Genomic DNA, 138524 nt, shown 5'->3' with positions numbered 1-138524 from the left:
TTGGATCACAATTTAGTCTTGGGAAAGACATTCATGCTCATCTAGACCTTACATTAAAGTCAAAGGACAGAGAACAGGTGACTGCATGGTGTAGGGACACCACAGCTGCCCCTTAGTGTACACCACCATTGGTGAGTCATAATTCAGCAAACAAAACAATCTCTGGCGCAGTAAAGACTTCTCCTTTGGATTTTACTTTATTACTTTAAAGAGACCTCATAGAATTTCCAAGATTATAGTATTGTCTCCATTTCGAATTGTCTGATTGGAGTTTCACCCCTCTCTTCTCCATCGGTTCTATGTACTGAAGGCCTGGAGGGATCTGGTCTCTGTTTCCTCCCTCCCCCACTCCCCGCCCCCCACCCCGCCACCTTCTACACGCACGGGTCTTGGCTCTGCTATACACACACACCAGCCTCCTGCCTTAAGGTCTGGCTTCTTTTCATCTTTGAGGTCTAACCTCTTCAAAGAAGCTCTCTCTGGCTCCTCCTTTAAAATACAGCCCCACCCAATTACTCTCTATAATGCCATCCAGTCGTTTCATCTTAGGTAAAGGTAAATGTGTGCACTCCAATAGCTTAGCTTAACTGGATTATCTGAGGTTTGTTGTTGTTGTTGCTGTTGTTGTTGACATATGTATATCCCAAGTGGGAACACTTCTCATTAACCACACAACTACTACCATGATTCGAGCCACATTTTCTTTCACCTCCTAGCTGGTCTCCCTGCTTCTGCCCTGGCCTACGCAGCAGCCGGAGTGAGCCAATTTGAACAAAGGAAAAAACGGATTGTTCTTTGGCCATCCTACAAGCAACCACCAGTAATTCTGTTTTAATCAATCAGTGACAGACTCCCAATCAGTGGCAGCCAACTGCCACACTCCAGTAATCCTGCTGCTGCTCCCTCAGCTAAAGGTCAACTCATCTCTAAACAGTCCAGCTTCGAACAGTGCTAATCTCTGAACCCCATGCTTCCCAGAAACACTGTGTAAGACCACGGATTTCTTTGTTCAGAGATACTCTGTTTTACGGCGAACCTGTCTTTTGCTGAAGAAGAAATGTATTTAGCATTTTTATGTTTCTTTCAGTTGAACAGTGGCGTCTTCACTGGACAAAGCTGCCTGAGATCTATGGTCTGTCCTCTCTCCACTCCACATCTCACTTAATCACCTGCTGCTTTCTCCTTTGCTCACTGTACTCCCTGTCCTCATCTCTGGCGGGAGCACTCCTATCTCTGTGCCTTCTCATTGGCTGTTGCATCTGCCTTGCACATTCTTCCCTCAGAGGTCCACAGAGCTCACTTTACCTCCTTCCATCTCTTGAAGAGGCATCCCTGATCACCCATCTAAAAACTGTAATTTCAGCTCCTTACCCCTACTCTCCCTTAACTGATTTATTTCATTTTTCAGTAACACTGATCACCTTCTGACAAATGGTGGACTTACCTTATTTATTATATGTATGGTTTATGGTCTGTCTCTTCCCACTGGAAGTTAAATTCTATGACAACAAGGATGTTTGCTTGTTTTGTTCACTAATGCATCCCAAGCACAGAATGGGTACTCAATAAATATTTGTTGAATGAATGGATTTTTAATACTTCACCTCATGAAAATATAAACTGCTTGAGTGCAAAGACCTTGTGTTCACCACTGTATACTCAGTGCCTGGAACAGTGCCTGGCACAGAGTAGGCGCTCCATAGGTGTGTGGGAAATGAGTGCATGGGCAAGCACTGGAAAAACTATATTTTAATTGATAATGTAAATGACCTTGTAATTACCAAAGCCTTGTGTCATCTTTCTCCAGAGAAACAGAATTAATGAGCACACTTAAAATTCCTCCAGTTATTATATAATGTTAATCAAAATATTTAAAACATATTCATCACCATTTCACCATGGATTACATGAGTTAAGATACAAAAATGATTAAAATATCCTTGATAAACCTGGAAAAGCAACAAGGTCACTCTCTTTTCTAGGGCTGCTCAGGCCAAAGACAGGAGAAAAAACTTGTTTTTAATAGGAAAGAAAACCAGAAAGCATCCTATTCTCATCTCATTTGCTTTTTGCTTAAACTGTAGTTTCTTGTCTGAATGGTGCCCATGTCTGCAGTCTCTTTTTAAAAAATCTATTTGATGTAACATGGCCAGATTAATCTTTCTGAAACACAGTTCTTATTGTCTTACTCCCTTTTAAAAATCATGCAAATGGCTCCCACTAACTGTATGTATACTGTGTATCAGGTACTCTGACAAATGCTACAGGCGTTATTTTCTCATTTCAGCCACACAATGGCCTTATGAAGTTGATGTTATTATCCGCGTTGAAAAGACTTGAAAAATGGCCCAGAGCTTAAGAAACTCAGAAATCCCCCAGCTAGTAGGTAGGGGAGCCACCCAGCTAGGAGGTGGGGCAGCCAAGTTTCAAACCTAGGACCCCCCTTAGTCTTGCCCCACTGGAGGTTCACTTTGGCCCCAATATCTCTTATAAAATCCTACACATTCACAGGATCTGAATAGACACTTCTCCGAGCCAGAGATTTTCAAACGGCATGCTGCAGCAGGGACACTGGTGTACCTCAAGAATGTGCTTTAATCTTTACCTTAGGATGTGCTTATTGGTTTTAGAGAGAGAAATAGAGACACACATATTGATGTGAGAGATGCAGCAATTGGTTGCCTCCCATACGCGCTCCAATGGGGGATCGAACCCACAACCTAGTTATGTGCCCTGATCAGGGATTGAACTGCAACCTTTTGGCTCATCGAAGGACGGTTCATCCAACTGAGCTACCTGGACAGGGCTGTGCCGCAGGAAGTTTTAAAGGTTGTAATACCTGACTACTTAGCCAGGGGCACTGATCTCTTTTCCTTTAGATTGTCAAATAAAAGAATGACAACAGCCAACACAACAATAGTCATCTGGTGTGAATGAATGAAAATTACACCTAATCTTTTTTGTCAGATCTGCAAAAAAATATACTTTTGGTGTGCCACAGAATTTTAGTTATTAGTTTATGTGCACCATGAGTTGAGGAGGTTGAAAACCGCTATTCTAAGCAGATATTTAGATGGCGAATTTGCACATGACAAATGCTCAACATCATTAACCACAAGGAAATCCAAACAAAACCACACTGGGATACTACTTTGCACCCACGAGTTGGGCTGTAATAAAAAAGACAGAGATGAGTGTTGCTGAGGATGTGGAGAAGTCAGAACGCTCATGCATTACTGGTGGGAAGGTAAAATTTTGCAACCATGGTGGAAAAACAATCTGGAAGTTTCTCAAACCTCTGACCCCACAGTTCCCCTCTTAGGTATAATAAATCCAACAAAAACTTAAAAATATGTCCACGCAAAAACTTGTACATGAAGGTTCAGAGCAGTATCATCCTTAACAGCCAAAATGTGGAAATCACTCAAATGTCCGTCATTGAGAAGCGAATAAGCCAGCGCGGTGCATGCGCACAGCAGGCGTCGTACCGCCACGAAGAGGGATGAAGTTCTGCGCCCACCGCCACGTGAGTGCGCCTCGAAAACGTTATCCAAGGCAAAGAAGCCAGAAACAAAAGACCACAGAGTATGTGATTTCACTTATTTTGAATGTCCAGAATAGGCAAATCCATAGAGACAAGCAGCCAACTAGTGGTTGCTTAGGGCTGGGGGAGGGGATGGAAGGGGAGGGAGGAGCGCTGTGGGACGTGCGGCTCCTTGTCGAGGGGGTGAAAGTGTTCTCTAGTTGATGGTGATGATAATTGGACAAATCTGTCAATATCCTAAAAAGCATTCAACTGTATGCTTTAAACAGGTGAATAGTATGGTATGTAAATGATATCTCAATAAAACTGTTACCAAACCAAACCAAACAAAACAAAACCCTACCCATTGTTAGTATCTCTATGTGGGAAGCACATACAAATGGATCAGAAAAACACCATATCTCCAGCAGAAAAGTGAGCAAAGGACATAAAATAGAAAATTCACATAAGAAAAAGTCACATGCCTAATAAACAAAAAAAGGCCCTCAAATACAAATCAAAAGGAGAAACCTATCAAATAAGCAAAAAAAAAAAAAATTACAAAAGGAGATATGTTGAGATGGGTATTTCTTTTTTTTTTAAACATTTTATTTATTTATTTTTAGAGAGGGAAGGGAGGGAGATAGAGAGAGAAACATCAATGTGTGGTTGCTGGGGGTTATGGCCTGCAACCCAGGAATGTACCCTGGCTGGGAATCGAACCTGGGACACTTTGGTTCCCAGCCCGTGCTCAATCCACTGAGCTACGCCAGCCAGGGCTGAGATGGGTATTTCCATACTCGGATGACGGCAAGCTTTCTAGAGCAGTCAGCCAGGGAGCATTAGCCACCTGGGCGATGCCCGTACCTTTCTTCACTAACTGTATTGCAAAGACGTAATTTGTAATGCAGGTAGTAAGGTCATTGGGTAATAAGTTATACAGAACAGCACTGTTAGCAGTAGGAAACACTTGGAAAAAAACTCAGTGGTAGGCAGACTCCAAGATGGCCCCCAGTGATCCCCATCTCGTGGTATTCACACATGTGTGCAATCCCCTCCTCTGTGGTGTGCGCGGGACTTACTGACTCGCTTTTCATGAACAGAGCACAGTAGGTGAAACTAGATTACAAAAAGACTGTGAGTTCTGTCTTGGGCAACTTTTCTCAGATAGATAGATAAATAGATATAGAGATATGTGTATATATATGTATATATATGTATGTATGCATAGATATCTATAGGTATATATATAAATATGGAGAGAGACAGAGAGAGAGGAAGAGATGAACTGATGTGTCCAGCCTGCAGCCAGTAAGGTACCAAATTCTGCCAACAGCCAAGTAAATTTGGAAGTGGATCTTCTCCCAGTTGAACCTCAACATGACTGCAGCCCACCCGAGACCTGGCTTGCAGCCCAGGGAGGCCCTGAGCCCGGCCACTCCCAGACTGCCGCCCCACAGAAACAGAGACAGTAAATACTTGCTATTATAAGCTGTTGAGTTTGGGGGTAATTTGTTATACAGCAGTAGATAAAAAATGCAATCGAATTGTCAAACAATTTGCAAGTGGTTGAATAAAGTATGCCATGAAATAGACTATTATGCTGCTTTAAAGTTTTTGAAAGAATTTTTAATAATGTGGGAAGATGTTCAGGATATGTTGAGAATCCAGCAAACTACAAAAAAGATGTACAATATGATGCCAGTTGTAGATGTCTGTATTTACATGAATACTAACAGAGAAAACCTGTGAAGAAATATGTTGAAAGGCACTGAATATTCTGTGAAAAACAGAATATTCACTCAATGCTTGCGTATTGACTCCAGCATGGAAATCATTCAGTTAGCCCATTTCTACGGAATACCTACCATGTGTCGGCCATGGTGGTTTCTTCTGTGGCGGCAGCGCTGGAGATCGAGAGCTGGAGAGTCGTGGGTGGACTGGCAATATGTTTTAGAAACAGGGCATTTGGTGCCAGAAGGGAGCAGTGAATAAGCAGGGTTTACTCTTGGGTGGTTGGCTTGGGTAATTTGAGACGGGCTCTAGAACCGGATCACTCAGTGTAAAATTCTGGTGTCATCTACTACCAGCAGAATGAACTTGGGTCCACAGGCTATATCTATTCTCTCTATACCCCAATCTCCTATTCTGTGGAGTGATGCCTTTCCTCAACCATTTTGGAGGTAACAACCTAACGCATAGGGTTATTAGGAGCCACAAGTTAGTATAAAAAGCTTAGAAGGGTGCCTGGCACATTGAAAAATGACCAAAAGCGTTAGCCCTTGTCGTCATTGGTGTAGTTATTGAGAACGGGATGACTGAAAAAGAGGTAAAAATTAAGAATGGCTGTAGGTACTTAGGGAGTGTAACAGTTATTAATACTCTTGATTACGGTGGAATCATGCCATGTTTAAAGGGTATCCGGTTTACCCAGTTACGGGAGTAATTTGTATGCAATGTGATCATTAACACCCATCGTCTTTGTGGATTAGAGGTGCTTTGGGGAGGAATAAAAGGGCAGTAAACTTTAATGGGGACTCTAAGGAATGGTCCGACAGGGGAGGTGCGATGGAGCAAAGCAAACCGAACCCTGGAGGAGAGGAAACTGCAGGGGGAGGTACCTGGAGGGGAGGAGGTGGGAGGCCACAGACCTCTGTCCACCTCTGGGACCGGGACAGGCTCCTGGGGACTTTTAGTGGCTCCAAGGACCAAAAAGATGGTGATGCTCTATCTCCCGTATGTCCTTCAACATGAAAATGATGCTTCACTGCAGAACACATGGCTGAGAGCCCCACAAACTTCTGCCTGCTCCCAAATGGGCACTTTGATATGTTTTTCAATTTCAAATTCTCAACTCCCCCCCGCCAAAAAAAAATTTCCCCTCATTTTCTGATACCTCTGCTTTGCTGGGCCCTGAGCATGTTCTTGGTTTGCATAACAGGCAATTCCACCTGGGAAGTTTTGGCCAAGGATGCCTCGCCCCTTTTACCTGGCTGACATATATCCTTCAGAATTTAGCTTCTGTATCACCCCCTCCAGGAAGACTTCCCTGATCCTTGAAGTTCAAGCTTTAGAATTACATGTATCTGGTTCACTAAAGCACAACCCCCTCTGGAATGTAGGTTCTGTGAGAGCCAGGCTCTATCCGTCTTGTCCGTCAGTGCATCCTAGGACAGTTCATTGAATGAGTGACACACCCAGACCCCGACTCCCTTGTCTCCCCTCCCCCAGCTTCACCCCCAACAAAAGCCTGGACGAAGTTATCCCGCCAGCTCTGTGGAGGTCACTGTAACCAGAGTCAGAGACCCTCCACGACGCCTTTGACACTGAGTCTCATGACACCCCAATCCAACCACAGGATACAAACTTGTAAAGCACAGACTGAATGTCTGTGACTGAATTCTCTGAGCCTCGAGCAGTAAAGTTTTTTAAAAAGGCATCGATGACCTCACGCTGAGAAGTCCGTGAGTTTTATGAACTGTAAAGTGAAGGATGCCTTGCCAAGGGCCCCTCCCAACTTGTCAGTTAACTTTCTGAAACAGGGGTTTCCCCACCTGGAAAAGCCCCTCCCACTTTGGTTTACACATTATGTCATCAGAGTCACAACTTCATCTGCAGAATTGCTGAGAAGTTCTTGAGCCCTGGTAGCGCAATGGCTACAAACCCCTCCCCAGCCGGTGTGGTCCTTGCAGGCACACACGTTGTTTTCACATGCCCCGTGTGAGGTGTGGAGTGGGGAGGGCAGAATTTAAGGAGTGCAGGGTTGACGGCTTCTTCCCTTGGCAGACTCCAGCAGCCCTTAACCCGCACCATCCTGTTTGTCACCTCTATGTGATCTGCCCCGCCTCTGAGGACAGACCTGAGATTTGGCCACTGACACTGTGTGTAGAGCGAGAGCAGAGCCGGCGTTCTGGACCCCGCCGACAATCCCATACAGAGTCACTGTCAGCCATGACAGTGTGTCAAGTGCTCTGTCAAGACCGAGGTGATGGGATGTAACTGGGGGTGAAATACCCTTAGGAGGGGCCTGAAACGCTCCAAACCCCAAGTCTGGACGTTTGGATAAGGACTCCATCTGGACACAGATATGAGGGCGACCTCCACCCCTTGGGGGTATAAGAACTCAGAGCTTTGGCCATGGGATGCTGGAGCTTGCGGGACCACAGGGTCACGCTCGGAGCCCTGTTGGCCTTCCTCTCCGCTAGTCACGTACCGCCACTGCAGCCACCTGGCTCGAGACCCACACCTGCCTCTCCACCTGCCGCCGGTGACCTGGACTTCATACCCAGATGCTCGATCTGCCGGCTTCTATCGCAGAAGCTGCCCCTCTCTGTGTGTAACCTGCTTGTGACTCTGTTGGCTGATGGGGGAGTGTCCCCTAATAAAGCTGGCCTTGTGGAAAGACACACACGTGTGCGAGTGACTCTCTTTGGGGATGTTTCCTTGCTCACCACATGCTGATTCAACCTCCAGCTCACCCCAAGTAAAAACCCCGACCCAAGAATGTCAACTGGACACCAAAGACAGCACCTCTTTCTCTCTCTCTCCCTTCAAAGCTGGGAGGAGCCTCCGTGGTGGCTGTTGCCTGCCTGGCCAGCAGCCCTGGGGAGAAAGCCACCAGACAGAGAGGGAAGCAAAGAGAAAGAGGAGAGTCTCCATAGAGTTCTAGCCTCTGCTTCTCCCTTCTGTCTAAGTATTAGCTGGGTTTTGTACCTTCGAACTGAGTCCTGAGTAATTTGTCCTTTGTCTGGTACAGTCCCAGACACAATAACCACAAAGAGGAAGTTAATTTTGTTCACTGGGCTACTGCTTGCTGTTTCCTTTGATCTGAGTTCATGCATACAGGGTGGGGCAAAAGTAGGCTTGCAGATGTTTGGATAGAAAATAATACAATGATCAACAAATAATACAAGAATAAACTCTGTGGTTTGCATATTCACGACTGCAAGCCTACTTTTGTCCCGTCCTGTGTACCCGCCCTGCCGCTCCCCCAGGTGACACGCAGTGCACAGAAATCTCTACAAAGCTCCTGACGAGGGAGGCAGGCTAGTGTGCGAGGGAGCGCCAAGAAAGGGGGGAAGGGAGCACACAGAGGGTGAGAGACACGGCAAGAGGGTCCCAAGAGGAAGACCCAGTGAACTGGACTTTCACTAAAAGATTTTCAGCTGAAAAAAAATTTTTTTTTATGGAATTAGAATCAAACCTTTACACATCTGGCCTGATCCCTGGGAGAACTATTAAGTGGAATCCCTAGGTGATGCCTTGAACTGCATTGATTCCAGACGTCCTACCCATGGCCCTCTCACTGCCCATGGCCCCCACTGCCCCGACGACAGGGCGGGAGTCCGTGGCCACGTTCACCCTGCAGCTCACGCTAAGGGTCTTAGCAGTGTCATCACGGCAGGCACACGGGAAAAGCATTACGCTGATATGCTGCAGAGTGCCGACGTCCTTTGTGAATATAGTGTGCACCTGGCGGCCGGCAGGCCTGCCTTCCCACCCACTTTAGGAGACATCACTCTCCTTCTTCGGGGGCAACTGCTCTTCCCCTGCGGCAGCCCGGAGGTCCTAGCGGGGGCAGCCAAGCATTATTATGTGGGTAGTTGGTACAAGCTAAGCAGGTCATAAGACTTCACCTCCAGAGCCACAGTACTTGGCTTGAGTGGGCATGCGACTCAAATCAGGACAGACAGGAGGACCCTTTCCTGGGGTTTTAAAATAGGGGAAGCTCGAGGGGCAGAAGCGAGGAACTTTCCCCCGAGGGTATGATGTGACCAAGAGTTCTCAGCTGGCACCTCCCTTGAAATAAAGAAAATACTAGTCCACGTAGGAAAAGAAATGAGAGAGAGAGAGAAATTTGAGTTCAGTCTCTGAAATTCCTGAACTTGCTTAGTTTCACTTTCCTGAGACTGAGTTGTTATGTTTCGCTTCTCAGAACTACTCCAGTATCCTGTAAAGCACCGGACCTGTCTTGTGTTCCCCTTCCATGAGCTGGAACTCAGTTTCTACTGCCAGCTATCGAAGAGTCCCGATCGCTGTGTAAATTGTCGGGGCTCTATTTTGGATTTGCCTGAGGAGCATTGGGAGAACCCAGATGAAAAGCCTGCAGGTTAGGGACAGACTTTAAGAACCAGTAGTCTTCAGGAAGGCAGTAGAAAAAGGCAAGAGAGAGAAAATTAGAAGTCTGAACATATTTTGTTATCCCTTGCAGTAATAACCACGGTTACCTATGAGGTGAGCATTAGTTTAATTTTACAGGTGAGAAAACTGACTGAGCAAGGCCCTACAGTGAGTAAATGATGGGTTTCAAACTCATAGGATTTCAAAGCTTAATCTTATACATGTTCCTGGCGTGAAAAGGAAACCTTCTTTGAACCTAACACATTTTCAGGAAACAGCTGACATCAAGATGTTGGAACTGAAAAGTCCTGCCCCGGGTTCTTTATGAGATCAGCTACACATGCCTTCTTTCTTAGGCATCTCCAGGAATTACAGCAGAGCCTCCTGGCTCACTCAGGGCCCTCTGTAAGAGGTCCAGATTGCCGATCTCTCAGAAGCTAGGACTAGGGAAAGGCCCATTCGAAGAGATACATCAAAAGTCTACTGGAAGGCAACAGCATGAAAAAATTCTTAAGTGTCTTGGGCAGGGGTTGGCCAGCTACAGCCCGTGGGCCCACTCTCTGTTTTTGTACATGAAGTCTTCCTGGAACACAGCCACGTGGGTCATTTCTGCGCCATCCAATAGCTGCGCTCCCACTACGACGGTGATTGAGTCATGTGATGCAAAACTTACAATATTCACTATCTGTCCCTTTAAGACAAAATTGGCTGACCTCTAGCCTAGACCAAGGCTTGACACAACCAGTCAGGAACCAGCAGAACAGTTTCTCAGCCATATCAGCCGCACGATGAACTGGCCCTTGGACCTGCCCATCCTGGTGCTTCAGAACATACGACCTCGTTGTATGTAAGTCATCAGTCCATCTGGCTCCCCGCCCCACCTTCTCTGCTCCTGACCTTAATTTTTCTTTTGTTTGGATTCTCCTTGTCCATAGCCCACGGCATAAATCCTGCCTCTGCCTCCTACTCCCTAAATCACAGATTCGTCTCTGCTCAGCTATTGCTACCACTCTCTTCCAACTGTGAAACTCAAGCACTTCTCATGCGTTTGGCCCATAAGGGTGGCACCAGCAAGAGACCAAGGTGAGGAGGGAGCGGGGTTGGGGTATTTATACCCTGGCTCCTTTCCTCCTGGAAGCGGTGAGTTTGTGGCCTCCCTCTACCAAAGGCCGCAGTGCAGTCTGGGCAGCCCTCCCCGTTCGGCTACTCCCCATAGGCCCTGAGACTGTTCCCTCCCCCTGCTTCCGCAGACCTAGGGTGCTGAGGGTTCCCTGCTCCTGCTAACCCCGGGGAAACCACAGTTCCCTATTGGTTTTCCGAACACCTGCTCATGTCTTTGGCCACCTGTCTGTCTTCTTTGGAGAAATGTCTATTCAGACCCTTTGCCCATTTTATTTTTATCTATTAGTTTTCTTAATGTATTGCATTTTGTACTTTTCAAAGTTTTTAAAAATTATTTTAAAATGTAGTTGACATACGATATTATATTAGTTTCAGATGTACAACATAGCGGTTAGACATTTATATACCTTACAAAATGAGCTCTCCCGAGAAGTCCAGGGCCCACCTGGCACCCACCATACATGGCTATTACAGTGTTATTGACTATACTCCCTGTGCTGTAGTTTACATCCCCATGACTTGTAACTGGCCATCTGTTTTTGTAATTGGCGATTTGTACATCTTAATCCCTTCCCCCTTATAAACACTGTGATTTGCAGACTCACAACTGTAAGCCTACTTTTGCCCCAACCTGTATTTCTTATTATGAATCACAATATCACAAAACCAACTGGTTCTTCACCACAAATAGCTCGACTCTGGCCAAGCGAACTCTCCCGACCCCCTCCCAGCTGATCTAGACTTCAATGTGGAAAATGGTCGGCAATGGTGTGTAGCCAGGCTTGCTAATTCTCTCACGGGGCCTTTGCTTGCATTGTCATTGTCCACGTAGCTCTCTCTTCTTATCTTAGCCATGCGTTCTTGGAGGGCTAGGGATCTATTGTTATCTCTAGTGAGCTCGAGAAAACCCCTGCCTAGCCCAATCCAGACTAGTTCACATCACAACGAATGCAGACAACTTCAGTTCTGTATCAACTCCTTTTTCATTGGAATGATCCAAACAGCAATGTCAATCTTTACAAACTTAAATGCAGTATGGCTCCATCCTTCTCTGGTTTCCCTTGGTTTGCAGGGATACCAGGCTGTGTTTCTGGCTCTGAGTCTCATTTGCCTTAGGCCAATTTCCTAACCAAAATGGCTTAAGCAGGCCAGCCTTAAATTTTAAAGACCCCCGAGGACAGAGGGGCAGTGCAGGGACCAATAGAGGAAATTCAGCGGGTGGTACTTGCTTTACTCAGCCAGGAAGGATGGAACCGACACTAGCAGACCTTAGCCTTTGGAGTTGGTTATATGCTTGGTTATGAGACTACAACACCAACAATCCTTCAGGCTTGCTGCCCATAAAAATTTGTAAACATGTTTTGGAGGAGAAATTGATTTGGAACTTCATTCTTCTGCCCTATTGATCTTTGAGTCCGTCTGGGCTTACCTTTTTATTTCTTAGTACATTACAGAACTCTTACTAAATCATGCTTGGATTGCATGCTAATCCTGTGTTCAGAGTTATCTCTAGGGAGGGTTCAAAGCTAGTAGCTTCCCCAGCAGGTGAGGGGCCCAGGGCAAATTATACTCTCCCCCTTCGTTCCAGCTCCAAATGTTTGGGGAAGATTAAGTAATATTAGAATTAACACCAAGAATAGCCTCAAGTGGAAAATCAGACACACAACGAGCTGACTGAGGAACACGAGAGATCCCAGAATCCTATAACCCACCTGCCTCCAGAAATGGAGAAACTCAGGACTGACTCATTTCTTCTTTTGCCCACTAGTTAAACTGTTGCCACACCCAGGTGATCGCTACACAGAAGCTAGATCTGGAAATAGCATTACGTAGAAACTTTCCAAGTCCTGAGGCATAAACTAAACTGATAAAGTATCTGGGGAGAAGAAAGTTTGAGGCGAGAGGTGCCCTGCCCATTTCACGGCATTTCTCCCAGGGCTGATCTCGTGAATTCTGACCACAGAGGAAGAGCCTGTGAGCTGGGGGGCCTCATTCTCTCGGGCAGACTAACACTCGCTGCTTAGAAGAGAGTGAAGAATCACAGTGGACTGGGCTCCGTTCAGGATGAAGGGTTGTGTATGCACTAAAGGAGGCTGACTGAAACCATTCGGAGGGATATAAAAAATGGACAAAACCCCGGTGAGGATCTGAAGGATGAGAGAGGATCGGGCTTAAGCAACACCTGAGAATGTATCCGTTTTTGGCCCTAGGTCTCAGGCTGCTTCATACACTGGGCAGGAGAGGCCCTGGGCGTAGGGGCTATGAAAATATTTGGGAACTTGCAAAAAAGTATTTCTCTAAAACACACAGAAAAATCTCAAAATGTAAGCTAATAAATGTTAAGTAAATAAGTATGAAGCATTACATGATGTCAACTTCATTAATTGTTCAAACTCATAAAAATTTCCTTATGTTGGAAAATAATTGTAACTTTACATAGTGGTTAAGAGCATGAACTGTGTACAAATTCTTGCTCCTCCGTTTACTGTGTGACTTTCAGCAAGTTATTCAGCCTCTCTGAACATCGGTTTCCTCATCCTCTGTAGACCCATATGTAAAATGGGTATAATTGTCCCACTCACCTCATAGATTCCATGAAAAGATTCAATGAGCGAACACTTAGAACATTGGTTGGCACATTCTAAAAGCTAGATGTGTGCTAATTATTGTTATTATCATTACTTTCTCACTTGGAAAGAACTCCAAATTATGAACTGATTTCTAAGAGATCATAGCCCTATTAAATGAGTTGCTCATAAGTCATTTCAAAAGCAAAAGTATAAAAACTCCAAAGAATTTCCTAAAATATTTTATTGATAACATATTTAAGCAAATACAGATGTAAAGAAAATAGTATAATGAACATCACATACCCTTCACTCACCTTTAATAATTATCAGCTCACAGCTACTCCTGTTTCATCTATACCTCTGTCCACTCCCCTGCCCCTCCTGTCCAGGGGTATTTTGAAAAAAGAAAACCCAAACATCCTTTCATTTCATTTTTAAATATTTCATTTATTTCTAAAAGATAACGACTCTAAAAAAGTAACCACAAAAACACAACAAAAAATAAAAATTTAATACCATCAAATATCTAGGCAGTGTTCAAAATTTTGAGCTTATTTATAGAATTGATTTATTTTGTATTTAGAATTTGTTTGAATCAGGATCCAAATAAAATCCACTCATTGAAAATATCTCTTAGGTGACTTTTAATCTATGGGTTTTCACTCCATCTCTCTTTTTCTTTTGATGTACAGTTTTTCTCTTGAATGAACCGAGTTGTTTGTCCTGTACAAGTTTATAGTCATCTGGGTTTTGCTACTTTGCAGCTCACAGAGTCATTTATCATCCATTTCCTCGGTATTTCCTATGAGTTGGCAGTCAGATCTGGTTATTTGATTAGATTCATATGTAGTTTAGAAAGTATTCTTAATAATAGTTAACATACAATCTTATATTAGTTTCAGGGGTACAACATAATTATTCAAAAGTTAGTATACCTTACAAACCGATCGCCACAGTAAGTCCAGTAACCGTCTGTCTCTGTACCTGGTTATTACAATACAGGGATGGGCAAAAGTCGGTGTGCAGTTGTGAACGTTTATTCTTGTGTTGTTATTCCTTAATGATCATACTATTTATTTGTATCACAGCTGAACACCTGCTTTTGCCCACCCCTGTCTCATTCTCTATACTGTATGTCACCTCTCCATGACTTACTTTATAACTGAAAGTTTGTCCTTCTTCATCTCCTTCCCCTTTTCAACCCACACGCCCACCCGCCTCCCCGTTAATCTACTTGATTGGATTCAGGTGCAGTTTTTGCAGAGGCCTCCTTCAGGGGTTTCCTCTGTCGGGGGCATGCAGTGCGCAGTAGCTTTTCTTTCTGAAACGTTTGCTACTGTTAATGATCACTGCCTAGATCCATTCATTCATTCTGGTCTTACCTCATCAATGATATGGCTATCCTGAAGCATAGTTTGTACAGAAAAGGCAAGATCAAATGCTTATTTCCTTGTATTTACTGGTTTTCAAAATAGTGAGTAGATTCTCTAGTTTCCTGCAAGGGTGTCCAAAGACCGTTGTTATTTTGGTCTTAGTTCTTTACAGTGTGAATTGTGCTGACAACTGGTACACAGTTAACTTCTTTTTCTTTTTTCTAAATTTTGCTTCCAGTACTAGATATTGCTTCCTTGCTTTTTAATTTTATAATTATATAAAATAATACATGGTGCCTTCCATCTATTAAACAAGGGATAATCAAAGAAGTCTAGCTTTTATTTCTGTTCTTCCCAAACAATTTCTTCCCTCCCCCTGGAGATAGCTGTTTTTTAATGGTATGTTCTTACACTGTACTTTACTCTGCCAAATAAGTAAATATACATGTGTATTCATATCTCCCTCTTCTTATATAAACTTTGGAATAGTATACTCACTTTTTTCACATCTTGTTCAAATAACATTTACAGCCAAAATCCAGGAAATATATTTAATGTGTGGAGTGGTTGGGTGCTATTTTAGTGTTTGCTATAATAGGTAGGCTGGCCTACAACAGCTCAGTAAAAGACAAGTCGGCTTTTATCTACTCGCCCAGACCAAATCTATCTCTAAGCCCAGCCAGTCTGAGGTCCACAGAGCAACTGAAATCAGCTGGCTGAACGTGGGAAGCAGTCTGGCCTGGCGAGGAACTGCAGTTCTGCCAGAAGCAGTTTCTGTGGGGGAGGAACAGGGTGCAGATTTAAATCTCCAACATCACACCTTTGAGATGGGCTTAGCGTTTGAGGACCCCGCCATCTGTCACAAGGTAAAGTGGAGGGTCCCGCTACGTGAACCGCATGGGTTGTTGGGCTCCAACAATAACGGCACTTTAGAACAAACACTTCCTGGTGGTTTTGTCTTGTCTTGTTTTGTTTTCATTTACAGACTCAAAACAACCCCAAGCAGAGTAAAGAGGCAAGTAGACCACCAGCGCCAAAGGTTTGTGCCCCAAGCACCAAGAGGTTTGGCAGGGACAGGGCGGACGGTGGGTGGAGCCAGGAGTTGGGCGGGGCAGGGATCTGGGGGCGGGGCCTGGAGGTATAGGAGGCGGGGTCAGACACCTGGCGAGAGAGGGAGAAGGAGAAGGAGGCCAGCCAGGCTGGGGTCGGTCTGACCCCTGACCCCGGATCAGAACAGACCTCACCGAGGCCAAGGAGCCCACCCAGCGCAGCCCTGCCTCTCTCTGCCGGACGACGCTTACCTCTAGGCTGACTCACGCCCGCCTGCCTCGCGGCCCCCAGAACCTGGCGCACCAGAAGTCTGAGAAGGAGGCTAGGGGGCCAAGTGGAGGAGAAAGGAAAAGAGGAGGGAAGGGCAAGAGGAGTCCCAAGTGACTCGAATAACCTGGAATACTTCCCCTTTTCTTTTTTCTCTAAATTTTATTTAAATTGTTGTTGCAGTACAATTTTCTATCTTTTACTCCCATCCCAACCCACCCACCTTTTCAAAGCGCAGTCTCAGGCAGATCCTTTGACCACACACCTGCCCTCTCTGGCTCCTAAATCCGATGTATTTGCTTTGGTGTATGTTTCCCCTGCATTAAAAGTGGCGCCATATCTGGAATGGAAAGAAGAGCATAGAAATTTGTCCTCCAGGGAAGGCTGTGCTAGTGGGTCTCTCCTCTTGTCTGCTGAAGGGCCAGGAGAAGGGCAGAACACAAATCATGGGAAGGAGCACATCGATTAGGGCACATCCTATACAGAATGTGATGCGGCTATGAGAAAGGCTGAGGTGGGTCTATATGTGCTGCTGTGGAAGGATGTACATGATACATTGATGACTTGAAAATAAATCAAGTTGAAAATTATACGTATGTTTGTAAATGTTTCAGAAAAAATCACAGTAATATGTCATCAGAAGACCCTTGTGGGAAGTGGATTGGAGAGTAATTGTATCTGTGACAATGCTGTCTGTCGCAAGAAAAGAAAACCCCAACTCAGAGGTGCACACGTTAGGAAATTTATTCTCTTACACAACAAGAAGCCTATGGAGAGAGGGACCCTGGGACCGATGAACTCCGCAGCTCAGGATATCACTGGGGACCCAGGTTTCTTCCCATCTTTCTGTTTTGCCATTCTTGAGGAGTGGGCTTTATTGTTAGGCAGCTCCTCTTAAGGGAGTAGGGGGAGTCGTTTTAAGAGAAACACCCAAACGTAACATCCCTAGCAGAGAAGGCCAAGGTAACCTAGCTCAAGTCACCTGTCAGAAGCAAATCTTCGTGTTCGCACCACCGCCCTCTATCACTGGCTACAAGCAGCCCCTGGGAAGCGTGGCCTCAGATGCTTAGACCCTGCAACAACTGCCAGTCAGTCAGGCTCTCTGCAGCTGAGCAAAGAGGGGGCATTCTCATGACATTTACAAGCTTTCTCTCATTTTAAGAACAAATGCACTAGCTGACTTCCTGTATTTGTCACTAGTGTCACACGGCCCTTGTCTAAGCTACTGTGATTGACTTAAAGATAAACCAACCAGGACCACACCTTCAGGCTTGGCTAGTGCCCACTTCCCCAGAAGCATGTGGCTATGTGGGAGAAAGGGACCGCAAGACACCCAGGTTCTGTTAGGAAGAAAACTGTGGGGAATGAGTGTCAGGCACGCAATCAATAGAGCCTGCTACAGTGAGGGCGGGGGAGCTGTTTAATCTGTCCATTCTGTACAGTTTGGACTTTATGAGCTGTTGTATAATAATTATTTTATTTTTTATCTCTACAATCTTGTATTTATTCCACCAGCATTTAGTGAAAACTCACTATGTGTCAGACGCAGTGAAAGGCACTGAATACACAAACTCTGAAGGAAAATCAGAGCAAGGTATTATACAAAAGTCACTGCCTTCTTATTGACCATAGAAATGTTATAAATGTCTAAAAATATTAGAGTGTTTAATTTCCATAGAGAAGTTTGATATTCGATTTTATCATACTAACACCATATGAAACTATTGAAAAATTAATCTGTTTTCTTGATTTTTGCTAGGAGTTACAAAGTAAATTTGTCAGATGAAATATATTCATGATCTCTCAGAAGACAACATAGTTATTATTTCAGTTAGTCTGGTTAAGAGAATGGGGCTTGGCATCAAAAAGAAAAGCATTTGATTTCCTCTCTGTGATTTATAATCTGTAGCCTTGGGCGAATAACCTAACATGTTCAAGTGTTCATTATTAAAAAGTTGAAAGTGATTCACAAGTTAGAAAGAAGAGTACAGGACACATGAAAGGGATGTGAGTTTCTCTTTTGTCTTAGGGAACAAATTATCCCCTATCTGTAAAGATTCAGAAACATATGTGCTATATTACACTACTTTAGGTTTAGTTACTGTTTTCATATTTCAAAGAACTGGAAAAATACAGTTCTTCCATAAGCACAATGAAATCAAAAAGAAAGTCATGATGACTTCTTTTTAACAAATTGAGCAAAATGTTCTTTTATTGCCTCTGAACTAGTTTTTGTTTGGAATGATGGAGAGAATAGTATCCTTCCTAGAGGGTTGTGAGGTTTGATTATGAAGTTGTGTGGCTATTTTGAAAATGATCAGTCTAGTTCTATTTATTTATACAAATATATATAATCGTGGTTCTTAACTACTTAAAATGGAACCAGAGCTTATTATCTTAATATCACTTTAAGATGCATGCTAAGGAAACTGGAAAGCTGGGGAACTGTTTGGGTACTTCTAAGAAATACCGGAAGTTGCAGAGATGAAGTGGTCCTTAGAGTTTAGGATGTAATGTAAGAGTTCAGATCTCCCCCCATACTATGGTGAGATCTTAGAAGAGTCATTTATTATTTACCTTTGCCGCCTTTAAGTTTTCTTGTTACAATGCAAAAAAAGAATTAAATCTATTGCTACATAAAAAAATACTCTAAAATTCAGTGGCTTAACACAACAATCCTCTCATTTGCTCAAAACTTCTCTGGGATCATAATTTGGGCTGAGCTCAGCCAGATGGATTTTCTGCTAGTTTTGATCGGAGTCATTCACGTGGTGACAGTTAGCTTGCGCAGATTAGCTGAGAGCTGATTGATCTGGGAAGCCTAGGCTAAGATACTCATCTCTGTTTCTTATCCTCCAATAGGCTAGCTCAGGCTTCCTCACATGGCACGCTACAGAGGAAGAGAGGGCAAGCCCAGAGTTCAAGCACTTTTTAATTCTCTGTTTGTATCATGTCTCCTAATGTTCCGTTGGTCAGAGCAAGCACATGGCCACATCCAACACCAGTGTGGGGGGGTCTCCACACGAGGTTGGACCTAGGAGAGCCTGACTGAGTGGAGCCTTTGTTGTAACAGCCCACACCGGAACCTACGTCAACCAGCAAATGTGAAGAATCATATTGTAAAATTTAAAAGACCAAGTGAGTCACGGTCATAAAGCTTTGTTCGTACTGAATGTATTTAAAACTGCAAGATACTTGGGGAAGAGAGTGATTTGTGAACTCAGAATGAAGTTTGTCACCATATGGAAATCTGCATTATTTGAACATCTGCTTGTCTAGAAAATGCCCTCCCCAGATGGGAGGCAATGTGAAGAGTCCCACTCTATACCCGGCCTCATCTTAACCACCCGTCTTGAGGGGCTTTCTGCTCCTTAGCCCTGCCTTTCTTTCATTGCAGCCAGAACTGATTACCTCCATACACTCAACACTTTTTGCAAATTTTAATTATATGCACATTTGTTTGTTGTCCTTCCTCCCTAGAACAGCATGCAGAAAGTTCCGTGGTGACAGGAATCATGTCTGTTCCACTTCCCGGTCTCTGCCCAGCCTCCAGCACAGGACTTGGCACATAATAGAAGTCTAATAAATATTTGTTGACCAGTTAATGAAATGAGAAGCTACAGTTATGCAACAAGTACCTCCTGACATAGCTTCCCAGCACGGGGCATCCTCTGTTCTGAAAATACAGTGAACTTTCCTGTCCCTTAATGGATGATTCATTGTGTCAATAATTTGCCAGAGGAGGGCAGTAGCTCCTTGCTTCGGACTCGTACCCATCTTCTGCTAATCAGTCCTTCCCCGAACTGGGGCAGGACCAAATCCCTCGGGTTCTCCCAGAGCTCTACCTGGGGAATCCCACCCTTCCTTCTACTACTGCCTGAGGGGTCTTTGTCACTTGTTGCTAGGACTCCCTCCTACCTGGGCCCCTTGCCAACATTGTCACCCAATCCCACCTCACCTTCCCCTTAGCTGTCAGAAATAACCTCATCAAAATATTTGAAAAATTAAGTCTAGATCAAAGACCTCTCCTGCTCCCCAAACCTTAGAGATAAGATCAAAGCCCAAACTTTCTGGCATGAAATTCAAGGCATTTCACAATCTTCCCTGAGGTCCCTCTCCACTTCTCTCTCATCGCCGGCCCCCTTCCTCACACCCAGCCTCTGCCCCAACCACAGAGAATGTCCCAAAGTCGAATGCAATGCGCCTACCCTGCCAGAAAGCCGTCATTTGGTGCCAGCTGCCTTCTCGACCTGGCCTGTCTTCACCTCCTCCTCCTTACCTGGCAATCTCCCTCCTTCTCATCACTCAGACCTCACTTGACATTCCGTTCTCAGCGAGCTGTCTGTTCTCCGATCCCTATTAAAATCCTCACACACTGTGTGGTAAATCTACGGTCACAGTTCCTGCTGCTGTTGTTTCCAGCCAGCAAGAAGATTTGTTAGAAGAGATGACTGAAGGAAAGAAGGGAAGGAAGAAATTAGAAATGAAATAAAATTGAGAGTGTCCCACAGTTGGTGCCCCATCCCTGACTTCTTACTGCCTGCTGCCTCCCTGTTCCACTGAGTTACGCTGAAAGGCCTTATGTGGGGAATATCCGTTGCGTTTGTCTGCCTGACATCCCTTCCCTCTTCTGGAAACGGCACTCTTTTTCCCTTTGGGAAAACCCGATCTCTGTAGTTTGGGTGGGTTTGATCATGATCACCTCCAAAAGGATTCCATGCCATTGGACATAATGAGTGGTTCAGGACTGGGCACATGACCCAACTGAAACCTTTAAAAATCCTTCTTGAGACTCTTCTGCCAAAGAGATTTGGGAAGATGCTCTTCTTCCTGAGAATGCTAAGCTGGTAAAATGTAAGTCTCAGCTGTTAGTCATCATTATGATCTTCATTAGAGAAGGCCTGTTTGAGAAAAAGGGAATGTGCCTTGATGACATCATTTGACCTCCTGGATCAAGCTGTGCCTGAAGCCAGATATTTTAGATGAGTCAATAAATTGTCTTTTCATTTATTCTAGTTATTTTTGGGCTTTTGCCAACTATATGTGAAAGTGTCCCTAACAACTATACTTGAAAAACAAATGCTTTGTTATTATCTCAACCTTACTCAGAAAAAGGTGTGGCTAGACGTGAAAAGTAAGGCCCTGCTCTTACAGCATAGGGTACAACTGAAGCAAAATCTTGGGGGAAGAAACTATGGGTCTCTAGCCCTTCTTGAGTCAGTTTCTCAGAGGAGAAAGCAGCTTTATTCTTATCTACAAATGTGGCAAGAAAGCTACCAGAAATCAGGCAAACCCATTTCCAAATGTAAATACCAACATTTACATTCCTTTGCCCAAGATGATGTGCTTTTGGTTTAGTTCTTTTTTAGATTATTACTAGAGATGCTATCTGCATAACTTGTTTAAAGGGCTGGATTAAGAAACCTGGTGCTCATTTTCCAAGTACTCAAGCCAAGGGAAATTCTCCCCCCCTTTTTTTTTACTCTCAAAGATTTCAGTGAACCATCAAGTTCATAGTTATTAATGCTCAGAAAAACCTAAAATGGACACTTACTCGTAGACCCTTCTGTTAAAGCCTATCTCGAATACGAAAAAAGTGTTTCTTGGCTACTAAATAGAAATAACATGCAACCTGAGAAAGGCCTTACACATTTTGGGGTGCTAATGGTGTTTAAGGAAGACAAAAAGGAGTTTAAGAAATGATGGCATTTTAAGATTTCTCTAGATCCAGGACTTCACAGTGGAGAGAATTCCTCTATTTAGAGGTTTTTAGAGGAAAGCAAATGTATGGGCCATTTTTGGAAAGAGAAACTGTAACAGAGGTGGGGTTGACAAGAACCAACTAGTACCAAAAAATCTGCTTTTAAACTATTCTTGGCAGTTCAAAACAAGGCCAGTGAACTCTTGGGGCAACGTTGAACAAGGAGCATGGCTGGAATGTCTGCAAGAATAAAATCAGTTAAACCCCATCATTTCAGGACAACTTGCCTGACCAGGTCATTAGAAAGGTATGCCCAGCAGGCCTGGAGAAGGAACAAGCTTTACAGTGCCTTTCTTTCTTTTACTCTGTAGCAACTTGAGATCATTGCCGAGTCCAATTAAATCACAGATTTATTCTTTCTTTGCTTTGCTTACTCATTTGAGATGTGTTTACTGAGCAGCTACGATGGGCCAAGCAGTGATGAGCAGTCTGTGTGACTCAGGAGGGAACAGAGGAGGAGCTGGACTGTAGGACTCCGCCCCCACTCTTCACTCCTCACCCTCTCTAGCCTGGACCACTCAACCAATATTTACAATAAAGGCTTCTTTTGTGCCAGACACTGGGCTACCATAGAACCAGTCACTCCCCCTGGCAGTTACGGTGGCAGTTAGACAGGCTTTGATTCCTGAAGAAATCTAATAGGACCCAAAATGACAATGTTGCCGAATGAGCTAAAATATAGCAAGGGCATTAAAGTCAAGTCATACATAGCAGCCAACCAAAGTCTGCATCACAACAATGGGTCTGGAGAGGCCAGCTGTGGCCACCAGTTGTCCTCTCTCTGCAGAGCTGAACCACCACCATGTGCACTGAACACCTTGGAATCACAGTGCTCGAAATGCAGCATCAGCCAGGCCTCTAACACCCTGTGGTCGGTTGCATAGGATATTCTTGCTATGTGACTACCCAAGGCAGAGCCCCCGAGGGGGTCTCATTGAGACAAGGTGCAAATCATCGGTCTTATCAGCAAACAGTGTTGATAAGCTGATGGAAACTGCCCTGAAACTCACCTTGGATCCACCATCAGGAAAACACACTATTAGTGAGAACATTTCATATCTTGACCGACATCCAGGGCTGAGCAGGTTCACCTCTCACGTCAGCCACTCGTCTCTGGCCGATGCCAGGCCCACAGGAGTTAACCCTGAGCCCCCTACCCCCCAACCATTCACACATGGCAGCCAGTGAGTTTGGTAAAAAACAAACAAACAACAAAATCTAGCATGAATAAAAGCAGAAAATAGGAAGTGTTGGTGAGCATGTGAAGAAATCCTTGTGCACTGTTGATGAGAAGGTAAGACGGTACAACTTCTATGAAAAACAGTATGAAAGTTCCTCAGAAAACTAAAAATAGAACTACCTTACACGATCAGCGATCCCACTCCCAGGGTACATCTGAAAGAATGTACGTCAGAAAGCAGAGTCTTGAAGAGATATCTGCACACTCGTGCCCACAACCGCATTATCCACAGTAGCCCAGAGGTGGGAGCAACCCAAGTGCCCACTGACGAATGAATGGATAAACAAAATATGTTCTACCCATAAAATGGAATATATCACTCAGCTTTCAAAAGAAAGGAAACAGAACAATGAAGAACTAATACACAGACTGACCCCCAGATTTCTCTGTGAGCCTCTACATTCCTTTTTAGCTTAACCCAGTTTGAGTTTTGTTCGCTTTGTATCCAAAAGATTCCTGAGCCAGAACCGTAAATGCATTGCAACCCCGTGAGGTAATTTTTTCCTGTTTTATTTTTAATTGAGGTAAAATTTATATACAGTGAGATGTACAGATCAATACAGTTGTCCAATTCAATAGTCCTATGAGGTAATGTTTTACTTAGGACATTTTGAGTTGCAAATAACGGTAATCTATTTGAAGTGGCTTAAGGGAAAAAAGGAGTGGAGGAAACCATTCAGATTGTTTCCTCATAACAATACAGATATATCTCACAGAACTCGAGGTCTCTACTGCTGCATAACAAATCACCACAAACTCAGCAGCTTGTAACAACACCCACTGATTGACTCCCAGCTCAAGACTAAAATCCAGGTATCAGCCAGACTGAGTTGTTGTCCATCCGGAGGATCCATGGAAGAATCTGCTTCCCAGCTTATTCGTGTTGTTGGCAAATCCAACAAGCTTTCTGTCGTAGGTATGTGGTCCCCGTTCCTTTCCTCTGTGTGACTTCCGGACGTCACCTGCAGTTTCTTGCCCTGTGGCCCTATAGGCAGTTCACAACAGTAGTTCTCAGTGGGAAGGGGAGTGAGTTTGCCTCCCAGGAAACATATAGCAATGTCTCTAGAGTAATTTGGGATTGTTATAATTGAGGACCAGGGATGCTATTGACATCTTATGGGTGGTGGCGGGGGGCAGGGCCGCTGCTAAACATCCTGCAATGCACAGGACGGCCCCCACAGCAAAGAAGTCCCTAGGCTCAAACGTCAATAGTGCCTCAGCTGAGAAACCTTGATACGCACTGACGAAGGAGATGCTTAAGGAGAATGAGTGCACTCACCGGAAGAAGGGGCGCCTACACGTTGGCAAAAACCACAGGTTCCACAGCGCCTGACTCAGACTGTTTTCTGTACTTTTTATCTTCTTTTCTGTTGTTGTTATTTCCTGGACTTATTTTCTCTCTCTACTTCTAACGCCAACGTTTTCACGCACACCTTCTTAGAAATAAGCCTTCCTCCACCTGCCCCACGAAGACGCGTTAGCAGAACCTCTTCCATAACCTGAAGCCCTCTCGGGATTCCACGCTCCCCGAGATGCCTGGAACACTGAGGGGTGGCTTTCTCTCCCTGACTCCCAGCCACACTCGCCTGCCGTTCCCAACACATCACAAACACAAGAAGGCATGCAACAGTACATGGATGCTGCGTTTGTTGAATTTAAACACTGAGCCCCCTGCATACCTAGATGATCCCACACATTCTATTTCGGCCCAACTTTCTCCCCTAGATATCAAGAACAATACCCAATTCGTGCCACAGCTGCTCTTCCTTCTTTTCTCTCTCCTGTTTCTGTCTCCTCTCACTGTGACTTTACCCTGGCTCTAATTCTTTTTGTTTGTCCCTTCCTCTTTGTAAAATATGGATTGCATTCGTGTGGCTCAAAATTCAACAGGTGCCAGAGAATATAGGCAGTAAAGTGACTCCCACCTCTACCTCCAGCTCCCTGATCCCCCACCAGAGACAACTACTGTCACTAATTTCTTTGAAAATCCTTTCGGAGATATTATTTACAAGCAAGCACATACATAGATTCTTCTTCCCCCCCCCTCTTAAAAATGGTAGAATTTAATGCACACAGCTTTGCACCTTCCTCTGGCTTACTGTACTTAAAAATTACTGGTAGATATGGGTTTTAGGAGGTAATGGAAATTAAATGAGGTCATAAGGGTAGGGTCCTAGTATGATAGGATGGGCGATGTAGACGAAGAGGAAGTGAAAGCTCTGTGTGTCTCTCCTTCCACATGCGTGGAGGAGAGGCCATGTGAGGACATGACAGGAAGGTAGCCATCTGCAAGCAAGGAAGACGGTTCCCACCAGAGCCAACCAGGCTGACACCCCGATCTCAGACTTCCAGCCTCCAGAAGTGGGAGAAGATAAATTTCTGTTGTTGGAGCCACTCAGTCTGTGGCATTTTTTGAGGCAGCCCAAGCAGACTAATACAGCTTGCTATATCCTTTGTAAGTGTTTTACATGTAGTCACTTACTTAGTCCTCATAAACAGCCTAGGAAGTCAGTGCTACCGTTATTACCCCTGTTCTGCAGATGAGGCAAATCGAAGCCCAGAGATGTTAAGAAGCTCAGCTAAAAACACAGTCAGTCCATGCTGGCTCAGGAGCTGAATGACGGCTGGTACCTGTCCCTGCTCACCACTTACTGGGCACTTACTGTACGCATTTACAAGCATTACCGTACTGGGTTTCTAAAACTCTGTGGCTTGGGTATGATAATTATTCCCATTTCCAGCTGAGGAAACTGAGATTCAGAGACATTAAGAAACTGGCCAGCCCTGGCTGGCATAGCTCAGTGGATTGAGCGCGGGCTACGAACCAAAGTGTCGCAGGTTCGATTCCCAGTCAGGGTACATGCCTGGGTTGCAGGCCACGGCCCCCAGCAACCGCACATTGATGTTTCTCTCTCTCTCTCTCTCTCTCTCTCTCTCTCTCATCTCCCTCCCTTCCCTCTCTAAAATAAATAAATAAAATCTTAAAAAAAAAAAAGAAAAGAAACTGGCCAAATCGACCTACTAGAAAGGGTGAAGCTGATTTCAGCCAATTTGACATCAGAGCCACTCTCTTAAACACCGAGTAAATGCCATGGGGATGTTTTACATTCTGTCTCCTCTCTATAGCCATCACAGAGAATTGATATGATTCTAAGAAATTTCCTTGCTACATTTAACTTTAGGACAATGCACTCAGTTATTACCCATGAACTGTTTTACAACGTAGTTTATAGTCCTAGTGTTTCTACAAATCGTTTTTATTGGAAAAAATAACGCACGGTGGGATCAGATCATTTCAAACGATCCGGCAGAATGCTAAAACAGCATCACAGAAGAAAGAGTTGACGCACCCTCAGTTTCACACCTTCGGAGGCTGGCTCCGCCCTCACCTTCCCTGCGAGGCCCGCCCTCCGTCAGCTTAAAGCCACACCCCTTGGCCCCTCCCACATCCTCAAGGCCACACCCCTTGACCCCTCCCACATCCTCTCCGTCACTCTCGAACCTCCTTAGCCCCGCCCAGCGCTTTTCTTTTATAGCTCTCCACTTTCTAACGTATTGTACATTTTACCCGTTTGTTATTTGGGGTTGTGTTCTATCTTCCTTGCTGGAATTTCTTTCTTGTGGGCAGAGACTTTTTTTAAAATAATCATTTCGTCTCCCGTTGTGTCCTCCAGCACCAAGAGGCCCAGCCCCAGGCAGGTGCTCAGTGGGTGGTTCTTGAATGTTTTTTTTTTTTTTCCAAGGACTTATTTGTTTTATTGTAAGTTAAAATTTTCATCCCAAAACAAAGTTTGGAGGAAATAGAGGCAAAAATTATTTCTTTTTCTTTGGACTTTTTTTTGAGTAATATATTCTAATGTTTCAAAATTCAGAAGTTATATAAGGTTGGACAGCGAAACGCTGACTCTCCATCCTGCTTCCTCGACCATCTTATTGTTCCCTCCTTGGAGATAGCCAGTGTTATCAGTGTCTTCTGTAATATACATATCCCATCCTTTTTTACATAAATATTATGATATATTCATATATACACACTGTAATACATATGGGGTTTTTCTTTTTACTCAACAATGTAGGACAATTAAGCAGGAACCACATGCTTTCAAAAATGTTATTCAGAAACTTAATTACGTGTGAACGATTGCTACGCCCGTGGGGACACGTCAGGAACCTCGTGCTCAGGTGGTTTCTGCCCTGCAGCTGTGCGCGGGCGGAGTTGCATGTCACGCTGCCGCATCAGCCGTCCGAGGTGACGTGCCGCAGAGGGGCTGGGACACGTGGAGGTGGCACACTGAGCATTTCTAAGATTGGGGCACTTCCAGACTGTTTTCGATGCATATATGTCATGTTTACATATAATATGATATTTTGAACGTTTATATATAACGTAATATTAGTCAGGGTTCTGCAGAGAAACAGAACCAATAGGATGTGCATGTTCATACAGGGTGGGGCAAAAGTGGGTTTATAGTTGTTCACATGGGAAATCACACAACAGTGAATAAATCACAATACAAGAGTGAACTGTGTTTCACGGACTCCCACCTGTAAGCGGACTTTGGCCCCACCCTGTGAATACAGACAGAGATTTGAGGCATTTATAAGGAAGGAACTGGCTCCAGGGGTTACGCAGGCTGGCGAGTCCAAAGTCAGCAGTGTGGGCCAGCAGGCCGGAGAGCCGGTGGTGCAGCTGAAGTTGGAGGGTTTTGCAAAATGAAAACTGTTCCGGGGGTCGATGGCTGCACAAGAAGGTGAATGTATTTAACGCTCCTGAACTGTACACCTAAAAATGATTAAGATGGTAAATTTTACTACAATTAAAAATCAACAAATTAAAAAAATTTTAAAACCAACAACCTTTTAATATCTGTACTTCTGTGGGTCGGAAATGTAAGAGTAGCTTAGTGGGGTGGTTCTGGCTCTAGGTGTCCCAAGGTCACAGTCAGACAGTGGCTGGGGCCTTGGCCATCTGAGGCCCAAGTCCATGTGAAGGCCTCACTGGGGCCAAAGGGTCTGCTACCAAGGTGGATGCTCACGTGGCTGCCCACGTGGCTTCAGGCTGGAGGCCTGCACTGGCTGCTGGCGGGAAGCCTTAATTTCTCACCACACGGACCCCACCGCTGGGCTGCTTGCGTGTTCTCATAACACAGCAACCGACATCCCCCAGCAAGCCAAGTCATTTGAGAGACAAGCCACATGTCATTTAGGACCTAGCACGGATGACACATAGGTCCTCATTTATGAAATATTCTTGTTGTTGGAAGCGAGTCCCTGAGGTCAGCTCACACCGTGGACAGGGATATTTGGAAGGGACAAGTGTTAAAGAATTTTTGGACATGTCGTAAAACCACTCTAGCATTTGAACTGATGTAGGAACAAATTCTAATGAAAATGACTTAATTTTTTTTCTAAGCTTCTGTTTACTCAAATGACATGACCCCAGGGATGGGGTACGTGACTGGCCTGGTCGGGGTCCCTCCACCAGAAAGAAGGGTTGTGTGTCCGGAAGGGAGAGGCCGGGGATGCCGGGCAGGCAGGTGTGTCCAGGAGTCCAGAGCGTGCGTCGCCTTCACTCCAGCCGCTGTCCCGAGGAGCACGCCGCCGCAGCACCGTCAGAGCTCTCCTCGCGCCCTTGGTCCTGTCTGAGTAGATGTTAGAGGAGTCTCCACGCTTTGCTTTTGAATTTTTAGAAATTGTGGTAAAATGCACCTAACATAAACTTACCATTTTAAGTGTACAGTTCCATGGCGGTAAGTACCTTCGCCTTGTCATGTGACACCACCGCCATCTGGACCCCAAAGCTCTTCACCTCCTCACACTGCAGGTGCCTACTGAATGGTGACTATTGGGCAATATTGCTATTGAACAATAACCACAGTTCTGCCTATCGAACATTATCTATTTCCCCCTCCCCGCTGCCACCCCTGGTAGCCACTATTCTACTCTTTCTCCATAAATGTTTCTACTTCTGATACTTCATGTAAGTGGAATCACACTATTTGTCCTTTCGAGATGGGCTTATCTCACTTCACATAATGTCTTCAAGGTTCCTCCATGTTGTGGCATGTATCAAAATTTCCTTCCTACTGAAGGCTGAATAATAATCTACGGCGTGTGCGCCACATTTTATGTATCCATTCAACCATCGATGCACACTTGGGTTGCCTCTACCTACCACCGAGCTGTTGCGAGTAACGCTGCTCTGAGCACGGTGTGGAGCCTCCACACCGTGTCAGTGCCAGGTTCCCTGGCAGCAGCTGAAGACTTCATCGGAGAATTAAGACCTTGGACTCTGAGAGGTGCAGTTATGTCAGGGGGAAGATGCGATGGATGCGCAGGCAGAAGATGCAGGTTGTGGTCCTCACTCTGCCACGATTCGCTACATGATCTTGGGTGAGTCTCTGGATCTCTCCGGATCTTGTCGGAGCCTGGGAGATTCAAATGAAATAATAGTAACGGAAGGGCTGGAAAGACAAATAAAGAGGAAAGCTCTTGGTATGAGGGAGGCCTGGAAAATCCTAAGTGCTCAGTAAATATCTGAGAAATAAATACATTTGAGAACCCCTTGATTCATTGGTTTAAGTCTTCTTTGTGAGAACATCACCAACTTGTGATAATTACGAGGTTCCATCTTTCTCCTTTTATTACTCTGTATGTAAAGATTCCTTGGGAGAGTATTTTCAGATAGCACACACTATTTTTTTAAATATAGAATTTAGTTTCAGGAGCGTCTTTCCACAGGGTGCCTGGGTCCAGAAGCTCAGAGCTGAAAGCTCTGTTTCCAGACTGGTTGGTCTTGGTTGATCCTTAATCCTCAGTGTTCTTTCAGGCTAGTCTGATCCCCCCGAAGCTGACTGATCTGCAGCATCATTGACACTAATTCCTCATTTGCCTGATGCAGAAAAAAGATTCAATTCTCCTCTTATAGCCGTGCCCTCATTATACATGCAAAGCTTCTTTCTGGAAGGATCCACAAATACCTAATTGCAGTTGCCTCTAGGCAGGGAGATTTGGGGCTTGGAGTGAGGCGGGAGAGAGCCTTATTTTTTAGCGTAAACTCTCTTGTATTCTAGGAGGAAAACAATTTTATGTTGTGCATATTTTACTCTAAAAATAAAGACACTATTCTTGAAGCAAGAATAAGCACTAACCATGTGCTCAGCCAACTATGAGTCACTGGGGAAAATAAAGATGAAAATGGCAGAGGAAGCAGTTCCTGAATCAGAAGACCAGGCCAGCCCCCAGAAAATTACAAACTAGATGAGACTGCCGTAGAGACAATAGTGTGTAGGGTCAGTCTCTGCCGGATAAAACTGGGAGCAAATTCTGGTTTGGCCACTTTTTGCAGAAGAAACTATTTACCTTTCGTTCACCTTTATTTCTCAATTTCCTCGTTTGCAACATGGGGATAATAATGGCCATCTGTTATCACTAATGGAAGAGTGTTTGGAGTTTTTCTCAGGCGACCTTGAAGAACACAGCTCCCGAGGGGAGGCAGAATCCATCCCCTCACTGAGTGTATCCTGTGTGCCAATTATGTGACATGTTTAATCTTCATAGCTATTATGTCATGCAGATATGAAATACTTCTCATTTTATAGAGAAAGTGGGGGCTCAGAGAAGTACAGCAACTTGCTCAAAATCACACAGCAGCCCTGGCTGGTGTGGCTCAGTGGATTGAGCGCTGGCCTGCAAATCAGAGGGTTACTGGTTCAATTCCCAGTCAGGACACATGCCTGGGTTCAGGCCAGGTCCCCAGTAGGGGGTGCGTGAGAGGCAACTGCACATTGATGTTTCTCTCCTCTTTCTCTCTCCCTTCCCCTCTATCTAAAAATACATTACACACACACACACACACACACACACACACACACACACAGCTAATGTGTGCCCGAAGCAGGGTTCAAATTCAGTTCTGTCGATGACAAAGCTTGGTTCTCTGCTCTACTACACCTGAGGTTTCAGTTGCCAGGGCAAGCACTGTGGGGACTTTCTGAGGCAGGAGGCAATGCTGACGGTAAGGCATCAGGAGGAACAGCCCTGCCGCAGGCAGTTTTGATGTCTCCCTTTCCATCTATTGCAAAACCAGCATTCATTTTGTCTTTCTCTTGCCTGACATGCTTAGTTCATTGTGTTGAATGAATAGACCAGAGATAGTCCTTACACATGGGTCACCCAGTGTTATGACCACCCTTAAAATGGAACATGGGGTTTGTGTGTGACTGAAGCAAAAAAAAAGTTCTAATAATAGAGAAATTAGAATTAGGGAAATTGCTTTAAAATCTAATCTCTAGTCAACTCAAATAACCAGAACGTTTCCCAGTGTATAATTGGTGATTGATGTTATGTGATAGGTTGTTCACATTCATTATTTTAGGCACCAAGCCAGGTGGTGGGGACACAAAGGTGAACCAGACACACACCTGCCTGTATCAGCAGGGAAAAGGTTGTTGGTGTCAAAGCGTAGCTGGGGGGTTTCACCTCTCTGCTCTCTCCCCCGCCTCCCAGCCACCTCCAGCCTTCAAGATGAACAGTTTGCATTTTCTCAAGCTCACGGTTCACCCTGAGAAAGCCAGCTTCACCCTACACCGTCTCTGTGCCCTGAAGCCCCCTGTAAGAGACCTTCCGGAGCTACACCAAGGGGTGTTGATGGTGCAGCCTGAGCGCAACGATTTTGGGAGCATTGGTCCAGTGAGCTCAGCCCTGAAAGATGAGTAAAGGTAAGTCAGCCAAAGAAGGGTGGTGGCAGGAAGCTGAGCCAGCTTCTTAATCTCAGGGCCCCAAGGTGACCTGGCCTCACGGTGCAATTGGCTCTGGGGAGAGCAATGAGAGACGTGGATTACTGAAGGAATTCGTCTTCTCTCTTCTAAATCCCTGTAAATGTCAGTGGTGGCGGGAAGTTTTGTTTTATTCTCCTCTGAAGCCCTAGCTCCCATCACAGTGATCAGTTGGCCTGTAGCCGGTGACAAATGTGTGTGCTGTATGCAGGCAGGGGTTTCAGAGCCACGAGAGGCAGAGATGTCAAAGACCTCACTGGCTGCCACACAGAGGCAGGATGTGAAGGGAACAAGCCTAAAGGTGCTCCTGACCGGTGCTCCTGACCGGTTAATTGGGTGTCATCCTGCAAAGTGAAAGGTCACCAGTTCTATTCCTAGGCAGGGCACACACCTGGGTTGTGGGTTTGGTCCCCGGTTGGGGTGTGTACGAGAGGCAAGTGATCAATGTTTCTCTCCCTCTCTCTAAATATAAATACATACAATCTTTTTTTTAAAAAGGGAAAAAAAAAGACTGAAGGTGAAGAAGAAACTAGAGCCTAGTGCCACAATTAGGGTGGTGGTGGTGGTATTTAAGTATCAGGCGATGTGATCCTTGGCAGTTAACCCACCGAGGGTCAGGATTTTTATTTGTAAAATAGGACTAATAATAATAACAATCCCTACCATATAGGGTGCCTGTGCAGAAGACAGGAAACGATGTGAATAATGTCCTCAGCAGGACGCCGCTCACTGAAGTGCCTGGAAAACTGTTGGCATATGATGAGCTGTCTCAGGTAAGCACATGACTCTCAGCTACTTTTGCCTACATATTAAAAAAAAAGTGGAAAGGCCATCATTTTAGTTAAATGTGTGCTTTGAGTAGAGAAAAAGAAAAGACAACCCCAACTGGAATTTTGCTGACAAAACAGTAATGTTAGCATAACTTGAACAGCATGTTTAAAAAAAAAAAAGTTTTCTGAAACAGCCATTCCAACTAAACAAAGAAAACGTGGACCTGGCTCACAGAGGGAGGGAGCTTTGCTTGGCCTTCAAAAGGTCCCGGCTCAGTTGTGTTAGTTACTGTAACAGACGGCGAACACCTGGGGGAAGGTCGTTATTAAGATTCCCTTTGGCTTTGCAGTGTCTGCTTTTAAAAGGCTTTGGTTCGGTTTTTATTTGTTTTCTGTATTTAAGCAAATAAACGCCCAGTGTTTTTCAAGAGCATTTTGACTCTGGTTTTGCTCCCAAGAAAAGCAGGAAATAAGCCTGCCCACAAACCCAGACACACACAAAGGGCCTGCGCCACTAGCACACATCTGGGGACCAGACAAGTCCGCTAAACCTCAGCTGGGACGGGAATTCCTCAAGAGCAGGAAACTTGTGTTAGATACCCTGTAACCCTAGAACAAAGCCGGATCTGGGCTAGATGCTTAACATATGTTAATTCATTGAAAGAAAAAGAAAAAGAAAAACCCAAAGCACTGCATTGGTAGAGAACTGTATTCCCCCCCCCCCACACACACACACACATACACGCTATGATACGGTTTTAGTGTTAAAAAATCACGCTCAGGTAGTATGGAACTTCCATTCATAAGCACTGGGAGTACAGATGGGGACCGCCATTCCGGAAAAGCCATTTGGCAATGTGTAAGGAGAGCCTTAAAGCTCTAAACACAACGATGTTCACCGCAACCTTATTCACAATATTCTAAAGTAAGAAACAAACGGAATGTCTGACAAGGAGGACCAGGTTAAGTGTAGTACAGTAGCTCTACTCGAAGGTCTATTATATTGGTAGGTTTAAAAATGAACGTGTTCCCCCTTCTTCCTTTCTTTCCTTCAAAATTGAACGCCTGCAAAGTCCCCCGCACGGCTCTAGGCTTTTGGGATACGCCAAAGAGGGAGCAAAGGTGCTATTCTGGTGAGGTTCACATTCCGGGAAGAGAGAAGTGGGAGCAGGAGACAGAGAACCCAGGGCAAGTTAGAAGGCTGTCGGTGCTATATAAAACCAAAGAGTAAGGTAGGGGGCGGGGGTCTAGGTGAGGGTGGGGTGCGCGGGCTTCTGTTTAAAATAGGATGGTCTGCGTTAAGTCTCATTCATGAGCAAAGCCTGAGGTGAGGGTGGAAGCGCGGCAGTTATCTGGGTGGAAGATGCCAGGAGACCGCTCCCTTCCCCCATCCAAAACTAGAGCGTTCCTATGAAACCTTTTGTAAACAATTACCATTCATGGATGCGGAAAAAATGTCGAGCATTCCTACACGCCCCCCCCAAATAATCTAAAATCACAGTAGCGTAATAGCAAAATCAGGAATGCACACAATAAGTGGAGGTAAAGCACAGATGCTTACAAACAGTGCGAAGTTGTGGCGGGTTGAGGGAGCAGCCTGGCGAGGCCGCTCTGGGGTGCTCGGGGTGCGCTCGGTCTCTGCAGCGCTCACTGTGGAACAAATGCCGAACGCTATTTTTTCGTACACGTGAGAATCCTCTTTGGATTTATTTCAGTTTGTGAAAACATGCAGTAAAGTAAGTCTTTAGTAAAAGCGAAGTGGCTTAACAGGAACCATCGAAAGGAGGGAGATACCTGTATTAAATGAAAAACTGGGTGTAAACTCTGCATTGAGGGGAAAAAACTGGAAAAACTAGACACAGCGACAGTCGTTTGCAGGATAAGATTTTGAATGATGCTTTTTATTTTCTTCCACTATACATTTTCTTACCTATCTTTGGTGGGCGTGTTTTAAAAAGAAATCAACGAGCTTAAAAGGAAAGAGAGCTGGGCTCGGGGAGTCCCAACGCCCGCCCCCTCCCCACCTTCACCTCCCGCCCCGCCCACCTTCACCTCCCGCCCCGCCCACCTTCACCTCCCGCCCCGCCCACCTTCACCTCCCGCCCCGCCCACCTTCACCTCCCGCCCCGCCCACCTTCACCTCCCGCCCCGCCCACCTTCACCTCCCGCCCCGCCCACAGCAGCAGCCAGCAGGGGGCGCGCGGCCTCCGCTCGGAGTCCCTCTGCCCGCGAGTCCTCGCTGGGTGTCGCAGCACATGGGTCCTGCGAAGAGTAAGGAGGTGCGGGCGGCCTCGCGGCCTGAGTTGGAGGCCAAAGGCCACAGGGATCGTGGTCGAGGTTCATCAGGTACGACCGAGGGGGAAGGCCCGGCGCTGTAGTGAGCCTCGGGCGCCCTCCAGGCGGCCCGCGCCCACCCGCCATGGTGGGTACAGCACCCCGGGGCCGTCGGCCTTGCTGCACTTGGTCCTCGTCGCCGGGCCGACGTGCGCTCCCCTCCCCCCGAGAGTCCAGAAACGGACCAGGTCTGCTCTGGGCCCGGGGGATGCCCCGCCGGCGGAGAAAACAGAGCCCCCACAGTTTACCCAAAGGGATGGAGGCTGGCGCCGGCCGACCGGCTGGCCAGGTAGCTCGCGGGCAGGTAGGAGGTGGACGGCGGGACGTGCCGGGCCGCCCCTGCCGGAAGATGGCGCAGAAACCCCGGGGCAAGTACTGGTCTGTGTTTGCCCACGGGCTGGTGAGGCTTCACAAATATTACAGAGGAAGGGACCACACACCTGACTGCGCGCGGGGAATTAACCTTTACCTCCCAAAAAGCCAGGAATCCGAGCTGAGGGTGACAACCCCCAAATCAAAGGAGGGCAAACGCCCAAGGGAACTCGAGGCCTGTGGAACTGGAGATGCTGACTGGGTGGGTCCTGGGTGGGGCCCGTGTACCCCCTTGCCCACACCACCCTCCTACACCGTCCAGACAGTTGTCAGACGAATCCCTTTCCCCACCCCTTTGAATCTTAGACACATTTCCTACACCACGATCCCACTTTATCCTTTCCATTAATTGTTGAAATGAGAAAGATGCTTATATATACTTTCCCCACTTTGCAGATAATGGTAATAATGGCCAATGGTTACGAACCCGTTTTAAGCACTTTACATGGATAACCATTCCTCTCACCAACGACACTAGGAGAGGTTTACCATAACCCCCATTTTATAGATGGAGAAACTCAGGCACAGAGAGGCTTTGAAACTTGTCCAAAGTCCCACAACTATTCAGGGGCAGAACAAGCAGAGGCTGTTTGACTCCAAAGCCCAGATCATAACAGTTATACTGCCCTCCTCACCCTTTGTTTTTTTATATAGCTGTGAAAAGAAACCCAGAGAAGTAACTTGCCCAATTGATGGAATTGTTAAATGCTGCAGGATGCTTCTTCCAGAGGCTTACCTAATTCAGTTGCAAGGCAGAGTACGGTAAAGGGCTAAGAGGAATGGTAGAAGCAGCCAAGTGGGAAGGGCATCTCCCTTGGAAGAGCTAGGGTTTGGCAGGGGTGTCTGAAGGAGAGGCAAACCCCCTTGCAGGGGGAGCAGCAGATGAAACCACCCTGGAGAGAGTGAGGGTTCGTTTCCTGCTGGAGTTGAGGACTTGAGCTGGACGAAGGGGAGAACGGGAGAGAAGTTTGGATGGGGGCAGTTCCTGCTCTAGGCCAAGCAGCTAATTTGTGGTCATCACCTGAGTTTCTGTTGTGAAACAGAAAAGCACAGCCCCCCCCAAAGGCAGCCCTCGCGCTGCAAGCCCGTGATATGGGTGGTGGCGAAACGGCACCAGGTGTTGGACTGATGGAGTCCGACTGGACCCCCGCCCGGCAACCCCAGGACTTGAGTTCTGGCTGAGAGAGAATTCAGAGCCAAGACTCAAACTATAAGAAAAAGTTTATCTAGAAAGTTACAGAGGTAGAAGAAGTGGGCTCAGGAAACAAGCTACAGAGGGAAAGGGGGGCCCTTGGAGTTTAGGGGAAAGAGAGAGACAAGGAAAACACTCTTGGCGAAAGTGGGTGGAGAGAAGCACGGTGGGTCCTCCTGTTGAGGTTTCTTATCTGGAAGTCTCAGGGGCCGATCCCAATGGAATATTATTTATCAGCTCTCCAGGTGTGTCCTTACAATGTCGTGGTCTCCATTGATTGGTTGGCAGGGGGACATTAATTCATACAGCTGGTCCTGATGCCAGCTATGGCATCACTTATCCGTTTTTGCTGCTTTTTCTGGGCCTGGAGCTGAAACACAACTGAGGCCTAGAGGTATTCCACGAGCTTAAGAACCTCATCGTCCTGGGGGCCTAATGCCTAAGGGCTGTTCTCCAGCCCCCTTGTTTGTTCCTCCTCTGAGGGCCTCTAACCTGCAAGACTAGCAACTCGCCAGGGGAGAAGAGGTCAGGGGAGGGTCCCAACTGCGTGACTAGCAATACGAAAGGTCAGAGAGTCTAAACTGAATGACCTGGAAGAAAGGTTACCCTGGGGCAAACTCCTTGTTTTCCTGTTTTGCCTGTTGCTAGGCACCCACAGCTTTCCTCCCTGACCTTCTGTACCTGGCCCATTGTCCTTGAGCTCCTCTCGCCAGTTCTAACTGCCTACTGCAGAAACAAACCCGATTTAATACCCGATCTAATCACAGTTTCAAACTCTTCGAGAAACATAATCAACCAGTCCGGAATTTTCTGGCCAAGCGCCAGTCAGGTAATCTGTCACGTGGGCCCTCTCTTCCACCCCCAACCCACAGAAAGAGGCAGACTGCATGATAAAAAAAACATTTCTCATTAATCCCCCTCTCCCCCAAAGAAAAGTTGTCCTGGCCTAAAAACAATTTTTTCTTCTTTTCCCATAATAGTTGCCTTACCCCGCCCTGCTTCTTCTAAAATCTTCCTGGTAAGATTATCTGCCTTTCCCTAAGAGAAGGTGTCCTCCCCTGCCGTAATCCACTTTTTTAACTTTATAGTCCCATCCTTTTTCTGCCTTTAAAAACCTTCCATTTCGTACAGCTCCTTGGGGTGCCCTTCTAGTTGCTAGGTGGGTTGCTGCTCGATTCATGAGTCACTTAATTAAAGCCGATTAGATCTTCAAATATACCCACTGGAATTTTGTTTCCTAACACTTATCTTTGCAAGGGGAGGCTGAGTCGGTGTGTCCCAAATTTGCCTTTCATGCACTGTCTTCAGGATTTTTTTTTTTTACTATCCAGATACTATCATTTATTTACTATTTATCTTTATGTCCACCTTTTAAAATACTTTTCATTTTACACAATTTTAAATTACAGTTTACCTTCGATATGATTTTGTATCGCCTTCAGGTGCACAGCATAATGGTTAGCCAGTCATATACTTTACAGGGTGTTGCTCCTGATACTCCCAGGACCCAACTGATACCTACACTGCATGTACAGAAACATGCAAGTGTCATAACACAGCTTACTACATTTTTACAGACTGAGCACCCCTATGCAGCCAGCACCCAGCTAAAGAAAGTAACATTGCCAGTACCCCGGAAGCTCCCCCACACTTCTTACTCCCTCCTTACTCCCATACCAAGGGCTACCACTACGATGGTTTTCTAATAGCATAGAAGTTTCACCTCTTCTACATTTATTTTTTGAAATTTTAGCATTGTTTTATGCATTCATCTACAAAAGCACTACTTTGTTCTAGACATCTTTTTCTCTGCACATACGTATGTGGATCCTATTGAAATTTAAAGCGTTCTTTCTTTCATGTGTCAACTACAAACATTCTGAACCTATCTTCCTTGGGTACCCTTCAATGATCCACACATCAAATTGAGTGTAATGTTGGACTGCATAAGTTCTCAGTCCCCTCCTAACATAAAACTATGTGGCTAGCGTTCAAGAAACCGACTTCTTAAAGGAGCAGCCTGAATCTAATGGGAGCTGTCTCACCATCTGGCCCCGATGACGGTCTGGATTGAATAGCTCTTCAACCAAGCATTTATTATCTACCGGGCACTGGAGATTCCACAGAAAATAAGGCACGGGCACAGTCCGGTAGAGAGGAATGACAGGGAAGATGCAGTGTCATCGAGTGTAATCACGAGGGTGGATGGGTACGAGATAAGAACAGCAGAAGTAGTTAACTTTGGGTGCTTAGAGTTTAATTTGTATTTCTGCTATGACACACGTTCCATTCTATTTTAATTTGCTCAAAACCATCTATTTTCCTTGCTGGACTTTTGAGGATCGGAAATGTGTCTTGTTCGTGGCTGTGTCTCCCACAGCCTTTGGCACACTGCCTTACAGATAGTTCAGATTCAGTAAATGTATCCATGTGGTCCATGTGGCCAAGGGCAGTTTCTCATACGTGAGGAATTTTCCAAAAGCTGATGTTGTTAGTGATGACTTTCTTGCCCAGTGAAGCGAGGAGACAGTGTTTCTCAAAGTGTAGACCTAAGATTGCCCACAAGAAAATCAATTACATAAAGGGTGGGGATGTATATCCTTTTAACCTAATGTATAGGTTAAAAGCTCCTTCTCCTGGTCTCCACTCCTGAACTACTAAGCCAGTGTGAGGATACTGGGCCAGGAATCGCCATTTTTGGTGCCTCAGGTTATTCTGTTGCAACCAAGGACTGAGATCTCAGCAGTTAGGTGTTCGGGTCAGAGTCAAACCATGTTTTCCTGGGCAGAGGCTCCTGTCCTCAGCTGTGAGGGCAAAGCTTGGGTGGAGGTAGCTGTTAAGGTGAGTCAGATGCAATAAAAAGAAATTGAAAGCTGTAGTGTACAACCAAAGATCATTTGGACTGACATGCTAAGAATTTGCAACCAGAAGCTAATATTACATGATTTACTAGATGATTCAAGAGAAAACTTGCCTTCAGCTCACATGAGCCAGGTAATTGAAATAAAAGTCTTTATCCATTTGGATCCTCACACTTGAATGTTCACTTTTTTGTATTAATGTGTACTGTATATTTAAAGCTTTTAAATTATTTAGTCTTGTTTTTAAAGTGTATTTTGGATTTACAGTTGGATTAAGTCTGTGAAAGAAGGGATTAATCGGTATGCCTTCATTATTTCGTGAATACTCAGTATCCTGGTTTTTAGCTTTGAGCTTTACTTTGCTGGTAGAACTAGCCTACGTGTGTGCAGCTGTAAATCACTATCACAAATCACTATTTGACGGTAAAAACACACTATGTGTTGCCTATTAGACTAAGTCAGTGATTTTTAACCCTTTTCACCTCATGTCACATAAACCAATTTCTAAAATTTTGTGGCACACCAAAAAATGCACTTTTTGCCAAGTTGACAAAAAAAGTTATAATTTTGATTCATTCACACTAGACGGCTATTGTCACATTGGCCGTTGTGCTCCTTTCCTCCTTTTTGTTGCCATCATACTCAGTGAGTTCTTTGAGCATCCCAACCACCCATGTTTTGATCTCTGCATCTGATAGGTTGGTTATCTGTTTAGTTCATTTTGTTTAGTTCTTTTCCTGGGATTTTGTTCTGTTCTTTCTTTTGGGCCTTATTTCTTTGTCTCCTCAATTTGGCAGCCTCCCTGTGTTTGTTTCTGCATGTTAGGTAAAGCTGCTTTGACTCCCCATCTTAGTAGTGTGGCCTATTGTAGACAAGGCACTTTATAGATTGTTTGGGGCAGAGCCTTAGGTAGGTGCCAGGGTGGGACAACCTGCTTCACCACTTTGTGTCTCTGTGTGGGGAGAGGGTTTGGGGAGGGGACAGTGCCACTGCTTTGCTTCTGGAGATTTGCCTGGTGCTTGCCCTGTTTTCAGTCACCGCACCCACTCCGTGCATGCGACTGGTGCCCTTCCAGCCGTTGCCCTGGTGGTGAATCCCAGAGTGGGTGAGTCTGCATACGTTCTAAGTCTGTGTGGGCCCTTTAAACCAAGTATCCCGAAAATCTGGCAGTTTCTTCTGCTGCTCCAAACCCCACTGGTTTTTACAACCAGAATTTACTTTATCTTACTGCTGCTGGAATCCCTGCGGCTGGGACTGCTCACTCCCTAAACAGGTTCCCCTCCCTATTTTTATCTGCCATTTGTGACTGTGGGATCATCCATTCTGCCGCTGCCTCTCTATACTGTGCCCTGTCTCCGTGCTTCTCTGCCTGTCTCCGTGTCTCTGCCTATCCTACCCGTCTGGATGAATGTGGCTTATTTAAATCCTTGGTTGTCGGACTTCAATACAGCTTGATTTTCTGAGGGTTCTGAGTGGTGTTTTGAGATCTAGTTGTAATTCTTTCTATGGTTGTGTGAAGAAGCAAAGCATATCTACCTATGCCTCCATCTTGACCAGAAGTCCCTATTTATTGATTTTTTTTTAAGAGAGAGGAAGGGAGAGGGAGAGAAACATTGATGTGAGAGAGGAACATTGATTGGTTGCTTCCTGTATGTGCCTCCATTGGGGATTGAACCCACAAGCTAGGTATGTGCTCTGACTGGGAATCAAACCCACAACCCTTTGGTACATGGACAATGTTCCAACCAACTTAGCCACCCCACCAGGTCAAGATTGTGCCTTTTGAATGTATAGGAGAAGTGGCCAGGCCAGGGCAGAAAACCATTTTCCTCAGGTGTCAACACGATGCAGAGAGACCACGTGACCGAGTGAGCAGTGTAATGACTGTTGTCACAAGTGTGGTTTCCAAAAAGTTGAAAACATGAGTTTCATACGAAGATAACATAAACATGTGTAAAAGTTTATTAAACTTGCCAATAAATAAAGGAATCAATAAGGAGGCGAAGCTGGTTTTAAAGAGAATTCAAGGAATAGAGACGTAATCAGTCAGAGAAATGCCGAATCGAATTTGCTAATAGTTACAAAGCTGGTTAACGTCCTACAGGCCAATAAAACCCTAACGTTTGATATTATCGGACATAAAGTTAACATGAAACTTCGGTGTCTGGGCTGTGATCAAATAGCATGTAGCAAAGTCAAGCACAGGTACATTCTCTTAGGGAATTAAATGATCCCTGAGTGGGCTTGTTAAATAGTGCCCCACCATGGCCTTGAAAGGATCCTCTTTATTTCCATGTTTTGATTACCTTCTCTTAACCATAGTCATGATTACCTTGGAATTACTGCTCACTTCTTTCATGGATTTTAAGCTGATTATTCCCCTAAAATGTGCTGTTCAAATTCGACTGCTTTTTCAAGTATGTGCAGTAGCCTGCAAAAGGCTTAAAGCCACGGTGAGCATATTGAAGGCTTTCTACCCTCTAGATCCAGTTAACGATTGTTCCTTGAGTGCTTTATCGTAAAGATTTAGTTTGAAGTGGGCACAGTGCTGTAGGTCATCACGTTTGTTTTAGGGTTACAGAAGTAATCTTACCTATTGGAGGAAGAGGTAGATCTTTTTTCTTTAATGTATGCAGTGAGATCAAGGAAGAGGTAGAAGGAACTACAGCTCAGTAAGCAGCTCCCCACCTCCAGGAGGTCAGGTTTGTCAGAAATATAATACTGCGCCAAACAACCCTTGTGTTGGGAGAGCAGGAAGCATGTATTTTTTGGTACCCATTTGCAAACATGGTATCTTTCTGGATGTGATTTGATCAGCTAGCCTGGTAATACAACCCTCAGGATTTGGCCAGGCTGATCTGGCTGGGCAAGAGGGGTTCCCAGGCCTAAGCAGAGTGGAGGGAAAGCTGAGCTGGGATTTGGCCCTCAGTCAAGCACTGGGAACGAGTAGTAAGAGGTGTCTGGTATGACTGAGAGCCAGCGAGAGTAGGGACTGACAAGGAGGGAGGAGGGAAGCATGAGCCAGTGTGTGTCTGGCAGCTGATTCTAGCAGTGGGCCAGGCTTGCTAAGGAGTGTTAAGGCTTGCTAAGGATTGTATTTATTTAAACAACAACAACAACAACACAAAGCTAAATCAACCTCTCTGGCTCTGGATATGGGCAGAGTAGTGTGGTGGTGGAGGTAGACTTAAAGGGAATTGTGTATGAGGTGGGTTTTTTTTTTTTTTGCATAGGCATGGATTAATAATCACTCATACTAACTAGATTAATGTGGTAACTCCTGATGAACTTTCTTTCAAGAACAAAGGACCTTTGACAGGTTTAGGCCTCTTGTAAAGCTGTTCTTTCTTGTGTTGGGAGCAGTTCTTTTTCCTGTCCTCTGACCCTGCCAAGCTCCTCATTCATCTGTTCTTGAATGATTGGTCTCTTTGGCCTGGAATCTTCTTCCTCTCCTCTTTGCTGGGCAAGATCTCCTTATCTATCAAGAACTTGTGATTCTCCAAGTAGAATAAATGTTGCCCTTTGTGGATACCTGGCCCTTCCCATTTCTGTTATGACGTACTATAGTCTACTAGGCTGAATTCCCACCCAGAGCATGGGTGTCTTGTTCAGAATTGAATTTTTGTTTGGGATACAGTGTGGCACACAGTAGGTAGGTCTCGGTAAATGAAATGAGTTAAGTTATTCCCTCCTGTTTGATTTTTCTCTCGCACTGTTACTCAATCCAGGAAACTCGTTTTCCCCTTGGAAATTTCTCTTATCTGATTCTCTTGCCTCTGACTCCTTGGGTTCCTATCAATGGGACATCTCAGGTGGGTAAAATTGCCCATATCACAAGGGAGAGGGAATGGTATTTCCAACATCCGTATGGAATGTCGTAGTTCCCGGTAATACAGGTTTTTGAAAGAGGCGATAACTCCTCAAGTAGTCTTTCCGATTAGGCTGCGTTTACTCATTCAACACCCATTCAGCACTAACCATCTTCTAGGTGTTAGGCATTTAAGTGTTGCGGGTATGAGTGAACCTGCCCTTCTGGAGTTGTTTTCTCGAGTAATACATAACTTCTGAGACTTTAATATTTATCGAATACTTATTATGACCCAGGCACTGTGCTAACTACTTTACATGTATGAATTCATGCAATCATTGCAGCAGCCACATGAGGAAAATGAGGCACAGAGAGGTAAAGGGCCAATAACTAGTAAGCAGTGCGGGACCCTCACTCAGGAAGCCGATGCTGTTAACCACTATGCTTACTGCTTCACGTAAGAGACTGATTAGCCATTTCCAGACTAATGAGAACCTGTATCCCTCCATCCTCTCATAAGACTTGAGAGTAAAACACTGTGTTCCCATGAAAAACAGCAGTTGAATTAAAGGATTTTTGGAGGATTGCCAGTACCTGGAAACAATAGATAAAGGAACATATTCTGAACAGTTTAACCTTATATTTAGGGGCCAATAGACTGAAAATGAGTCAGAGAAATCCGAATGTAGCTAAACATGCCTAGCTTGGATGGTGAATGCTGAATGCTGTGGGCTCACTGACCCTGCCTACAAAACAGAGTATGTAGAATCCCTTCATGTCCACAAGTTCAGTCCTGTCCCTGTGGTAGTGTAGGTAGCTATTAATAAAGGAATGGAGCAAAGGGAATTGGATGTTAAGAAGCCTAATCAACTGGGAAGCTAAATCGGACACTAGGCATGCTTTACTAGGAAGCTGCAGCATTCATAGGCTCCCCAGGGCACCGCTGCATCAGGACCTAAGCCCCCAAGTGGACAGGAAGAATCATACCGGTCATTAGTCGGGATTATGGAGGGAAAGAGAGAACAGCAGGAGAAATTCCTCAGCTGGATGCACGCCCAGTAGAAGGCAAGATGGCACAGGGGGAGGTCTCTCCACTTTGAGGCATGTGCAGCAGGAACCAAGATGGCAACCAAAAAGGCCTGTCTGTGTAGCCTGAGAAAAGGATCAGATTGGATAAGGGATGCAGAACCCCAGAAGATCTGGGAAATGGATTGGTTAGAGGGAGGATCAAACGCAAGCCTATGGAAGATTAGTTTGAAAGGGTGCCTGGTCTGTCCTGAGCCCAATATAATGTAATCAACCTAAGGAAGGGGCTCATTCTTGCTGTCTCACTTGGTAACATGTGCTTGCCCCATTCATTCAGGCATTCTTTTTATTTAAATAAATATTTTATTTATTTACTTTTAGAGATGAGGGAAGGAAGGGAGAAAGGGAGAGAGAGAAATATTAATGTGAGAGAAATATTGATTGGTTTCTTCCCAGACATGCCCCTGCCCAGGACAGAACACACAGCCCTGGCATGTGCCCTGACTGGGAATCGAACTGGCGACTCTTCACTTTGTGGAGATGATGCCCAACCGACTGAGCCACACTGGTCAGGACCATTCATGCATTCTTTCCATAGCAGTCATGCAGCCCTAGCAGCCGAGTGCCTGGCTGCCGCACAGGCTCCAAGTTCAGGCTCTAAGTGAGAGCCTGGGTACACAATGCAGCACCAGCTGCAATGCAGCCAGGAACAGACTAAGCTAGCTGGACAAGGCCGGGACAAGGCCCAGAACCAAACTGGACTCAACCAATGGCACGGAATCTCTGGACACTGGCATGGCTTGATGAAGACAAAGCTGGACTTCTTTCATGGTGGGATGTTCAGAGGCAGAGATGAGACACAAGAGCTGAACCCAGGACAGTCCTTTGATTTTGCTTAATGAACCTTCTCACTAAACCTTATCCTCCCATATGTGGGTCCCTGGCATTTTTTTCCTTGCAACTCTGAGAAAGAACCCCATCTCTACCAGCAACACCTGGAACATAACATTGAACTGGAACTGCCTGATATAAAACAACTTAGCTTCTAAAATTGATCCCCAATAAAAGACCAACATTACCAAAAGCTCCCGTTATATGTGTGGGCTACTTATTCAGATTATGGCTCCACAAGTAACTTGATGGGGAGTGGAAAGAGAATTAGAGGCAAGAGAATAGAATTCGAGTTCCTGTTGTGCCATCAATGAGCCGGGTGATCTTAAACAAGTTCCATAGCACTTCTGGGCCTTGGTTTCCTCATTTGCAAAATAAAGTGAGTGGAGTAACATTAAGTCCTTCCCAGCTCTAAACTTCTGTGGACCTGTCTCCCAGGAAAACCCAACAGTCCCTAAATGCATAGGAAATGTAGTAATTCCAAATGAAAATACCTCCCATTTTATAGGATTCCACAATACACAGGGTAATTTCACATGCATTTTCTAAGACATATCTTTTTTCCAGTCTTGGCTTCTGGGACACATACCTGAATAACTACTTAGACTTTAACTCATTCACTTCATTTCATGTAGGCAAGTCAGCAACGCCTAGAGAGCAAGAAAGAACTTGCTTTAAAGTAATAAATTTATTAACATCCAAAATAATGTCTTCATTGAATTTGAGAAAGATTCCAGTAAAGGAATTTGCATAAATTCAGTACAGTTCTGGAGCCAGTTCCCTCGAGGGAATGCTCCTTAAACTCACGTCCCTTTTCTATGTATAAGAGACCTCTAGTGCAGTGTGGTTCTTATTTTATAGCAACTATACAGGAGATGGGTATATCTTTTGGGATATCTTTTTAAATTTTAATTTTAAAATTAACATATAGGTAAAATTGACTTTTTTGATGTTTCATGGATTTTAGCACATTTTAATGTGGCCCGCAACCCAGGCATGTGCTCTGACCAAGAATCAAACTGGCGACCCTTTGGTTCACAGGCCAGCGCTCAGTCCACTGAGCCACACCAGCCAGGTCACTGTGGTTTTGATTCGCACTTCCCTAATGAGTAATGATGGTGTGCTTATTGACCATTTGTGTATCTTCTTTGGAAAAATGTCTATTCAAACTCCTTTCCCATTTTATAATTAGGCTATTCATCTTTTTATTGTTGAGTTGTTTTTTTTTATATATTCTGATACAAGTTCCTTATTAGATATATGATTTGTGAAGATTTTATCCTTTTCTACAGGTTGTTTGTTTAACTTTACTTGATGGTATCCTTTGAGTTACAAAACTTTTAATTTGAATGACATCCAATGAACCTATTTTCTTTTGTTGCTTGTGCTTTTCGTGTCGTACCTTAGGAATCATCCAAGGTCACAAAGATTTACCACTATTTTTTTCTAAGAGTTTTATAGTTTTAATTCTTACATTTAATTCAGTAATACATCTTGAGCTAATTTTTGTGTATGGTGTGAGGAAACAGTCCGACTTCACTCTTTTGCAGGTGGATATCCAGTTGTCTCAGCACCATTTGATGAAAAGAGTTCTTTCTCTATTAAATTGTCTCGACATTCTTGTTGAAAATCCATACAGCAGTTCATTTCGGCAGTCTTCATTCTGCTGTGCTGGCCTGCGCGTCTGTCTATGTGCTAGCACTGCACTGTCTCGATCCCAATGGACTTGTAGTGGGTTTTGAAATTCAGAAGCACGATTGCTCCTACTTTCTTTCTGGTTTTCAAGGTTTTGGCAGTTCTGGATCCTTTGAATTTCCACGAGTTTTAGGATCAGCTGGTCAATTTCTGCAAACAAGACAATTGGGATTTTGATAGGGATCGTGTTGAATCTGTAGAATATTGCCATCTTAACTATAATAAATCTTCCAGTCAGTGAGCTTGAGATGTTTCCATTTATTTAGTTCTTTAATTTGTTTTAATTGTGTTTCACAGTTTTCAAGGTGCAGGTCTTTGGGGACGTTTTTCTAAGTACTTTATTCTATTTAAGGTTATTGCAGATGGAAATTCTTGCTTAATTTTATTTTAAAGATTTTATTTATTTTTTAAAAGATTTTATTTAATTATTTTTAGAGAGAGGGGAAGGGAGGGAGAAAGAGAGGGAGAGAAACATCAGTATGTGGTTGCTTCTCACGCGCCCCCTACCAGGGACCTGGCTCACAACCCAGGCAGGTGCCCTGACTGGAAATCAGACCGAAGACCCTTTGGTTCGCAGGCCAGCACTCAGTCCACTGAGCCACACCAGCCAGGGTGCTTAATTTCATTTTAGATTATTAATTGCTATTGTATAGAAATAGAATTGATTTTTGTATTTTAATCTTGTATGTTACATTCTTGCTGAACTTTCTTATTCATTCTAAGAAGTGTGTGTGTGTGTGTGTGTGTGTGTGTGTGTGTATTCCTGAGGATTTTCTACTTACAAGATTGTGTTATATCTATGAATACAGAGAGTTTTCTTCCTTTCCAACTTGGAAATGTTTTCTTTTATTCCTTACCTAATTGCCCTGGGTGGAAGCGAGGGCAAAGTAATGCTGAGCAAAGTTGCCAAAAGCAGACATTGTTATCTTTTTCCTCATCTCAGGGGAAAAATTTTCAGCCTTTGACCATGAAGTATGATATTAGTTTATAGGTTTTTCATAGATGGTGTTTATCAGATTGAGAAAGTTCCCTTGTATTTCTAGATTGTTGAGTGTTTTTATCATGAAAGGGTGTTGAATTTCATCAAATGTTTTTTCTGCATCTATTGAAATGATTGTGTACTTTTTATCCTTTATTAATATAAGATATTGTGCCCTGGCTGGCATAGCTCATTGGATTGGGCGTGGGCTGCGAACCAAGGCATCGCAGGTTTGATTCCCAGTCAGGGTACATGCCTGGGTGCAGGCCATGGCCCCCAGCAACCGCACATTGATGTTTCTCTCTCTCTCTTTCTCCCTCTTTTCCCTCTCTAAAAATAAATAAATAAAATCTTAAAAATATATATAAGATATTGTATCAGTTGAATTTTCATAACTTAAATCAACCTATGCACAGTTTATTCTGCGATAAATTCCACTTAGATGGTTTATAATTCTTTTAATTTGTTGCTGGATTTGGTTTGCTAATATTTGTAGAGGATTTTTGTGTCTATATTTACACAAAATATATTGGCCCGTGTTTTTCTGTACTGGTCTGCATTTATCTTTCTATGTGACTTTCTTGTCTGGTTTTAGTATCAGTGTAAGAGTTGTCTCCTAAACTGAATTGGAAACTCTTCTATTTTTTGGAAGACTTTGTGAAGAATTGGTATTAATTCTGCTTTAGATGTTTGGTAGCATTCACTAATAAAGGCATCTGAGCCCAGGCTTTTCTTTGTGGGAATTTTTTTATTACTTTTTCAATCTCTTATTATAGGGCTATTCAGATTTTCATTTCTTCTCAGCCCAGTTTGGGCAGTCATATCTTCCTAGGTATTTGTCCATTTCATGTAGGGTCTCTAATTGGTTGGCATACAAGTGATCATGTGGTTTTTCTTTTTAGGTTGTTAATATGGTAAATTGCTTTGACTGATTTTTTGAATATTCAACTAGTCTTACATTCCCAGCATAAACCCCACTAGCTCATGGCATATGATTATTCTTAAAAAGAAATATATTGATGGATTCAATTTGCCCTCATTTTGTAGAGAAATTTACATCTTTGTTTATGAGGAATATTGGTCTATAGCTTTCTTATCTTGTACTGTTTTTGTCTAGTTCGGGTATCAGAGTAATACTGGTCTCATAAAATAAGTTGGAGAATGTTCCTTCCCTTTGTATTTTCTGGACAAGATTGTGTAGATTGGAAGGGTATCATATTAAGCTTTTTTCCCCTGGTATTCTTTGTGTGTGTATGTGTGTACATATGAAAATGTTGCTGAATCAGGGGACCTTCTAAATACCTCGGCTTTCTGTAGTTTTCTCTTGGACCCTGGGGTTAAAGGAAATCTGTTCCAATACAAAATAACCTTATCTTTTATTTCTAAACCTTTTATGAGAGAACCAGAAAGACTGAGACAGTTTCTTTAAAACCCCAGTGTTTATCATATTGGCTAAACATTTTAGTTTACTATGATTACTCCATTTATTGGCTATTCTTAACACCCATTAGGCAACAAAGAATACAAAAAATGGAAAATATTTTCTGTGTATCTATTCAAAGCATGCTTAGAGATGTGAGAATTAAAGGTCTAGTGTAGGTGAGAGCTTTTTAGTTAGCTCTTAGTGTTACTTAGTAGGTGTGTGTGATCAGCTTAGTCATTTCTCACATATTCCTTTTATTTTAATGACTGTAATTCAGGTTTTATAGTGAGTATATTTTACAGTCAAAAGTAGCACTTACATTGTCTTCATGTATATGCCAGGAAAGACATATTACAGAAATTTCGCATGTATCTAGCCCAACACTTATATCACAGATGAAGAAATTGAAGTCCAGAGGGCATTATTAAGGCAAGGGTATTTTTCCAATAGATGTGAAAAATCTGATTTTTTAAGTCATTTAAAAAAAGTATAGTAAGCAAAAACGTTTAAAATTTTATTGTTTTCTATAACATTTTTATGTTTTTATTTTTTGATTTTTCAAAAGTTCAGTAATATTGCCTTTAAAATTATTTTCTTATCTAATTAACATCATCAATATGAAATTTAACAGCTAAGGCCAAAGACAATTGTATTTTTTTTCTTCCATTTGGTCCTTCAGTAATCCTTCCAAGGTACCTGCAGTATATCCTAACCATGACAGAATGATCTTTGGGCTGAGTGGCCCAGTAAACTGAGATTAGCCACACCCCCCCACCACCCCAACACAAGGAGCTTCCAGTGACAGTACGCCTGAACTCTGGCGTGGTTTCTCCTATCGTGAATCATTCTATAAACCAGACCTTGGGAAAAGGGATATTTCCTTTCAAATGTGTATTCCCAGGCTCATATAGTCTTTGAATCCTGCATATGGTAAAAAAAAAAAAAAATCATATTAGAATATAACTGTGGAATAAGGTAAGTAGTAAGTTCCTTCTAAGCTAGGGCCTGCAGTGCAATTTAGGTTTAATTTTAACCTTCTAATAAGACTCCTTTGGAAGAGACAAAGGAAGAAGAGTTATAACCACGATGTTGTAGGCCTTTTTGTAGCAGCTTACTTTGAACCTAATAAGTACTTCATATGACACGTTATTTGTAAGAACTAAAAATCCCTTTTAAGGTGAAAAAACCATCTTAATGTTTTATTCCAATTTGGTAAAGAAATAGTACTGAAAATGAAGATGCGTTTATTACATTCAGCACCAGAGACTCATGGTCCTGTCCTTTCAGGAATCTTTCATCTTTCCGGTTTCCACAAATACTTCTGTTTTATTTCCCAGCGTGTCTCACACCCTGCAGACTCTAAAAAGCATGTATAATTATCCTGTCTTCTTCACTTTATGGATCATGCTATGCCTCCCCATTTAAGCTTCCCCACTCTTAGGCGTTTTTATGGAATTACTTCTCATTTGATGGAATCGTGTTAGGTCCAATTGTACTAATATTCTGTGTGTTCTGTGCATTGAATAAAATATTACTAAAATTGTTAATTTCTTAAAAGAAATCCGAAGGGGCAATGTGTTTGCGAGACTCTTCGCACTTGAGCTGAATCAAAAGTGTCGCTAAGAGCTCCGGGATCTGCATAAATCCTTGATTTCTTCTGACATCTGACAGTCCAGACGCTTTTAACCTTGAGCAGCAGAATAAAAACATGCACGTGACAAACCTACGAGCCAGAAAGTGATGACAGCAGGCAGAGCGGAGTGCTATAAAATCTTTATCATCACATGTGAAGGGATCATGTTGCTCATCAAAGGCAAGGACTCAAGTTCTGACAAGTGGCAGTTTCAGTGTGTGTTTGGCTGTGCCATTTTGCTGTTTCTCTGCTTTGAAGTTCGCAAGTTAAGTTCGCAAGTTACTTAGAGCCTCCTTCTGTCATCCCTGGAGAGCCTTGGCCTAAGTCCTCTGGAAAGTCTGATCAGTCAGCTCTAATAACGATCTTCTGCTGGTTTTTGTCAGTTCTCATGACCACAATGTAGAAACACAGGCCTTTGTAGCCTCGTGCAGTGTGGAAGAATCAAGAAAAGAGCGATCGCTGATGAGTCTGTTCCTTAGTAGGAGTCAAGCTACATCATCATCTTTTTTTTCTTTTTGTTACCTGTTTTTAAGGGGCATGGAATTAGAACTAACAACAATAACAACAATAATTTTTTTTTTCTTTTTAAGGAAGGTTTAGAGCGAAAGACTGCCCCATTCCACTTAGTTTTGGGGGCTTTGGAAGAGAAACCAATTTGTGTTCACTTCATTTAAGTTTAAAGAGAATTTGGGGGTGCAGGAGATCCTAGATAAAAAATTATAGCTGCCACGGAAACCCTACTTTTCACATATTCTTTCTTTCAAAATTTTCAAAATGTCAAAGTTGGTGGTTTGAAAACTTCTGGGTTCAGGACCCCTTTGCTCTCAAGCATTATCAAGGATCCCAACTGTGAAAAGGGCAAAGAACGTCTTAAAAATAGTTTTGACCTCAGAGACCTCCAAAGGTGTGCCTACTACATTTTCAGGGCCACTGGTCTAGGAAACTATGTTTAGAGACGTTTATACGGGACCAGAGAAGTCTTTGGGATTCTGCCTGAACAAAGGAAATCAAGAAACCAGTCCCAGCGTTTCCTTATTAGCTACAGATGGAGATACCCAGATTTGGCTGACTTGCAGCTTCCTGAGTTCTTCAAACAAACCAGCTTCCATGTCAGAACGTGACTGATGGTGATAAGATGAAGATGAATGAGCCAACTTTCCCCACAGATCTGAACAGAAATATACTATTATGGGCTCTACAGAAAAGTTTTGAAAGTGACTGTCTCAGCAATCTAGCAATTCACTCAGACAACAGAAAAATGGAAGGAATAATATGTCGAATGCTCATAAGCCCTTCAGGAGATTCACATTTTGTTACATTTGTTTTATTTTCCTTCTCTCTGTTTCTCTCTTTCTCTCTCCCCCCTCCAATCTCTCCCACCCCATACACACACATTTTTACTGAACCGTTTGAAATCAGTTGCAGACATCATGACTTTCACCCATAAATATTTCAGCGTGTGTCTCATAGGAGCAAGTATTCTTCTACATAAATCCAGTGGACTTAATGTTGACACAATAATATTATCCAGTGTAAGTTCATATTAAATTTATGCAATTGTCTCCTCAAATTTTTTGGATCCAAGCTCTAAGTGAGGATCACATGTTGCAATTTGTGGCTAGTTATAATGTTTTGCAAAAAAACCCAACAAAAAAAAAAACAGTTTGAGAAATACAAGAAAGAGGAAGCCATATATAGTCCTATCATACTTTTGTAACTTATACGACCATTTTGCATATTCCTTTTTAGGACTCGAGATGCAGAGTTTCACATACCTGTAAAACTATGGTACATAGCATTTGATACTCTGTTTCTTTTCAATTAACATTATGTCAAACCATTTCCATGCTGTTTTGAACCTTGAATAGTATGCAGCCATTAAAATTACTGAAAAAAAAAAAAGAGCACTACCATAATTTAGCTATTCTTCTAATGTTGGACATTTGTTGCTTCCAATTTTTTACTATAACCAGTGAGGTTGTGATGAAACTGTTGATAATAATTAGGTAAAAAGAGGAGATGGAGGATTGGGAATAGAAAAGGGTGAAGTAGGCTGGAGAGCAGGGGTAGAACCTGTTTTTGACTTAGCCTTTGGAGGGAGAAAGCGGAGACAAGATATCTTTGTCTCCGTCCCTGGAAAGGTGACGGATGTGCTCAGGAGATAGGGCGTGGAGAGGGTTGATAGGCCAGTGGCATAGTTTGTTCCATTGAGTTTTACAGGACGTTAACATGATTAATCTTAAAGCTATAGAACTCACATTGGAAAGGGATTTGGACATGTCCCCTTCAACTACATACTGCTAGTTATAGTAATACGAAGTACTGAGCGCTTTTCTTATGAGAAGAGTTGGAGATAGGGGGTTGTTTTTGTTAATAGAATGTTTTTGTTTAGATGTTTTTTAAAGGTAAATTCCCACAAGAGTTCTGGTTTAAAAGATATGGCCATTTTGATGGCTCTGGATCCACACTGTCAAACCATTTCCAAAAGAATAGCATTGGTTTACGTTACAGCCCCTGCCCCTGTGTCCACGGACTCACCTCAATGTGCCTTTGTCTGCACTGGGAGTTCCCATTTTTAATAGGTAAGAAATCACACTTCATTGCTTTAATCTGCTTTTCTGATTATGAAATAACAGTAAAATAAGTTGACCTTTTAATTCTAGGTTTGCCATTTTCTTCCTACCGATTTGGCTGTTCCTGTTCTTTATTCGTTTTATCATTTGTGGTCCTACTGTTCTCTAACCAGTTTGCTTGAGTTCTTTTTGTTATTTATGTGAATACCTTCCATAGGCTGCTCTTTGGCTTTTAAAAATATTATTATTACTATTATTATTTTGCAGTTCAATTTGTTGTTCTTTTCTTTATATTTACTTTTTTAGATTTTATTTCTTTTTAGAGTGGGGGAAGGGAGCGAGAGAGAGAGGGAGAGAAACATCAATGTGTGGTTACCTCTCATGCACCCTGCCCCCCCACCAGTGACCTGGCCCACAACCCAGGCATGTGCCCTGGCTGGGAATCAAACCAGAGAACCTTTGGTTCACAGGCTGGCACCTAATCCACTGAGCCACACCAGCTGGGGCTGTATTTACTGTTAAGCTTAGGAAGTTATCAACTCATTAGAGATCTGGCAAGGGTTGCATTTAACGTGCTTTGTTACATAGTAAGAGATAAGTGAAAACTTTTTTTTATAAATTCAAGCCATTATTACCATACTACTTTTAAAAATACGTTCTCTCTTTATTGCTTTATGATACCTTTTTATTATAATTTATTCTGTATTTGTTGATTTGTGAGCTATCCAATCTCATGTTGATGTCTGTTTATTTTTATAAATATAATTATGGAGCATATTTTATTTATACCCTTTAGTTTGAGTTTTTACCAGTGGACGGTATGTACTTTATGAATCCAATATTAGACATTGGTCTTAGGCGGAATAGTTTGGACAAAATAGAAGAAACTGATAATTACAGTGTTATCTGAGTTTTTCTGATCACCTGGTTCTGTTCCATTCTAGTGACCTTTAAAAGATTTTATTTATTTATTTTTAGAGAGAGGGAAAGGGAGGGAGAAGAAGAGGGAGAGAAACATTGACCAGTTGCCCCCTCTGGGGACCTGACCCGAGACCCAGACATGTGCCCTGACCAGGAACCAAAGTGGTGACCTTTCGCTTTGCAGAATGACACCTGACCATCTGAGCCACACCAGTGAGGGCTAGTTAAAATATTTCTTTGAATACTGCTTCAAATTTTATTTCAAAATTGAGGGGGAAAATTTTAAAGCAAATGATAAACTCAGTGAAATTTTATTTGCCTTTTATTTTAAAGGCAGAATTTAGGGAAAAATTCTAATGATTTTGATTAGATGGGCAGTCTCTTATTATTTATTTGTTTATCTAGCCATCTACTTATTTATTATTATGTTCGATGAACAGTGTCTTCCCAGTCAGACTGCAGCTCCTTTTAACCACAGAGACACTGCTCTCCTTGTAATGGCCCTGAATACCGCGTTGTGCCTATTGGCAAATATCTGAGCTTAATAGGCAGGTGGTGCCCTAAGCATAGATGTTATGTTAGGAATTGTCACCTACTTTTAGAGTTAGTCATCCCAAGGAGTCAGTAAGGCATAATGAAATCAGGAGGCTTGTGTGGCAGCCCTGACTCCGACACCAATTAATTACCTATCTGGACATCGGTTGGCCTAGTGACCCCAAATACCTTTCCCACGCTGGCTGCTGGTGTTCTGTGCTTCTCTTTCCATGAGATGTTATCACTAAGAACCCTTATTTCCATGATTCCTTTTTTTTTAAAGTGTTGGGTAATGAAAATGTTCTAAAATCAGGTGTGATGGTAACTGCACAACTCTGTGAATATACCAAAACCATTGACTTGTGCACTGTCAATTGCTAAAATCTATGGTATGTGAATTATCCCTCAATAAATTTGTCTTTTTTAAAGGATGAGTTCTAGAGAATTATAACCTAGATTTGAATCTGAACTCCATCACTTACTGTAAGCCATACAACATTGGGGATACCTCTCTGATTCTGTTTCCTTACTTGTAAAATAGGGATGATGGTAGCAGCACCTACCTAATGATATCCGTGTAAGGATTAAGTGAGTTAATGCATACAAATGCTAGTTCCCTCTCTAGTTCTGGGTGTCGACTATGAAGATGAGGAAATTGAAGAAGAGTGGGTACGTCTCAGATGAGCAGAAATTAGAGGAAATCCTTTATGAAGCAAGTCATAAGGGTAGGGTTGAGCGTGGTTTGTTTGTGGGTCCTCAAGTAGATAGTTTAAAACATTTACAAGCCAGAGGTAGCAATCTTTTGGTGGTTTTGTCTGGCGATGATGCCCAGGATGACAGTGCCCGTCATGTGGGAATGACATGCCACTAGGCTGGATCTTGTTTGTTCTGGTGCCAGATTGGGTGACAGCAAAATCCTGGGGAGAAAACAGAGAATCTGAAGAAAAGTTTTTGTTTTGTTTTGTTTTGGTTTTTTGAAAGCTTGCTGGGCGTGGCTTGAAGGTCCCATGGATTTGTCTGCTTATCCAGCACTTAGTTGGAGAAAACAAGAGTAAGCCTTGATTTGGGTTGTGCACGCCTATGTCTCTGAGCAGGGTTGGGTGGGAAGGGGACATAATGTCTGATCTCTGGTCTGTCTGCATGTAAACCATGGTGAGGAGCGGGCGTGGGGTAAAACATGGCCCTCGATGTCCGAGAACCTGTTATGTACTCTCCTACTTCCAAGAATGGCTCAGACTCTTGCTGTCACTTGTCCGGATGCCCGAAGAACTCACTCTGAGTGGGCCCGAATGAGTCGGACATACTGGGAAGTCGCCCACACCTCCAGTCGGGGGACAGAGCTCGATGTATAATCCACGTTAGAGTCCTTCCTTGGATTGCTTATTGTGGCTGTTGGGGCCAAAATTGTAAGGCTTTTAGAGTGTGCCTAATCTTAGAAAATGCATCATCCTGTTTTCCTTTCTGATAATTACCATCTTTGCTTCCATTACTTCCAGCTAACGATCACCTCTCCAGTCCAACTTTGCCAGAAAACCCAGCCACTGGTAGGAGTGGCCCCTCAGGACCCACCGGCACAGCCCTCACAGACCCCGGAGCCCGGCTGCGGGCCTGTATAGACAGCCACCCTGTGCTCATCTTCAGCAAGTCCACGTGCAGACGCTGTACTGAGGTAAGGCTTTAACCTCCAGGGGTGCTAACAAGTTGTTGAATTATGGAAATCCGACAGACTTTTGAGCTCAGGTGTAAACAACTGGATTTCACCTTAGCACAATGGGTGTGTAGGTGTAACTCGCTTTGGAGTATTTCGGGAGGGTTGATTTGGGGACAAAATATTGCTTGAGTCATCTTTTTCTGAGCTTTTGCAAAGTGCTAGATGTTTTCAGGCAGTCAGGGTCAGGGTCAGAGTCAGGGAAAGTAAGGGCGGGGAGTTATCAAATCAGGTGATTTGCTGCTCTTTTAGGCATGTCTACAGGGAATATTTCTTACGGAGCTGCTGCTTAGGGTACTCTGAAATTTTGATAAATATCTCTTCATGCTCTGGTTTATTATGGGGAAGATGATTTCACAAAGAATCAACTGTGCTTCCTACTTGGTTCTTAACCTTAGATTATCAGGCAGAAAAAAGCTCAGGGATCACAGCCATGGGGACGGTTGGGTTAATCCACCCTGATTTCACCTTAGAATGAAGGTGAGAGTTGAAAGACCAGCCTGTTCTGGTGCTTCACAGGAAGGCTGAGGACATTACATGCCACTGAAGTTCAGCTTTAAATTATACTTGGGTAGCTCTGGCACTGGACACAGTGGGCTCTTAGGTAAATATAACTGGCCACCTGTCCAGGCTCACCTGCAGGATAATTTAGTAAGTTCCGTTTTCTCCCAGCTTGTTTGTCTCTTGACTTACTTTCCAGCTCTCAGGGAGGTTTATTTAATTCAGAAGACTTAATCTGGAAGCTTTACACAGAGACAGGCTTTTTGGACTGTATGTGTGTTTTCTATTTTTCCAAAAAGAAAAGGGAAGGTGGGCAAGCAGCAGAAAGAGTTAAGGTAGGCAGAACCTTGCATCTTGATTCTCACTGAGCAAGCTGGTACATCTGTCCCTCCTCCCATCACCTAGACGCCTTCCGTGTAGGACACCTTGTTAGGGGCGGAGTTGCAAAGACAAAGGAGACACAGCTGCCTCTGCCGGGGGCTTTAGTCAAACTGAGAAGGCAGGACGGAGGCTTAAAAAGAAAAAGGACCTAAGATAACCCTGAATTCTAAATGGTGAATGTAGGCAGTAAGCGATAGAGAATTTCGAAGAGGGCTGGGTGTTAGAAACCTGAGGTATAATTCCTGGCCTCTGGGGGCTCATTATCTAGCTCTCGTGATCTTGTCCACTCCTGAGGCTCCTCTCCCGTGTTTGTTTAATCTTTAAAGTGAAGGGCTTGGACTAGTTGATTATTGAGACTTCTTTTAGCTCTGAAACTATATGGTGGTTCCATCTTTTCTGTCACTGAAAGTACTTGATCTGGGACTCTGAAGCCAGAGTTTGGATGTTGGCTCTGTGACGTATTAGCCATGTGACCTCAATTAAGTTATTTACCTGCTGTGCCTCAGTTTCCTCGTCCATAAAATATGCATAATAATAGCACCTATCTCATAAGTTCGTTGTGAGGTAAGTTCTTTAATACTCCTAAAAGCCATAGAACAGGCCTGGCACGTAGCATATACTATAGAAGTGTTTGTTAAATAAAAGAACTACCTGCTTTTCCCGTTATCTTATCACAACTCAAAACCTTGGGTGGTGATCCTCCTTTCATTGATACAGAGGCTTGGTTAGATGCCAGAACCCAAATATCTGAGTCTGTCCCAAGTACAACTACTCCTGTTAAAGAGGGGTTACCTTTTTAAGGCTGACCTCCCCCTCCAAAGCCCCGTGCTCCTGGCGGTGCGGAAGAAGGAATGTGAGCAGTTCAAAGAGCCCATTTCTCGTTTTGTGAATCTCAGTTTCCTTAACAACAAAATAAGGATGACTGTTGAGTACACAGCTTTACTATGAGGCCCAAATGACTTCCAATCTGTGTGAAAAACGTCAGGAAGCATTCGGTACACACTGATATTAATAATAGCTACCATGTGAGTGCCTCCCACGTGCCACACATGTTTTGGTCACTTCACTTACATTTTAAAACACTTTGAACGAATTGGGCAATTCCAGCTTTGACCCTGCTCTAGTTCTGCAATGAAAGGTTGGGCTAGTGTGGTCAGGGTCGCTACCCGTGATAGGCAGCCAGGTTTCCCGTTCCCTGCGGATCTCTTGGACCTACCTGTGATTACCCTTATCCTTACTGTCCTGTCCCTGAATTCGACTAATTTCTTCATTTCCTAGCTGCCCTCCCTGGCTCCGAAAAGGCAAAGCCTGGCCCTTTCCTTTTTGTGTTTTACTTAATTAAATGTACTGTGGAAATGATCGACTTTTCCTAAAAAACCTGCATCAGGTATCTGCATTCTTATTCTATTGAAAGTATAGTTAATTCTGGCAATTTTATTTATTATTGTTATCTGAATAATTCCTGGGTATGCCAAGTCTTCTGGGCAAACAACCTCTGTTTTTACGTTGATAAATACCAGTTTCCTAGCTTTTCCAGATATGTAATATAAAAGCTATTTTCAGATTTGTGCTAATTTGTATGGAAATAATTTTCAGTATTTTTGGCCATAAAGGATGGTTGGGTATTTCTCTTGGTAAAATGGTGATTTCCTTCTGTGGGGATGCAACTTATATACTTGACTCTTCACATTCTTTTTTTTTTTTTTTAAATTACCATTAAATAGAATTTCCCCAGGCTGTTTCTTTCAGTTTTGATTTTATCACTTCATTTAATAATCGTGAGGTGAGTAAATGAGAATGGAGGACCTTATAAATTATGCTTGGTCTGATTAATTTGTATTTCTCTCTGGGATCAGTAATATAATTTTCATTCATCCAAGTGGGGAAATGTCCACAAAGAAATTAACTTCTACAGAACACACTATTGTTGCACAACACACTGCCGTGCGTGCTTTGAATGCATCCTACAGCAAAGAGTAGGTTTTAAAGTGCAAAGATAAACCCTTCCTGCCTTTTCAGAAAATGTGGTGTTTATTTCTTGTAGATATTTCAGTGAAGTAGGAAGCATGTAGTTGGAATCAGCAGATGATATATCTCACTGTAGCTTACCTGTTGCTTGATATCCAGATCCACTTCTGTGTCTTAATAAAGTGCCTATTTTGCAGGCAAAGTTTCCATTCTCTACTTTTTCTCAATAAGAATATTCTAGAAGCTGGCACTTCTGATATTCAATATAGATCTTGAACCTTGTACTGTGGAACAGTGCCCAAGTTCAGTCAGAGTTAAAATAACCTACCAAACAGTAGGTAGTGGGTTTCTTGAGGTGGGCTCATGTTTACTCTGGAACCTAGAGAATGCATTTTCTAGGTTCACATATTATCAAATTTTGAAAATTACTTTTAGGATCAGCTTTTAGGTCTTACTCTATAAATTTGGAAAACTTTTTTTGGTAACATACTGCAAATGATTTATTTCTAAAACTAAGTGACTAAGAAATCTAAGGAGTCCATGATTTTTTCAGTGTATGAACTTATATTTAGTCTTAGAAAATGAGCATTGGAAAATGAATTGACTTTTACCCAGGCAGTTTCCCAGCTGTAGCTTTCCTGCCCTATCCTTAAAGTCCCTCATTCTTCAAAAGGATTCCTACTTTTTTAAGTTGGTGCTGCTGGGGGAGCTGAGTTCAGACTGGGGCATGAGTGCTGTCTAAAGGAGTGTAAGAAAAGGGCGACCGAGCTTATGTGAATGAACTTGATCTCTCATTTTTATCTAAATGTCGTACTTGGTCCAGTACTGATGGTAGAAATCTTCCAGTGTACTTCTGTGCAATGGGAAGCCTACTGTTGTAGTAGTTAAATTAGAATGTAGTTAAATTAGTAGTTAGACAAAAATACGTTCCTTTGATTGATGGTTTCTGTGAACTCCAGCCTACTCTGGCCTTTCTCATTTTATTGTATGATTGGAAGGAATATGGTTCCAAACTTTCCTATTAAGGATAGGCTGTGAATTTTATGTGAATATCACTTTACAGTCTTTTTTATCAGCAATTTAAATGTTACTTTTGTGATATAAATTTGTTAAAATTAACTCATCCTTGAAGTAAAAATTTTTTTTACCAGTATAATTTGTATAATCTTGAATACACAACTGTTGTAACTGATTTGTCATTTGAAGGTTATTGGGCCAAAACATAAATAACAGTTTGACTATTGCAGGATGTATTTTTTCCCTCAGGGTTGCCACAGAATGTTTTGGAAACATTAAATATTCCAGTGATTTTTAAAGATTGTTAATATTAAACCCATTTTATAGTCGGGTTGACTGAATCAATAAATATGTAAAATCTATTTTACGAAGCCATACAGGTAAATTATTGAAAATAGACTAGAATCAACAGACGTTAAATACTCCTTTAAATAGCATTACCATCAGCAGGAAGATTCTCGTGGGTTATGTCCAGATGAACTGGCAGGTTTCCAGAGGAGAAGCCCACTGAGGAGGAAAGCGAAAAAGCTGAGTTAGGAACTCTTCTGTTGGTGGTGACTTTCCTTCTCTTTTTTTTTTTGACATTCTCCTCTTGTTTTTCAACTTCTTCCAGGTAAAGAAGTTATTTAAATCAATGTGTGTTCCTTATTTTTTGCTCGAACTTGACCAGGCAGGTAAGATTCTGTTTAATATGTAAATTATATCTGCTCACTGTACCTTTTATTTAATTTATTCTGTCTGGCTTTTATTTTTTTTTTCCTGAGCTTTTTATTGTTTAGCGAGCTCTTTTTTTTTTTTAAACCATTCCGCTCTTTTTACCATTTAGATGGGCATTTCCCTGGGACAAATCATATTTACCATTAGTCTTTACTTAGTTTTATAGCCTTGGTATAACTCCGAGTTTCCTGTTGTTGAAATTATTCTTCCTACTGACTTTGAGTCTAGTTACAGGTACAGTATTTGGTGCTTTTATGGTAGCTTTATTATCTTTGTAAATTTGTCTCCTTTGTGGCAAACCATACCAAATCATATTGGAATTCAATATAAATTGTGATGCATTCAGAAATTGTGGCAAGGACGTAGACAGCCCGGCGGGGATACAGGTGCACAAGGAGCCACCGGGGAATAGTTGCCTGTGGCTGGAAATCCCAGGGGAAGAAAGGTGGGTGGAGTAGAACAGGAAGCCTCCCCCTAGAGCACAGGTGGCAAACACAAGGCCCGTGGGCCGAATCCGGCCCTCCACTTTGTTTTATCCGCCCGGCACCTTGTTTCTACCCGGCAGCAGCGCCAAGATCTCGCTTAACTGTTAAGGGGTGGTTACATTTGTACAGTCCTAAAAGTGCATTCAGCCCTTTGAAGGCAACTGCGAGGCTGATGTGGCCCCCGGTGAAAATGAGTTTGACACCCTTGCCCTAGAGCCATGGTGTTCTTGTGTTTTGATCATGGGTCAGAAAATCCCAGAGACTCATCAGTCAAGCATTATTAGGAAGTTGATCAAGTGCCCGACATCCTTGTTTCTGTAGGAAAAATGGGCCCCTCCAGATCAAGAAGCATAGGTAATCTTCAGGCCCAGCAGCTTGGGGAAGCAGAGTCCTGGGCAATTACAGTCTTAGCCCAGTCTCCAAAGGAATAAAACAGCAGAGAAAAGACTCAGCCAGAGAGAGTCATGGTAACTGGGATTGAAAACTCGTTTCTAGGGTCAGGAGAAGATGGTAGTTGTCGAGCAGGAAACTGTTTTTTGATGCTTCTGAAGGCAGATTCCCTAACACAGAGAGAATCAAATAATAACTGCCACTTTTCTAATGCCTGCTGTTTCATTAGGGACTGTGCTGGGTGTATACACAACGTCATTAATCCTCATGATAACTCTACAAGGAAAATATCATATTTTACAAGCAAGGAAACTGAGTCCCAGAGAAGTCAAATAACTTCCCTAAAGTCATACAAGTAGTGGATCTGTAATTTGGACAGAAGTCTTTCTAATTCCAAAGCCTATGTGTTTTCCATAACACCGTGTTATCTGTCTTCTCCAGCATAACCTTTCCATTCCTTCATCAAGGAAGGCTCTTGCCCCTAAACACTCTGTAGTATAAGGAAGAAAAAGTCCAATAATTATAATTTCATATGGGGGGGCCAAGAAGTAGTCTTTTAAAAATGTAAGTGTTCCTGGGAGAGTTAAGCCATTTACAACTTGGTATGAATTAGAAAAAAACAATCCCACAACAAGATGATTAAACTAACAGATAAATGAGCAAATGAGCATGTCCATTACGGATGGGAAAAGTGAGGGAGGTGACAGTGGCACAGAGTGGGCAGGACGGAGTTACCAAGTCCCTGGGGGCATGAGTCCTTGGGCGAGTCGATTGGCAAAGGTGCCAAGAGGTAGATGGGAGGTCAGGAAAGGCAGCTGTTAACTACTTTTGAAATTTTAGTTCTGGTAACACTAATCAGACAGGAAGCTCCTTCTCTTTACTGTGGAAGTGGCGATGGTTCTACAGATGGCGGCTGGGAGCTCCCACTCACCCCTTGCTAAAGTCCTGCCTAAGGAAACCTGAAGTCTGGGAGGCGGGATAGGATTAATTAGAACCATCTTCTGTAGTTGAAGGATGGCAGCCTCCTCCTGCTAGATGGGGAGCTAATGATCCCCTGTGTCCTGGCTTGTTGCTTCATCACATGTAAGAAGCTATCATCCCCCTAGTGCACTGTTGGTGGGACTGCAGACTGGTACAACCACTATGGAAAGCAGTATGGAACTTCCTCAGAAAACTAAAAATGGATCTGCCTTTTGACCCAGCAATTCCACTGCTGGGACTATATTCTAAGAACACTAAGACACCAATACAAAAGAACCTTTGCACCCCGATGTTCATAGCAGCACAATTTACAATAGCTAGGTGCTGGAAGCAACCTAGATGCCCATCAGTAAATGAATGGATCAAAAAACTATGGTACACTTACACAATGGAATTCTATGCAGCAGAAAGAAAGAAGGAGCTCCTACCCTTCGCAACAGCTTGGATGGAGCTGGAAAACATTATGCTAAGCGAAATAAGCCAGGTGGTGAAAAACAAATACCATATGATCTCACCTTTAACAGGAGCCTAAACAACAAAACAAAGAAACAAGCAAAATATAACCAAAGACACTGAAATAGAGGACAGGCTGACAGTGACCAGAGGGGAGAGTAGAGGGAATTTCAGGGGAGAATGGGAAGGGTTTACAGGAACAAATTTAAAGGACACATGGACAAAAACTAGGGGGAGGGTGGTAATGGGAGGGAAGTGGGGAGGGTTGAGTGGGTGGGCTGGATTGGGAGTAAAAGGTAGAAAACTGTACTTGAACAATGATTCAAATAAATTAAAAAAAAAAAGAAACTGTCCTCCTCTTCATCCTCACCTACAATCTGGAACTTGGGCAGCTGGCTGGGACAGATCAGGATTCATAGAGTAAGGCAGCCATTCTCAAAATGTGATCTCAAAAAGATGTCTAAGACCTTGCGGGGGTTCTCAAGGTCGAAACTGCTTTCATAATAATGTTAAGATGCTATTTACCACCTTATTAGTTTGACCCTTTCAATGATAGTGAAAAAGCAACTGTGGGTAAAACCACAGCGTCTCAGCATGAATCTAAGTGGGGGCATCAAACTACACTAGTTTATATTACAGTCCTCACCACCACACCATCACAGTAAAAAACTGCCCATTTTACTTAAGAAGTACAAATTATTAACTACTAAATCTCAGCCCTCTGAGCGTACATATTTTCAGTGTTCTGTGTGATGAGGGAAGTAGGCATGCAGTTTTGCCACATGAAGTAGGATGGCTGTCTTAAGGAAAAGCACTTGTGTGGTGATGGTTGGAATTGCAAACCAAACAACTTGGTTTTTTCCTGCGACACCATACATGCCTGCAGGAATGACTGACAGTCAGACTCTGGTTATTCAAACTTGGGTACTTGGAAAACATTTCCCCCAAATATACAAAGTGAGTCTATCACTTCAAGGAAAACAACTGACAGTATCTGTTGCCAATGATAAAGTTTGAGCTTTTCCATGAAAGTTAGAATTTTGGAAGTAGTATCTGCCATGTGAACTTGATAGCTTATTTAAAAGACTTTGCTGATAAGGTTGGTGGTAATGTTTATGAATGTAGTTGTTTTGATATTGTAGAGTGAAATATGTCAACATTTGGAAAATCTGCATAAATTAAAGAATGTATATTTTCTGAATGATCAATGGATAACCTTACAAGGTCATTCATGGGTAAAAGAGCCATTCAAAGTTTAAGATGGACCAGTGGATTTTAATGTGGTAGAGTATGGTAAGTAAGCTCATCCACCTGGTTTCAGAGTCTATGCTGACCTTTAATCAACTGCTGCCTGTTGAGTTTTGGTATTGTAGCAAAGGAGAATATCCACAGTCATCTGAAAAATCTGTTCAATATTTCTCCTTTTGTCCAACCACTTGCCTCTGTGAGGTAGGGTTTTTGGCACACCCCTCCACCAAAACAACATCTATCACAGTAAACTGAAGAGGCAGATATGAGAATCTGGCTGTCTTTTATTAAACTAGACACTAAAAAACTTGTAAAGATGTAAAATAATGCCAACCTTCTCACTATGTATTTTTGAAAATATAGTTATTTTAAATTAAATGTCTTACATTGACATGTAATGGGTTTATTATTGTTAGTTTTAAGAGAATAAGTATTTTTAAATGTTTCAATTTTAATTTTTAATGTGATAAATATTAATATCTGTAACCCATATAAAAAAAGTTCTTCGGGGTTCTCAATGACTATTGAAGAGTGTAAAGGGGCTCTGACACAGAAGTTCGATATCTCATGTTCTGGGATAAGCAGGCAGTGCGAGTGTTACTAATCCAACCACCTTGGAACCCGTGAGATTCACTTGTCTCTGCACAAGAAGAACACTGCCCGGCACCTGCAGGGCCTCCCACAGGAAGATATGGGACCTGGCCCATGTCTTCTAGGTTTTAATTTTGGGACTGGAATAGCTGATGTGGTTGGTCTCTAGGTGCTAGTTTCTCGAATGAACAGCTTCATATCTGCTTCTGCTCAGCTCCACGAAAAACCCTCAATAGGCATGATTTTCGCACCAGCCATGGCTGCCTCAGATCCCCAGTGCTTGGGTCATAGTAGATTCCCAAAGAGGCAGACCGTGGATCGGCAGGGCTGTCTGGTGTAGAATCAGATGGATGCACTTATTCATCCAGCATGTCTACCGAGTGCTGTGCCCTGTGCGCTGTGCCCTACTAAGCACTGGAAATAGAGTAGGGAACTAGGCAGGTGTGCTTCCTACTCTTATGGAGCTAGGCTTGCTTTTTTATTTTTAACCCCAGGAAATCCCCTTTCTTTTTTTTTGAGCTGGGGGCCTGTGGCAGCCAGTGCAGTGTAGCACCTAACTGGATTGGTAATGGAGTGACTGTGCAGTCAGTTCTTGCATTTGCCATGGTATCACTTCTCAAAAAAAAATCAAGAAGGGAAGCTGCACTAGCCAGGACCCTCCCGTCCACCCTGACATTTTTCTCTTCCTTCTTTTGGGCTGCATTTTGGATTAAGGTTACTGAGAACAACCATCAAGGTCAACCCAGATCTGCCGAGTATGGTGTTGGAGAGGAGCTCAGCACCAGGAAGACAAGGCGTTAGCATGTCTGTGTGGGCAGTGGTAATAGTCATAAATGCTGTCTTCTCTGTACCGGAGGCGTACGCATGTTCTCTTACTTAATCTTCAGAGTACCATCAGTGAGGTAGGTGTGGTGTCACCTTACGGTGAGGAAGCAAAGTATAGAAAAGTGTTAATACAGAGGGTAGGTGGCTTCCTAGTAAACCCACTGGTGATTCCTGGCCCCTCCCTGTGCTTCCCCTGACTGACTCCTCAGAGCCTTTCATGCCTCACCCCACCTGCCTTACGTATGATGTTCATAGTATTGATACTATGATAGGCATTCCCGGATGTGACAGAGGCTGTTGTCACTGGAAGTTGTGAAATCTGCCACCATGCCAGCTGCTCCTTACCTATCCTGGTGATGAGCTGCCTCTCACAGGGCTTGTTGATACACGAAGCCTTGGATCTCAGCCTCAGGTGTCTGCCCAGTGGCTTTGATCCGAGGAACAGACATCAGTGCAATCACCTTCATTTGGTCTGGCAGCTGCTGTCACTCTGTCACTCTTCAGCTATCGATATGGAAGACAGTCTAAAGTCTTGAGAGGACTTGTGTGACAGTTTGCCAAAAGTGTATATCTGGATGCCATGTGTCACTAGCTTGGGGCTTCTGATACGTAGCATTTTGTTCCTTGGCTGCTTATAGACAGCGTGGCTTTAATGCCTCCACCAAGAGGGAGAGAGTCTAACATGTGAATTTCTTTTTTTTTGCTGCCAGTGTTTCACTCTCTCTCGCTTAATCCTCACCGTGACCTTGTGAGTTGCCGGAGCTGATTCTGTTTTACAAGGAGGCAAGCAGATGCTCAGCATTTTAGTAACTTGCTCAGTGTGGCTGTGTCAAGCCCAGGCCTGTCTGGTTCTCAGTACCCTCTCCTGAAACAAATAAAAGCCCCTTAAATGCAGAGGTGCCCCAGGCTAGCTCAGAGCTCGCCAGCTTTATTCACTCGACAGGTGTGGTTTGGACACCTATTGATGTGCCAAGCCCTGGAAGGAGAAAAAAGATGAAGGAGACACAGTCACATTCTTTAAGGGCATTCCACTCGTTTGCATCTGCCTCCCTTCCCATTCCAGTGTAATAAGGCGTCTGGAAAGGCTGTCAGATCACAGAGCAGCTGTGATAGGATACTGGACAGGTGGGAAAAGGTAAGGAATTCATGGCTGTAAACAAGAAAGAATTTAAAACGTGATGGCTTGTTCATTTAAAGTGACTCTGTTAAGGAGTGTGTGGCAGAGAGAATGATGAGAGATAAAAGTAGACAAGCAAAGAGGGTTTTCGCTTTATTTAAATTTCATTTATTTCTATCCAGAGAGAGGAGAAGGGAGGGAGGAAGACAGGGAGAGAAACATCAACACGTGGTTGCTTTTTGCACGTCCCCAACTGGGGACCTGGCCCACAACCCAGGTATGTGCCCTGGCCGGGAATTGAACTGGAGACCCCTTGGTTTGCAGGCCAGCACGCAATCCACTGAGCCACACCAGCCAGGGCAAGGGTTTTCCTATAGGAAGGAGGGCTCCATGGGAGGCTGTTCTTTTTATTTTTTGAATTAAGCTTAAGATATTATTTAAGCATTTTGGTTTTATCTGTAAAAAATGTTTATTTTAGGAAATTTGGAGACTGCAGTATAATAAAATGCAAAAAGCACATGTAGTTACATGCAGAGATAACCACTATTAATATTTTTGTATATCTTTTATATATCCTGTTTTCTGTTTTATTATTTAATAAGTATTTTGCATGTTACTAAAGTTCTTAGTAATTTACTTGGTTTCTATAAAATATTCATTTATGTGTTAAGTCACTACACTATTATTGGGCAAATAGTGTGTTGCCAATTTTTTGCTATTATAGAATTGCAGGTTAGAAATATTTTTCTCTGTGCATAAAGTTTTGCTGTATTTAGAATTTTTTTCTTAAGATAGATTAGTGGAATAGATTTTTGGGTGAGAGTGTGAACATTTCTAGAGTTCTAGAGCATTTTTGATGTGTACTAATTGATAACCCCATAAGCTCAATGAAGTTTTAAGAAATAATGATTGGTTTCAAAAATTCTTGTTTGCCAATTTGGGAGGAAAAAAATCTTTATTTTAATTTGTATTTCTTTGATTCTTAATGAGGCAACATGTTTCTGTATGTTACATTATCCAAATTGTATTTTATTTACTATATTTCATTATCTGAATTGTCTGTCCATGTTCCTCGTGGAAGAATGATAACAGCTGGCATCCCCGAGGTGGCTGGTGATCGCTGCGAGCCACGGCTCCAAGCACGTCAGCGCTGATTTAATCCTGTGTTCTGTGAGATCACACTCACAGATGAGGGAACGAGGCACAAAGAGGTTAGGTAACCTGTTCGGCGACACACAAGCACCAAGAGACACAGCTGGAACTTGGAACTAGGGCAAATGGCTCCAAAGACCAGGCTCTTGATGCTGATTGTTCTCTGATCAGATCTGTGCTTATGATCTTGTTGGTCACAGTGCTCCCCTCTAAGTTCTATACACAGACCCATGCACGCCCCACCGGGCTGCTTTTGATACCTGTGTTAGTGCTGTCTGTGGAAGAAAAAACCACGGCTCTGATTGGACACCCAGAGTGTGCTTTGCTATTATGTAAATGGATCGAGAGGATGGAGTGCAGTGGTGATGTAGCAGTCCCGTAAAGGTCCATATATAGGTACCACTATTTAAGTAAATGTCTGTGTTGGAATGGATGCAAGGAGTGTAGGGAAGTTGATTATCCATTTAAGAGAACAGCTCACACATTTTATAAAAGAATTTCTCTTAAAAAGAAAATATGGTTTTGTATCATGCAAACCAGCATTCAAATCCATACCAGGTAAGGTAGTGTTTATCCCTCTGTTTGAGTTGTTAGGATTAGATACAATAATGTTTGTGATGCATCTGACACAGTATTTAATTAGTGTCCTTTTCATTGTACTTGGATATAAAGAGGATAGACTAGAAGCTTCTTATAAGGCAAGATAAATCTCTTTTTAGTTACCAGACAAACATTCTAGTAAATTGTTGATTCTTTTCATTCTTTCAACAAATATTGGAGGACCTGCTCTTATACATAAAATTGATAAGAGCCTTGCCTTCATTGGCCCAAGTCACCACAAGTAGAGGGCGTTCTGCTCCTCTGTGCCTTTGTCTCCTCATCTGTAAAGTGGGGATCTAATGAGGATGGATGTGAAGTGCCTAGCACTGTTCCTGACACATAGTCGGTGTTCAGTGGTAGGTACTGACTCATGTAATGTTATGCTGTCATTAAAAATGACTCACACAGAGGTTTTAATAGCATGGAGAAATTTTCTATACTATAATCTGTAATTAAAAAAACAAAGAGCTTATCAAATGAAAATAAAAACACAATAATTCAAAAAATAAAAAGCAAGTTATGCCAAGAAAACAAAGGGCTTAAAATACTTTTTGTATAATAGTCACATCTTACTTTAAAAAGCATAGGAAAAGGGCTGGAAAGAAATGCATAAAATATGAATAATCACTCAAATATTTGTGCATCTGTCTTGCCAGTGCAGGAGGTCCTGAGGAAACACGGGTGAACGAGACTTGGTTCTTCCTCAGGGGACAGTTTTAATATGGGGGACAGATGGTCACAGTCCCACGCAGGATGAAGGAGCGGAAGAGGTCAAGCATGCTGCTTTGATTTCTGCCATGAAGAAAGGAGGATGGCGGTATCATTCATTGGGAGAGAGAGAGAGAAGGGGAGAGAGAGAGAGAGAGGGAGGGAGAGGATTTAGACCAGGGAAGGTGATGAATTTGGTTTGGGACACATTGTGATTGTCCAGTGTGGACCTGTAGTGGGAACACAGGTGTGGGTGGGCGGGAAGGGTTACTCTACAGGTGAGGGCCGAAGCTGTGGGAACGAGTAACAGCACTCAGGGAAAGGCGTGGGGTGCAAGAAGAGCCTTAGACTTCGATCGCATCTAGATGGTGAGATTGTGAATGACTCTTTTTCTTCTTTTACTTTATTTCTTTATTTGTAATTTCCTGTAATGTAAATATAAGTGTCTCCTGTAACATAATATAAAGCATTTTAGTTAGGATTAGGTTTGGCCACTCGTGACAACAAACCCGAAATAAGCTTATATCTAGTGGCTTAAACTAGGTATAAGCTTATTTCTCTCCCACCATAAAAGAAGTCTAGAGAGAGGTAGTCCATCCAGGGCTTGGTCTGGTATTGAGTGCTTCTATTTTCATGATCATAGTTCTCAGCATTTGTCTCCCACCCGTGTTCCAGGACGGGCACCCAAACTCCAGCCGCAAGCGAGGGGAAGGGTTGAAGGAGAGCACGTCCTTTCCGTTTCCAAACGTTTTCCAGAAGTTGCACATGGCAGGTTGCTTACATCCTGTTGGCCAGAGTTTAGTCGTTTAGACATAGATGTATGCTGAAAGGAGTCTGGGAAATGAAATCTTTATTTTGGGAAGTCATGTGCACACTAAAAATAAGAGAGTCCAGTTAGGGATGCTAATAACATCTTGGTTTGCCTGTGGAACAGCTGAGATTGACTCATCTAAAGGGATTAGTACAATAATTTCCACGTAAACCATACATTTGTTCGTTATTTAAATCATAAGTATAGAGTTATAGGGTGGTAGTGAGGTGGAAAATAGTTTGCCTACTCAGTAAGGCCAATGACTGAACACTGAGCTGGAGGCCTAGTAAACTCGCTTCATGGTCAACATGGAACCCTATCAAGGAGGGTGGGAGGCAATCCAGCCTCCTTCATTGCAAGACAATTTCAAGAGTTCCTGATATTATTGAAAGATTAAAGAAGCATTGTAAGTCTGTAGATAAAGGACTTCAGAAATATTTTGGTAGGGAACTACAATGTTCTCGTCTGTCTTTCCGTGGAAAAGTTGGTCTTAACATATCCACGGTTATAAATAAGACCTAGGTCACTCTTAGTTCAAACCAGGGTCTGGAGTTTTAGTTGCCAGCCCGGAGTCAAGGCCACTTCAGGCTCAGCTCCATGACATGACCGTCGCCCTCCACAATGACTTGTCTGGGGATTCTGCAATTTTGGCCCTTGGATAAATTAGAGGGGATTGTTCCTCTCAATATCAACTACCCTCAAACAGGGTTGAAGAACTTAGAGGTTAATAATAATAATTAGCTATACGTACCTTCTTTCATCTTTTTTTACCACTATTAATTAATACGTACACATCCTCTTGGTTGGAGGTAAGGGTGGCTGAACTCGTTTTATAAGATATCTGAGAGTTCACTGCAACAGAGCCCGGGCCTCCTGAAGCTCTGCTGGCCAGGGGTTTTCCACAGGAAAAATGTTTTCTTTCCTCTGGAGTTGAAAGGGGACACTGAAAAACCTAAAGCAAATGGAGTGCAGAAGGGGAATATTCCTGCATGTTCTAGCATATGTACGTTGTGTGTATATGTACATGTAATAAAGAATGCATGCACTGATTTTTAAGGACTTCCTAATGTCCTTTCCACTTCTTTTAGCAATTTTTTTTTAAGATTTTTTATTTGTTTATTTTTAGGGAGGGAAGGAAGGGAGGAGAGAGAGAGAGAGAGAGAGAGAAACATCAATGTGCGGTTGCTGGGGGTCATGGCCTGCAACCCAGGAATGTACCCTGGCTGGGAATCGAACCTGGGACACTTTGGTTCCCAGCCCGTGCTCAATCCACTGAGCTATGCCAGCCAGGGCTCTTTTAGCAATTTTAAGAAAATTACATTTAAAAAATCATGTGGTTTTTTTTTTTGAAGAAATAAAAAACACTTTACTACTCAAAAAAAAATCATGGTTTTCTTCTGCCAGGGAGAGAACAGACTCTGAGTAGTGAGAATGGATGGCCTGTGGGAAATGACATGCTTAGCTATAGACGGCTAATTAAAAGAAAGACGAATGAATTACCCCCTTGAATTGAGTTTTGCATAGCATCTAGTGTAACATATTGACAGATACTGTGAGGGAAAATCCAAACTCTTAACCCATAGAGTTGCACTATGAATAAAGACACAATGACAGCTCAGATATTGAATACCTACCACATTCTGAGCTCTTTACATCTATTGTACTTCTTCATCTAATTTCTGAAACCACCACATGAGGATCAGGTGCTAAATTCATAGCCATTTTACAGATAAGTACATTGAGGCACAGAGAGGTGACAGAACTTGCCTAGGGACATGTCAGCAGAAAAGCCAGGTTATGGGACTTCAGAGGAGGCTCCCATAACTACTGAGCCATCCTGTTTGTTAGTAGAAAGCTAGATGAGCTGTGGGATCAGCTCATATGTTTATGAAAAAGGAGACCTGAACACGTTTGAAGGCAGAGGACAGGACAGGGAGAGGATGTTTAAGGGATGTAAGGCCCCCTAAGACTGCTTGGAATTGGACTGGAACAGGCTGTGGGACTCTGGGAAAGGTAAGCTTCAGCAGAGGTAGAACGATCCTCGGCCGTGTCGTCTGAGGTTACAGTGGAGTCTAAGTATAGAGAGCTGACCTGAAGAGTAGAGGTAGGAGGGAAAGTAGCTCGCGACTGATGGATGACCTTGAGCTTTTGGGTAGTGTCCTGGAGCTGGCTCCTACCAGCTCAAGACAACCATTGTTAAACATTGAGGAATTTTTCAAGCAGGTTGATGACTTGAAATCAGCCAACATGGGAGTATTAATTTTTTTTTTAAAAAATTGTCAAATGCTACAAATTAGGGCATCTCTCCATCACCACCCAAAGCTGCTTTACCAGAACACCTTAGATTCTCCTCTCCACTTCACTAACATGTGAAAGCCTGCTGAAGTGCCAGCTGAATTGAAGTCTTGAGTGCGTGTCTACGATGGGAAAGGCACTGCGCCAGGTATTGGGGATACAAAGACAAGCCCCTCGAGTAAAAAAAATAGTGTGGTGGAGAAAGAAGAGTGTGTTGGCGTAAATCCTGGACTAGCTGTCAGACCTTGGGTTTACTCATCTGCAAATGGAGATGGTAATACATATCCCAAAGGCTTATCGAGATGATTAATGAGAACGTGGAAAGCTCCTGGCACACAGGTGCTCGATCAGGGGTGGTTCTAAGGTTGGCAGATGAGTAAACAGACAGCATTAATGCAGCCTGATGTAAGAAGTAAAGGAGTGAGTAGTTCTGTGTTTGCTCAGAGACTTCGCAGGAATCATTGTCCCCCAAGCAGAGTTTCGAGGTTTTCAGGGTAGTTGTTTCATGGGTGAAGTCTGCCCTGGTCTTTGTCAGAAAGTTAATGCTTTTTTTTTTGTCCTTAAAGCATATAGCTTTTACTTCTTTATAGCCTGTACCTCACTACATACACTTTCAAATTTTAAGACAAACAATGGATTTACAGGTACACACACCTGAATTTATATCTCAAATCTAACTCAATTGCTTTGTGACCTTTGGCAAGGTTCTTCACTTCCTGGAATTTCAGTTTGTACTTTTGGAATATGAGGGTAATACTTGGATGATTTTGAGGATTAACTCAGAATGTGGGGAAAAGAGCCAGATCCCTAGTTACCCTGTGAAACCCAAACAGAATCTAACATATATTTATAGTTTCATCTTCCCTCATGTTTCTGTATCCCTTGCAATAACCAACAGACTCTGTTTTTAAAATATGTTTTATTGATTATGCTAGTACAGTTGTCCCAGTTTTTCCTCCTGGGTCCCCTCCCACCTGGTACCCCCATTCCCTCTAGCAATCCCCCCTAAACCCCTGCTTAGTTCATGTCCATGGATCATGCATATAAATTCTTTGGCTTCTCCATTTCCTATACTGTCCTTAATGTCCCCCTGTCTTCTTTGTTCCTACCAATCATGCTTCTTAATCCCTGCATCTTTCCCCCATTGACCCCTCCCCACTTCCAGCTGATAACCCTCCAAATGATTTCTGTACCTATGATTCTGTTCCTGTTCTGGTTGTTTGCTTAGTTTTTTTTTTTTAATTCAGTTGTTGGTAGTTGTGCATTTGTTGCCATTTTAATGTACATAGTTTTGATCTTTTTCTTAAATAAGTCCCTTTAACACTTCATGCAATAATGGCTTGGTGATGATGAACTTCTTTAGCTTTACCTTGCCTTCCCTTTAGCACATTATCTGCCCTTCCATTCTAAATGATAGCTTTGCCGGATAGAGTAATCTTGGATGTAGGTTCTTGCTTTTCATCACTTTGAATATTTCTTGCCAGTCCCTTCTTGCCTGCAGTTTCTTTTGAGAAATCAGCTGACAGTCTTGTGGGAACTCCTTTGTAGGTAACTCTTTGCTTTTTTCTTACTGTTTTTAAGATTCTTTCTTCATCTTTAACCTTTGGCATTTTCATTGTGATGTGTCTTGGTGTGGTCCTCTTTGGGTCCAACTTGTTTGGTATTCTCTGTGCTTCCTGGACTTGTATGTCTGTTTCCTTCACCAAATTAGGGAAGTTTTCTTCCATTGTTTTATCAAATGATTTTTCAATTTCTTGCTCTTTCTCTTCTCCTTCTGGCATCCCTATGACTCAGATTTTTGTATGTGTGGCGATGTTCCAGAGTCTTCTTATATGCTCCTCATTTTCTTTCTTTTTTTTTTTAAATGGAAAGAACTTTATTCATTTTGCAAATATTTTTTTTTATTTTACTTTAATCATTGTTCAAATACAGTTTTCTCCTTTTTACTCCCAGTCCAGCCCCGCCCCCCTCCCACGGATCCTCATTTTCTTAAATTTTTTTTTGTCTTCTTGCTGTTCTGGTTGAATGCTTATTTCTTCCTTATGTTCCAAATCATTGATCTGAATCCCAGCTTCATTCATCCCCACCATTGTTGGTTCCCTGTAGATTTTTCTTTATTTCACTTAGTGTGACCTTCATTTTTTCCTGGGTCTTTTTTCATTTTGTTGCTGTACTCTGTGAGTTCCTTGAGCATCCTGATCACCTGTGTTTTGAACTTTGCATCTGATAGGTTGGTTATCTCCGTTTCATTTAGTTCTTTTTCTGGGGTTTTGTTTTGTTCTTTCATTTGGGCCATATTTCTTTGTCTCCTCGATTTGGCAGCCTCCCTGTGTTTGTTTCTGTGTATTGGGTAGAGGTGCTTTGACTCCCTGTCTTAGTAGTGTGGCCTACTATTGAAAACGCACCTGTAAATTGGGTGGGGTGGAGCCTTACCTAGTCCCCAGGGTGGGGCAACCTGCTTCACCACTTTGTGGCTCTGTGTGGGGGGAGGGCTCAGAGAGGGGACATTGCCACTGCTGGCTTCTGGAGGCTTGTCTGGCACTCACCCTGTGTGGTTAACACCCTTCCAGCTGTTGCCCTGGTGCTGAATCCCAGAGGGGTAGGTCTGTGTATATTTTAAGTTCATGCAGGCCCTTTAAGCCAAGTCTCCTAAAAATCTGGCAGTTTCTTCTGTTGCCCCAACCCCCACTGGTTTTTACAGCCAAAACTTATGGAGATTTATCTTCCTGGTTCTGGAATCCTGGGCTGTGTGGTCTGGCCTGGGGCTGGGATCGCTCATTTCCACGCCATCCCTTCTTATTTTTGTCCACCACACGTGATCGCTCATTCGGCCGCCTCTTTGGTCACACTGTTTCTCTGCACCTATCTACGCATCGCCACATCTCCCCACTGCCCCGCCCCCGGAACCCGTCCGGATGAATGTGGCTTCTTTAAATCCTTGGTTGTTGGACTTCCATATGGTTCCATTTTCTGACAGTTCTAGGTGTTACTTGTTTTGAGGTCCAGCTGTAATTCTTCCTGTGGTTGCGCAAGGAGGTGAAGCATGTTCACCTATGCATCCATCTCGACCAAAAGTCACACACAGTATCTTTCCTATTGCTGTGTCTTTGTACATATTGCCCCCTAGAAAAAACCTGTTCAAGAGCTAGAACAGCACTGTGGTAAGAGGCAAGGGTCGGGTGTCAGTCGCAGCTGTGTCAGTTATTAGGTAGGAGACCGTGGGCAAGAAAATTATCCTCTCTATTCCTCAGTTTATTTTCAGCCTTAAAATGGGAAAAATAACAGCATCTCACTCATAGGATTGTCGTGAGGATTAATGAGTCATGTAAATACCCAGATTTATACCTGGCACATAATAAACCATGAAAAAAATTTTAGGCATTACTTCTACCTCCATTACTATTACCTTCATTATTCCTCGAGATATGGTTCCCTTATAATCACCTGCTTTTTGAAGCCTTCCCCAATTTTCCCACACCGTTATTTGCTTCCCCTCTGTGAAGCTGATGGGCCACCACATTTGAATACCTACTGTGCTCCGGGCACGCTCATAGGCATATTACAGATCTTATTTTACTCAGACCACCCAGTGTGTTCTCAGTTATTATTCCAGTTACTCTCTGGGATTGATCAAATTCTTAAAGATCAAATTTACCTTTATAGGAGGACTGAGAACTTGTGACAGCTGCCATATAAAATCTTCTTCCCCACTTTCCTCTTTGGAAAAAGCTAGGATCTACAACTTAACTAATAATATCCCGTTTTATAGATTGACTCTATTAACAAATATTTACTGAGCAATTATTATAAGCGGACCATGTATAAAGTGCTGGGAACACCATGATGAGCATGAATAATCCTGATCCCTGCCCTCACATGGCTATTTGCACTTAAATTAATTAAACAAATAACATAAAAACTTCAGGTCTGCACTTGCGCTAGCCATATCTTAAGGGCTAGTGGCTATTGGGTTGAAAAGTGTTGATATAGAACATTTCTGTCATCACAGAAAGTTCTATTGAACTATGCTGTTGTAGAAGTTGAGGCTGACATTGATCAAATAATCATAAATAAACATACGATTGCAATTGGTATGTATTAAGTAGAAATAATACATAGTAACACAGGAGCATTTCATAAGGGGATTTGACTTATGTGATGGTTTCCTCAAGGAAGGCATGTCTGAACTAAGATTTGATGAATGACGGGAAGTTTGCAAAGCCCTGTGGTTTGGTAATTAAAGAGATTTAGAAAGACCTAAGGCCTGGGGCATAGACATCCAGAGATCTGGGTGAAACGAAGAGGTAGGAGGTCCACAGGGGCTTGGAGAAAGAGGATGACGAAGCTAAACGACTGAATAACTTGATGATTCCATTCTCTAATCAAGGATAGAATCTAGATTTGACATCAAAGTCTATGTTGCACAACAGATGTATATTCAAAGGACTTTGCTTCTGTGATGATCTGCTCTTCCTACTTTCCTCTTTGGAAATCGCCAAATTTCCCTCTGCTGGATCGTTCCTTCAGCATAAAAACATACTACAGTAACTTCCCCCTTAGGACACAAACAACAGACCCGCCTTGATCTCCCATCCCTCTTCAGCTGTTTCCCCACTTACCTGTTTTTATAGCAAAACTTCTTGAAAGAGTTGTCTCCAGGTACCACCTCCACTTCTTTGTTTTTTGTTTCTTGTTGCATCTCCTTTAATTAGGCTTTCTTCCCCCTGTCATTTTCATAAAAATCAGCAATGACTCCCTTGGCTCCATCCTTATGTTGCAGGATTTCTTGGCAGCACCGGATAGAGTTGATCTTCCCCCTTTGGGGAGCACTTCTTCGGTAGCTTCTGAGACATCGCACTCTCTTGTTTTTTTCCTGCCCCCCTCTGGCTCCTTCTCAGGCTCCTTCGCTGGACTCTTCCCCTTTGCACACTGCCAGGGCTCAGTCCTGGACCATCTTCATTTTTGTAAATACGATATATTAATTCCTTGGCAATTTAATCTATTCCCATGATGTGATGGTTAATTTTATGTGTCAAGTTGGTGCCAAGTTTTTTGCTGAGTTTTTTTTTTGGTCAAATTCTAGTTTCGATGTTGCTTATGAAGGTATTTTCCCATGTGATTAACATTGAAATCAGTAGACTTTGAGTAGGGTACATTCCCTCTGTGATGTGAGTGGGCTTTATCCAATCAGTGTAGGCTTTGTGGATGAAAAAGGGGCCACCTGTCTAACCAGACAAGGTCAGGAGAGACCTGCATGGCAGACTTCACAAACTCAGAGACTGAAAATAACCACCCACGGGATGGTCCGAACATAAAAATTCCTGACTAAAGGTGAGTCATGGCAGGTAGTCACGTCCTAGGCCACAAGCCTCCTTGACAAAAGTCAGTCTTTAAGAAAGTGAGCCTGTCTGTTATCTTTTTGCATCTAAGATAACATGCCTTTGGAATGTCAGAGTAATCTCCTCTTTGCAGGGCACTCAGGCACAATCTGCCACGAGAGCATGAGGTTGCAGAACACCACATTCTTATGCTGTTGCCCAAATACCATCTCTGTGTGCTAAAAATGTCAACTGTCCCATGTCCACAGATGTAAAAGAAATACGTGTCTCTCCGTTTTACTTTCTACCCAGTCTCAGAGATTTCCAAGCTTGGCTCTCTCCTGCCTCCCTAACCCACCATCAATGGATTTAATGTAACCCCCCTCTGTTTTCCCCCTTTAGTTCTTGTATATAAAACAAGCTGTAAAGCAGCCATTCTTCTGAGCATTTTCTCAATCTGTTGAGATTTTGCTTCTGGACAATTGCTGTCAGTTTGGTTCAAATAAACTCGTATAAGAGTTTTTCGTAGGCTGGGTGTTCTTTCATTGACAGCCTTAAGAGAAAAGATTGAGGTCCCCCAAAGAGGAAGGAATTAAGCCTCTGGACTGCCTAAGACTCAAGATTGCAACATTAAGATTGCTGGACTTTCCAGCCTGCTGGCCTGTCCTGTAGCTTCAGGCTTGCCAGCCCCACAGTACTGTAAAGCCAATTATAAAAACCTTTATCTATATCTATACATATATCCTACTGTTTTTTAAATAGATAACGCTCACTGATATACATGGAAGTAAATATCTTTTGCATTGGACTCCCAAGTTTTTATTTCTAGCCTTGACTTCTCCCCTGAACTCCGGATGTTGCCTATCCACCATCTCCATTTGGTAACAATAGGTCTCTGAAACCACACTATGCATTTGTCCCAAACTATTGCTTTCCATCTCTTCCATTCCCATCTTTTCTCCTCCTCCCCAAATGTTTCCCTTTTTCATTAAAAAGTGCCTCCATTTATTCAGTTGCCAAGACCAGAACTCTGGTGTCATCATTAATTCTACTTTTTTTTTTTTGCATCCTTCATTCCATTCATCTGCAAAACATATTTGCTTTACCTTCAAATAATATATCATCTCACCTCACTACTCCAAGCCCTGTAATCTCTAGCTTGGACCACCACTGTAACTTCCTAACCGGTTATGTTTGTCCACTCTGAGTCTCAGCCCCCTTAGTCAATTCTTCCCACAGCAGAGCAGTGCTTTTAAGATACAAAATAGATCAGTCCTCTCTCATGACACTTTGGCTTCTTATCACATTGAGAATGAAATCCAAAGACATAACTATGGCCTTTGGGATCTGACCCCTGGCTTATTCCTCTGATCTTACTGTCTACTACTTTATTTCTCACTCACTGAACTTCAGACACATTGGTTCCCTTGTAGGTCCTTGGACAAGTCAAAGAAAACAGGCCCTCAGTTTAGGGCTTGGGCCCTTTCTGTTTCCTCTGCTTGTAAAGATCCCCTCAATATTCTCATGGGTCCCTCCCTCACTATACTGTGGTCTCTGCGCAAGCACCATATTCTTATATCTTTCTTGGCCTGTGTCAGGGAGGAAAAATTTCTCCTCTACTCTTGCAGAGTCTTCTAGCTGGTTTAAGAATTAAATTAAGATGCGACAAGTTAATGGGAGACAATCAAGTTTAATTTCATATTTACAGTGGCCCCATAAAAATGAGGCCCAAAGACAATAGGGCAATTGAGGCTTATATGCCATCCAGAGCTAAAGAGAAGGGATAGGCACCCGGGACTTCACGTGAGAATGAAAGAACAAATGTTTGCTATGACATGCAAAGACAATGGGACACAGAGAAGACTTTGAATAAGCAGGCTTTGCTCAGGGAGGGAAGATAATTCAGGCAGAGGGTATAACATAAGCCCAGGTAAGAGAATAAGATGTATGACTAGAACAAATGCTGCATCATGGAAGATGTGGGAGATGAGGAACTTCTTCCATTAACCAGCAACTAAATAGAACTAAGGAGTGGTCTCTATTTTGTAACAAGGGTGAGGCCTCTGGGCCCTTAGTGGTGGCAAGAAGGACCTCAAATAAAAGTGAAGGTTTTAAAAAATGGTGTGTTTTTTTTTTTACTTAAAAAATAACTACCTGAAGCTACTCTAGGGATTTGTACTGTCATTTGCTCATTTATGAATAGTCTGAGGTTAAAATACCTTACCTAGCCTTTTCTGGTATACTTTTAGAAAATATTAACTCCAGTAACTGACCTGTCTGTCATACAGGGAGGGTTCTTAGAAATCAATCCTTATCACTTGCTTTTAGTACTTTATTTCAAGTTAAATGACTTTAAAGTCCCTCTCCAAAGACATACTTTCGAAATAAGCTGTAGTTTCTATGTGTTTTCAAGAAGGAGGAGTTTATGATCCAGGTTCACGGGCTGTTATTGTATAGATTAAATGACCTAAGGCCTATAAAATGGTTAATACAGAAATTGTTTTCTCCCAGCTTTCTTTCCGGCACATTTTTCATCCTTTGCTCCTTAGTTCACATTGTTCCCTGAACACCTGTGTGCTAGCCCCATCCTCTGTTCTAAGGACCCCAATCAGGTGAGGTGTGCTCCCACGGAAATGCATGGTGGTTATCATGCAGGGAGTGTCAGGTGTGTGTGTGTGTATGTGTGTGTGTGTGTGTGTGTGTGTGTGTGTGCATTCAAAAGCTGAGAGGATTGGAAGGAGCTCAAAAAAGTGGATTGTGTGTGTCTGCCAGGTCACAGGTGTGATTTCTTAAAGCCATAAGAACCCGTTCACCTGAGTGTGCTTCAGCCCGGCAGTAGGCAGACAAAGACGAGGGGAAGGCATTCATTTACTTCCTTACTCAGAAAATACTCATAGCTAGCTATGTGCACAAGATGCTGAGTGAGAATATGACTGAGAGCAGGGGAATATGCTCACTTCTTTTCAGGATTAGTCAGGGTGGGCTAGATGTTTTCTTTTAAAAGCCTGATGACTAACTTCCTCCAGGCTAATACATTACCTGAGGGCAATGGGTCCCCAACTTTGCTGCCCACTAGAATCACCCAAGGAGTTAAAAAAAAAACCAAAAACGACCCAGATGCCCAGGTCGCACCCCACACCCATTACAACAGAATAGCTGGGGGTGGGAGGCAGGCGCCAGCATTTCTAAAGATCCTCCCGTGATTACAACCGGCAGCAAAGTTCTGGAGTCACTGCCTCAGGGCACAGTCCAGTTTTGTTCACTTAAAACACACTCTTATTTTGGGTTCTAGTTTCAAATATTCCTTAAGTTGTTTTTGCTCTTTTCTTGGGTTGGGGGGCGCTATGAGCAGGAAGAGGATGTGGCGTCACCCAATTAGGGGATCCTAGTTAGCTAAGCCATTGGCGTAGGTTGCCAGCGCTGCACGAGGAGTGGATTTTTGCTTTGTCATTCTGACTCTGGCTCACGGCCCACCCGTTCAGCTCAGACGAGGGCGTGGCTTCTCCTAGCCACTAGGACTCAGCAGCCCGTTCCCCTGTTTGCTTCAGTCCCGCATTGCATCCGAGCCGAAGGCGTGGGGAACCTGAAGAAGAGCCTGAAGCCTTGGGCTGACTGAGCGTTCAGGCTGTGAGCTCGCCGGGGACGTGAACCTCCGCCTGCCCGGTGCGTGCTGAATGCAGGGGAAGGGGAGACGTTTTAAGGCGTGTCTGAGTGGGGGTGAGGCTTTTCTGAGGCAAGTGAGCTGCTTTGCAGCTTTCATTGTTTCCTCTGGGTTAGTGAAAGCTTAGCATGTGGTAGGTGATACCGGCCCCCTGGTGGTTTCTTTTCTCTAGCTCTTTGTAGAGACAGTTCCCTCGCAAAATTATCCGAGAAAATGGGTTTTTGTATCGTTTCTTGGTGCACAAGTCTTGAAACGTAGGTAGTGAAATGGATTGACAGATCCTGGACAGCATTAAGAGAGTGTAACAATTTAAGGATGCCTTTTAAGGAGTTTTCACACCATTGAATCCTCAGAAATCCTGAAACGTTGGCAAGTTATATGTATTTCCATGTTTAGGGCTCAGAATCCTATGACTTGCCCCAGGCAATTAAACGGGACAGCTAAGAGTGGAACCAGCGCTTTTATCGGACTGTATCAGGTATTACAGGAGAGCAGATAAAATCGTGCACCACATTGCCTGAATGTGAATACTGGGTCTGCGGTTGACCAGCTGCGTGACCTTGGGCAAATTAGCTTTTGTGCCTCAGTTTCCCTATCTGTGAAAGGGACCTGATAGGCCCCACTTGAAAAAGGTAGTTGTGAAGATTGTGTTCATATGTGCAAAACACCACAGAAGTGTTAGCTGCTGTTACCATTATTATCAAACAACTATACTTTTGAGTGGTGGTCTGGTTTTTGTCTCATAAATGGACCTGATGTCAGCGTAACTGGAGCTATTTTTAGTTGTCACTGACTCATTCCGAGTTCGCCTGTAAAACTGGACCATAAGGCCCCCTATGTCGTGTAGGGTGTTATTGTATTGCTTCAAGGTTCTTAAATAGATAACTCTAAGTGGGCAGAGTGTTTGTAATTTTGCCCCATGGGTTCAAATGTCAAAGAAACATTGGAAGTTGGATTTTGGCATTCTGTATGCATGCAGTATTCAAAGGAAGATTAAGTTAGGAGGTGTTCTATAAAAGCTGAGATCATCGTTCCTTAGCCTCCTTTTTGAGGCTTTCCCGAATTCCGAAATTACTGGGAAAGGCGGAGGTGTAAGTTTAGCGAGACTTGCCACGATTTGAATCCGGACGGATCTCTGGCGTTTTGACCTCGTGTCTCCGGCTTCTGCGCAGTGGACCCGGCCCAGGGTCCGAGCCTGAGCCCAGGCCTAGGTCGCTGTGAGGGCTGGGGCGGGTGGCGCTGTTCTGCGGGGAAGGCGGCAAGTGCGGGTGGCCTGGGGGCGCGCCCTTGGGGCGCGGAAGCCCCGCCCCCGCCCCCGCCGCGTACTTCCCGCCGCGGCTCTGGGCGGGGAGCCTGACCCGCTCCCCTCTCTGCTTCTGTGCCACAGAGGACGGGCTGGGCCTCGAGCGAGCGCTGGCCGAGCAGACCTCGGAGACCAACGTACCCGTGGTGTTTGTGAAACGGAGAAAGCTAGGCGGCTATGGTCCAACCCTGAAGGTAGGTGGGAGTCACGAACGTTTCTTTCGCCCGCCTGAGCTGGGAAGGAGCCCAGCGTGGTCGCAGACCAACTTTCAAAGCCAGGGTGGATGGACGTGAACGAACTTTCAGAGGGAGCCCATCCTTAGAACAAGACCCAGAAACGCACAGGGGCTAGGTCACGTGTTAGTCCAAGTTGATGAAACGTTGGGTAAATGTCTGAACTGGGGAAGGGTATGTGTAACTATTTTCATTTTTTAAAGTGAGTTATTGAGTGTCCTTTTCCTCCTCTTGTCCCTTCCTCCTTCCCTCCCAGTAATCTACATAACTTGAAAACTTCTAAAAGTGTAAACTTGTTTGAGGAAGTACTGAGAAAAGGGGATCAGGAAATGCTTATCTTTGTTGGTCTCTATCTTCCTTTTCGTTCTCTGGGAGGGAAACCCAGAAACCCTAGGTGTAGGGGAGACCCACCAGGAAGTTCCTGGAGTGGGTTTATTTCTCTCCAGGTGTCTTTTTTTGTAACCCAGGGTTAACACTTGGGTGGAGGGAAGAGGGAGAAGGGTTTCCTTTGACTGCTCCATCCCCTGAGGGGTGAATGGGTCATGGCCTAGGGCACTGGCAGAATACCAAGAGGCTGGCTGCCTGTTTAGGGGGATGTAGTTTCATGGATGATCTACATCAGGTCTGGTTGGTTACCAGGTTAGAAAGCCTCATAATCCCATCAGCTTGATACCTCTTTGATTTCTGCTAATTATTTTTTTTGTCCTTGTCTGTTTGTGGCTTATGTAATTTTTAAGAAATGGAACTCGAACATTTCCTTCTGAGAAAGTAAACCTGAGGCCTCAGTTACTTGTAAAGTCTATTTAGATGTGTGTCTCTTTAGGAAGGATATTAGCAACTGATTTGCATTTTTAGTTACCTTTTTTTCTAAAAGACTTTCATGTACGTTTTTGAAAAATGGGCATAGGAAATGGAGGTAGACTTCAAAGACAAATAGCAAGTTAATGGAAAATAAAGAGCTAATAAGGCTTGATTTAAAACGATTGTATTACTCAGACCTTTAGTTTGCAGGGAAAATAAGACAAAGATCTATTAATATTCCTTCCTGTCTGATTGATCTCTGTGTTCCACCTGTGTCATAAAAATTGCACTTACAAGTTATTTGATCGTCATATAAATTCTACAGATGGTCCTGGTTTTAACTTCAGTGGGAGTAAAAAGAATTACTGTTTATGAGCTTTGGACCCATTTTATTGATATGATCTGATGTTTTCAATTCCATGTGATCGCAGGTCATTCCAGCCATTTGGGGAAGTGCAATTCCATGAATGGCACGCACACCATCAACTTATAATTAGATCATTTGGCACATCTCTTTTAAGTAGACTTACCATTCAGCTTTGTATTGTTTGGTTTATTTTTGGTTTTTAGTGAGTACTAAAGAATGGAGGAAGAGACTACTGGTAAGAACTGCTGGTTTGAAATGTTTGTGAATTTCCAGCCAAATATTGCCCATATTTGGGGCTAAATGGTGGGTTCTGAAATTCTTTAGGGAATATTGGGCTTGAGTGGAGAAAGGCATTTATTTAGTGGAGAATTGAGTGCTTACAGGATTAGTGTTAAAATCTTGAGGTCCACACCTTAAAAAAGGTTAAGATTTCATACTCTGATTGTAGCATAGATTATGGAGAGGGGACTTTTAAAAAAAGTCTGCTTCTCCTTTCTCCTCATCTCTTCCTTTGTCTCCCTTCCCCCTCAATAACAGCAGCAACAGAACTCACCCTGCTTTTAATGCACTTACTGTAGGAGATATGGGAGTGAGAATCCTATTAGAAGAAACTGATGAGCTTAGATGACTACCTACAGGAAAGTGTTTAAAAGTGTTACGAAAAACAGTGGTCTTTGGATCACTGCACCAAATCCTCTGGAGTGCTTATTAAACATGCCCGCCTGGGCTGTACCTGAGGCCTTGCTGAGTAAACCCTCTGGAAGGGGCTAGAATCTGCCTGTCTGTATGTATGTATGTATGTATTTAGCAAGCCCCCTCAAGTCATTCTTATGATCAATAACCAAATTTGGGACTTACTTTAATGCATAAGGTAGTTTGGTCAGGATCAGTTGGTAAATAGTTAGAAGTAGGGAAAACCAAGGACTACTCTTGACACCCAAAATGCAATAGTTAGAAGATAGCAAATGATAACTCAGTAGGGAACAATTTATACCTGACCAGAAAAATAGGGAAATATGTTAGGACTTGTATGTTGATGTGTAAAATTGGAATTGGAGAGCTACTAAGTTCAGAGAACTATAAATGGAGCTCCTGTTGTTCGAGGACACCTGGCTTTCATGAACATTTTAGTTCTTAAGGGCAGGATTGCAAGTATTCTTTATAGGGAACCCAGTATGTAAATCAGTGTTTCCAGGATTCCAGAGTGTTGAAACCACTCTGGTGAAATAGAGAAAAGCAAAGTGAATGAAAAAGTGCTTATTGGAATACTAAGTTCTGGACTTACTTAGACTTAAGCAGTTTGGGGAACTAGTTTTGGGAGATAAGGCTAAAACTGGCAACATGGGAGTTAATTTCTTCGAAGCAATAATGGGAGAGATGACAGACACACATCAGTGCATGATGAACAATCCAGGTGAATTGCGGAGACAGTTGTGGGAGGAGCTCAGAGGTGATCCTGTAGCAGTCAGATAGCCCCGTTTTCCAGCCCCGTGAGGTGGGGTGGGCATTGAAACAAAGGCACGTCTCCTTCTTCCAAGTCTAACTTCTGCAGTTTCCAGAAACCAGAGTCTTAACTGAACAGACACCAGGAGGTGAGTGAGAATTTAGTAACTCTCCAGCCATTCCCTTTCTCTCTTAATATTGTACCGAAACTGGCAGAAAACTTTATTTCTTCAGATTCTTTCCTCTGAGACATTTCCATCTGGGATCTGTCCCTTCTTCTTTCCCTCCCAGGACATCTAAATACCTTGAAAACTTTTAGAAGAAGTGTAAACTTGTTTGTTGGAGGAAGTACTGAGAAAAGGGGACCAGATAATGCTTACCTTTTTGGTCTGTAACTTCCTTTTAATTCTCTGGGAAGGAAACCCAGAAACCCCAAGTGTGGGGGTGGGGGGAGAGCCACCAGGAAGTTCCTTGAGTGGGTTTATTTCTCTTCAGGTGCCTCTCTTGTAGCCCAGAATTAACAACTGGGTGCAGGGAAAAGAGAGAAGTGTCCCCTTGGCTGGTGGCAAGTGTGGTGGCACTCCTGCCACAGGACTGTCCGCTGAAGGGTGGTGATGAGCAGTGTCCCTGCTTCTGGCCTACTTAAGGTTGAGGTCTGAGGAGAATCGAAGGACTGCTTTGAAGATGAGGGGCGAGAACAGGCTCTGATTTACTTAAAAATAAGGAAAGCGTCAAGACTAACACAATTTAAAGGGGGCATAGATGGTTAAGTCTGCAAATGAATGTATCTGGTGCTGATCATATATAGTCAGAGTTTTACTGGTTGTGAATCCATGTTGAGACCCAGTGCCCGCTCCTCCCACTGTAACCCAGTGAGAACCCAAACCATTTTCTGCTGTGTAGCTGTTCTTTTACAGTACGTCACTATTCTGGTGGTCCGGGGCTCAGATTTCCTGACCTGTCCTGTCTGTCCACTTACCAGGGCCTGTTTCCCATGGACGTGCCTGCCACCTCTATTAGCTTTGCCCAGGCTGCTTCAGCTGCTCACATCCTCTTGCTCAAACCATTTCATCAGTCTCTAACTTGCTTTCCACTTCTGATCTCTTTCCCTTTCCCGTGCATTAGCTGTCAGAATCACCTTTCTGATTGCTTCTCTGCTGCCCCCAGATCTGCATCCGTGCTCACGTGCACATCCCTTAGTTTGGTGTTTTGGCCTCAGAGATTGCGGCCCCACCTACTTCTCTGGTTACCTTCTGCTCTGCTCCCTTACCTACAGGAAGCTCCTGGCAATGCTGTTACAGCTAGAGTCCCTCAAATTTCCCTTTTTCATTCTGCTCTTTATTTCATTTCCTGAGTTCCTCCTGCTCAAACTCACTTTTCCCACGGCCTGTTTTAGAGTACAAGGCCAGAGTTGCCCGTTCTTTCCCCCCTCTGTCCTCCCACAGCACTTCCATAAATTCTCTGTGGAAAAGGAGGGAGCCCACCAATGATTTTTTTTGGCTTCTATATCAAAAGTAGAGCATTAGTTGTATTCTTTGTGCCTGTGATCCCAGGTCTATATTAGATGGAGCTCAGCAAATATTTAAGACATGCCTATTAATGATAATAGCTATCACTTATTGAATGCCTTACTATGCAAAAGACTCTCAGCACTGTAATACTTACTTGATTAAATCCTTACAGTAATCTTATGAAGGAGGTGAGTTATCATCCAGTTTTACATATGAGAAAATGGGCCCTGAGAATTTAAGGAGTATGCCCAGTACATAGTAATTAAGTGGCAGAGCCAGGAATGGAACCCAGGCCTGTGTATAAAGTTCACTCAGATATACTCACGCTTCTGGCACTAGGCTTTGTGTTGTTGCCATTGGGATCCACGCCTGATCTCCCGAGTGTGGTGGGTGCTCATGATTCAGGGCTGACTCCATGCAGATCTTGGTATTCCTAGCATAGCTCCGGCCACTTGGAATTCATTCATTAGATGCTTGCTGAGTGGAACTGCATTCCTCTGTGCCTACTAAATTTAGCTTCCTTTAGGACAGAGATGATTTAGTTTTATATCTTCTCTGTTTTAACAACTAGTATGCCTTCGGTTAGTATTTGTTGAGTGGATGGACCATGGCTATAGGAGACTCACTGAAGTAAGGTGTTTAGCTATAAGATGCCGATTTTGTGAAGGTGGGCAGTCTTCGTCAGAGACCAAGCCCTCAGATGCTCAGGAGGGAGTCTAGGAAGCATGTGAAGCAGTTCAGAGTTTCGAAGAGCTGTACGATGGCCGTGTTGTCCACCTTCAGCTGCCTGAGCACGTGTGTCAGGTCAGTGGAGAAGCAAGTCAGATCACGTCTACTTCGCTATGATTTATGGAGTACCTGTGTTCCCGACATTGAGCTAGGCACTCTCTTATCTCTCACACAAGTCTGCGGGGCAGTGTGTGTACGTTAGAATGCATCTGCCTGCAGTGTTCGTATGTGGTTTTTTGTTGAGAGTCACAACCACTCTACATGGCAGAGAACACATTCACTAGACTCATTTTACAATTGGGGAAATTCACACTGAAGAAAATAAGTGGAAACTGATACAGTTTTGATTTGAACTCAGGCCTCCACAGCAGCGTTCCTTCCAGGCTGCCTCCTTTGAAAGCCACACACTGGGTCCTTTCCTGCACCTCATCCATCAAAACAATCTTCCTGGTCACTGCTAAGGTGTCCCCAGAGAGTTGATAATTGCTGTTACAACCTGAAAGGTTCTATTGTCCTCTTGTCACACCCTTGTTTACATTAGCTCTTGAGGCTTGGCAGGTCAGACCTACTGGGTTTGCCGAAGTGCAGTTAAGTGTGTGACTGTTACCACAGAGTAGGGGTGGAGGTTTTATATGCTCTGAAATATTTCAGTGAATGGCTCCAAATCATTTTGTGGAGCCTGACTGTCATTTTTATCTTTTATTCCACTACCAATAAAGCAATATTATTTGAATAGAATAGTTATTCAAAACCTCTTTTGGATACTGCTGAAATCCAAGGAGCCATTCAGGAGAAAAAGATACATAAATAATTTTGCATATGGTCCCAGACTTTTTGTGGATCTGCTTCAGAATATTTAGTAGATTGGTTTACCTTTGAAAGTACTGTACACACTTCCATTAGGTGAAACCTTAGGTTTTAAAATTTTATTATATGGCAAATTTCTTTTCACTGGTATTTCTTATAGTGGGATATATATTCCTTTATTCCTCCTTATGGATTCAACCTTTAAAATATTTTTCTGTTTCTAAAACAACATCAATGAGTTAAAGATACTGGTTTGTATATATATTTTTCTATTTGGTATCTAGTGTTTATTAAACATTTGCTATCTTTGGGATAATGTATGATTTATTAAATACTAAGTAGTTGTACATATTATCAAATCTATCACATAATTCTCGTTCAATACACAGAGTAACAATGATGTAAATAGTAGTATTCCCTTCTTACTAATGAGGAAGCTGGAGGCCTGGAGGTTAAGCAACTTGGCTAAAGTAACATTAGTGGCTAATGGGTCATGACTGGAACCCAGGTTTGCCTCTTTCCTCACTATTCATGGTCTCTCAGAAACTCATTTGCTTGGTTGTAGCAAAGTTTGCCATTAATACTAAAAATCAGTCAAAGCAAAGTACACATTCAGGAACATAAACTTAAAGGAAATTAAGAAGGAAAAGAAAATATACCTTGCCTTCTGCTACTCTGACAAATCTGTGGTAAACTAGGACTTTTACCACATCTCTTTACAGCTCAATATGAAATAGTTATCTGGGCAGGATGAGAGGAGAGAATGTGCTGTGAAAGAAGGAACAAAAATGTTTAGGGCGGTGGCTAGATGGCAGGATAATTCTTACCAGAGTGCAGGACTGAAACTCTTAAACATCTACCTGTTATAGAACAGGGGTGTCAAACTCATGTTCACCAGGTGCCACATCAGGCTGGTGATTGCCTTCAAACGGCCGAATGTAATTTCAGCTCCTTAACAGTGAAGGAGTAGTTACATTTACAGAGCCCTAAAATTATTTCGGCCCTTTGAAGGCAACCGCAAAGCTGATGTGGCCCCTGGTGAGAATGAGTTTGACACCCCTGGTTTAGAGTGATCCTGAAAAAAAAAATCCCACTGGGAAAGACAGTGGACCCTATCTGTGTTCTTTTTTTATTTGGCCAGAGAGAGACCTGTAATTGATGACATCCATCCTTTCATGTTTGTGTTGAGCACTGGGGGTTGTGGGGAGGAGCTTAAGAATGCTTGGAATGAATGAATCTGAACGCCTGGCAAAGGGATTGAAAAATAATGCAGGAGGGAAAACGGAAGAAAGAAAGAAAGGAAATGGAAGACCATGGAGCTCTTGGCAGCAACACCTGAAGGAGGAAAGGGGGAGGAGAGGAGCTGAATTGTCTTGGAGGCCGAGCTGCGTGCCATTGGTTGCCTGTACCAGTCTTACTGCATGAAGAGGGTAGACTTTAGTGATTTCTTTGAGTAATGGTGCTTTTTTGCTTTCTGTTACAAGTCACAGAGGAGTTTACCAGTATAACTAAAATTGTGTTGCTATTCTCTCCTTTTTAAAGTGGCATTTATACAATTATTACCAGTAATTTGACCTTAGGTTAGAAAGTCACTGTTTAGGGATTTAAAGATTCACAAGTGTAGAAATTCCCATTCTATAAATGATTAGGGAAAACCATCGTTAGACGTGAAATTTTTACTTTGAGGCTACATCTGAATCTCGTGTTCTAAAGGCAGATTTAAGAAGGCAGAATATAATGTGAACGTGGCTTAATGACGATGATTTAAGTTGCATGTTACTGAGCTTCCTTAGGGACAGAGATGTAGCATAGAATGAATTAAGCACTGGAAATCACAGCTTAATAATATGGTGCTGTCGTTATGTGTTCTGTTGCTTTAAGCGAATTGTGTGGGCTGTTATCTCCTGAGAAATCCCTGTAAGTAGTATTAGTAATACTTTATAAGTAGGTTAGGAGAATTAATTTACTTTTGTAAAGCATTTTGAAATTCTTAGATGAAAGGGTCCGTATGGAGCAAATCGGTATCGGCCTGTTTTCCCTTCTCTGAGCCAGGAGAAAATAGGCACCTTAGGGTGGGAAGGTTGATTTACCTTTTGGAGTTCTGAGTTACTTTTATGGAATGTGAAGTGGGTTTTGGAAGTTCCCAAGAATATGGTTAACGATAAAAGCAAACATGACTTGGATTTGGGAGTTGGAATTAGCTATGTGTTTTCATCCAAGATTTAAAACAGATTTAAGTATCAGTTTGTAATTGGCCAGACTTAGGGGCAGAATGTGGCACCTTCTTGATCCTGGGCCCCAACTTTGTTTTGCTCTTGCTTTTTTCCGAGAAGGGTAAGGCTGAACATCAGTCAACTTTTATTTTCAATGAGTAAAATGAAAAGCAAGAGCATTTCATTCTCTAAAGCTGTTCTCTGCAATTAAATCTTTTCTTGCCAAGTAACTTGCAATAGTGTTGGACCAAAGTTTTTCGTCTACATTCATTTATACATTCAGATGTGCATACTCAAACGCATCCATGTGAAAACAGCTTTGCTTGGAAGATTTATATGCCACCTTCTTGCTTTAGAGAAGCCAGCAGTATAATAGGGTAGAATAATATATATGCACAAGTACCCATAATGTGTGGTGTTTTTGAAAAATGTACGCTTCTTCCTCTATTACCCCTACTTAAAACCAGATTATTCCGTTTTAATGTTATGTGTACTTGCTGCTCATGTGACTGCTCAGCAGAGGCCTTTCTCCAGCTGTACTGGAATTCCCAGTAAACTGGTGGGTGAATTTTCCAATCTAGGTTAGTCGCCTGATTTACAGCATTCACTTTTATATTCATATAACAAATTGTGTTTAAAATTTTTACAGCTTTGCTCACCTTTTAGGGTTCAGAGTTACTATCCATTCAATCTGTGGCCTTTAGCTTTTCACAGCTTTCAAATAAACAGCTCTTTTGCAGAGAATGTACTCACTTTATCCTTCCACCACCCTTGGATGGTGGAACCAAAGATCACCTGTGTAACACCTCTCGCGCCCCCGCCCCGCCCCGCCCCCATTTTTTAGCTTGCTCTAGCACTGAAATACACTTTGTGAATACCCTCGACCTCCCATGGGGTAGGTTAGAGGATGTTGGGCCTTTGAGGGCTTTTGAGGGCCCGTGAAAGTAATTGACTCAATTTACATTTGTATAATGAATTGAGTTACAAACAACCACCTTGCAAATAGACCCTTAGAATTCCGCCTGTTTGGGTAGTGGTTCTGCGCCTCAAGCTCCTTGGCCATAGGGACAGTTTGTAACTTGGCCAGATTTAGTTTTCCAAAAAATAAAAATAAAGATCCTTTGAGTCATAGTAAGAATGAAAGATGAAGGTCGACTTAACTGCAATACGTGACAGCAAGTGCTTTAAACTGCAGGACCTTTAGTTTCCCCTCGGTTTTGTCATAGATCATCCAGGTGTTTCTTTGAAAGCTACGTGACACTGTCAGTAAACGCCAAAAGAACACCTCTCGCTCGAGCGGAGGTTCCTGGAGCCTAGGGTTGGGATGCATTGTCCCGTCTGTGCTGTGCGCGTGTGCTGCTCTGGCGGCGTGCGCTGGGGCGGGGCTTCCTGGCGACGCCGCCGGGGCGCATGGGCGTTCGGCAGCCTCCGCTCTGACGGACCCATTCAATTTCCGCCGTTGTCGGAAACCCTGCGCAGGCCGTTAGCAGAGCGCTAGCTGAGCTCCCGCGGTCACCAGCATGACAGATGAAAAGGATTCCCTGAGGGGACACGAGGAGAAAGCGGAGGAGCCGGCGGTGCGTACCGTCACCGGTAGCGCGTACTCCGTGAAGCAGGCGGCGGAGGAGGAGGAAGAGCCCATGAAGGTGGAAGTGGCGCTGGGGGCCGATGGCTGCTCTGACAGCTGCTCTGACGGCTGCTCTGACGGCTGCTCTGACGGCTGCTCTGACGACTTCAGCTTCGGGGAGGCCCACATAGATCCAAATCTCCTGGGGCTTGCGGCCGACGAGGAGAAGTGCCGGAATATCCGCAAGCAGTACCGGCAGCTCATCCATAACGTGCAGCAGAACCGTGAAGACATAGTGAACACGGCGAGCGACTCCTTAACCGAGGCTCTGGAGGAAGCCAATGTCCTGTTCGATGGGGTGAGCCGAACAAGAGAAGCAGCTCTCGATGCCCAGTTTCTTGTTTTGGCTTCTGATTTGGGTAAAGAAAAAGCCAAGCAGCTAAATTCTGATATGAACTATTTTAATCAGGTTGCGTTTTGTGACTTTCTGTTTATATTTGTGGGCATGAACTGGATGGAAGATGATGAACACAACGAGTTGAGCGGCTGTGATGATAATATAGCTCTTTCCTTCTGGGAGACAGTGCACAAAGAAGCAGCGTCCTGGATGTTGCGAGCTGAAACATTCCACTTTATCTTTGGTTCATTCAAGTCGCATTCTTCTGCACCAAAACACCGATCTGAACACCATAAAAAAGCTCACAGAATGGAAGAAAATGGGGATATGCCTACAAAGCTGAGGAGGCTGGACCTGAGTAGTAATCAAGAAGCCACAGAAAAAGAAGTGGAAAGAATCTTGGGATTGTTGCAGACGTACTTTCGAAAGTATCCTGATACTCCTGTGTCCTATTTTGAGTTTGTGGTTGATCCAAAGTCTTTTTCTCGTACTGTGGAGAATATATTTTATGTTTCTTTCATTATAAGGGATGGTTTCGCAAGAATAAGGCTTGACCAAGACAGGCTGCCAATATTAGAGCCAATTAATATTAACCAAGTGGGTGAGGGAAGTGACCCCAGTTCCCATGGCCGGAAACAAGGAGTTATATCTTTGAGTTTACAGGACTGGAAAAATATCGTGGCGACTTTTGAAATTTCAGAGGCTATGATCACAAACTCCTACTAAATATTCTTGTTCTTAGTATAGGGTGCATTTTGTGGCTTTTCTAAAGCATCTCAAAATAGAGTGTAAAATCCAAACAGAAGCACATATTGTACCTCTTGTAAAGTGAAAAAGTATTTTCCAGAACATCAGAAATTGTTTTACTGTGCAGTGTATTTTTTTTTCTTGGTAGTTTATAAAGTTGTCATGATCTGTTGTTAAAAAAAAATTAGTGGCATGTTCATGGAAAATTTTTTTGAATGTCCTTTAAGACTTTATTAATAAAATCAGTTCAAAATTTCAGAAATTAGAAGGTATTTGGTATTTACAAAAACAAATTAGTTATGATGCTCTGTGTTACTGTGTTCCTCTGTTACAGGGAATGAAGGGAATCCCATATGGGACTCCTAATCAGATTGGGGAAAGAGTAGGTAAAAAATAAAAGGTAAAGAGAGACTATCAGTAGGTCAGTAAATATGCAGTATTAACATTGTAAAAATAGTTGTCTTGTTCCATTGCTAGGACGACTCAGATTAATTAGTGGGTATCCGTATTCTAAATAATTCTTCTGTGATTAGATTCCAAAGCAATAGGGTATCTACTGTATTAGGTGAGGCATCAACTAAATGCTGAAGGTGAGTAGGGATTGGCCACAGGTAGGAACAATATACTGGGCAGGGCACACAGAAGCCAAATACATGGAATCATGAGAAGGTACGGCACCAGAGAACCATAACTTCTTCTATTTTAACTGTTCCATTTGAATGTTAAACTGGGCAAAAATTCATTTATTTTGTCGATTAGTTCTCAGAGGTAGATGATATTTTTGTCAGATTATTTCAAACAACATCTTTTCACATCCAGTTCTAGTCTTTATCTGCTTGGTTAATTTCTTCCCTGGTCCCTAGTTTCTCTTTGTAACTTCTGCTAGTACACAGAATGTGCTTGAGAAATCAGTGATGTTTCATTATGTAACAACCTTGAATATTTGTTCTCAATTCAGTTTTGCATTTCTTGATAGGACTTTAAGTGCCTGGAAACTGTTCCTGTTTAACCTGAAATAATTGATTAATTTATTCATACAGCCATCATTTTTTCTTTTTGTTACTTTCGATTGTTTTAAAAATATAAATTACATCCTTATTTGGAGGTTATTGCCAAAACTTTTAAGTCTTTAAGAAAAAAACAGTTTTTGAAGGTAGAGAGAGCATCCCAATAAACCTTTTTTCCCCATCCCTATCGGACTTTACTTTGGTACTGGTGGATTTTGCCATTATTTGGCAAGTGGATAAGCATTTTGCATAGCAGTAATGGTAAATTTTCCTGTTAAGTCTAGTGTGGTACTCCGAGGGAAATCCAAAGGCTAAAGGAATGACGTCAGACTGAGCGGAGAGATCTTATATGTGGGTGGCGGGAGGTGGGGGCAGAGGGAAAGGTTCTTTAGTAATAGTGAAGGTTTTTAGCAAAAAAAGAAATTTCTCACCAGACTCGGCCAATTATTTTCCTAGCAGATGAACCCTTCCAGTTTGCAGTCAGTGTGTAGTGGAGGTTCTGCATGTCCTGACCCTTGACCTTCCCCGCAGTTCCTCATTTAGACAGATTAGTTCACACAAAAATCTGAAGGAATGCTGCCTGTTCCCAGTGTCTGCCACCCTTTTATTTAGCAGTGGGGAGAGCATCTTTCCGTCTTGCTCCTCCCTTTCGCATGTCCTCACTAACTGAGTTCCTTGGTTTCCAGAGATTTGCTGCTTGAGGAAAAGGTACTCTTAAAATGAGAGCAAAACAGTCTTGTTTCCGTTCTTTCCTTGCCACCAGATTGCTCTGTCAAATGCCCAGTGTCTTGACTCAGAGTGGTTGAGACTTGGTGATGACTAGAAGCATTAACAGAGAACGCAAAGGTTTGGGGTCTTCTCTACAGTTGTAGCTGGTAAGATATAAATGAAGTCCACCTCTTGTTTTTGTTTTTACTGGTTATGATACCTGGGTCACCTCGTCACTTTGAAATTAAAGTGACTGCTTGCTTACCTGGAAGAAAGAGGAGACTTGACCAATAGATAATTTAATTATAGAGATTAGGTATCAACTGAACTGCATATCTGCTGGTTTCCCACTAATGGAGTGGCTTAAAGTTCACAAGTTCAATAAAATCAACTGAAGAATATTACAGGAAAAAAATATTTTTTATCAGAACTTTGGTAGGTAACAACCATTTTGTGATTGAAGGACCTGGGGTCAGATCCTGACCCTTTAACATTCCAGTAGAGACTCTGGGCAAATTACTGAACCGGTAAACCTTCGGTTTTTGATTTACTAAGTGGGAATAATACCAGTCGCAAATTCACAGTAAGGATAAAATTAGAAAATGTATGTGACAAGTACTTTGAAATATGAATAACTGAGTATGGTATAAGTGAGAAAAGCAAGAGATTTATACTCTTACAGAGCTGAGTTCCATTCTTGACCAATGGGCAAGGCTCTTCATCTCTTAAGGGCTTCTGTCTGGATTGTCATTTCTGAAATGGGAAAGACATCTGCTTGGAAGACTATGGTGAGGATTAAATGGGGTGGAACAGCCTGTGCTAAGTGCCCTGACACTGTGTGTGAATAAAATGCTGCAGGAAAGAAAAGGAGAGTGTGGTTTGGGAACTTCAGGGGGACAGTGGAGGAAATGGACGTTGGGCTCTTAGAGTATTGATAAAAGGACCCTTGAACTCTCAGTCTGCCTATGTACTGGGTCAGGATTTGACCAGAAGAGGGTATTTCACGTAGGGGGCAGTGCAGGGAAGTGCAAGGGGCATCTGTTAAACACTCCAGGACTTTTGTATGTGGTCCCAGGCGGGTTCCCTTCTCTGGGTAGCGGAGAGTCAGTCACTTACAGGGGGTTTTCCTCCCGGCCACTGTGCTCATATGTATGATCTCACTTAAACTGCAGTTTGGTGCGTTACAGGGGTATGTTAACTGCAAATGAAAAGACAGGGACTTCTAAAAACAAGCAATTAGCGCAAGTTACCTGGCTTAGAGAGCAGTAGAGCAAGTGTTTTATAATAGTTCAACACCAGAACTCAGGTCTAATGGTAAGAAGCCCCAGTATAAATCTGTGTCTAAGGATAGAAATCCTGTTTGGGGGAAATAAATATGACTTACTCTAATTTTAAAGAAATCCAGTACACTTGAATTGCTTTTGGCCTTCTTTCGGGGAATCTGGAGCAGTGTTTTACTGGGGCGGGCGGGTGGGGGGAGGGGGGAGGCGTTGCTGAGAGGCAGATGAAGAGAGGGGAGAGCGGCCACCAGGGAAGCCTGCAAACAGCCGCAGATGAGGTGTCCTGCGTGCGTGTGCACGGACGTCCTGTTGTGGTGGTCCCCAGGGTGGTCTGGGTCCCGCTGAGGCCCTCTCTGGGAGTCCTGAGGTCAAAAATACCTTCACGGTACTACAGCCCTGTTTGTCCTTTTCACTCGAGTTCTCACAAATCTACCATGGAGTTTTCCAGAAGCTACATACATGACAAGTGATGTTGCAACAGAGTGGACACAGAAAAGATACGGGCTGCCTTTTATCAAGACAGACATTAAAGAGAATTACAAAGATACTGTACAAAGCAACGCCACTCTTCTTACTAATTAAAAGTTTTAAAATAAATTATGTTTAACAACCTTTAAGAAATGTAATACTTTAATAATTGAAAATATTTGAATTTTTTGTTTTAATTTTTAATATGCTAAATGTTATAAACAAACTCCATTGACCAAAGCTCTTCGGGATCCTAAATAATTTAAGGCTGTAAAGGGATCCTGAGACTAAAAAGTGCAAACTCCTCTTCTGTATCAGCTGCTATGTTCAGCAGCCACTATTTCTAGCAGTTGTAATTGGAGGAGGGAGGGGAGAGCATTTGTTTTTTCTTGTGTCCTTCCCCCATCTGCACGCTCCTTCCTCGTGTTGCCTGTCTCCTACTGTCCACCCTGTTTATGTTTCAGGAGGGAGACCACTTACCTGGAGCTGAATGACAGCAATTGCACTTTCGAGTTAGATTCAAGTTTAAAGATACCATGTTTAGTCCTGGGGTCAGGGGAATGTTTCAGCTGCCTATGTCTTACTGATACTACAGTTAAAAATGTTCAGGCTCACTCAGAGCTTTCTTTGTAAAGTGTGTGCACTGGTTGGTATAATTTGGCTTTAACCTTGGACCCTCTGATACAGAATTTCAGTACAGAACAGATTATAAACATTGTTGGAGGGAGTATGTGGCTTTTCAGCATGACAGTGCATTTTTTCCCTGTTCTAATAGATATGTTGGGGGAGGTGGTTACGGAAACAGTGGTTTTATACAGCCAGTGATGTGTTCTGGCACCGTCTGCGCTAAGTACATGCAGATAAAGCGAGGCTGAGATTAAATATAGTTGTTTTCCAGAAGAACACCTAGCTGTACTTAATTAATTCTTTCAAACCAGCAAGTCAGCTTTGTGCTCTTTCAGACAAACTAGAGAGTAACGCTTGCTGTCTGAAGACTGCATTGATCCTTTGATCCGAATAGCTGTCATTTCCAAATTCTTTTCCCCCCACAGTGCCCTGTGCCGAAGGAGGACCCTGTGCCACAATGCCAGTTGATGAATACTGGCTGTGCTTGCCAGCCACTCATGTTAGACCTTTTGTACAGACGGTCTGGGTGACGCGGTCTTGTCCCCACTGTCGCTGGTGTCCCTGTGTCCTGCCTCCCGTCCCCGGGCCCCCCTGTGTTCCTGCTGTGCTGCCTCCGCCTCCGCCTCCTCCTCCTCCTCCACCATCTTCCTCCACTGCACCCCCTCCCACGCCCCAAGCATCCTGTTCTACTGACCCCAAGCTCTGCCTCTCACCCCCCACACCTGATGGTAGGCAGGAGAAAAATGTACAGTCTGGGCTGGTAAGTTCGGGGCTTTTTTGTATGAAGGTTAAAACTTGATTTTTAATGAGTATCACAAAAAAAAATGTTTTTTTAACGTTACCAGGTTTTATCTCATGTTAGCACAGATTTTTGTTTTAATAAAAGGTAATATAAAATATATCACCAAAACAGTATTCAGAACTAATAAGAAATGATAAATAATGTATATAAAAACTAGGGGCATGAAATGGTTTTTTTTAATCTAAAAGTCTACATGGGGTGGGTATAAGGGAACTAAAAGGTAATGAGGAAAATACAATAAAAAATAAAAAACAGAAATATTCATCATAAAAAATACAATTAAAAGTCTAACAGTCATAAAGTCTGTTATGTGTTAAGTACATGGAAACTAAATAATAGTACTAATAGTACATAGGAGGCTCTGCACATAGGTAAAGAAGCGAGCCTCATAGAGCCGTGTTTATTTATGTATCCCCCCTTTTGTTTATTATGCAAAAGCAGGAACTTTTACATTTAACTTTTTCTGCAGGTGTATGTCAGTTCACGATTTAGTTCTGACTTTCTGGACTTGAGGCCTTACCCAAAAAATGCAGAAAACCCTTAAGTATTTGGTTACTCTGTCCTCATTGCTATTTGCTGGGCCCCTGTCGTCACCTGAGATGTAAGCCCACTCATTATTCCACCTCTGACTAGAAAGGAAAGGTAATTGACAAATTGTATCAATGATTCTATTAAAAGACATACAGTAAAAATGGTTTAAAAACCTAGTTTAAAAGTGCTAGGATAAGAGGGCCACTCAAACTTAATTTAGGCCTAGACGGATGTCGCCGGGCCACTGGGACCTTGCTCAGGCGACACTTCACAGTAGCTCTCTGCGATGTGAGAAGGTCGAACGTTTCCACTTGTGTGCTGTCCTGTAAATCAAACAACATCGTTGCCTGTGAAAATTCCCTTGGCTTCTCTTTAAAGAAAGGTTTCCTCACGCGGCTTTTCAGGCACTGCCACTTTTAAGTGAAAGCTTTTTCCTTTTCGTTGTTTTTCTTCTTCAGGCTTATCAGGAGGGCAGTCTTCAAAAGCTACTAACCATGAACGGCTCTGAGGACCTCCCCGAGTCCTACGACTATGACCTCATCGTCATCGGAGGGGGCTCTGGAGGACTGGCAGCCGCCAAGGCAAGGCTCCCTGTGTGAGACGCGAGTCGCGTCAGGTCTCCAGGTTCCCCGTGGGGTTTGTCTGAGCCACTCCTGTCCCACTTTGCACACTACCTTGGGTGGAACATGTTAAGGGGACCATTTTATCAGTCACTTTTCCAGGTTGAACTATATGTTCTTTACATGAAAGTACTGGGCCCAGTGTTTTGGATGCATTTTCATTCATTGTAAGTTTGGTTGATTTTTCAAAGATAATGAAATTAAATATATATATTTCTAAATAAATATTAATTTTCTTTGTCATTTTTTAAAAGATTTTATTTATTTTCTTGGAGAGGGAAGGGAGGGAGAAAGAGAGAGAGAGAGAGAAACATCAATGTGCAGTTCCTGGGGGTCATGGCCTGCAACCCAGGCATGTACCCTGACTGGGAATCGAACCTGCAACACTTTGGTTCGCAGCCCATGCTCAATCCACTGAGCTACACCAGCCAAGGCCAAATATTAATGTTTTTTCACTTTGATTTCCCTGTTCGAAACTCCTTCTCCCCAAAAGAAAGATGGAGAGCAGTTGGATTTCTTAAGCCCAGTAAAAGTGATTTGCCTCTCCTGTTTATAAAGGGAGCTAAGAGAATAACCGCTCTGTGGCCTGGGGGTGATCCAGGGAGGTAGGAGTGAGGCTTCCTGGCCATGAATTGAGATACATTTTTCGTGTGTGAAGGGGCCCTTGGAACTATCATTCTCACTGAAGAGTTTTTTTTAAAAGATGAAGTGCTTGTACTCCTTGAAGGTGTAGCTTGTGAATCAGTAAAGGTAGATTCAAAAGAGGCTTCCCAATTAGGAGCAGGCCAGTAGCTGGTGTCAAGCAGGCTCTGCTGTAAATGACTCCGGAGTAACACTGGGTGTGCGAATTATGCTGGAGCGATGGTGATTTTGAAAGACACGTAGAGCCCTGGCTGGCGTAGCTCAGTGGGTTGAGCGCGGGCTGCGAACCAAAGTGTTGCAGGTTCAATTCCCAGTCAGAGCACATGCCTGGGTTGCAGGCCACGGCCCCCTGCAACCACACATTGATGTTTCTCTCTCTCTCCCTCTCTCTCTCTATCTCCCTTCACTCTCTAAAAATAAATAAATAAAATCTTAAAGAAAAAAAGAAAGAAAGACACGTAGATTCAGTACCTTGAGATAAGTCCTGGACGTCTTGGAAGCTGCCAGTATACAAAGCTTATTCTCTGAGAAACATAATGGATACTCTTCCAGATGAGCTTCTGACTGTCATCACTCCCCTAAAACAGAATCGGAAACCTTAGAGATGCCAACTTTTCATTTGCTCTTCACATGAAGATTTTAGTAAATCACAATTTCAACAGAAAAACTTCTCTAATATTCTGCATAGAAGCAAAAGTACTTAAAAATATTATAGGGTACATGCAGAATCAAGGGCTGTAGACTGGCAGTAAATCTGTTTTACTGGCTACTTCACACTTGCTTAGAAACAGCCATATGTTTTTCAGATTGTTGCTTAGTATGTTACTGGTTGAGTGGGATTATGCAAGAGGGTGCTAGGGTTTCCAGTTGATGGACTATTTTATAACTGTAATCTGCATATTCTTAAAGCTACTCTTAGGATTATCTAAGCATTGCTTAATGTTTTTCTGAAGTAGCACTAATTATATGAAATTCCCAGGTATTAATCACTGGTTACTGTTTATGCTTTAGGCATTGTAGCCTAATAAAAGCAGCATGGATTTTTAACATCCCATTTCCAGTCTATCTTGTTAACCTTTCCAACTCATTTTAATAATCTTATTTTCCAGGAGGCAGCCAGATTTAACCAGAAAGTGATGGTTCTGGATTTTGTCACGCCAACTCCTCTTGGAACTAAATGGGGTAAGTTTTTAAAGTATTTTGGAAGTGAATTTGTAGGAGCAGGTTTTTCCTTGATTCTGGTTTAAATGGCTCCTAAAACCCAATTATAAAAAAAATAAAAAATAAAAAATAAAACATGTATCTGTTTTATGCTAAGTTAAAGGGGACTCCAGTTAAATGTTAAAAATTTAGGTTCTGCCCTGGCTGGTGTAGCTCAGTGGATTGAGCGCGGGCTGCGAACCAAAGTGTCGCAGGTTCGATTCCCAGTCAGGGCACATGCCTGGGCTGCAGGCCACGGCCCCCAGCAACCGCACATCATTGATGTCTCTCTCTCTCTCCCTGCCCCTTCCCTCTCTAAAAACAAATAAATAAAATCTTAAAAAAAAAAAAAAAAGAACGTATTCATCTAAAAAAAAAAATTTAGGTTCTGCCCTGGCCAGGTGGCTCGGTTGGTTGGAATGTTGTCCTGATACACCAAAAGTTGTGGATTCAGTTTCCAGTCAGGGCATGTAGCTAGGTTACAGGTTTGATCCCTGGTCAGGGTGGCAACCCAGTGATGTTTCTCTCCCATCTCTGCCCCCCATTTCTTTTTTTCTCCCTCTCTCTCCCTCCCCCTTTCCCTCTCCCCCTGCCTCTCTCAAATCAATAAAAACATGTCCTTGGGTGGGGATTTAAAACAGTGCTCACATATTGAGGCCTGCGCAGCTCCCGACCTGACCGTGGTTTGGAGTTGCTATCAGCCTCATAAAGCAAAGTAGAGGGTTTGTCTTCTGGAGAGACTGAGTGGTCTTCTCCTCTGAAAACGCCTCCTACATAGTTGGTTTTGACATCTTCCAGGAATAGGAGGGCAAGGATCGAGGCCTCGTGGGTTTGGGTTTTCTTCTGAGGTAGAGAGAGAAGAGAGTGGCTTTCACCAGAAAGTGCAGAGTAAGCCCTGGCTGGCGTAGCTCAGTGGATTGAGCACGGGCTGCGAACCAAAGTGTCGCAGGTTCGATTCCCAGTCAGGGTACATGCCTGGGTGGCAGGCCATGACCCCCAGCAACCGCACATTGATGTTTCTCTCTCTCTCTCTGTCTCCCTCCCTTCCCTCTCTAAAAATAAAAATTAAATTAAAAAAAAGAAAGAAAGAAAGTGCGGAGTGGCGTGTGGTTACCTCCAGAACACGTCACTGTTAACCCGGCCTGGGCTTCACGGTGGTCATAGGGGTTGACTCCTTGATAATAAAACTAATAAAAATACAGTTTACAAAATGTTCCTAGATACCCAACTTTATGTGTACCTTCAGAGCCACTATAGCCCAGTCATGCTCGGCTTCCCAACCCCTCCATCAGGTAGTTCTGTTCGCAGCCTCGGTGGCAAGTACAGGCTTGTGCACAAAGTAAAATTTCAATTTCTGGCATCTGTACCAGCATTCAATTACTTTGAACCTTTGAAGCATGTGGAAGTTGTAGAAATCTCATTTTTGTATTGTTTTCAGATGGCTCTGTTTGGTATGTAAGGCTGTCTGAACTTAGAAATGTCACAAGACTTAGGAATAAACTTGTACAAACAGTATTGACTCCATTAAGGGTTCTCAGAATGGGAACCATTGTGGCCCTTTTCCTCTGAAGGACCACGGAGCAGCCTGTGAACTGGCATCTCACTGTTGTTGCAGGTCTCGGAGGAACATGTGTGAACGTGGGCTGCATACCGAAGAAACTGATGCACCAGGCAGCTTTGTTAGGACAAGCCCTGAGAGACTCTCGGAACTACGGGTGGAAAGTCGAGGAGATGGGTACGGGGGAGAGCGGCTCTTCCCTTTGTGCTTTGGGGGAGTTGGAGCCGTGCGTGATCTCTCGGTGCATCGTCCGTTTCTGTGAGACTGGCGGTGACCTGGGAGTGGTTGTTATGGTTCACGTTTTAAAAGGATAAAGTCACTGCAGTTACACTCTGTGTCAGGTGGTTACACAGCTATTATGGTAAGAACAGATGTTGCATTTGGAGTATCTTTCTTTAATAGAAAACCAGAATTCTTTCAAATAAATTCTCATCATTAGAGAGCTTCATAGGAGAGTACAAGTTACATTTACTTCCTTTTGAAGCCACGTATTTTTCTTGATCCAAAGAAGTCTGTTTCATGAGCTGGTATTTTGGGGGTGGAGAGATGGCTCGCCTGTTGGGAAGAGAGAGGATGGTTAGTCTTTGTCAGATTAAAAATATGTAGAGTGCCCTAGGAAAGCTGAGGAATTTGTTGACTCTACAAAGTACGTTGCACCATCTGGGAGGAGAATAGTGTGAGGACTGGCGCAGCTTCGTGGCTCATGAATGACCTAGGTCACTGCGCCCTCCAGGTGTGGCACTGCAGCCCCAGTCTGAGTTTAGTTGTGACATCTGTGGGTTATGGGACAACCGAGGAAAAATCTTCCAGCCAGTAGCTAGGGTAAATTATTTTGTGTTGGTTTTTTTTTTTTTTTTTAGTTTTAATTAATAGTTTATTATTTAAACAAAATAAAACAAAAAAACCCAAGTGTAAATACATGCTTTGAAAAACTTTGCTTCCACTCGAACTAGTCATGCTTCCTTTACTGGTGCTTTTCTTTGTCCTATAAAATCAGCAGTACTTTTTTTTTCAAGTCTGAAATCTTAGAAATCAGTTCCTTTAAAAGTTTTCCTGGGGTTATAGCTCTTTCCTCAGACTCTTAGAAGGCTGCTTCCTGGGTCTTTAGAATCTTGAAAAGATAAGAGGTAAGTAGAGGCCCCTGCTGAAGGCAGATTTTATTACTAGGGCCAACTGAGTTGTTGAATCTGATAGACTCAATCGTCAGGTGGGTGGTAAAATAACCTGGTGAATTTGATGTCTTCTTTCCAGCAAAAGAGTATCCCTGTCGCTGTCATGTAACAGTAATAAGCCACTACAATCAGAGTCCCCATCTGTACATTAGAACCAGCAAAAACTCCCCGAATTTCACAGTCATAAAACTTAGTTGTTTATCTTATTTGTCTATTCTTATAAAAATTATTTATCCAGCCAGTTTACCAGTTTTACCTTTTGTGTTTCCTCCCCCTTTCCAGATGTTAGGATAGAAATATGGTTTTCTAGTTGTATACCTTTCCCCTCTTGTATTTGTGAGCAGCACAAGCAATAATCCTGCAGTCTGTGATGAGGGCCACAGAGCTGTGTCCTCTCATTAAATCCCTCCCCCTTCGGAAATCAAGCCCCATGGTTTGTTTGTTGTTATCTGCAGCTTTTCTCTTTAAACCTTGGGCTTTCTGAAGGAAGCTGGGGCCTGGCTGTGAGAACCAGGGCTGAGCTTTGTGGGAGTGGCCTGCCGGGACCCACCACTGAGGGAGCAGTATTGCCTCCCTTTTTTTTTTTTTTTGCACTTAAAATGATTGTGGTGAAGAATCAGTGGGTTTAGACAAATGTTTATGTCTTTAGATCTTAAAGGAAGACGGAAACTTGGAAATTTAGTTTTCAAGTGACAAACCCCTGGAGGTTGCTGATCAATGTTCCCATAAAGGCTTATTTTGCATTTTTCACATAGAAACACATCTAATCTCGTGTCCTTGAGCAAGCACAGTGCTCCTGTTTTCTGGGAAGGCTGTCTTCTCTGCTCCCAGCTGGTGACGGAGGAAAGGGACCTGGGCCGGGCGGCACAGCTGGATCTGCCTGGAGACGGGGGAGTGACAGGTCTGGGACGCAGCCTGTCATCTGCCCTTTTCCTAAAGCTCCCAATGCAGAACGGACAGAGAAAGTCGCAGGCCTTAAAAAACAAAATTACTTGAGCTCAGTTGTGTAAACTGAATGGATGGGTGGCCTTTTCTGGAAGTTTTATGGGCTTTATATTTTTTCAGATTTCTCTCTTTGACTTCTATGCTTAAGTGTTAAATATACATTTAAAATATTAAGTATTTTGGAAGTTTTAGGATCCCATTGTCAATACAAAGAAAGCCAGCTAGGCCTGGCTGGTGTGACTCAGTGGAGCGAGCCCCAGCCTGCGAACGGCAAGGTCGCCAGTTCAGTTCCCGGTCAGGGCACATGCCCAGGTTGCAGGCCAGGACCCCTGTTGGGGGCGAGGCGATCGATGGATGTATCTCTCACTCATTGATGTTTCTCTCTCTCACCCTACTCCTCTCTCTGAAAGTAAATAAATAAATAAAATCTTTAAAAAAAAAAAGAAAGAAAAAGCAAGCCAGCTCATTGGTTTGTAGTTGGGGGCTTGCAGTTTGGGGACATATTCTACCACAGTAAGTGTCTGCGTCTGCCGCTGGGTTAGTGTGCGGCCTTGGGCAAGCTGCCCCTCCTTCATCTCCCTGTGTATATAGCAGAGGTAATTCGTGCCCATTTAGGTGCTTCGAAGTCCACATGGAGAGTGCACTGAAAATGTTAAAGATACTAAGTAGTTTTGCTAGTCTGACTACTATTGTCTAATTGAAGGGTATGTCCTGGCTCTCTGTAGTGGGCTGGGGCAGATGAGCAGCAACAGAGTTGGCTTAAGATCCGTTTGCGGCCCTGGCTGGTGTAGCTCAGTGGACGGAGCGTGGGCCTGCGAACCAAAGGGTCACCAGTTCGATTCCCAGTTAGGGCACATGCCTGGGTTGCAGGCCAGGTCCCCAGTAGGAAGCATGTGAGAGGCAACCACACATTGAAGTTTCTCTCCCTCTCTCCTTCCCTTCCCCTCTCTCTAAAAATAAACAAATAAAATCTTTATTTAAAAAAAAAAAGATCCAGTTGCTGTGGTAGGCATGAGAGCACACCCAGGTGAGACAAGTCCAGCCTGGCCAGCTCGGGGCAACGTTCCAGTGGCTCAGCCTTGGATTTCAACTGTTGTGTCTTCTTTTCTTGTGCAGTTAAACATGACTGGGAAAAAATGACAGAAGCTGTCCAGAGTCACATTGGCTCCCTGAACTGGGGCTACCGGGTGGCTCTGCGGGAGAAGAAAGTCACCTATGAGAATGCTTACGGGCAGTTTGTGGGTCCTCACCGGATTAAGGTAACGGTGTGACAGCCCGAGGGACTTCTGCTTGTGTTAAGCTTTGGTTGGAGGTCGGGGAGGAAAAGAGAAGGTGATTATCCTAATGAAAGTAATAGCCACCATGACCCAGAGTTGTCCAATGTGGTGATTGTGCCGTCACACCTTCTCACGGGGCTTTTTTTGGGGTGCGGTAGGGGGTCAGAGCACTAGGTCCAGGGCCAGACTGCCTGGCTTTGAGTCTCGGCTCTGCCGTTTACTAGCACTGTGACCTTGAGAAAGTCCCTTCCTTACTCTGAGCGTTAATATCTGGAATGTATTACCAAATTTTTATGAGAATCAAACTGGACAGTGAGGGGAATAGCCCTTGTTAACTATAACTTCTACGAGATAACAACTATTAAAAGCTGGCATATTGGTTCCTTTGTAGACAACGAATAACAAAGGCAAAGAAAAAATCTACTCAGCAAAGAGATTTCTCATTGCTACTGGTGAAAGGCCCCGTTACTTGGGCATCCCTGGTGACAAAGAACACTGCATCAGTAGGTAAGGACAGCACTTCAGCAAAGAAAAACCGTTGTGGATGTATGGTTTTGCTTTTTTCTTCAAACCCATTTTGTCTGTTTCCTTGAACTTAGCCAATTTTTTTTTGGCTATATTTTTGCTCAAAGGGTAGGGGATTGAGAAAAAGAGAAAGGAAAACTTATTTTAGGCAAGAGAACATTTAAAAAATTCAATACTCTAAACATTGGTCATCTTACCGCCCAGAGTTTACATCACTACTGACACACAGATACATGCTCATGTTGAAAGTTGCAGTTGTGTGAGTATACTTTATAAACATATAATGTAAAATGAGATGGAGCCCTGGCTGGGTGGCTCTGTTGGTTGGAGTGTTCCCAGTAGGCCAAGGTTGCAGGTCTGATCTCTGATCAGGACACGTCCCCGGGTTGTGTGTTCGAGCCCTGGTTTGGGGTGCATTTGGGTGACAACCTCAGTCCTTCTTTCTCCCTGTCTCTCCGCAGTCGATAAACACATCCTTGGGGGAGGATTAAAACAAAACAAAAAACAGATGAATAATCATAAACATTTTGTAAATGATACACACGTACATACATATTTCTTGCAAAACTAGGGTCATCTGTTCCCTCACCCTTTCACACCTGCAGTGTGGACACTGAAAGAGTCAGAGGATGGCAGACCGTTTGGTTTATGAAAGCCTGGGCCCCATTCACTGTTGTCCGAGTGGTTACCGTGTCAGTGGGGACGGACCTTCTGAAATAAATGAGTCAAGCAAGAAGGCTTTGCTGAGGGATTTGTTTTTGCACGTGAAGTGTTAGTACTGGTGACATTGTTTTTCAGATGTTTTAGATTATGAAGACATTGAGACAGATTGTTGATAAATATGTCCTCTTAGATGCCTTTTTTTCAGGATTTCCTGATTGTGTTATAAAGTAGTCTCTTTTTTTTTAGGCCTTTTTTAGGGGAGGAGGGACATATTTTTTTCCTTTGTACCTCAAACAGGGCGGCTCAGATGGCAGCTGTTGTCCTGTGGGCTTGAACAGGCTCCTTTCTCATATTTAGAAAAACTCATTTTCTGACAGTGCTTTTGTGATATCATTCATGTCGTCCATACTCTTCACTCGACTAGAAGGTTTTGTCAGATTTTACTTTCTATTTTATTTGTTTACTTATTTTTTAGATTTTACCTTTTATCGTTGCCTTTTATATTACAAAAACAGTATGTCGAGTTTGCCCCCACTCTTCTCCCCACTCTTGGTAATTGGTATCCAGATGAGAAGTAGCAGATCATCCACCTCAGAGAGAGCTGAGTGGTGGGTGGAGGGCTTAGGTTTTCAAACGTACGATAGTGACCACATGAGTGGAGAACTTTCCCAGGCAGTTGAGAAGGGTTTTGGCTGTGAGCTGGCTCACGGTCAGAGGTTGGACAGTGTGCTGTGCTTGGCCAGGGCAGCTGGAGTTTCTCCCCAGGCAACTGGGTGGCAAGAAGGTAGAGCCTAAGACCTCATAAAAACTTCTTACGTATTGTATGTGTAGCTGATTAAGTGTTTTAAGTCTCAAAAGTGTCTTGTTCATAAGAAAGTAGAAATATTTTACTTTGATTTGGTCATTATTCACATATGAACATTTTTCTGTTGTGTTTTTTTTTTTATAAAAATTTCTTTTCAGCGATGATCTTTTCTCCTTGTCTTATTGCCCGGGTAAGACCCTGGTGGTCGGAGCATCCTATGTCGCTTTGGAATGTGCCGGATTTCTTGCTGGCATTGGTCTGGATGTCACTGTCATGGTACGGTCCATTCTCCTTAGAGGATTTGACCAGGACATGGCCAACAAAATTGGTGAATATATGGAAGAACACGGTGTCAAGTTTATCAGACAATTCGTACCAATAAAAGTAAGTGGGATTGCCCGTAAGTTTGTTGATTCTATGCTAAGGTTAAAAGTTAGGAGAGAGAGTTGGGTGGGTGATGGAAGCGTTCTCTCAGCATGATAAACCATTAGGAATGCTGTAATTTCTCAATTTTGTGATACTGGTGTATAAACTTGTACCTGCCTACCACCTAAATAGCTTTGTTCATATTTGAAGAAGAATAATCTAATTTCTTTTTCTGCTTTCTTAACCTTGATTCTCTTTTGTTTAAGGCTTTGCTTTATGCATTCCTTTATTATCTTTGGTCTGTTACACTTTGTTTCTTCATACATACCAGTGATGTAAGTAAGAATTCAAGACTAGGCTGATTTAGAATTTTTTTACAGTATAGTCAGTAGATACACTATATTATTCTGGCTTCCTTGAAAACAATGATCTAATTTTGTTATGTAGGCTGTCCATTTTTGCTCATTTAATCTTCTTTTAAATAGGCTGAATAATATGCCAAATTATATTGGGACTTGTTAACTACTACAAATGTTCGAAAGATAAGAGTGACAGAATCAAACATTTCGTGTATCTCAGATTAATAGTCTCCTTTAGTGCAGATAAGGATGTGACTGTTCCGTTACAGTTAAGGAATTTGAGCTGTCATTGTAAAAATTGCTCTGTGGGTTAAGGTAGTTTCATTGCACTGACCATGAATCTCTTAATGTGGGTAGAGCGTGGAGCGTGGGGTCAGAATGACTGGATTTAATACAGTTCCGCCAGTTTCTTGCTACATGACTTTGGGGGAATTACTTAACCTCTCCGAGCTTCAGTTTCCTCTGTGAAATTGGGATGGTCATAGCACCTATCCCCGTTCTTGTGAGGATCACATCAGCTTACAGTTAGAAAGACAATACCTGGCTCAGAGTACGTCTCATGGACTCTGTCTCATAATACTGTTGTGAGGATTAAGTAACCAATCTCCTGAAAGCTGTTTTTCAGGGAGTGGAGGTAATGTTTGCTTGCATTAGGACAGCGATTAGAAAACAATGCTGTTTGTAAATGCTGTGCTGGTAGAAAAAGTAGCATCTTCCTTTACAACCATCTTGACATTCAGGGAGTTGTGGGCCCCTTGAGAACTTGTGGACTCTCCCTGGTGAAATAAACCTGCGTCTGTGCATGTAACATTTTGCTGGGGTTACTAGGGTGTCTGACCCCCTAGAGGCTAGTAGTGAATGCTTGCTATGTTATAAAGTGACTGAGTGGAAGCATCCTTCTACAGAGAGGAGGGAGGGACTGAGTGCACTTCGAACAAAGATCAAAGTGTGAGCAAAAATTACGTGGGGAACAAAATTGTTCTAAATGCAGAAGTCAGAGATGCAGAAATGCAGAAATACAGAGATGGCCTGACCAGGACTGAAAAGTGAGGAAGGCAGGAATGAATTAGAGGTGGGATAAGGCCCTTACCATTTTTTAAGCAAATCTAAGCCATGGACCAACTCAACTTTTCTCCAAAGATTAGAACACTGTACCTTAAATTAAATAGGAAAGACATTTCTAGTATGTTCAGGGGGACTTAGCTGTGTAAGAAAGGGAGTTCAAGAAGTAAATCTTTACTGTCTAATTGATATTGAAAATAAAATCAGCCTTGACAGTTTTTCCACTCAGAGTGGTTGTATTTTAAAGGTCAGGTAGAAATTGCAGGTTACGTTGATGAATTTCTCCCAGTAAATATTTCACAGAAACCCATGATCTGTGTGTCATTTGGAGACATCAGAGGGTCACTGCATTCTTGCAGAAGCCTCCAGGCAATAGGGTCTCGGTCGTCGGTGCCCGGTCTGTGAGTCACCGTTGTTGACCGCTGTGCGCGGTGGGTTGGTGTGCTCCGTCTCATCGGGCACGGCACCGGCACCGGGCTGCCCGCTTCCTCCCAGCATTCTTACCAGGTTTCCGTAAACGCACACACCTCCTTGCCCACGGTGGTTTTTAGGGCTTTTAGATGTCGCCTGTGTCATGACCGACCCATCCCCCGGTCTGACCCTTGGAGACAAAGCTGGTCATCTGCAGCCAAGAAAACCTCTTGAGTTTGAGCAGCAGTGGCTCTACTGGGGATTAGTGGTTCCGGGTGACTTACCGGGCAGTGAGTCATTGGTTTGATTTAGGGATTACGTGCAGTCTGCTTCCTCGGGCTTTCCCTTCCACTCTTTTCTCTGACTTCTGCTTGGGAACAGTAAGCAACGAGGAAAGGGGATAATGAGAGAATGACAGCATCTTGATGATGTTAAGGTTAGAGAGAGGGGACTTAAAAGACCTTTGAGGCCAGCTTTTCTGTTTTAACTGTGGGTTAGCGAGGTAGAAAGGGAGGACATAAGTATCCACCGTGACACAGGTGTTTATTGTGGAGTAAAAGTTTATCACTTTCGTAGGTTGAACAGATCGAAGCAGGGGCACCAGGCCGACTCAGGGTGGTAGCTCAGTCCACCAGCAGTGACGAAATCATCGAAGGAGAGTACAACACGGTAAGGAAGGGACCCAGGTCCGCACGTCGTTACAGAGCACATAGTGTGCTTACCAGAAATTTTGTGGGTACTTAAAATGGCTGTTGGCTGTTTGCTGTTTGCAAGGTCATTGGTTCTGTTCCCATTATGATTTGTGACACTATAATTTGTTGAGGTACAGGGATAGCTTCAGATTTCTGCAGTGTAAACTTAAAATGTTGTTTCTCAAATGGCTGCAAAAAAGCATCGGCATTTTTAAATGAGCTAGAATTTCTCTGTCCCGTGTTCTTCCCTTTCAGTTCCCCAGCCGGTCACTTTCAATATTTAAAATAACTGAATTCATTCATGCATCGTGCTGTCTTTGTCTTTAATCCTGTCTAGGTTTATTAAGGAATTGTTAACTCCCTTTTTCTTTTTTTTTTTTTTTGCCCTATATCAAATGGGATTTTTTCTTTCTTTTTTTTGTTAATTTTAATTGTTGTTCAAGTACAGTTTTCTGCCCTTTACTCCCATCCCAGTCCATCCCCCCAGCCCTTCCCACCTTCCTCCCAGATCCACCCCCCACCCTTGTTATTGTCCATGTGTCCTCTATACTAGCTCCTGCAAACCCTTCCCCTGAAATTCCCTCCCCTCTCCCCTCTGGTCACTGTCAGCCTGTTCTCAATTTCAGTGTCTTTGCTTGTTTGTTTGTTTGTTTGTTTTGTTGATTAGATTCCTGTTAAAGGTGAGATCATATGTTATTTGTCTTTTACCACGTGGCTTAAACTCCCTTTTTTTAAATAAGAAATAGATAAGGATTTCTGCTATATCACATATGAAGGATTTTTTTAAAGATTGTAATTGTTTAAACTCTTGCATTATTCTTGCATTATTTTCTTAGTGAACTATTTCTTTCTAGTTATGGATGAATCAGGTTGGCTTAATAAGCAGAAAAAATAATGATTAAATGACTCACATAAAGTCTTTTTGTTGATAGTTGCTGTATGTTCACTTCTCAGGTGTTGCTGGCAATAGGAAGAGATTCCTGCACAAGGAACATTGGCTTAGAGGCCGTGGGGGTGAAGATAAATGAAAAGTAAGAGAAAAATCTTTCTTATATCTTACTGAATACTATTTTAGATTCCTCTAATATTGATTAATACTGGAGTTTCAGATTTTTTTAAATTTTTTTTAAGACTTTTATTTATTTATTTTTTTAGAGAGGGAAGGAAGGGAGAGAGAGAAAGAGAGAGAAACATCAATGTGCGGTTGCTGGGGGCCGTGGCCTGCATACCAGGCATGTGTCCTGACTGGGAAGCGAACCTGCGACACTTTGGTTCGCAGCCCGCACTCAATCTACTGAGCTACACCAGCCAGGGGAGTTTTAGATTTTTAAAGTTAATTTTATCATAGAGAATTCCCTTTTTAAGCTCAGAAAAAAATCTGTTGCCACTCACGGTATTTTCTGTTTGCTTTACTTTCATTTATTTTTCTTTTCAAAATCTAAGTGAGAGCTGCAGTGGCTTGCTTTTTGCTTCTTTAATGCGAACAGAACGAGTTGCAGCCCCCAGGTAATTGTAGGTGTGCACTTTTTGGGGCCACGTTTAAAGCTACCAAGTTTTAGGGTCAGTCGAGTGGTCACATTTCTAGTGACAGTTGCAAGTATGAAAACTTTTACTTCTTCCAGTGCTTTAGGAGTTCAGGTCCTCTGGACTGTAGCCCCGCACTGGATGGCTGAGACTCTGGCATCTGCTGTGGGTGCAGCACGGAGCATTGCCCAGTATCCCCTTCCTCACAGCCGAGTAGAGGCATGTGGTGCGGGCGGCAAGCCCCCCGGGGTCATGGCCAGCTGCCAGTCCTTGCAGGAATCACTTTTATTCAGGAGAAGAGACTTCTAGTCTTTCTGTGAGGGTTATTTTGTCTTCCTTTTTCTTCATAACCTGCTAGCCTGTTGCCAATGGGTTCTAAGGTTTAGATTTCATATATGAGTAGCTAACATTTATCCTGTACTTACTGTGAGCGATGGACTCTTGTGCTGACTGTTTTACAGGGATCGTCATTCAGTCCTCACAACCCCTTATGGTAACGGAGGAGGGAGTTCTTTTTCTTACTACCATCCCCATGATCATTCATTATTCCCGTTTATAGGTGGGGAAATGAGGCTTAGAGATGGTAAATAGCTCTCCCAAGATCACAGAGGTAATAACAAACAGACCTGGTTATTACAATTTAGAGTCCTTATTCTTAATCACCATGTTCTAGCTTTCCCATCCCAGGGTTTCTTAATAGTTTTCTTATTCCTTTAATTTTCAAAAGAGCAGGGAGAATTATCTCTAAGCTTTCATTTCCTCTGAGCTGTTATGTTTTGATAATACATTAGAACATTGCCTCAGCTGGAGTCCCAGTTTGGGGCTTCTTGGGGATGAAGGGGATTTTGTTCTGCTTAATTAATAATGGTAATTAATGCCTATTTTTAACCGAATGGACTTGCAGGACTGGAAAAATACCTGTCACGGATGAGGAGCAGACCAACGTGCCTTACATTTACGCCATCGGCGACATCCTGGAGGGGAAGCCGGAGCTCACCCCGGTCGCCATCCAGGCGGGCAGGCTGCTGGCTCAGAGGCTGTACGCGGGCTCCACTGTCAAGGTGAGTGTCGCGGCCGCCGCCCGCCGCAGCACTGTTTTCAACAAAGCTCCTGGTTCTCTGTCTCGGGGAAGTTGGGAGGTTATCCAGGTCTCCAGTAACTCAGTTACTTTGATGATGGCGTCCTAGACGTGCTTCATTAGCTGAGTTCCAAATGACACGGTGAAGGACGCCGTACCTTCATGACTTTGTTAAGAAAATGGTCACTCTTGGAATCACACTAAGAATAAAATGAGCTTGGTCAATCAGATTTCAGCACTATTATGTTTCATATACTCATAATGGTGGCGTTTTCTATCAATTTTTATCATTACCAAGTTAAGAACTCTTTTTATGGCACCTGTGGAGGCTGTGTGAAAGGGTCTGGGGGTCTAGGTTACAGTAGCAATGTGCAGAGCCGCTTACACCGGTACTCGGGCTGTATTTCCCTGTGTTTCTAAACATGTGTCTGCAGCTCCTGGAGTGTTGAATGCCTTATGTGAATATTTTAATGTGGTTTTTAGAAGTCAGTGTAGGATGCTGAAACTCTTAGGTATGTTTCATGAAACTGGCTATTGAATGTATGTCTCTCTGCTCGTGGTGATTTCTTTGGTTTTATTTTCTTTTTCTTTTTTTTTTTTTTTTTTTTTAGTTTATTTTAACTGAAGTGTCAGGGGTGAGGGCGGAGAGTGGAGAGTGACTGCTGGTGGGTGTAGAGTGTCTTATGGATGATGGAATTTTCTGGATTATATTGTGGTAATAGTTGCATAACTTCTTGACTATACAGAAAAACCACTGACATGGAAACTTTGAAAAGGTGAATTTTATGATATGTGAATTATATCTAAAATTTTAAGGGAGGAGGAGTGGACAGAAGGGAGGAAGGAAACTCGAGGACTCAGAATACTCAAGGAGGAAGCAGACGTGGAATGGCGTGGGGATAGGGCTCTCCAAGGCTGAAAAATACGTTCATTTTGCCTTCATTTTTTGGAAGATGTTTTTACTGAATATAAAGTTCTAGGTTTATGGTGTTAGTTTAAATATTTTAATAATTTACCTATCATCTTGCGGTTGCATAGATTGTAAAGAAAATAAACTTTTTTATCTTTGTCTCTCTTAAGATTTTTAAATTTTTCTTAGCAACTTGATTATTGCATGCCTTGGTATGCTTTTCTTCATAATTATTCTGCTCGTGGTTTGTCTAAGATTCTTAGATTTATCTGTTTATAGTTTTCATCAAATTTGGAAAATTTTCAGTCATTCAGTTATTTTTTTTTCTGTATTTCCCTTTTTTAAATTTTCCCTTAGCCTCCGATTAATGACTGTTGGTTCACTCGATACTGCCCCATGGGTCTGTGGTCTTTGCTCCTGTGTCCCCTCCCCGCCCTCCAGCCGGCCCTGCCCCATCTCAGTGCTTTGTTTCCTCAGAGAACCTGTTGCGATGTCTTCAAGTTCACTGACCTTTTTTCTTCTGCATTGTCTTGGGCTGTTAATCCCAATTTGTGTAGTTGGTGCTTTAAATTGTTTTTTTCATTTATTTAAAATAAGTTTTCTTCTTATTTTCCTTCAGCAGGTGGTTTTCCTTTACCTTAGTTGCATAATTTCAGCCATTGACAACATATTTAGCTCTTTCAATGTCCTCTGCTAATTCCATCATCTCTTTTTCAGTGTCTGTTTCTATTAGTTGATTTTTCTTACGGTACTGGTTTGCGTGTTCCTTGCATGTCCATATGCTGTTGGATGGATGCAGATATCGTAGTTTTACATCGTTCAGTGCTAGGCTTTGTTGAGTTGCTTTGTACAGTGTGGGACTTTGTTCAGACACAGCCCTTTAAGTTACCGAAGATTAGTTTTGTCCCATTGTGACTTGCTTTTAAGCTTCTTTCGGGTCTGGCAACAGCAACCTGTCATCTAGAGATGATTTAGTTTCGCTGCTAAATTGATGCCCTTTGAAGGTCTCTACTCCATTCCTCTTATGTGATGAATTCTTTCTACGCTGGCCTGGCCGTGGGAACCGGAAGCGTTTCCAGTGCCGTTAGACCTCTGGTGGCTGGGGCCCCACTGCTTCCCAGTGGCTCTTTCCCTGCTCTTGAGTGCTTTCCTCTGGCACATTTGCAGAACTCAGCCCAAACCTCGGGAGGACCTCACTGCAGACCTCAAGAGTTCTCCTTGTGCAGCTTCGCCCCCAGTGGCATTCTGCCCTGTAGCTGTTGTCTGGTGTTTAAAAGGCATTGCGTCATCCTTGTCTGGTCTCCTAGTTGTTTAAAGCAGGGAGGTAAATCTGGCCCCTAATACACCATTATGGCTGTAAGTGGATGTCTGTCTTTACTTTTGAGTCAGAATTCCAGAGGTTTATGTTCTTAGAGGGAAAGGATTATATTTATTATTTCTAGAGGGGAGGCACACTTAAAGATTTCACACTACTGTTTTAGAGAGTGAGAATTCAGTTTCTTATATTTTAAAGGCAGAATAACCCCACCTGTAGGGGCAAATGTGCCTGGGTAGGTTTTTACCACATAGCATTTACAGACATATTTTGCATTTACATAATAACAGTTTTCACAATTTGCATGAGTATGTTAAAGGCTCTGAGAAATCTGATGGTTGAGAAACCTATTTATTTGCTTAATACAGCATTTTACAACTTCTTTGACTTCAGCATCCCTTTGTCATCTGCACCTATTTACATAAAATGCGCTTTGGAAATAGAATCATTAACATTTGTGTTTTTATGGTTTTCATTTCATTTTAATAGCTGCATAATGTTACACTGCATGTATATATTGTAGAACCACTTCCTTATTTGCATTTTAAAGCTACTCCAATACTGCCACTGTTGAGGAGAGCTACAGCATGGCTCAGTTAATGCATGCCGCTCTTCCTCCATATTAAATCATTATAGATGTCTAAGAGTGAGATTATTGGGTCAGAAGTTATAAAATATTTTTATGACTCTTAATATGTGTTACCTAGTTAATTTTTAGACATCTGTTGGTTTCTGTCACCAGTAACGAGACCAGCAGCTTTGGGTACGCTTGTGTTATTTCTGGCCGCTTTATTAAAAGGAGAGAAAGTCTGTCTTTGTAGTTAACATCACGTGAAGCGTTTCTTCGTGACTTCACACCTCTGCTGAAACTCCGTCGCATGAGTTTACGGTTCTTGCGTAGTAGATGTCTCTCTGGGATGGTGGCTTCCCATACTTTTGGTGGAAATGTATTAGTCTGCTTCCCTCCCCTAATTATGAACCCCTCTTGAGTTACAATTTCTCTCGTCTTAACTCTTGCCCGTTTTGAAACAGTGCGACTATGAAAATGTTCCTACCACTGTCTTTACTCCTTTGGAATATGGCGCTTGTGGTCTTTCTGAAGAGAAAGCCGTGGAGAAATTTGGGGAAGAAAATATTGAGGTAAGTTCTCTTTACTCCTCTGTTTAGTTACTACCACGGGCTTTTCAAAGTTAAAAATCATTTCAGGCACACAGAAAAGGAGAAAAATCGTACTAAGAACTTTTGTATACCCTTATCCAGATTTATGTGTTGTTAACATTTGCCCATTTGTTTTTTACACTCATAGTCTCTCTCTGTTTCTCTGTATCTGCTTGTATTTTTTTCCTGAACCAATTGCAAGTTAAGTTTTTCCTAAATATTTATTCCTAAATACTTTAGTATGTATCTCCCATGAACAAGGACATTTTCTTATAAAACCACAGGATAGTTATTACGTTTAGGAAACTTAATGTATTCATACAATACACTTATCTGATCTACCTTCCATTTTTCTACTTCATCGGTTGACCCAATAATACTACTTTTTAGAACCACTTTTACTGGTTTATTTTTTAAAATTAAAACAATATTGTTAGAAATAAGAAAAATGGGGGAAACTACAAAGAAAAAAATTAAAGTTAATTATATTTCTACTCTTCTATTAGGTATTTTCCCCTCTACCATTATCATCTAATTTACATTAACTTTACCACTCACCTTTTATCATATACTTAAGGAAAATGCACACAAAGTACACTATTTTCGTATACACAAATAATGCAACACAACGTGACTGCTGCTTTTTAAATCGTTTGGGGAAAAGCTTTTAGGAGAACCCTCTCAAAGACCAGGTCTTAGGATGCGAGTGTATTTTAAATCTCTGGCCAATCTTTGTGTTTATTATGTACGTTAATAGTGGCAGGTAATAGCGTGGTCTATTCCTAACACATTATTAACTTTTTCTGATTCTAAAAATAATAATCCTCATTATAGGAAGTTTGAAAAATTAAGAAAATATAAAAAAGGAAATTTTAGTTCATGAAGTGATAGTTGCTAATTAATATTTTGGCATATTCTTGTCTCTAAATAGTTTTGTGTATTTCTATATATTATATGATATATAATTTTATGTAGGTACATATGCCTCAAATGGTTGTAAAAGTGTGATTAAGTTATGTGCGGTTTTCAGTCCTACTTTACAATTAACATTAGATCGTAAGCATTTCCCCCGAAACTCACCATTTTTAAAATGGCTTGTGTAATATCCTTTTAGGGATGCTCTATAGTAATTTGTTATGCCATTCTTTATTAGGCTGTTTACGTTTTTTCAATATTAATAGAATAATGAACTTCTTCATTATCCCTTATCTGTTTCTCTGATTATTTTCTGAGAATAGATGCCTATCAAGAAGTATTTACATTTTAAGGTTCTTATTATACATTCTACTTCTTGACAGACTGTCTTTGGGTTTTGTTTTATTAAAATTTGCATTTTTTATTGTAAGAGTTGAAATTTTTATTGGAAGTTGAAATTTTGAAATATGTAAGGGAAGTAGGATTCCCTCATATAATTACTCATAGTTATGTTTATAACAATAATTGTTAGTAATCGGGTGTAATTTTTTTAATCGCTTTTTCGTGTGTAATTGTTGTGACACTATAATACTATACATTCAATTTAGTAACCCTTATTTTAAGAAAAATTCATATCATTTTATAATGTGAAAGAACACTTACTATAATGTCTACCTAATCAGTGTGTTTTTAAAAGGCAGCCCACCACATACAATATGTTTTGAATTGAGCCCAGCAGTTGGAGAAAGTAAATGCCTTTAGCCCTGCAGAACTTAAGTTTGTGAACCATCAGTGAGGATGTCTGTGTCCTTCCGTTGGCCCATCCCCCCGCCCCCCCTGCCTCCCTTCTGCACTTTTTGTGAGCAGTGCCGAAGGAGGAAACTTCTTTGGAAGCCTTAACCAAGAAAATTAGGTAATTGCTGTCATTGTTGCTGGCACTTGACTTGTTTCCTGCCCAAAGTGGTCATTCCCCTCTGGTAACAAGATAGTGCTGGTTTTCGGTTTTTTAAATCCATATGTTAACGCAAGACAGCAAGTGATGACATGGCCCCTTCCTCTCATTCGCCTGCTGGTTATTACTTAGGGTTTCGTCTTTCCGGCCTGACATGTCATTAAGGGATGAGAGGCTAGCAACAGGATCTCACGACAGGGGCTTACAGTCATTTGCTTTCTGACTGGGTTCCTACTTACTCCACAAATTTTATTGTTGGTTTGTGTGTTCTTTTTTTAATTTTTAGTTTTCAGTTACAGTTGACATTCAATATTACTTTACATTAGTTTCTGGTATACAGCATAGTGGTTAGACAATTACACAATTCACAAAATGATCCCCCCAAGAAGTCGAATACGCACCCGGCACCATGCGTGGTTATTACACAACACCAGGGACGTGTTCTGTGCTGCACGTTGCATCCCCGTGACTGTCTTGTTACCACCGGCCCGCACTCCTCAGTCCCTTCACCTTTGTCACCAGCTCCCGAGCCCCCTCCCCTCTGGCAGCCATCGGTTTGCTCTCTGCGGCCGTGAGTCCGTTTCCGTGTGAATTTTACTGTTTAATGCAAGTCCGATCACTGGAGAGCCTCCGCTGTCTCCGTGCCACAGCTGGTGTGGCAGACGTGCTGCTGCAGACGGCGGGTCTCACCGTGCTCTTGTCTTCTTAGGTTTACCACAGCTACTTTTGGCCGCTGGAGTGGACGGTTCCATCAAGAGATAGCAACAAGTGCTATGCAAAAATAGTCTGCAACATGAAAGACAGTGTAAGTACAGTTCTCATTTAAACCTCTCAGCTGACCTCATTTTGCTTTTAGTACGTGGCTCTGTTTTGGTCACACGATGCACGTTGAGTTCCTTCACCATTCTACCTGCTGGTCCCCCCGGAGCACAGGCGCGCCAGGGCGGGGGCCGCAGCGGCGCACTTGATCTCCCCTCTGCTCCACTACGTGGACTAGCAGTTAAACGCGCTGAGTGAATGGACCAGAGGGAGAATTTGAGAACTCTGTGCATGTATGACAGGGAGCCACTTAAGTCATTGATCATCTAAAAATAATGACAACAACAAAAAAATAATGAACAGGAGCAGTGCAAGGTTGTACCCTAAAGCAGCTGGCACAAGGGAGAAAAAAATAATAATTATTATTTTTTTAATTGATGAGAGACAGACAGACAGACGTGGAGTTGTGTTGTGCACGTATTTATGCATTCGTGGGTTGCTGCTCGTGTGTTCCCTAACCGGAGATCAATCTCACAGTCTCGGCGTATCAGAATGACGTTTCCAACCAACTGAGCTCCCTGGCCAAGGCTTAACTGGGTTGTGATTTAAGGTTTTATTGCTTGCTGCTACATGTAACATGGGTGGGCAACGAAGGCCTGGGAGCAAACTCCTCGACCTTACAATTTGTTTCCATACTGACGAAGCACTTGTATAAATCGTTGGTTTTCAAGCTTTTCCGACTGCTGCCCCCTCAGTTTGTATTGTAGCCCCAGACACACGCATGTCCGTACATGTGCTCTGTGGTGTTCACCAAATCTCATAAGAACTGGTGTTTTTAACTTGGCTGGGATCTTACTTGAAGGAAAATGCCCTCAGTAAAAATATAAATGATGCTAAAGAATCCATATGTTAAAAGCCTAACAGACTTACAGGTTTTTGTCTTGGATTTGAATACAGTTAAGCCATATGTCCTATTTAGAAGCTATCGCTCCAGACAGGAGCACAGCAGCATGTCGCTTTTTGCAGAGCCCAGGGTCCTAGGAGCACCTGGGTCCTCTGCCCAGAGGGTCGTCACGTGCATTTAGTGCATGAACACGCTGGGGTAACCCGTCGTGAGCTATGTGGACTTGGCGTAGAAACAATCTTAGATGTTTTTTTTTTCCTCTTTAGACAAATTTTATTAAAAGTTTACTTGTGTGAGTATATGTTAGCTAGGGATGTTAGTTCTGTTAAATATATGTTAGATGCATTAAAAAAATTGTGTCAGGGCATGTACTAGTTAATGGCAGAGCTGGAATTCAAACTTGGACAAGGTAGACTCTGTGCTGTTTACCATTATCCCATGTCCTTTGTAGTCCTTCGTTATCCTGTACCCCTCCTCTATTCCCTACCCCGAGGCAACGGTCTTGAACTTGGAGCGTCTCGCCTGTTCATATTTTATCCATAAACTTTATATATTGTGATTTAATTGAGTGGTATCCTCAGCTAAACAGAGGCTTGCAACTTGTTTGTTTTTTATTTTAATTTTTTAAAAGATTTTATTTATTTATTTTAGAGAGGAGAAGGGAGGGAGAAAGAGAAAGAAATATCACCATGGGATTGCCTCCCGTGAGGGTCAAACTGGCAACCCTTTGATTCGTAGGCTGGCACTCAATCCACTGAGCCACACCGGCTAGAGCTGTTGTTAATGTCATTTTTTGAGATCTATTCATATTACTAGCTGTACATGTAGATATTTTAAGACCTAGAATATGCTTCGTTTATCCATATACTCGACCCCTGATTGTCAGGATGAGTCCCATCAGTCCAACATGGAACATATTACAGTGCTTGGGCAACAGAGTGACTGTCTTGATTGCTCTCTGCAGAGGGAGGGAGCCTCAGATAAGGCCTGTGTCACCACATCTGGTGTGAGGAGACTGGGCAGTGGGCAGGCCAGCTGGGTTCGAGTTGGCTCTGAAAGTCTGAACGGGGCAATGGATTTCTCTGCTCTTGGCAGAGATTGTCCCGAGTCTGGGACTTAGAATTCATTGAAAGTAATGTCTACACAGGTATTTCAGAGTTGCCACACATTTTTCTATTGCTTTCAAAAATGTTTTTGGATGGCAGGGGCTTAAGTTTAATCTGTCCCCAAAACCTGAGTTGAAATGACTGTTGACTTGATAGAGTGCTCTTCAGTGTTTCAGCTGCCACAGTGTACCGGGAGGCTGGAGACAGCCAGGTAGAGGAGATCAGGACACAGCCGCCCTTTGAAAACGTTTCTCAGAACACTGTGATGTTTCTGGAATTGCAGACAGTTTTGCTTTTAATGTTGCCCCTCACTGTCACTCGTGGCCAGCTCTTGTTCTTTCCTTCTTGCTCCATGTGACCCCACACTCTGTCTGTGCCCACGTTGGAGTTATCTTCAGCCTAAATGGCTTTTAACAGCAAGCATTAGTACGAGTATGACCTTGGCCGTTTCTGAATGGGGTTTTTAGAATGGACTGGGGAAATACTCTAGGCCCTTAAGGGGAAAAAATACCAGTGTAACTGTATTACTTGATTTTCTATCCTAGGAACGTGTTGTGGGCTTCCACGTCCTGGGTCCAAACGCTGGAGAAGTCACACAAGGCTTCGCAGCCGCGATCAAGTGCGGACTGACCAAGCAGCAGCTGGACAGCACCATCGGAATCCACCCCGTCTGTGCGGAGGTGGGTCGCCTACACTTGCAGAGCCCTGCACACCATCCCCAGGCTTACAGGGGGCGGGTCTAGGCCACCGCAGCTAGTGTGCTCTTTCTGCTGTACTCCGGCCACTCCAGTACCTCCTTGCAGCTTGTTAGTGAGTGAGAACACCTCCGAACAAGGCCTTGTCTCTAGAACCTGCGTTTCCCTCTTCCCGATGGGTGGTACTGTCATGCTGCTAAACAGTAAAAGCCATGAGAGTGATTGATAGCCATGTGCCTTAAATCTTCTACTTACCATGTCTTCTAAATTATTTTCATGGCTGTCAGCTAATAATGCCATTCACACCCAGAAAGATCTTCAATACTAGTTATCTTGAGGCCACCTCGAGGCCAAATGATATGTGTGCTTCTTCAGCTTTAGGTATCAGAGAATGAGATGTGAGAATGATGCTTTTAAAAGATTAGACAGATGAGAGTAGAATCGGAAATTGACCCCTCTGGGCCTCTGCATGTCAGTGATTCTTCACGTTTGTCAGTGACTATTCAAGAGTCGAAGGTCGTGATGCCTACTGTTAGCTACGGATTGCGTCTCTGCCGGAGAACTCGGTGAAGACCAGGAAGCGCTGTCTCATCCTGGCTCAAGTGTGGGGTTGAGAGTGCCGCTGTCGCCAGGCCACCATTGCCAGTGGTCTGCACAGTGTGTGTTGTGCTCGCACACGTACACGCACTCCTGCCCAATTTCATTCACAGCCTGCTGACTTGTTGCTCTCTGTTCTCGATTGCCCTTGCACACCTGGACTCTCTTCTGATTAGGGAAGGTCAGCGTCAGGACTTGGGAAAACTCTTTCTTTCTTTTGTGCCGCCGTGTTAGAGATCGTGTCCCCTAAATCATTGTGCACCTAGCTGAGATGGTAGCATAAAACATTAACACGGTCAGCGACTAGGGCATTAGTCACAGAAAACTGCTGTCTTGTGAACTAAAACTAAGCTTCAAAAAAATATAACATAAAAATTGGAAAGAGCCTAGATTAATTTTCTTAAAGAATGTGCCGTGATAATATCTTTTATTCAGTGTAATGACTAAGACTGTTACTCTCTGCCTAGGGAAAGAGCCAATTAACTTCTTTTTTCTTTTTTTTTCTCCGAAAACACTTTTAATGAGCTTGTTCGTTTTCTAGGGCTACCGTAAAAAAAGTGCCACAAACTGGGTGGCTTACACCAGCAAACTTACCCTCCCGCAGCTCTGGGGGCCAGAAGTCTGATCGGCAGGGCCACGCTCCCTCCAGACGCTCCAGAGAAGAGCCCTTCCTGCCCCTTCGAGCTTCTTGTGGTTGCCGGCAGTCTTTGGTGTTCTTTCACTTACTGACGTATCACTCCCATTTCCGACCCCGTCTTCACGTGGCCTTGTCTCCTGTGTGTCTGTGTCAGTTTTCCTCTTATTACAAGGTCATCAGTCATGGGATGAGAGCCCACCCTAAGCCATTACAGCCTCACCTTAACCTGGTTTCATCTGCAAAGACCCTGTTTCCAGATCAGGTCACGTTGACAGGTTCTGGGGCTTTGGACTTGAACATACCCTTCTGGGAGACTTCGTTCAACCCACAACAGGAATATATTTAAAAATCTTGATGCCAGTCCAAGATACTGAAAAGCTACCACAGTCATCCCCAATGTGAAGGAAAATCTAACTTTCCAGTTTACTTATGGGTGTCTGATTTTTTTATCTGAGTTCTGCTTTCACTGGGCTGGTTCGAAGACTGCCAAGGGCTTGGCTCCTTCCATCCCCCTTGGCAGTGTTCGTTGTGTTGTGATGCAGGCAGCGGTGAGCGGGCTGCATCTGGCAGGGTGGCCGCCAGCAGCCAGACAGAGATGCAGCGAAGAGGCAGGGTGTCGTCCTGAAGCCGGGGCCAGGCCAGTGCCTGATCCCCCTGGTATATCTGGCTCATTAGGGAGCCCTTTTTTAACCTTTTGCCTCTGTGCATCTCCATCTGTTGGTTCTCTCTGATGACTTTGAAGCTCGGAAGCTAATTTCCACTGCTTTGCTAGGGCTTTCCACAACCTCTTCCTTTTTTCCAAGCTGGTGGGTGATTAATGAGATAAAGCGTTGGGCAGCAATGCACATAGCACTGTGCTGGGCGCTTGGGAACGCAGCAGGGATTTGAGACGCAATGGAGAGCAGGGAGGCAGGTGGTGAAGTGCCCATCACAGTTCAGTGCCTCAGGCCCTCAGACGGAGTAATAGTGCCAAGTGGTGTTTGGGGCAGGGGCGTCGGGCAGGGAGTGCTTGCCTAAGGCCGGGAAGGCTGTGCTGGTGTTGGCCAGTCGGAAGGAACACGGAATAAAGCCCTCGGTGGGAGCAAGCGTGGCTCATTCAGGGACTGACAGCCCCTCAAGACTGCTGTAGCTCGAAAAGCTTAGAGAGAAGTTTAAAAAAAAACATATACTGTATTTTTTGGACCTTAAGATGCACCTAAGTTTTAGAGGAGGAAAATAAAAAAAATTTTGAAGGAAAAAACGTGGTAAATATTTAATAACATAAATAACATAACATTTCACCAATGTAAATGTAAACAGAACTCAACAGCAGCATTAACAACCATTATTCCTCCCAAATGCGGGGCGGAGGGCAGTGCATCTTATAGTCTGAGAAATACAGTATGTGCGTGCGCACGCGCACACACACACACACACACTGGAGAAGTAAGTGGAAGGTCGCGTGTGGCCTTGTGAGCCAGGGTGCAGGGCATTTTGACTTTATCCTGAGGCACTGGGTTCTGCTGAGAGAAGCTTAAAGCAGGGGAATAACAGGATCAGATACGACATGGAGAAGAATCACTCTTGCTCACTAAGAAACGGACTGGAGGAGGCACGTCTAGAGGCAAGAGTGGTAGCCCGAACTGGGGTGGTGGCCGTGGAAATTGAGAGACACTGGTACACCGAAACAGGAAGTGGAGTTGATAGCATCGGCCAGCGTTGGGACATGTGGACGGGGAGGGACTGGAAACGACTCCTCTATCTGTGGCCTGAAGCAGGGAGCAGCAGTAAGAAGAGCAGGTTCGAGGGGAAACACCGAGAGTGGCGCTGATGCTGGCGAGGGCCGCGGTGGGTGTCCGGGGCTCTGCAGCGTGTGCATTCACTTGCTCGGCCCTTAGAAGATGCCCGTGAGACAGGTGGCAGTGTCTCTCCCTTTCACAGATGAGGACGGAGGGGTTGAGGGACTCGCCCCCGGCTGCCAGCCGGGAAGTGGCAGAGCCGGGGACTCCAACCCAAGCTGCCTGGCCCCCGAGGCACCACGGTGTACAGATGATACTCCGTTTCCACAGACCTTCCTACAGTAGTTGACATTGAATAAAAACTGGAAATGACTACGGGTGGCACCGTGAGCATGAGGAGACACAGACCTGGGTTGTCATCTCACCCAGCAGTTGAGCCTGGCGCTGTCACCCAGCTTTTCAGGAGCTGGGTCTCACATGAAATAAAGCAGAGGTGAGAGCTCGCTCAGAGGGTTGGTGAGCAGCAGTGTTACTCGGGAAGTGGAGGTGTCTGGGAGAGTCCCTGGCATGCGATAGGTGATCAGTGACTGTCACATCTGTTGGCGGGTTTCCCCAGGGTATTTCGTTAGAGGTGTGGCTTCACTAAAGGTCATCATTACAGTATTTCAAAGCGGGTAGGGAGGGGTGTGTATTTTGAAAAAGCACCTCTGGATTTTTTTCTATGCCCCTGGTCATGAACTATTTGCTTAGAAACTAAATTTTGAAAAAACAAAGACCTCTGACCCCTGATGATGGAAATCTCTTTAAAGCTGCTTGATCAAGGGCAAGTGAAATTTGATAGGCAGAGGATTTGAGGGACTCTCTCCTCTGTGCTGAATGCCGGGTGCTGGTGTGGACTGGCGACCGGACGCACGGTGTTGTCGTGTGAAGCCGCGCACTGTGCGGGGGTGCTGTGCAAAGTGCCGGCCACGGAACGTTCGCTCCCCGCCCGTGCCGAGTTAAGGACGGAAATGAAGAGAGGTTTGGGAGCTTGAAGGGTAATCTGATAGCGTCTGATCTGATCATTCAAAATTGAGTTTTCATTTTTATGGCTTTTAAAAACTTACTTTCCTAATACGTTGTTATTGAATTTCACAAATGTCAGCCCATTGGATGGACTCGAACTAACAATAATAAAAGCTGGCCCTGAGCACAGCTCTAGGAGTAGTCACAGCCCTCAGGCCAGCTGCGGGTGGGGGGCAGAAGGACGCACTGAGGGAACGTCTTCCATACCGTTTTGAGAAAATAACTCGGGCAGTTGAGCAGCCTTTGGTTTTGAAGAGTATGTACTTAGGAACGTCGACAGAGTCTTCAGTTGAGACTTTGCTCTTTGAGGCAAAGTCCTTTCTAAAGGGCTTCCTTCCAGGATTGCTCTAAGAGGAGGGGACTGCGCTCGTTTTGACTGAACGCCCATTGGTGTCAGCACATAAGGCTGGGAGCATCAGCAGTGCATCAGCATTATTCAGTGCGAAGATGGTGTGGCGCTAATTTACTCCAGACAGCTGAGCAGCAGTAATTGAATGGGAAACTGACTGTCCATCATTCAGAGTAGTAATTTCAACTAATCAAGTTTATTTGTAGGGGAAATATAATAGCTCAAGAAGAAAGAACATTAGAAAAGACCCCTGTAAAATGTCTTTAAATGAATTTCAGTGCCCACCATCAAATGTTTTGTTTTGTTTTAGAGATTTTTATCTATTTATTTTTAGAGAGGGGAAGGGAAGGAGAAAGAGAGAGAAACATCAATGTGTGGTTGCCTATCGCATGCCTTGTGCTGGGCACCTGGCCTTTAACCCAGGCAGGTGCCCCAACCAGGCATCGAACTGGCGACCTTCTGCTTCACAGGCCTCAATCCACTGAGCCACACCAACCAGGGCTAAATGTTTCGTTTTAATAGTCAACATAATCCCAGTCTAGAGTGAGGGGGTCTCGTGAGGCTTGGAGGTGTTAGGGCCACATGTGAAGGTGAGGTGAAGCCTGCAGCAGCGTTTGACCCTCGTGTGTGTGTGTGTGTGTGTTTGATTTTATTTATGTGTGTGTGTGTGTCCGATTTTATTTATTTTTTGAGAGAGTGGCAGGGAGGGAGAGAAACATGATGTTCTGTGCTTTGGACAGAAAAGCATGAAGGGGCAGCCTCTATTCTCACTTTGCAAAATTGTGTTCTTAGGAAAAGTATAAAGCAGCTATGTGCAAATAAAATCTTTGTAAAAATTGTCCCATTGGATTTGTCATGTACACGACTCAATGCTGGCAGTATATTGACTTCCCCCATCTTGTAAACATAAATCAGTATAAGAAAAATTGATAACTCTCCTTTTGTTATTCAGTTGCATGTGTGATATGTTTCAGTTTCTATCCAAATCTGCCACGAGTTCTATTTCTAAATTAATTCCTGAGAAAGAAGAGTCAGGCTGGCAAATTCACATGCCTGAAATTTGTTTGAATACATTCCCTGGCTCTTTCTTTTTCTTCCATCATAAGAATTGAAAAGAGAGCATGTTTGATGCTATTTTCAATTGCCTACGATACCATCATTCTGGCGCAGTTATCTTCACCGTTGAATATTGTCTTTCCTCTTCCACAGTAACACATTTTTTAAACGATGGAACCTTATCGCTTTTCCCAAGAGTTGTACTAGCTTACAGTGTCATCAGCATTGAATTTACGAGTGCTAATGAAAATGTTCCAAACTTGAGTATAAAATTTTGTGCATTAAGTATAAAAGAGGAGCTAACTTATTTCAAAAGGGGGATTTTCACATATCTTTGCTAACAAGGATCTTTCTCATAATTATTTGTTTGGACATGAATTGTTAATAGTTTCTCCTGGCTTCTTATGTTAAATGCTTCTCCGATACTGGCCATTATTACTTGGGTCTGAATTTTTGAGGTGCTGGTGACATATTAGTATGTACGGAAGGGGAAAAGCTTTGTCACTGGTGTCACTGGTTTAGGGCTACAGTAGCAGCCCAAGGGTTTTTCTCAGTGTTGTCCCTCCTTTACACAACAGTATTTCCCCTTCTATTCCACAGTAGTTTTGATGCAGATACCTGCTGTTTTGATCTGTGTACGTCAGAGTGGCCTTGATTGTGTGTGTGTGTGTGTGTGCTCTTTTCCCTCCTCATAATAAAAGCCAGGGAACCAGATGTTTCTCAGGAACCAAAGGGGCAGCTAACTAAAAAACACATCTGCGTGCCCAGGGGCGCCAACAAGGGCGCAGGCTCTCCATGAGTCCACGCAAGGCACACCCAGATGAGCCATGGTGCCCAGTCTCAGCGAGACACTTACGGGCCTCGGAAGGGTGGTCCGTGTAGGCAGGGTGGTAGGACTGATTGACTCGGCCGAATCTTACCAGTGTTGCTGCCCAGCTCACTCAGTGCAGCCAGAATGGTTTGGATTAAAGTTCTGGTTGTACTCAGAGACCAAATATGTGTCTCAACTTCATTTGTTGAACACGAGCCTTTCTGTGTTTCCGTGACTAGGCAGTGTAGGCGGACCATTTGGGTGGTGTTTTGGTTTTGGTTTGTTTTGCCTCTAAAAGCAACGGTTTACTCCTTGCCAGGGCTGTCTGGTCATCTTGGGTGAGCCGCAGCTCCGCCTCCATGCATCCTCACTGCAGGGCCAGGCCGATGGCGCAGCCCCTCCCTGGGGCACTGCTGGCAGGTGGCAGAGGGGAGGGAGGGAGGAGAGCACACGTGGCGCTAAGAGTAGTGCGTGCCACTTCGGCACATGTATGTTTGGCCAGGGCAAGCCCAGCCCCCAGGTCAGTGTCCCTACAGGGCGGGAGTGCGCAGCGTGTGCTCCACATGAAAGGTGGTCACAGCGGGGTGAAAACGCTGAAAACCTCACAGTGGCCGGTCAGAATCGTGAAGACCTGAACTGCCCGTGTTCACACAAAGAGACATCAGATTTAACAGATAGTGTAGACATATGACTTCACAATTGATTACCTATCATAGTAGCAGAGATGGGAAAATTAATAATCCACTCCAGGTGTGTGGCCTGGGCATCCAAGTCGTGGTGGTGCCGTTCTCTGAGAGGAGCGGGGCTCGGGGAAGGAAGGTAACGGGCTCCGTGCCCGGCATTTTCAGTTTACGGTGTCACCCACGCAGAGGTGTCGGTGAGGTCTCACTGGTGCGCAGCTCAGGAGAGACACTGGCTGGAGGGATGGCAGATTCATCTGCCTAAAAGGGAGTGTTGCCTGAATGAAGCCACTCACTTAGGAGGTATCTGAGGGTGGGCGGGGAGCAGAGGCTGCAGCCCTGGGCAGTGCTTTCTGGCCTCGCAGTGTCCTGCACGCGTGGACAGTGGCAGTGTCTGTGCGGCACATTGGGGTGGCTGAGGGCTACAGCCAGCCAGCCCAGGGCCTCTGGCCACTGCCGGGGCTGGGGAATCGGTGTTTCAGGGCACCTCCATGCCATGGCCGAGGACCAGCCACAAAAGAAGGAAACGGGAAAGACCCCTGCCAAGGAAACAACAAGAAGAAAGAGCTGTTAAAAGGCGGCAGGTGAGGTCGACAGCACGGAATGCTGCAGAGAGGCCGTGTGAAACAGAGTCTGCACAGTGTCCTCTGGGTGCGGCAATAAGTTATGATGAACTGCGGGAGGGTGTTCCCACGGAATGGGGGGATGGCAGCCGGGTTTCAGTGACACGGGGAGCAAAAATAGGCTGTAAATGCCAAACAGCTTAACGTTTGGCTGAAAGAGGAGACATTGGTGACAGAGGTGATCCTCAGTTTGAGGGAGGACTGACTGTGGTACGATACATACAGTCTGAGAAAGACCGCGGGAAAAAGCAAGGTGGAGGATAAAAAGGTGGGGCGAGTGGTGTGCGAAACCAGAACGTGAGGGGTGGGGTGCAGAGCCCAGCCTGGCAGGAGGGGGGACGTTCTTGCCCCAAGTCATAAAGGGAGGGGGGTTCATAAGAGCGGTGGGTGCTGAGCGCCCGGCAGGTGACGGTGACTCTGTTTCCCCTTTGGAGGGGAAGGTGTCATCCTTTGTTGCCATTGCTCTCGGCTGGAAGAACTTCTCTGAACATTTTTTCGTAGTGTTTGTTTGTAAGTGACAAAATCACTCAACTTTTGCTTGTCTGAAAATGTGTTTATCTTGCTGTCTTCGTGGAAGTATTTTTTTTTTTGCTGACTAAAGAGTTCTAGGTTGACGGGGTTTTTTGTTGTTCCTTTCAGCATTTCGAATCTGCGCCGGGTACCCGGGTTTCGTTGGGGCGCACCATTAACGTCCTAGTGGCTCACCAGATCCCTGGGAGGTGTGTTTTAAGCTCTGCCGGGGCAGTCTAGAGTAGCTTTTACTCCAGGGCCAGTAATGCTTAGCCCTCTGCCTGGGCGTGGCTTTCTGGGGTCTCCGGTGGTTGCCCCAGGGGCTCGGGGAGGCCTCTGGACTGCAGCTCGTGAGAACCGGGACTGCTCCTAGTCCCGGCTGGGCACTGGCAGCTGTTCAGCCCACAGCTCTGGGGCTGCGGTTTCTCCCCGGGCCTCGCGAGGTCCTGCCCCCAGACCTGCGCATCCTGGTATTCAGCCAGCGACAACGGACCTGCATGCAGCTTTCTGGAGCTCTTTCTCTGGGTAGCTCCCTTGTCTGGGGGAGTCAGCCCCCCCGAATCCTAGCCACCTCAGCCTCCCTAGTGTCCACTCTTGCCTCCTTGTCACCAAGACGTCTGTGCTTCCCTTGGGCTCCTCTCCCTGGGGCTTGTGGGTGCCTCCAGGCAGACGGCCAGGCCTGCCGAAGCCTCGGCTTGCTTGTTGCTCCTCCTGCGGGACCCTCAGCCCACTGCCTGTTGGTTGGTATCTGGAGTAATTATTTCCTGTGTTTTGTCTAGTTTTTGATGGTTTTAGCAGAGACAGTTGGTTTGGTGCCAATTACTCCATTAGGCCAGGGATAGAAATCTGTTTCTAGATAGGGAAATACTATGTTTTTGTGTGTGTTTCTTACTTGGTGAGACTACGAAGATGAACAGCTGATGGTTAGGGTTGCAACACTGCTGTCGCAGGACAAATCCTCATGTGGCTCGAAGACAACCTGTGTTACAGCCAATCACTTGGGGCTATCACTAAAAATGAGATCCTTCAGCCCTACCCTAGGTCCACCCAATTTGCATAATTTCTGTGTATTTGAATCAGTATGAATAGGCTTTGTTCACGAAAGTTTGAGAACTGTTGTTTTACGTATAGGCCATCTTGCGCAGCAGCAAGTTAAAGCTGCCTAAAGGTGTTATTAATTAAGGCCCCGGACCCATAAGCAGCAAATGTGTGCAGGGATGTGAGATGAGAACTCGTCGGTCACTGCAAGTGAGCGTGCCGTTTGGTCGGGCACCTTGGAAATCCAGTCACATCGTAGTGGCACCTACCCAACAACCCAGCAATTGCACCTCCAGCTCTGGGCGCAAGGAGACTCCTGGATGGCACAGAGCGTGTTGCAAACAGCGTATTGGCAGTAGCCAGGACGGCCAGCCAGAGGAGCCCGGATAAGCGATTGTAGTACATTCACTGCTCGAATGATTGGATACTGTAGTACAACGCACATATGGGACACTACAGTGACTGAAAACTGTTCAGTGAGAAGTGGAAGAACTGGAACAAAACTTCCATGTGGCTGGGTTACAGAAATGCAGTGTGAGCCAAGAAAGCAGGTAGCAGAAGAGGACATACACCATCTGCCATTTTCGTGTAAAGTTTTAAAAAACCTACAAAGGAAAGCGGGAAGAACTTTGTGGGAGCGTGGTCCGCACCGACTGAGCGGGGAGTGGGAGGGAGTGGCCAGGCGGTGGCACGTGTGGGCCGCTGGCCACACTCACAGAGCTCCCCAGGCCGGGCGGGCCCGTGGGGGGTGGTCCCAGTGCACTTTACACACCTTTCCACAGGCCCAGAAGTCTCCACGGTGCCCGCTTCTTAGAGAAGAGACAAGCGGCCCGGGGAGCTCGTTCCAGTCACCCTCGTGCTGAGAAAGTTTGACGTTAGATGTAATCTAAATATTTCTTCTCTTCTGCTTTGGTTTTAAAATGTTTTTCCCCATTTACCCTCTGGAGAAGCTGAGGATACCCTTCCTCACATTACTCCTCTGTTTCTTCCATGTCGGTAAACACCGCACTCCCTGGCGTGGACAGTGCGATCCGAACTACTGACTCGCTGGTCACCCATTTGCTCGCGTGTCTGAGAATCTCGTGCTGTCTCCCTCCGCAGGTATTCACGACTCTGTCGGTGACCAAGCGCTCCGGGGGCAACATCCTGCAGGCTGGCTGCTGAGGTTAAGCCCCGGTGTGGATGCTGCTGCCGAGACGCCATCCCTCCGGGGTCTCCTTGCCCACATCCAAGGTGAAGTGTTTAGGAAGCGTCTTGGGCTCTGGCACCTGCGTGTCCTGTGCTAACATCACCCGAGGCCCCCCCTTGGATCTCCCGGGCAGGAGGCGGTGGATGGAAGGCAAGCAGCGTCACACTGGGGTCACCACGATGGACTCGAAACTGGCCTTCGGCAGTGCATCGGAGGGATGCGTCCATGAAGTCACCGGGCCCAAACCCGCGCGCGCGGTGGGCCGTGATGGAGCGACTGGCGAAGCAGTTTCCGCATGCCCCTTCTTCCTCTGCAGGTTTTCTTACTCTCTTTGTCCGGCTCCTGAGGCCGGTTCTTGTTTTCTATTTTCTCTAAGGTGTTAAAGATACTAGAGACGAGAAGCCTGAGCCCTCGAGTTTTGTCTAAAGCAGGTCAGGGCTCAGGGGCGCACGTTGGGCGCCTCGCTGCTCCAGAGGCATGATTCAGCTCCCTTGGCGGCCAGTGGTAGGCTCGTCCCCTGGACTCGGATGGTCTGTGCCACTCCCCTGACCCGTCTGGCATCGTTTCCCCTGATAAGTTACACGTTCAGGCGAGTAGATGTGTGATTGGTGGCCAGACTCGCCCCCGAGTGCTGCACCACTAGTTACGATGAGTTTCAGTCCTGTTTAGGGAAAGGAAAAGGCCCGTTGGAGGCGCTGTTCCACTGCATGGGACCTCGCAGCCTGGCACGATTTCCATCGTCATTGATCACGGAGGCAGACACACACCTAAATGTGAAACACAGTAAATGTCTTTCCCTCATTGCATGCTGGTCTAAGTGAGCCGCAACACCTAACACTGGCTTACAACCTTTTTTTTTTTTTGTAACTTTAACTTCAAGCTAAAAACACAGAATATCACAGCTTCATTTTTCATGTATAATATGTATCTGTCTCTTCCTAAGAACTACATTTATAGGGAGGTTGTTCTTTCTTACACTTTCGATTTAACTCCTTTGTGGTAATTACTATTTTGAGGAAGTTGTTAATAGCATAAGTTATTACTATTTTTGAACACAGGTGGATGTGAAGGATTTTTGTTTAAAAACCAAATGGTTTTGATATCTTCTGTTGAACGAATGACGATACCTGGTGGGATCTTGGCCGGAGTGTTTATGCCTCGTTTCCATTCCAACTCGCGTCACTGCGGAGAGGCACGAACTCCGCCGTCGGGGGGTTCCGTGTGCATGCAGTAAGGGCTACCTCTGGGCCACCTCCTCGCTACCTGAGCTGGATTGTACACGTGTGCCGTGGACACCAGGCCTCCCACCAGCGGGTCCCGTAGCTCCCTTTTCATTCCCCCCGCTCTCGTGTTCCTCAGCCACGACACCGAGGACTAGAGTCACAGTCCATTTCTCGGTCACCTCAGGGAACCCAGGCTTCCGCCTGGCATTCCGTCAGCAGAGCACCCGACCCGTCCCACGGGGCTCTGCCTCGCCCCCCCCCCCGCCCCCCATGTGCGAGACAAAGACGCCAGAAGGGGAGATGGTGAGGGGAACCGAGGCAGTTGACCGTGTTGAGTTTTATTTATTTTTTAAAATTTGTCTTGCCTCCACGTCTGTCGGTCTCTGAAGTGAGAGCAGCAGGCAGCGTGAGACGATGGAGCCGAATCATGTGGTTCTCCCTGCTCCGTAGAGTGGACGGTTCTGCCCCCACGGGAAGGATCACACTTTATGGCCTCGCCTGGTTTTGATTCTGTAACTGCCCGATTTATCAAAACATATTAAGTTCCATGTTTCTTTTTGTTATAATTCTTTTTAAAATAAAAACAATGTGAACCATTAAAAGTCACTGATGCTCGCCCTGTGTGCCTTCTTACTGAATGGTGGTCCTGGGGTCCTTTGCGCGAGCTCTCGTATCCAGGGCCACGAGCACTGGCTGCCGCGTGAGCGGCGGTGACGCTGGGCTCCGGGGCCCGGCCGGCAAGCTGACGTCCTCGGTTCAGCGGGGCTGGCTTTTCCCGGCCCCGTGCTCAGTTCACCCTCTTTGACCTGTCAGCCCTGGTCTCCACGGCGGCAGGCCCGGCCCACCCCACTCCGGCTCACTCTGGGTCCCGGCGCTGTGCACGTCCGTGGCCGCCCACCCCTGTTACTGAGTTGAAGACACAGGAAGGAAATGGTGGAATGCTTGCATCCAAGGCCCAGTGGGTTCAAAGGGAATAATAAACACTGGGGGTTGCTTTATGTGTCAGCTCGACTGGGTGGGGGATGCCCAGATCCTTGGCTACACATGACTTCCGGTGTGTCTGGTTTGTTCCTGAATGAACCACGCTGGAATCGGCGCACTCTCCAGGGCGGCTTGCCCCGCCCAGTGTGGGTCGGCCTCACCCAAGGTCTGTTGTCACTGAGGCGACAGCAGCGATCTGGGGAGGGAAGGTGGTGTCTGGGGTCGAGGCAGCAGCAGCAGATGGGATGGATAAGTCCTGTTCTGACATACAGTGACAGAGGAACCGGTAGCACTTCACATTAGATTGGATGTGGGGTGGGAGAGAGTGACTGCGACCTTTAGGGCGTCAGTGACAGGAAGCACTGAGGCAGGAGTGTCATTTCATAGAGATGGGAAACTGGGAGGAGGGGCAGGTTTGAGTCCTGCTTTTGAGATAGCTGGTAAACCTCAGAGTAGAGGTGGTGAGTAGGGGGTGGACACAGAGGGGAACTGCAGAAGTTTAGGATGCAGGGTTCAATGTCGGGTCAGCCCAGAGGGGATGTTTCAAGTCCTCAGAGTGACGAGGGCCCCAGGTCATGAGTGCAGGCAGAAATGAGATCTGCCAGCAACCAGTAGCTGCCCCCCAGGAGAACAGCAGGGCCAGATGACCACGCAGCATCTCTCTCTCTCTCTCTCTCTCATTCTCTCTCTTTTTTTTTTTTTTTGACAAAGAATGGCAGGCTTTATACCCCATAAACGTGGTCAGGGAAAGGACATCCCAGACAGACAACCAGACAAGACATGAAAACAAGGTAAAGGTGGAGCGGGGAGTTGTAAGCAGCCCATGGAAGGCCCCGAACAGTAGGCCGGTGCTCGGACGGCATCCTGGGGCCTCGGGGAGTCGGGAAGGTGCAGGACTGCAGGCTGGGATGGGCGAGGGGAGAGGCGTGCACACACAGGACCGGCCTCACACCACTCGGTGGAATTCTACACCCTGGACGCCCCACCGCTCCCTGCTCCTGGCCCTGCGTGCCTGACGGACAGCTGGGTGGGGAGTGGGTTAGTGTCCTACCCTATTCCAGACCGAGCCAACACATATTGGAATCACAGCTTTGCTACGTCTTGGCCAGCTTATCCATGCCTAACCTCGCCTTGCCTCAGTTTCCTCATCTGTAAAACGGGCAATATTCATTGTACCTTCCTAGGGTTACACGAGTTGAAACACGTGAAGCACTTGGAACATGACCTTGCTATGCAGACAGTAAGCATATGGTAAAATTGGACTTATTACACAGTTTGATCAGAGTAGAGAGTAGGAAGGAGACGAATTCAGAGGCAATTGCACACCAGAGCAAGAAAGAAAGGCCTGAAAGGGGGCAGTTGTCATGGAAAGATGAGGTGACGAATGGTACCGAGAGGAGCAGTAAGACCGGTGGGGTTTGACAGTGCTCACCCGTTCGCACTTACGTGTGAAATCTCTACGATACACCCGGACTTGTTCTGCGAGCTGGGTTGAGTGGAAAGCAAGGACAAGTCTAGTCTTCAAAAAGACTTAAAGGGGCAAGAGGGGAAAATGCAACAATAATAATACAAATAAATGGTCACCTTGCAGAGTTGCTGTGAGGACCAACTTAGTCAGTACACATGTAAAATTACTCAGAATAGTGGCCGGCACCCAGATGGTGCCGGGTGAGCGGGCACCACCGCTAGTAGGAGGACCAGAAGGAGTAGCAGCTCTCAGCACAGGAGGCCGGGTGGCGCTGGGGTACAGGCCCAGGACGCTGATCTCTGTCTCTTTCTACTGCAGCCCCACTCCCAGTCGACCAAGTGACGACTGACTTGGAATGTGGCTTTGAGCCCCATTTGGTGCTCAAGGATGTCAGGATGACCTCTGGGGCCAGCAGAAGGGAGACCCGGAAGGAAAGGCTTGTCTCTACCAAGGGGCAATACAGAGGCCAGGGAAGAAAAGTCCCTCCAACGCTCTGGCCCTCATCGGCCCCCCTGATACCCCACGGAGGCCTCCTATAAGAGAGGACAAAATTTAAAAAATGGCCCTGTGGTGTGCCTTCCCATTTAGGAACCCTGTAAGGTGACATCCAGTAGGTGTCATCAGGAGCTACTACCATCCTGCCCTGCACCCCAGCCCTGGTGCGGAAACAACCGTGGGAGGGGGGTTTTGTGGGATGAGCTTCCCTTCTAGGAGGTGGGGTGGTGACCGGCTCCGTCATAGGCACCTCCCTTCCCTGGCCTGCTTCCTCCTGCGGTAAATTTGAGCCTAATGGTGAAATGAGTTTCTCGTGGTGAAACGAGGAGACAGGAAAACGATTAGGAATGCAATTGCCCTGCCTCCTGTGTGGCTCACACACAGCTTGAAGATGATCCTGTTATAAATTCCTTTTTATGATTCTTGTGGCGTTCTGCTGAGGTCCACATCCGGGACCATTAAGCAAAGGAAGAAAAGCAGCAGCTGATCGGGGCTGGGCTCGTCCCTGGTGGGTGTGGGGTCAGGCGGCTCGGGGAGATGGGCGGGGGCTCCCCGGCACCACGAGCAGAATTTCAAGAGCTGTGCTTTATAAGGGTGTAGTTTGTCGTCACCATGACAGATTCCGCTCCCTCCTGACTTCTGAGATGAGGATGCTCTAATGAAGCACCCGCTCTGCCGCCCACCCTCCAGGGCTCCTCCGTGCATGATCTCATTCAGCTCCCAGATGGACCAGAGAGCTGGGTGCATTGCCTTGTTTTCTTTCTTTCTTCTTCTCTCTCTTTTTTTTTACTTTAATTTTTTAAATTGATTTTAGAGAGAGAGAAACATCAATTTGTTGTTCCACGTATTTATGCATTCATTGGTTGCTGCTTATATGTGCCCTGACCAGGGATGGGACCTGCAACCTTGGTATATGAGGACAGCACGCTAACCAACAGAGCTACCCACCCAGGGCTATCGCCCAGCTTTGCAGAAAAACCTCCAGGTGGTGACTCACCCACAGGTTGCGGACAATCTGGTGTCTTCAGCAAATCAAGTCTAAAGGGGGAACGACAAGGTGGAAGGAACCAGGGCCCCTGGACGAGCGGCCCCGAGCACCTGCCCACCCCCATCTGCCGGGTGAGAGAGCGAGCACTGTGTGTGTCTTCTCCCATCCACTCGAAGGTGCAGCACTTTGGGGGCTTTGCT

At 43.9% G+C, this 138524-nt stretch overlaps 2 protein-coding genes across 2 annotated transcripts; both read left to right on the top strand.

Moving 5' to 3' along the window:
- The first annotated feature begins 81587 nt into the window (after positions 1–81587).
- On the top strand, positions 81588–134998 carry TXNRD1 (thioredoxin reductase 1). The gene is made up of 15 exons (XM_045826379.1): positions 81588–81744; positions 83130–83239; positions 99742–99864; positions 101655–101727; positions 103361–103480; positions 106537–106679; positions 107089–107204; positions 108849–109074; positions 111465–111557; positions 112535–112611; positions 114009–114165; positions 117440–117547; positions 120142–120237; positions 122747–122881; positions 133082–134998. Exons 3-15 carry the CDS (start codon positions 99778–99780, stop codon positions 133142–133144), a joined length of 1494 nt encoding a protein of 497 aa, XP_045682335.1. The 5' UTR covers positions 81588–81744; positions 83130–83239; positions 99742–99777; the 3' UTR covers positions 133145–134998.
- Positions 92619–94836, top strand: EID3 (EP300 interacting inhibitor of differentiation 3). The gene has a single exon (XM_045826380.1). It carries the CDS (start codon positions 92670–92672, stop codon positions 93837–93839), a length of 1170 nt encoding a protein of 389 aa, XP_045682336.1. The 5' UTR covers positions 92619–92669; the 3' UTR covers positions 93840–94836.
- Positions 134999–138524: the final 3526 nt, after the last annotated feature.

Source organism: Phyllostomus hastatus, unplaced genomic scaffold (assembly GCF_019186645.2).
Source record: "Phyllostomus hastatus isolate PE091 unplaced genomic scaffold, TTU_PhHast_1.1 phas_scaffold_755, whole genome shotgun sequence".
In the NCBI taxonomy this organism is placed as follows: Eukaryota; Metazoa; Chordata; class Mammalia; order Chiroptera; family Phyllostomidae; genus Phyllostomus; species Phyllostomus hastatus.
The sequence above is the reverse complement of the archived record's forward strand: the minus strand, read 5'-3'. Positions and strand labels throughout refer to the sequence as shown.

Bases quoted from the DNA above. Each gene is read 5' to 3' on its own strand.
- EID3 (XM_045826380.1), top strand. From the start codon at position 92,670: ATGACAGATGAAAAGGATTCCCTGAGGGGACACGAGGAGAAAGCGGAG.
- TXNRD1 (XM_045826379.1), top strand. From the start codon at position 99,778: ATGAACGGCTCTGAGGACCTCCCCGAGTCCTACGACTATGACCTCATC. The intron at 109,075-111,464 runs GTAAGTGGGATT...TCACTTTCGTAG, and splicing joins GACAATTCGTACCAATAAAA to GTTGAACAGATCGAAGCAGG. The intron at 112,612-114,008 runs GTAAGAGAAAAA...ATGGACTTGCAG, and splicing joins GGGGTGAAGATAAATGAAAA to GACTGGAAAAATACCTGTCA.